Source organism: Anabrus simplex, chromosome 4, assembly GCF_040414725.1.
Source record: "Anabrus simplex isolate iqAnaSimp1 chromosome 4, ASM4041472v1, whole genome shotgun sequence".
Lineage (NCBI taxonomy): Eukaryota > Metazoa > Arthropoda > Insecta > Orthoptera > Tettigoniidae > Anabrus > Anabrus simplex.
Window position 1 is genome coordinate 76,651,336 of NC_090268.1, and position 144,179 is coordinate 76,795,514.

General features: G+C 40.6%; 1 protein-coding gene across 1 annotated transcript; it reads right to left on the bottom strand.

Moving 5' to 3' along the window:
- Positions 1–4,101: 4,101 nt before the first annotated feature.
- On the bottom strand, positions 4,102–99,455 carry LOC136872176 (uncharacterized). Its single transcript, XM_067146014.2, has 12 exons — positions 99,328–99,455; positions 86,733–86,872; positions 82,863–83,091; positions 68,939–69,330; positions 67,514–67,684; positions 62,471–62,692; positions 53,212–53,409; positions 41,230–41,366; positions 34,130–34,297; positions 29,127–29,347; positions 14,652–14,821; positions 4,102–14,448 (listed from the first exon to the last, which is right to left on the bottom strand). The coding sequence occupies exons 1-12, from the start codon at positions 99,453–99,455 to the stop codon at positions 5,948–5,950; spliced, it is 10,677 nt and encodes a 3,558-aa protein (XP_067002115.2). The 3' UTR covers positions 4,102–5,947.
- Between the last annotated feature and the right edge of the window lie 44,724 nt (positions 99,456–144,179).

A 144,179-nucleotide genomic window follows, 5' to 3' on the forward strand; every position in this document is an offset into this window, starting at 1 on the left:
ATCAATCAATCAATCAATCAATCAATCAATCAATCAATCAATCAATCAATCAATCAATCAATCAATCAATCACCACTGATCTGCATTTAGGACTGTCACCTATGTGACAGATTTCTTATTGGTTGTTTACCTAGTCTTTTCTTAAATCTGGACGTCAGAGGTAACGTATCATTAGTGCCATTTCACCAACTTTACACGAGAGCAGAAAGAAGTTGCTGAGGCGCATATTTTTCTACCTTTAAGGCAGGTCGAATCAATAGTTCTGACCATCATAAACTATCGTGAGCGCCTATACGATAAGGAGTATGACAGACGGCATAAGGTTGAAGCGTTGTATGATCACTTACCATTGTTTATCACTGGGTTCTCCTTGCACATATCTTCTTATCTTCATACCTGCGAAACATACACATACAAAAGTATACCCACAAGAAGATACGGCCAAAATAAGTCACATAGTGATTCTCACACTTGTGATAGTTTACCTCTGATGTTCAGAAATGATTACAAAGAACTTGGAAATTTATCAAGCATCTCACTTGGAATGCCTAAAACCAGCACCAATGCAAAAACTGTACCCAATTTTTGGAATAGCCCCAACCAACATCCGGAGGACCACTGCTGGAGACGCCAAGAGAACAGAACAGGAGAATGACCATCGACATCCACTCCAAGGTCACCAAGCAACAAGGTCTCACCTCAGATCCCGCAAGAGCTTGCTTGCTAGGAGGAAACTGGAGGGAACACCAGAGACAACTCATCTTTACAGATGGAGGAGCTCACTGCCCACAGACACGTCACCAGCAGAAGAACTAGCTCCTGGTGCCGACCTTCCTTACCCAGTATGGACAATCCTCAACCGCTTAAGAGTGGTCAGCCCTCGATGCAAGACCAACCTAAAGAAATGGAGGATGCTTCCAGCAAATACAGACACCTCTTGTGATTGTGGTGCTGAACAAGACCCAAGCCACCTACTTAACTGTATTTTCCTGGACAATCCATGCCCCATTCCCATCATAAGAGGTTTCTAGAGGAAACAACAAGGCCATCGCAGCTGCAGTTGTTTGGAAATGCTGACTGGATACGGAAATGAATGAAGCATCTCCCTTGGTAAATTATTCCAATCCCTAATTCCTCTACCAATAAATGAGTATTCGAATTAAAAATTGAATCAATCTCCTCTGCAGGGGCAGCCATACCTTAGGTGCTGAAGTTCTGCAGCACATTGTCTATTTGAAAAATAAATTACTTTAATAATATTATCTACAATCAAATACAGTGCATTGAAAAAGACGTCAGCCAAAGAATAGGAAATCATTCAACTCTCATTACAACCAGGCAACTAGTCGTGCGTTCCACACTGGGTGCTGTGCAGATCACAGCTCAGCAAGAATTTCTAAGCTTTTTGCCAGAAAACAGGAACTCTCCCTTTTGCGCATGCGTGCCCAACTTTTCCAATGTGCTGTGGAAACAACAGCCAAGACATCACCTCACAGCGATTCTTCATTTGACTACATAAAATCTTCATTTGACCTCAGAGAGGCAGCACTGGTCACACTTGCATTTCGACCGAAATGGGAACGTGGCAGGTGGCACCCTCGTGACTCAGCGGTAGTATTTAAGAGGGGATCACTCAAAGCAAAGGGGAAAACAAAATACTGTAGAGGAAGCCATCAACTGTTCCTGCCAGGTCCTTCAATACTCCAAACTTGCCTATTCCATAGCCACATTTGTACATTGATTAACTGCAAAGATTGTACTTTTTATGTTGTCAAAATAAGGACATGATAATGTGATTTTCTTTAATTACAAAAAGTATTGTTTATAAATTTCACCATAACAACATAACATGTAATTTTGCATTACGACATTGCTGGTTTTATTTCAATGATTTTGGTAACATTGAGAAGATCTGTTTTTGCGTGCTCACATCAAGTATTTCTGAGTTCATGAATGTTTTGTCATTGCAGGTGCTATTGTGTGTTTAATTAGTTTTGTATGAGGAATGTGTATATGTGTTGAGGTTGTTTGTGTGCTTGTCCAGTATTGAAATCTCAGTGGAGAGCCTCTTGAAAAATGCATAAGTTTCTAAATATTTTTATTTTTTAGAGGGGGAGATGGGTTATAGCAAACAACTGATTTTCTGCACCACCTGCCACTGCCCCTCTAGTTGACTGAAGGTTACCACTAATCTTACGGTAAAGTCTAGTGTACATGCATTCTTCCAATGACAGTCAAATCTTCATTTACAATCACCCTCAACAACATATGACACTTCCTCACAAATCCCCTAGGGAAAAAGCTGTTGCAATTTTTGATTTAATTCTGTGATGCTCGGTGTTCTTATTTAAGCTCCCCCAAGAAGATGGACTGAGAACATGAGCAGGGATAGGCTACTAACAAAGTAGAATCACCTTATTATTCCAAGGAACATGAGACATCATCAAAATTGTGGAACAGATTTTGTATTTTTGGAAGGAGGGCAGTGGCGGCTCGTGGATATGAGCAGTGGGGGGCGCGCCTTAGTTTCATAATTCCATAATATATCTCAAGTTCTTCAAACCATGTCATCAAGATACACACTTTGAACACTATACGGTGCAATACATATGCAATTATTATTATTATTATTATTATTATTATTATTATTATTATTATTATTATTATTATTATTATTATTATTATTATTATTATTATGCGTGAATGGTCCCTTTTGGAACACACGAAGCTTTATTTATGATATGCTTTCATCTGTTGACTAAAGTTCCTCTTCCTTTCTTACGTCCACTTGGTACCTGCTCTTTTTGGTACTTCATTCTCTGGAGTAACTTCCCACGTGTCAATTTTCTTTCTATATATGTTTCGATTCAAAATGTCTTCGGGTTGAATTTGTGCGTTCTTCATGTCCGCTTTTGTTTGTATTATTATTATTATTGTTATTATTATTATTATTATTATTATTATTATTATTATTATTATTATTATTATTATTATTATTATTATTATTAACATTTGCCTGTTCTTGTCCTCGATCGAATTATGTTTACGAATAGTTTCGCTGTAGTGATCACTCAAACAAGACACGACATTGACTTTACCAAGCATTTCAAAGTCCATGGTACTATTGATATCACCCCTGTGGTGATCCATTTATCTCCTTTCCTAGAACGGGAGAATAGCAGGCAAGGAATGCAGTAAAAGGTTTCTGAGATATCACTTCCACATATCCGCGCGTTCTTGTTATATACGTCAGGAGAATTAATTTGTCTTTGGAAAGCTCTATTTTCATTTTCCTTGGTCTCCGGTCTTTTCAACGAGAAGTCTGGTGTCGGCCTACCACACTCCTTCAGTTCGACTTTCTTCTCAATAGAAAGAGAAGAAAACGTTAGTTCTTTAATATGTTCGATGGTAATCATTCTGTACGAAGTGCAAACATAACACTACGCCTATATATAAATCACAACCTTTCTCCTAATTTCACCTCGTCACAGTCACCTCACGAGATCATTCATCAACAAGCAGCTAAACATCGCGCTCTCCAGTGAGTATGGCCAACATGAGTCAAGTGCGAGGAGACAGTAGTTACAGTCGTTACTCGTTTCGTTAGTTAATAATCCTAAAAACTACAAGACTATTTTAAATATATACCGGCACATTTAACTCAGGTAAGTGCCTCAGTAAAATAGTTCCTAGTTTCAGGAGACAAATGGCACAAACTGACCCCTGTTAAATAGAAATCAAATCAGCAATGTTTCGGGTAGGTTGGCTGCAACTATGGGCGGCGGCAGAAACGCGCCGGTATCTCCGTTAGAACAGCACATCTCTACTGTGCCTCTGATTGGCTCCCTCAAGGCCAGTCTAGCGAGACTCGGAGTATTTGGTCCGCTATGAGAGAGCGCCCTCCTGCGCCGGGCCAGCAGCGCATCGGGCCGCAGTACAGTACAACTCGCGCCCTAGATAATAATAGTAAAATATTTCGCTTGTTAACATTTAAGATTAAAATTCCCTAATTTAATGGAACCCCGTGGATGGCGCGCGCCTTAGCGCCTCCCAAACGAGCCGCCACTGAAGGAGGGTATAGCAAATAACTACACATCATAATTATATTTTACATCCTTTATTACAAATTTGTATAAATAATATCAAGGTTCTTATTTTGAAGTACAAATTTATATCACATCACTTGAAGTTCAGTCATTAATGAACATGCATTCACACTTTCACCCACTTAAGATTAATAGTAAAAGGAATATAGGTATTTTCATTTTCATTATTGCAAACCTTCCGCAACTTCTTCATACCTAATAGTTCTATGTCATAAGTTCCAAAAGCAAATAATGCTCTCTTCGCTACATGTACAGTGTATTGTAGTTATAAATTTGGAAACATTCACATTCTAATATCCATCAGTTCGTTGTGAAGTATGTAAAAGAAACAAGTACGTACATTAAAACTAAAATATCAACAAAATACTTCTGACATTTAAAAATCATGCCATATGTCGCTGTGATGTAAATTACATTGAGTTAGTAAATTATACACTGTTGTTAATACTTGTTTAGCGTGTACTCAACACTTGCTAAACCTGTCAAGATGTGTGGTTATCACATAATATCTAAGTGTCGGACTGTTTGAATATCATATTTTTTTAAATATAATGATGTATATATATTTGTTATGATGTTTGTTATGATTCCAAAATTAGGTATTAATTTAATTTAGATACTTTTCTGATGGGGGTGTAATTAGTTCAATATCTAAAATATCTAGTAACAAAAATTCTTCAACACTAGGGTTCATAGCTTAAGTATGACTTTTAAATCAATTAAGAATTGACAAAATATCAACCTGTTGGTTTCCACCTGGAAGACTGAAGTTCGAATTCAGGTCGACCCTGGGTTAAGATTTTAATTTTAAAAATCATGTGGCATCAGGAAGGGCATCTGACCTTAAACCCTTAGCCAAAACTAAATTGACCGAGCGATTTGGCCACCTGGTTAGGGGCACACAGCTGTGAACTTACATTCAGGAGATAGTGAGTTCGAATCTCACTGTTGGCAGCCTTGAAGATGCTTTTCCGTGGTTTCCAATTTCCACACCAGGCAATTGCTGGGGCTGTACCTTAATTAAGGTCATGGGTGCTTCCTCCCCACTCCTTGCCCTTTCCTATCCCATCATTGCCATCGACTATCTGTGTCGGTGTGATGTAAATCAATTTGTGAAAAAAAATGTGTCTGGGTGGCTGCAGCGATCCCAAAAATAACTAGGTAAAGATGAAGAATTTTAAGTTTTAAACTTTTATTTTATATAGAGGCTTTTATAACACATTAATGAAAATTCTATTTTTTTCATGCTCCCTAAATACTTTAATGATGGCATCGTAACTGTATGTTGTATTCTAAAAGGGTTACAACTACTTTTCACAAAATTATTCAGTTTGTTTGTGTATTTTATTATGAGCTCTATGTGATGTTCTAAGTATATACACAATAAACCCGATCACCGGTTTGATGGGGAGTCATAACTTGTTTCGTCGAATCGTGGATCGGAACATCCCCTTGTAGACTTCACTCACAGTCATTGTCATCAATGCTATCTTTAGAGTATATAACACTAACTCAATGATAATTGGCAAGATATTTAAAACATTAATTACATTTCTAGATGCAATGTATTAGCAATCCTTAGTACCGTAGGACAGAATAAAAAAATGTTCAAATCTAAATAAACGATATTGTAACATGACTCATGCAACATAAGTAACAAAAATTCTTCGACACCAGGGTTCATAGCTTAAGAATAACTTTTAAATCGAGTAAGAAATGACAAAATATCAAACTTAATACGATAACAATATTACGAAAGAACCTAATAACTGTTGACAGTATTTGGTGTTTCAATCAACTGCATCATTTTCAAAATCAAAAGTCTCAAAATAAGTCAAATTCTAGGAGACTATGGGGAAAGAAATAATTGCAGTTCCCATCCACTGGAATGTTGTTTGATCTGGTGATAAAGACCCTTTTAATATGATTGGTACATATGTATTAGGTTTTGGAGCTGGAGGTTCTGTAGATGGACCAACATTCGGACTTGGTTCAGGTGGACGTTCAGTGGTGGGGCTGGGAGAAGGTTCAGGTTGTACATCATTACCATCATTAATGTCTGTAACTAGAGTATTCATTTTCTTTGGGGCACTGTTAATTAACTTCACGTGTGATGTGTAGGCGACTCCAGGTTTCACTAACCCATCTGCGGAGGTTGGCCAAAGGAAAGACAATTTGAAGGAGAAATGACCTGTCCAGGGAGTTGTGGAATTAGTGTATATGCCATTACTGGTATTGAAACTGGGTAAAGAAAACTGCCCTTCCCAAAGAGCCCCTCCTTTAGCATCACTCACCAAGGTGCCAGTCCATGTAATATTTTGGGGGAGAGCAGGAGCTGTACCTTCCATGGTAAGCGAGTCGTTTGCTGGGAGAGGGATCGAGAGAGGGATCTGACCATCCCACCAAACAGTAGAATCATTTCCATCTAGACCAGCTATTATACTTCCAGACACAACTGACACACCGATAGTCGTGCTAACCTTTCCTGGCCAAGCAGGTTTAGTAGGCTTTACTGGCCAAGCAGGTTTAGTAGGCTTCCCTGGCTTCCCATCTTTAGGGGCTTGTTGAAATGGTATTCTTGCAAATAATTCTGCTGAAGACTGTGGGTTTAAGGGAACAGGAAATGATAGGATTACATTACCACTCCACCAGAAATTAGAGAAATCTGATGAATATGTTCCTTCAAGGACTACAGGAACTAGAGTTGCTCCACTTATAATTTCTTGGCTCTTTGAAATGAAGTGTACCAAATTCTCAGAGTCAATCTGAGGTGCTGGTTGATCCCAGTTTAAGAATGAGGGTTCGGATTTGTTCTTCATTCCTACTGGCTGTAGGTAGATAGGGGAAGAGAATGTATCTCCTGGAAGTACAAGACCATCCACCGTGCTATTCCATAAGAGACTCATCTGGAAAGAAAACTGGCCTCTATACCATTCAATAGAGAAATTTTTTAAGCCACCACCATGAATAAAGCGTGGCATGGAGAAAGTTCCTTGCAGTACAATTTCATTTAGCGATGTCTTAGTAAGTGAACCCTGCCATGACACACCCTGAGCAAATAGAGAAGAAGCACTCATTAAACTGTTTGTACTGTCGAAAGAGTTGGATGGGATTGCTACGGGAAATTCTCCATTCCACCACATTGAAGGACTGGAAGAGTCGCTGTTGGCCACAACACTACCGGAGGTGACAACAGCTCCTAATGTAATCTTACTGCTTACAGAAGACTTGGGTGATGTTACACTAGTTTTCATTTTTTTCTGCAGCTTTAGCAACGTCAGTGGAGATGGAGTAGGTGGCGGTGCCATTAGGGTAGCAAGGCCTGACCACCAGAATTGAGTTTTGTCCGGAGAGTAAGTGCCATAGAGGATAATTGGAGCTTTAGGCTCGGCACTCATATCACCTTTTGCACTGGTTACAAATTGCAGTGTTGGATTACTGCTAATACTATCAATCTTACTAACGTCTGTAGCAAGAGAATTGACTATTGGACTCGCTCGAAGATAAATAGGTGAAGAGTAAGTTATTCCAGGTTGGAGTACAGCATCTAGGGTTTGATTCAAGAGCGTGTTCACTTGTAATGAGAAGTCCCCATTCCACCACTGAATAGAAAACAAAGCCCCTGGGCCACGGACATATATTGGCAATGAAAAGGTACCGTTCAGCATAGAAACCCCAGCTGTGTTGGTGTTGGCCGTCACAGTCCATGAGACACCAGTTCCAAAAATGACCGGCCCGGATGCTTTTGATGCAGTAACTACTTTGTTAAACAAAGGAACTGGTAAGGCAGCAGGAAGACTTCCATCCCACCAAGTGATGGGAATAGAATCATCCATACTTGCTGTTACTTTACCTGATGTAACATTAAGTCCAATAGGCACAGAGGTCACTGTTTTATTTGTTAAGTCACCAGAAGTGAATTGCGATTGAAGCCATGATTTCTCAGTAAGTTTAGGTAAAGATAATGTACCTGGCCAGAGATCAATAGGTACTGCATTTGGTACAATTAATGTGAAGTTTCCAGACCAGAGAAACGTCTTCCTGTCATCTGAATAGATGCCGTGCAATATACAAGGGGATCTGAATACTCCAGGGCCATTTGAGATAGACGGTTGTGAGGTAAAGCCACTACTGACATCAGAGAAAGAATTCATTGATGCATATGCAGGGTCCTTGAGGTACTCATATTGTGGTTGTTCTTGTAAATACACAGGAGACGAGTACGTTCCACTTACAGAAATTGGAACATCTATGGTATAATTCCATACTAGTCTTGTGTAGAACACAAAACTTCCGCTCAGCCACTTCGTGGTAAAGTTAGCAATCCCGTTTCCATGTATATAATTTGGCATTGAAAATTTTCCTTGAAAATTAGCATAACCGGAAGAATCTTTGGATACTGTACCTTCCCAGAGGATGCCATGTCCATATATGGGAGGATCAGTTGTTTCAATGTCTATTTCTCCTAGAGTGGCTACTGAATCAAAGAGAGGAACTGGAATGGCAACGGGTAGTTGTCCACTCCAGGCCGAGCCTGCAGTCGTTGAGATCTTCCCACCCATAACAGTTGCACCCAAAACAAGAGGTTTACGGATAGGCTTCGTAGGAATAAAGGTATTGACGGGTGATGAAGTCAGCCTCACATTACTTGTCATGACAGGTGGTGATGGAGGCATTAGGGGTAATATAAAAGTTGCATTCCCAAACCAGTAAAATTGAGTCTTGTCAGGAGTGTAATTTCCATGAAGTATAATGGGCATTTTAGGTCCCGCCGTATCTGCTGCTCCTGAAGTTAGTAAGTTAACTTCTAGTTCACTGTTTATCTTCTCTGCATCAACGTAGTCCTTGATCATTACATCTAAACTGTCAGCACTTTTAGCTTGTCTGAAGAAAATGGGGGAAGTGTATGTGACTCCCGGTAAAACAGCGCCTTCTAATGTGGCATTCCACAAGTTGTTATATTGTAGAGAGAATGTGCCTGTCCACCAGTCAATGGATAAGTTAGTTCCTGGTCCGTGGGTATATATGGGCAGAGAGAAAGTTCCTGATAATACTGAGCCTGCAGCTCCATTGGGTACCACTGATCCACTCCAAGAGACACCACTACCGAAGACTATCGCCCCAGATCCGGTGGAAGCGGAGATCACCTTGTTAAATAAAGGAACTGGGAGGGTTGCCGGGAAGGCACCATTCCACCATGTAACGGGACTTGAACCTCCTGAACTCGCAGTTATACTACCCGATGTCACGCTTACACCAACTGCCATGGAGGATTTTGGTGACTTTGGTACAACTCCTGGTACGGTCGCTGAAGTCATCCAAGAAGAATGCAATTTTTCAGACTGGGACAGAGCAGGAATTGCATTTGGAATAATTATACTGTAATTTCCAGACCAAATGAATGTAGTCTTATCAACAGAGTAAGCACCCAGTAAAATTAAGGGAGCTTTGAGCACAGCTGGATCATTTACAACGCTCGGACTGGAGAAAAATGCTCCACTCGCTTTGTAAAATGAGCTTGACATTGAAGACGGTGTTGTATATTTCAAATATTCAAATTCCTTTATGGCTCGTAAGTAAACCGGAGATGAATATCTTCCAGTAAAAGAAATTGGCATACTCAAGGAAGAATTCCAAGTAAGACGTGAACTGAACATGAAATTTCCATTTACCCATTCAATGGAAAAGTTAGCAAGCCCAGGTCCGTGGACGAATTTTGGCATTGAATATGTTCCTTCTAATTTAGCCATTCCTGAATAATCTGTTGACACTGTTCCATCCCACAGTATTCCATGCCCAAAAGCGGGTGGTGCAGCTTGATCCATGTCGACAGGCCCTGCATTAGCAACAGAGTCAAAGAGGGGTACGGGTATAGCCACAGGTACTTCTCCGCTCCAAACACTTCCGGTTCCTGACGAAACTGAGCCACTTGTAACAATTCCACCAAGAACAAGAGGGGGACCAGACGATGTAGTGGGACTCAAATTATAACTTGCAGTCTTAACTATCCTTAGTTCTTGTTCAATAGGTGTTGATGGAGGTATCAGGGGTAATATAAAAGTTACATTTCCAAACCAGTAAAATTGAGTCTTGTCAGGAGTGTAATTTCCATGAAGTATAATGGGCATTTTAGGTCCCGTACCTGCTGCTCCTGAAGTTAGTAAGTTAACTTCTAGTTCACTGTTTATCTTCTCTGCATCAACGTAGTCCTTGATCATTACATCTAAACTGTCAGCACTTTTAGCTTGTCTGAAGAAAATGGGGGAAGTGTATGTGACTCCCGGTAAAACAGCGCCTTCTAATGTGGCGTTCCACAAGTTGTTATATTGTAGAGAGAATGTGCCTGTCCACCAGTCAATGGATAAGTTAGTTCCTGGTCCGTGGGTATATATAGGCAGAGAGAAAGTTCCCGATAATACTGAGCCTGCAGCTCCATTGGGTACCACTGATCCACTCCAAGAGACACCACTACCAAAGACTATCGCCCCAGAGCCGGTGGAAGCCGAGATCACCTTGTTAAATAAAGGAACCGGGAGGGTTGCCGGGAAGGCACCATTCCACCATGTAACAGGACTTGAACCTCCTGAACTCGCAGTTATACTACCCGATGTCACGCTTACACCAACTGCCATGGAGGATTTTGGTGACTTTGGTGCAACTCCTGGTACGGTCGCTGAAGTCATCCAAGAAGAATGCAATTTTTCAGACTGGGACAGAGCAGGAATTGCATTTGGAATAATCATACTGTAATTTCCAGACCAAATGAATGTAGTCTTGTCAACAGAATATGCACCCAGTAAAATTAAGGGAGCTTTGAGCACAGCTGGATCATTTACAACGCTCGGACTGGAGAAAAATGCTCCACTCGCTTTGTAAAATGAGCTTGACATTGAAGACGGTGTTGTATATTTCAAATATTCAAATTCCTTTATGGCTCTTAAGTAAACCGGAGATGAATATCTTCCAGTAAAAGAAATCGGCATACTCAAGGAAGAATTCCAAGTAAGACGTGAACTGAACATGAAATTTCCATTTACCCATTCAATGGAAAAGTTAGCAAGCCCAGGTCCGTGGACGAATTTTGGCATTGAATATGTTCCTTCTAATTTAGCCATTCCTGAATAATCTGTTGACACTGTTCCATCCCACAGTATTCCATGCCCAAAAGCGGGTGGTGCAGCTTGATCCATGTCGACAGGCCCTGCATTAGCAACAGAGTCGAAGAGGGGTAGGGGTATAGCCACAGGCACTTCTCCACTCCAAACACTTCCGGTTCCTGATGAAACTGAGCCACTTGTAACAATTCCACTAAGAACAAGAGGGGGACCAGACGATGTAGTGGGACTCAAATTATAACTTGCAGTCTTAACTATCCCTAGTTCTTGTTCAATAGGTGTTGATGGAGGCATCAGGGGTAATATAAAAGTTACATTTCCAAACCAGTAAAATTGAGTCTTGTCAGGAGTGTAATTTCCATGAAGTATAATGGGGATTTTAGGTCCCGTACCTGCTGCTCCTGTAGTTAATAAGTTAACTTCTAGCTCTTTGTTTATCTTCTCTGCATCAACATAGTCCTTGATCATTACATCTAAACTGTCAGCACTTTTAGCTTGTCTGAAGAAAATGGGGGAAGTGTATGTGACTCCCGGTAAAACAGCGCCTTCTAATGTGGCGTTCCACAAGTTGTTATATTGTAGAGAGAATGTGCCTGTCCACCATTCAATGGATAAGTTAGTTCCTGGTCCGTGGGTATATATAGGCAGAGAGAAAGTTCCTGATAATACTGAGCCTGCAGCTCCATTGGGTACCACTGATCCACTCCAAGAGACACCACTACCAAAGACTATCGCCCCAGATCCGGCAGAAGCTGAGATCACCTTGTTAAATAAAGGAACAGGAAGGGTTGCGGGGAAGGCACCATTCCACCATGTAACGGAACTTGAACCTCCTGAACTCGCAGTTATACTACCCGATGTCACGCTTGCACCAACTGCCATAGAAAATGTTGGCTTCTTTGCTGGCAATTTCATCATAGATATCTTCTCTGAGCTTGTCGTTAGATGCAAGGAAAGGGAAGGAATTGTATTTGGAATAACTAGAGTCGCGTTACCTGACCAAATAAACATTGTTTTATCAGTAGAATATGTACCATGCAAAATTATTGGAGCTTTCTTAATGCTGGGGTCATTGACAATAGTGGTTTTAGACATAAAACCAGCATTCAGATTTGATAATGGTACAGATGCAGGCATGAGATCCCTCAAGTACTCGTACTGTTTAGTGGCCCGAAGATAGACTGGGGATGAATATTTTCCCATTATTGATGTAGGCACGATTCCTGTTGAGTTCCAAATAAGATGTGTATGGAAAACAAAGTCTCCACTAAGCCACTGGATGTCGAGGTCAGCAATTCCACTTCCCTGGACATATTTGGGCATTGAAAATGTACCTTCCATATTTGCATAACCTGAAGAATCAGAACTAATTCCACCAGTCCAAACTATTCCGTGGCCATATACTGGTGGATCAGTGCCTTCGAGACCTGCAGGATCAGGGATGGCAACAGAGTCAAAGAGGGGAACTGGAATAGCAACAGGGATCTCTCCATTCCAAATATTTCCTGCAGTGGTTGATATTCGACCTCCTTCCACAGTCATGCCAAGAGAAAGAGACTTAGTCGGTGTCACTCCTGATTCGTATATACTACCTACTTTAATTGTAAATGTATTGGAGGAAAGTGGTGGTGCCGTTGGGAGTATAAATGTTATATTTCCTGTCCAATAAAACTGTGTTTTATCCGGCGTGTAGTTTCCATGGAGAATTATTGGTACTTTAGACGCCAACCCAGCGCTCCCTCCTGAAGGTGTCAGTAACTGTAAGGTAGGATCGTCATCGATGTCATCTAAAGTATCTAACACGGTTTGAAGAGTGCCATAACTTTTAGGTGCCTGTAAATAAATTGGAGATGTGTATGTTACTCCAGGCAGAAAAGCGCCATTTAAACTTGTATTCCAAAGAGTCTGAGTCTGCATAGAGAAGTTTCCTTCCCACCACTGAATGGAGAGGTTAGCACCTGGCCCATGAACATAAATGGGTAGTGAGAAGTTGCCTGTGACACTGGAACTCAGTAGTCCAGTAGCTGTAGAGGACCCACTCCAAGAAACGCCTGTCCCAAATACCACACTTCCGCTTCCTGTGGAAGATGTCAGTACTCTGTTGAATATTGGGACAGGAATTGCGACAGGAAAGTTTCCATTCCACCATGTCACAGGACTTGAGCCATTAGAACTGGCCGTTACACTTCCAGACGTGACAGTTACTCCAACAGCTACAGAAGACTTTGTCGTAGCTGCTGAAACTCCAGGTTTTGAAGATGTTAACCAGGATGACCTTTTAAATAGACCCATTTCATTAGTTTGTGACCAGTAATTTGCCCACGTATCATAAGGAACAGCATTTGGTATTATCAGAGTTATATTTCCAGTCCAATAGAAAGTCTTCCTGTCAGTAGAGTATGCACCATGCAGTATACATGGTGATCTGTATACTCCAGGGCCATTTTGAATGGTGGGGTTAGGAACAAAACCACTGCTAACATCATTGAAAGAATATGATGCTGGAGCATTTGTAGGATCTTTCAGATATTGATACTGAGCTCGTTCTTGTAAATATACGGGTGAAGAATATTTTCCTGAAACAGTGATAGGAATGTTGCGAGTTGAATCCCATGTAAGTTTAGTATAAAATGAAAACTCTCCACTCAACCATTTGATTGAAAATTCTTCAAATCCTTTTCCATGTATGTATCTGGGCATTGAAAATCTACCTTCAAAATTGGCATATCCATAAGAGTCTGTAGATAGAGTTCCTTCCCACAGAATACCATGTCCTACTATTGGCGGATCTACCGTTTTTGTGTCTATTGCACCAGAATAATCAACTACATCAAATAAAGGGACTGGAATAGCTAATGGCAGCTGTCCACTCCAAGCTGTGCCACCAGCAGTAAAGATACGACCGCCCATAACAGTAGCACCGACAGCAAGTGTTTTGAGAGTTGGTGTCCCAAGGCCCGCTATGGCTGTCAATCGACCTGCACTAGTCGGAGGTGCAATGTGGATCTGGCTGCTAGGTATTTTTACACGCCCTATACTGGCCTGTACATAGCTGCCTTCCACTTCCCGCCACTTGGAAAGGTCTGGCGTAGGTAGCTCAGAGCAGGACACACGAGGGTTCATCGGCGTCACAGAGCGCATTACCAGTCGCTGCAGTACACCCACAGAATCAGACGTGTCACATAATACTTTTGCTAGGGTCGTCTTCCGTATCTCGTCCAGTTGTTCTGCAAAAGAAAGTTCACAGTAATGAAGTAGATTCTTAAAGTTCTATGCTGGGTAGTCAGTATTAGAGTTTGGTTATTGTTGTTGTTGTTATTATTATTATTATTATTATTATTATTATTATTATTATTATTATTATTATTATTATTATTATTATTATTATTAAATTATATCTGATAAATCTGTTCCTGATGGTAATTAGTACCTGGTGTGAAGGCCTGGGGCTGCTGAGAAGTCTCGTACCAATAACGATCCCCCTTTTTGAGACGCACAAACTGGTCAGCAAGAACGCAGGTGACGGTCGGTCCAATTATACCTCCTTCCAGTGGTATCTCAGACAGCATTCCAGTATACATATCGATATCTTCCACAGACCTGAAATAATGAGATACTTTCGTTTACTAGAGTGCAACAAAAGTGAGAAAAAAGGACAAAGTAGGTATTAGTGTTATCAATGCAAGCGAAGTTTAAGAATAAGGGGGCAATGTCTTCAGCATCTGTATTCACGTTGCTGATGGTAAGTATTTGTCTTGAACTCTCAAATGATATTAAAATATAGCTTTGTAATGGAACTGGTACCATGGTGACCATCAGACTCCAGATATTTTCTATTAAATGAGTCAGTTCTTTTTTATTTTGTTGTTGGTTGAACTAAATTTTAAACATTCATTTTCAATCACATCACACCAAAACCTAAAAGAAATAATTACAAACCCAAAAGAAAATGCAGAAATATTAAAATGAAGATCCAAAAATTTGAACCTTTCCATTTTTTCTCAACATTCTAGAACTTTTTAATGTACATTTCTGCACTCAGTCAATCTTTTACAGATAACCAGTAAAATAAATAAAATTACTGGGAAACTTAGAATATAAATTTACACTTTGATGTCCATAATCCATGTTGAGTGCACAATTTCCTTATCACAGGGTACGCTACCATTCTTTCTTCATGTAAATAACTATAAATTCAATAGGATTCCGAAAGGAGAGGGGATGGCCGTGGGGAAATTTAGCGGCTGCCTCACAGGCGTATGATTCCAGTTGAGGGTTAACTGTAATCATTGAAGTTTAGGATGAAAACTGTTCTCAGGATTTTAAATTCATTATCATGCCAAAATGCTATGAACTGAGTCTGGTAGCATAGAATACATCCAGGGTATCCCCTGACAGTTCCAACAGTGTGCTAAAAGGGGTAACATCACAGGCTCTTGATTTGGGGACCATAGAGCCTTTTGCTTACAGGTACATGATCTTGTCTCCTCAATTTCACCTTTCCTATCTAACATTCCTTGGTAAACTACCATTGTCTTCTGACCCCAAAGGAATTATAATTATTATTATTATTATTATTATCATTATTATTATTATTATTATTATTATTATTATTATTATTATTATTATTGTCCGACTCGTTGGCTGAATGGTCAGCGTACTGGCCTTCGGTTCAGAGGGTCCCGGGTTCGATTCCCGGCCGGGTCGGGGATTTTAATCGCTTATGATTAATTCTTCTGGCTCGGGGACTGGGTGTATATGTCCGTCCCAACACTCTCCTCATCATATTCAGACAACACACTACACTACCAACCACCACAGAAACACGCAATAGTGCTTACATCCCTCCATAGAGGGTTGGCGTCAGGAAGGGCATCCGGCCGTAAAAACAGGGCCAAATCCACATGTGCGACGCAGTTCGCACCCGCGACCCCACAGGTGTGGGAAAAAGCGGCAGGAAAAGAAGAATAAGAAGATTATTATTATTATTATTATTATTATTATTATTATTATTATTATTATTATTATTATTATTATTATTATTATTATTATTATTATTATTATTATTATTATTATTATTATTATTATTATTATTATTATTATTATTATTATTATTATTGTACCGGGCGGTACACCTCTACACCGTTTATTTAAAAGTTGCGCCAGTTGAAACTCCTCTTCTGGAGGAAGGTTGAACTTTATCTACTCTATTTATTCTCTACTTTCTCAGAAGATGTCACCACGTGGAAAATTTTGAGTTTTTGAACTGTGTCACTTTTGATGTGTTTTTGTTTCGCTTGAAGTAAGAAGTGTGAACTTTCTCTTCTAGAGGACACTACTGAAGATCAACAATAGCGCACCCAAGTGCGGAGTCAAAGAACTATTTGTTGGAGAAATTTTTATTTCAAAAGTTTGTTTCTTGTTAAATTTCTTTCTGTTATTGTTTAAGTTGGCTGTATACCCCTCTTTTTCCCCTTGTTTTGAATGTATCCAATCACGAATTTCTTCTATTAATTTCTGACCTATCATGGGTATCTTCTCCCAACTTGAATATATTTCTGTACCCTAGCCAATAAAATCTTTGTGGGAGGGTGTTTTCATTCCCCTAACGCCTAGAAACTTCCGCGAGAGTATATAAACTGCTGATTTTAGGGTCTCCGGGCCACTTCTGTTCCATCTTTCAGTGTATTAAGTACATAGCAGGAGGCGGGAAGCGCCTCTTTCCTCGGCGGCGGTCAACAATAAGGTAATGGCCGATTAATAAATTCTTTCTTTTCTTGCTCAGCAGTTTAACTTTCGGGGCGGGTTCTAAGCGTTCAACCATGTAACCTTTTCCTAAAATGTAAAAACAACTGGTATCTATTCTATTTTAAAACGACATATCGGGATAGAGAGTGCTTAACCCTCTCGAGCTCCCACTCACATCGTCTTGAGGTGAACTTATTCTCTCAACCAATTCTTCCGTAATGTAATGTAAATTGCTATTAAGTCACCTCTGTAGTATGGGATTAGCCCTTGTAATAACGGCCTAGTGCCAAAGTAGGTTTTAAAATCAAAGTGTATTAGGAGTGCAAGTTCGCCTCCTCTCAAATTGTTTTAGAGGTCATTCAATTAACCTGCTTTTCATTTAATAGACCTCAGTAGATTGGGTATTTTACCCCTGTGTTTATGTCCGTTGAGGACAACTTGAAGGTGGAGTTTGGTGTGGCCTAGGAGAGGCTTAAATTAAAGAGCGTGTGGCTCTTTTGGAAACGGAGTGTTGTATGCCTCGAGGAGGCTTTACTGTGTAATTTGGAGCAAGTGCTCCAGGGTTTGATTGGGGTCTTCTGCCCCTTTGTTAAAATTTGTATATCGGAAAGTTGGGCTAGTTGCTCAAAAATTGTGAACTCAGGGCTCGAAGCCCAAACTCTGTAATCCCTGTAATTGTACATTTCAAATTGTGTTTCGGCTACTAAGTACCTGTTCTTTGTTATTACTTAATATTGAAAAGGAAATATAACCTTGTTAACTTTTACATTAACTTTGATTCCGTAGTTTGAGACCCATTCACGCCCGCACCTTCTTACACCTCTACCTACCACCAAAACTCGGTAACAAGTGGTAGCAGAGCGTGGTTGAATGGGTCTCAATTTAGCCCCTTTTGACGGCTAAACTCTGTTTTGATCCGAACTCTAACCATTTTCTCAGTTGCTGGAAATTTTTTTATTGAGGTTTTTCAAAATTTTTCTGTTATCATGCCCGGCCCTCGCGATGTTCTCCTTCTTAACTATTTGCGCAAGGAGGAGTTGATCTATGAACTGACTATTAGAAATGTACAATCTGGAGGCACGGTTGCAGTAGACACTAACAAGCTTAGAGAGTCCCTTGATTTGCCCATTTCCATCCCCAATTTGGGAGAGAAAGAAATTGACGACTCTCTTTCCACGATCACGGAGAATATTACTGGGCTAGCTTCTGTAGTTAGTTTTTTTGATGAAAATGATCCGTCTCCAAATCAAATTAAGCGTGTGCAAGGCAGGCTATATCATTTTTCGAATAGGGTTAACGATCTGTTGTCTCTAAAACTGAATGACGTTCAGAGGAAGGAAGCTAGTACGCTCCTGGAAAATATTTCCGAGTTATCTAGTAAGGTCACTCAATTGTTAACTGGGGAAGTTCCTCCCAAATCTGATCAACCCACCATAGTGAATCCAGGTAATGAGGAAGCGCCTCCCAAGGGAGAAGTTAATAGGATAACCGTTGCTGCTCAAACTATCCCTGCCCCATTGGACAACGAATCTGAACGTCGTGCATCATTGAGTAACATCCGTTCTGAATTGACTTCCTTGCCATTGAAATCTTTACCTACTATGTCACCCGGATTTAGTAGCTTGCCTCATCCATTGGCAATGTTGCTCAGAGGTATATCCAAGTTTTCTGTTAATACCACCAGTGACGTAATTTCATTTTTAAGATTTCTAGTGGAATTTAAGGATCATGCCCTTGTTTTTTCTCTGTCTCCATGTCAAATCTTGCAAATTATCTATCCGTATGCTATTGGTATTCTCTCCGACAAAATAGTAAGAGCCATAGCTGAACAGTCATCTATTGAAGATTTTCATGCACACTTGCTTGCAAACTTTATTCCCGCCCGCGCGAGGTCATCTCTGATTCAAAAGTACTATTATCGAGTACAGAGGTTGGATGAAAACTTGGCTGATTTCATACAAGACATTAAGTTTTATACCAGGGTGTTTGCTCTTCACTTCCCTGAGGATCAAATTGTACAAGCTATTGTGGAAGGCATTTCACCATCTTATAGGTCATACTTGTGTTTTGCGGCGTGCCCGCAAACTTTCTCTGAACTTGAAGCGTTGGCCGTCTCAGCGGAAGGAGTTAGATACGCCGATTCTTTGCGTGTAGCGAAAGAACCCCCGCCTTCCTTTAGTAACACTCGGCCACCACCTCGCCGACCAGTCACGCCCCGTAAATGTTATGCTTGCGGGTCGCCTGACCATCTTCGCAATAAATGTCCATTAGTCAAAAGTAGTAGGGCAAATAATGGAGCTGGTTCAGCACAAGGCTGTTTTAAATGTGGGGCCTTCTCACATATCGCCAAGAATTGCCCAAACTCAAATAGCACCCCCTCCTGCTCAACTTCTGGTGCAAATTCCACCTATGCCAATAATAAAAAGTGACTAGTGGCTTCGGCTGAGTCGACTAATCCATCTTCCCGAGACTCAGCCCCTAGTAAACAGATTGTAAATGCAGAGAACGATCAGCCTTCAAGTTCATCTTTTGAATGCCCTAAAGAATGTCTTAGGATTGCGGCGGATACCCCCGCACCTGTTCCTTTTCTTAAGATTGAGGTAAATAACGAGCCTATAACAGCTCTCTTAGATTCAGGTAGTGTTTGTTCGATTATTGCGGCTGAATGGTATTATAAATTGAAAACGGTTTGTAAACTTCCTGACTATGTCTCTTCTCCTGTTCAATACGTTTCGGCTAATTCATCTCCATTAGAAATTCTAGGTTCCTTACTGGTCAAAATTCGTGTTTTTAAGTTTACATGGAAAGTTAAATTGTTTGTGGCCAAGCAATTGTCTTGCCCCATTATATTGGGAGCTGACTTTATTTCTCACACTGGTCTTGTGCTCGATCTGCAGTCTAGGTCGTGCACATTCAAATTTGCTTCCAGTTGTAAAATCCCACTATTAAAGTGTAATTCTGTGTCATGTTCTTCTATTTCGCCTATCCAGGATGAGATGTTGTTAGACCTTAGACATCTACCTGAGGAGCAGGCTGATAGTATTCGCAAACTGTGTCAGTCGTTTCCCGAGGTGTTCTCTGATACTCTTGGTGTCACTGACCTTATTGAATACAAAATTGAGGTTACGGATTCGATTCCTGTCCGTTTTCCACCGTATAGGCTATATCCACCTAAAATGAAGGCTCTGAAGGAAATCATCGATCAGATGTTGAAGGACGGTATTATTAGGCCCTCTAAGTCAGCGTATTCTTCGCCTATTTTTCTAGTACCGAAACCCCAAGGAGGTTTCAGGCCTGTCATTGATTACAGGGCTCTCAATCGGAAGGTGGTGTTACAATCTGTGCCCCTTCCCGACCTTCATTCTTGTTTTTCATGGTTTCGTAAGGCCAAGTTCTTCACCATCTTGGACTTAAATCAGGCCTATAATCAAATTCCCCTTGCCGAAGAGTCTAAACACCTTACAGCGTTTGCCACGGACTGGAATTTATACGAATACAACCGCGTGCCTTTCGGGCTCCCCACGGGGGCAGCTGTGCTCACTAGGCTACTAGATAGGGTCTTCTCCGACATCAAATTCGAGTACTTATATCACTACTTAGATGATGTCGTAGTATTTTCAGAGACTTTTGAAGAACACCTAGATCATCTGCGAGAAGTTCTCGATCGCCTTCGTAAGGCTGGGTTAACTGTTAAGTTGTCCAAGGTTGCCTTCGCTAAGCCCTCTATGTCTTTCCTAGGGCATATTGTGTCACCCGATGGTGTAGCTGTTGATCATTCTAGAACACAGGCCATCCGTGATTTTAAACCTCCCAAGGACATTAAAGGTATCGCCAGGTTCATTGGTATGGTGAATTTCTTCAGAAAGTTCATTCCTAACTTTGCTAATAGAGCGGCGCCCTTAAACCTTCTTCGTAGGAAAGGCATCAAATTCGAGTGGGGACCTTCTCAACAAGCCGCTTTTGAAGACCTTAAATTAGCTCTTTGTAATGCCCCTGTACTTGCTATGCCTGATTTCTCGAAGAAATTCATCGTCCAAACCGACGCGTCGTCGTCAGCAGTAGCTGCAGTCCTTCTTCAAGAGACTGAACTAGGGAGGCGACCCATCGCCTATGCGTCTAGGACATTGTCGGCTCAAGAAGCCAAGTATTCCATCTATGAGCTCGAAGGTTTGGCAGTCTTATTTGCCTTAGAAAAGTTCCGTCTCTATCTGGAACACGTTAAATTCGACCTGGAGACAGATAATCAAGCCTTAAGCTGGGTCTTAGGTAGGCCGCGTCGTACTGGTCTATAGCCCGCTGGGCTATTCGTATTTCCGCCTTCCAGTTTGATGTTAGACATATCAGAGGCACCGAAAATGTTGTTGCTGATGGACTCAGCCGTATGTTTCATAACGACGTCGAGACCCACGAACCGGTCGACAGTTCATCACCTCCCGAGTCCATGCTATCTGAGGTTAATGCCATCCTAACAGATGCTCCCATGCTTTTTAGGGATATTGAGAAATACCAACGTGAAGATCCGACGCTGGCTCCGATAATGGAAACCCTTTCTTCTGGGGAACATGCTGTCCCTTATGTTCTGAGGAATGGTGTTCTATGTTGCCCTTCGAGGCATGATAAGTTGATGAAAGTTGTTGTTCCAGCGGTTCTTGTACCTATGATCTTCAAATACTATCATGAGACCCCATTGGGGGGGCATCTTGGAATCTTTAAAACTCGTGAGAAGATTCGTGAAATGTTCATATGGAAAGGTATGGACGGTGAAATTCGGGAACTTGTAAAAGCTTGTAAATCTTGTTTGATCAGTAAACCCACCATGTCCACTAAAGTAGGCCTTTTGTCTTCTCATCAAGCGTCGCGCCCCATGGAACGCCTGTATATTGATTATGTAGGACCCTTCCCCCTGTCGAAGGGAAATGCCAACAAATTCATCTTTGTATGTGTAGATGGTTTTACCAGATTTTCTTGGTTATTTCCGACTAAGCTGGCTACCGCTCAGTCCACCATTACCTGTCTAAATTCTATTTTTGCTTCTTTTGGTCCGTGCCAATATATTGTATCTGATAATGCTAAGGCGTTCACATCAAATCTTTTTCGTAAATTCTGTTTTGACTTGTCCATCTCTCATGTAACCACTTCTGCTTATTACCCTCAACCATCTCTGGCTGAACGGGTTAATCGTAATCTCAGGTCCGCACTTATCGCCTATCATCATGAAGATCCTTCCAGGTGGGACACGTCCCTGCATTGGTTAGCTTTTGCTTTGAATTCGGCGATTCATGAATCTCATAAGTTCACTCCAGCTTCATTGATGTTCAAGTTTGTTCCCAACACGCCGCTCTCTAACCTCTGGTCTCTGAGTGACATTCTACCCGAGACAATAGATCCGGACAATATTAAAGATCTTTGGAAGAAGGCTAAAGCCAATCTTAAAGTGTCTCATGAAAAGGTTAGGGAAAGGTATGATCGTGGACGGAGACCCATCCCTTTGAAGGTAGGTGACCAGGTTATGGTCAAGAATTTTGTTCCCGCGGGCAAGCTTGCCCCCAGATTCCATGGGCCATGCATCATTCTCGATTTTCTCACACCGGTTACATTGTTACTAAGCAATCCAGCCACCGAGAGGATATTTAGGGTTCACCTGTCACAGGTGAAACCGGTGTAAATTTAGTTTCAATTTGCTTCATATAATTTGAAAGGATATGAAGGTTATATTTTTTTTTTGAGTTCAACTCTTAAGGCATTCTGCTCCTTCTATTTTATTTTATATGCAAGCATTTCTTGTAAACCTCCCCCGATTGTTAAACTGCCATCCTGTCCTTGTCACGGCCATTACCACGCTCCCGTCTCCTGCTCCACCACACTCAGTGGCTGGCTTAGATGAAATGCCATGGATATCTACACGCCGCTGGCCCCTCAACCTCTCCACAAGCCTGTACCCTCAAGGAAGATGATAGTCCAACACAATTCTGCCGCCTAGCTTAATGTTTCAGTGCCCCCGCAGCCGCGCGGCGCCGTGCAGCAACTGGAGCCAAGGTCGGGCCCCCTCGGCCCCAGCGAGGACGACATGTGCACGGCGAGCCGGAGCTCTCCTCCCGGCCAAGGCTGACGTGCGGCGCACGACCTGCTACTTGCCCGCAGCCTGTATATGTTCACCGCGGGCGCGGCGTGCTTCAACACCTCTGCACCCCTCATAGTGCGGGCGAGCGGTATCTCAGGGTACTTGAGGGGTCCGAGCGGCCTCCTTTTGGACGCAAGCTGCAACGGCCGGTCCGGCCATCCAACTTCATCAACATCAACTACATGGACAGTTACTATAAGAGATAACTACATTTGGGAATTCAACAGCAATATTTGGTGGACCGTGCAAAAAAATTTTCTTCACTTCTAAGTATTAAAAGTTTATCTTCAGAAATTCAAATTCTACAAACTTAAAGACTTTCATTCACCTGCAACAACAACATTTTGAAACTGAATTAAGAAATCTTGTAAATGCTTCTGCTATCTATCTTTGTATCAACATCATTACTTGGACTTTGTTTCAAACTGATTTCATGTGTCACCCCTGGAGGAACTTTTGGGGGGGGGGGAGGTCTGTACCGGGCGGTACACCTCTACACCGTTTATTTAAAAGTTGCGCCAGTTGAAACTCCTCTTCTGGAGGAAGGTTGAACTTTATCTACTCTATTAATTCTCTACTTTCTCAGAAGATGTCACCACGTGGAAAATTTTGAGTTTTTGAACTGTGTCACTTTTGATGTGTTTTTGTTTCGCTTGAAGTAAGAAGTGTGAACTTTCTCTTCTAGAGGACACTACTGAAGATCAACAATAGCGCACCCAAGTGCGGAGTCAAAGAACTATTTGTTGGAGAAATTTTTATTTCAAAAGTTTGTTTCTTGTTAAATTTCTTTCTGTTATTGTTTAAGTTGGCTGTATACCCCTCTTTTTCCCCTTGTTTTGAATGTATCCAATCACGAATTTCTTCTATTAATTTCTGACCTATCATGGGTATCTTCTCCCAACTTGAATATATTTCTGTACCCTAGCCAATAAAATCTTTGTGGGAGGGTGTTTTCATTCCCCTAACGCCTAGAAACTTCCGCGAGAGTATATAAACTGCTGATTTTAGGGTCTCCGGGCCACTTCTGTTCCATCTTTCAGTGTATTAAGTACATAGCAGGAGGCGGGAAGCGCCTCTTTCCTCGGCGGCGGTCAACAATAAGGTAATGGCCGATTAATAAATTCTTTCTTTTCTTGCTCAGCAGTTTAACTTTCGGGGCGGGTTCTAAGCGTTCAACCATGTAACCTTTTCCTAAAATGTAAAAACAACTGGTATCTACTCTATTTTAAAACGACATATCGGGATAGAGAGTGCTTAACCCTCTCGAGCTCCCACTCACATCGTCTTGAGGTGAACTTATTCTCTCAACCAATTCTTCCGTAATGTAATGTAAATTGCTATTAAGTCACCTCTGTAGTATGGGATTAGCCCTTGTAATAACGGCCTAGTGCCAAAGTAGGTTTTAAAATCAAAGTGTATTAGGAGTGCAAGTTCGCCTCCTCTCAAATTGTTTTAGAGGTCATTCAATTAACCTGCTTTTCATTTAATAGACCTCAGTAGATTGGGTATTTTACCCCTGTGTTTATGTCCGTTGAGGACAACTTGAAGGTGGAGTTTGGTGTGGCCTAGGAGAGGCTTAAATTAAAGAGCGTGTGGCTCTTTTGGAAACGGAGTGTTGTATGCCTCGAGGAGGCTTTACTGTGTAATTTGGAGCAAGTGCTCCAGGGTTTGATTGGGGTCTTCTGCCCCTTTGTTAAAATTTGTATATCGGAAAGTTGGGCTAGTTGCTCAAAAATTGTGAACTCAGGGCTCGAAGCCCAAACTCTGTAATCCCTGTAATTGTACATTTCAAATTGTGTTTCGGCTACTAAGTACCTGTTCTTTGTTATTACTTAATATTGAAAAGGAAATATAACCTTGTTAACTTTTACATTAACTTTGATTCCGTAGTTTGAGACCCATTCACGCCCGCACCTTCTTACACCTCTACCTACCACCAAAACTCGGTAACAATTATTATTATTATTATTATTATTATTATTATTATTATTATTATTATTATTATTATTATTATTCCTAATGGTAATTAGTACCTGGTATTAAGGCCTGGGGCTGTTGAGATGTCTTGTACACTCGAGAAATATTCATTTCAGGCAAGAAATCAGTACAGCCCTCAGAACTGCCCAGTACCTGCTTACACATTATCTCTCATAGGTCACATCCATTAGACACGTAACATACGCACACATCTGAAGAGTGAAGTACGGGATATCTAGCATGAATGAAAGACATGGAGGGGAAGGTACTTTCTTCTCGCCTGCCCGCACGCCCCGCCCTGGCTTGACAACGACGAGAGAGGGGAATGAGGGGAGTCCTTGAGGCAACAGATGTACTGTGTATATCAACTCATTGAGGGTCATATTCTCCAGTTTCTTTGTAATTCTTGTGTGCGAAGGCTGGCTGAAATGATAGCAGTCTCGACCATGACTTCAATATCATCGCGCTCAACCACTGTAAGAAATCATGACCCATATTTTTGTCAATATTGGCCCCATTAAATTAAACTACTTTAACATGTAAATGGAGAATATTATTCACAATCCAAAAAAATAATGGTAGGTAATAATAAAAATAAGATATTCTCATAATATCGCAGTAAAATGTCTTTAAAAAAAAAAAGGAGTGCATTTTGTAAGAAATATGTAAATAAATAAAATGAACGCTTCCTGCACATGAATATAATTGTATTTGCATAATCTTAAATAGTGCACTAGTTTTCCATAAAAATAATAATTATCTAGCAATTCAAATGATTGGAGGAAACTAATTAGGGAAAAATGGAAAGAGTGGTTCTTCATTACTTTATTAATAGCAAGGGTGTTTGGTAAACCGTTCCTATGGAGTTATTGTCAGCGCCGATCAAACAATTAAATGCTACACGTATTGGGGCGGGATTACATCGTGCACATTTTTTCACAAGTAAATTACAGTTAATTAATTGTTTTCCTTGATTAGGAGAAGCCAGTATGGCAAGAATATTTAACCATAGAAACATCTTACTCAGTTCCCAAGAAAATGGTGTTGGGAGTGACCTCTGAGTGCGTAACAGGACAGGCCACGCCTCCTGGATGACAAACACATGTGACGTTGCCTTGGTTATTTCTCCTTCATCCTCAGGGTTGGCCAAAATCTTCGACCAAACGTTAGCTGTTTCCTTTTCCACCCGGAATTCTTGTGATCGCGATTGTACCATTAACGATCACCCTACTTGAGACGCAAAAACTGGACAGCAAGAACGCAGGCCTAGGGAGTTTTTCCTTTCCATGCCCTTCCCTTTCATTCACTAATATCTTCATTCTTTGAAGCTTCGAATCTCTTCATTTTTTGATTTTGATTAGTGTTAGGAGGGGATGATCAAATCAAAATCTCTTTATTTGCAAATGAGGTGTCTACCTCGGTGGCAAATGGTACACTAAAATACATTATTGTCAAGCACTAAATATTAAATTAACAAGAGAAGAAAATTTTCCTATAATACAATATTATACAATTTATGCTAACAATTTTTTTCTATTAAACAGCTCATCTTTAATAAATTTATATTGTTTACAAAATTCTACTTATAATATCTCCTGTACTACTTACAAATATAGTCAACTGATATACAGTATGTGGAATTACTTCAAATGACACTGTACAACTGGTATAAGATTAAAATTTACATTGCATTTATTTACTTTTTTTTTTTTTCCTTTACCCATTCTGGAACCTAAGTAGCATAACGACCTGCTGCGTCTTAACCAGAGCCCCTTTTGCCACCACTTTTCAGAGTTCCTGAAGGGCCTTCACAGCTACCGTAGCAGTCCCAGGGCCCTCAAGTCTCCACTGTATTTCACCCCTACAGGCAGTCCCCTACTTTGGCTGTCCAAACTCCTTAGACCAGGGGATGGAATTAATTTATTCACACACATTTTTTATTTACATTAACCTGCATTGGTTGAATGCCCTCTAACATTTCATTTATTTTCTCTGTTGCTGTTTATTCTCTTCTTGAATATCTGTACAGATTTTGGAAAAGGATCAAACACTTCCCCTGGTAAACTGTTCCACTCCTTCACACCCTTCCCAATGAATGAAAATTTACCCCAATCGCTTCTGCTAAAATGCCTTCTAATTTTATATTTGTGGTCAGTCCTGCCGATATAATTATTTTCCAACTGAAACCTCTCACGGATATCTCCCCATGCTGCTTCTCCTGTATAGGCTCTATATAATCCTATAAGTCTAGTTTTCTCCCTTCTCTTACTTACAGTTTCCCACCCAAGTTCCTTTAATATTTCTGATACACTACTCTTTCTCCTGAAATCCCCTGTTACAAATCTTGCTGCTTTCCTCTGCACACTATCTATTTCTTTTATTAGGTATTCTTGGTGAGGATCCCAAACACTGTTTGCATATTCCAATAATGGACAAACCATACTTAGGTTTTTCTCTTTTAATTCTTTGTTGCAGCCTTTAAGTAGCCTCATTATGACATGTAACGATCTGTATGCTTTCCCAACAATGTCATCCACATGACCCTTCCAGTGCAAATTACTTTCAAATCTCACACCTAAGTATTTGCACTTGCCATCTTTTGGGATAACTACCCCATCCAAAGTATATTCAAATTCAGTTTTAAAACTCCTGTTTGTAAATGTTGTAACAGTTGATTTGCCTCCATTAACCTTCATATTATTCTCTTCAACCCATTGTTGGATACTCTCAAGGTCCCTTTGTAATTCTGAACAGTCCTCAATGGTATTTATTTCTCTATAAACAATTATATCATCCGCATACAATCTTATTTTTGATGTTATATTATTCCCTAGATCATTTACGTATATTAAGAAAAGTAACGGACCGATTATACTACCCTGTGCAATTCCCTTCCAAATGATTACAGTACCTAGTTGTACTACCCCTTTAAACAATAATCAGCACCACTAACAACAATGTTTACACTTCCCATTTCAGCAACAATTACCACCAATAAATCTCTGTGCAGGCTCTTCAGTAGCTTTTTTCCTTTTTTTAAATGTTTGGCTTTATTGTCGCACAGACACAGATAGGTCTTATGGCAATGATGGGATAGAAAAGGACAAGGAGTGGCGTGAAAATGGGAAACCATGGAAAACCATCTTCGGGCTGCCAACAGTGGTGTTTGAATACCGCCCCCCCCTCGCCCCCCCGACCAACTCTTCAATAGTAGCACTGAGTGAGGGAGCCCTACATTTCTCAGTAGCACCTACACGTTGCTTGCTCAATAAATGCCCAAAAATTAGCGATAAAATAACGTAGGGTAATAATTCTCAAAAAATGACAAAATGAGCAAGAAATTCACCCAAAAATATGAATGAAGATATATATACCAAAATAAAAAATATGTAGGCCTACATTGCTCACTTTAACTTCAACTTGTAATGAAGTGAATGCAATTAGTGTCATCAAATAATAATAATAATAATAATAATAATAATAATAATAATAATAATAATAATAATAATAATAATAATAATACAGAAACACCTGAGGGAAGAATGTGTCAGTCCTTTCTTAAATACAGTTCTTAGAAACGAAATAACTGAGCATCTATATGCCGTAATTATTAAGATATTAATTTTTGTGATCTGATTAAAGCCGTCTGTATGTGTATGAAGAGATTTGTATTGAGACAAAACACGAAACACAATCCCAGAATCAGAGGAATTAATCAGACCTGACTAAAATATCCGACCCGACCTGGAATGGAACTGAGGATCCCCCGAACCGAAAGCCATGACGTTGACCATTCATTCGGAGAGGTGGGGGAGGTAGTATACATCCACGGTATCCCCTGCCTGTCGTAACAGGTGACTAAAACTGGAACCACGAGCTCTCAAATGGGGAGCGTGGGTTGGAGACCACGTTTCTCCGATGTAAAGCATCTCAGAGGTCAAGTCTCACAGCCGAATGAGAACACAGACAGGCCAACAATTATCACTTAAAGTAGTGTCATAAATAATGCAATGTTTATAATAAATAGGTACTATCTTTTGCGTAGTAACAGTTACTTACTTGTATATTGTGGAGATACGCGCGATGCTATCATCGTCCATGATACCCGTGAGGTCAGCAAATGAAGTGGGTCTTGAGAGGCCACAGTGTTCCCGCCAATTTGGGTAGCTTGGCAGTCCATGATCTCGACCACGCTGGATGTTAAGAGATACCAGGTCCAATCCACAGGGAGTAGCTTTGATACCCATCCTCGGCGAGGACTCGAACAAATGCTGTGACAGCTAAGTACAAAGAAATGTAATATAAGTGGAAGTGGTGGTGATCAACTCTACCTGTCAGTCAATCAATCAATCAATCAATCAATCAATCAATCAATCAATCAATCAATCAATCAATCAATCAATCAATCAATCAATCAATCAATCAATCAATCAATCAATCAATCAATCAATCAATCAATCACTACTGATCTGCATTTAGGGCAGTCACCCAGGTGGCAGATTCTCTATCTATTGTTTTCCTAGCAGTTTCTTAAATGATTGCAAAGAAATTGGAATTTTTTTGAACATCTCCCTTGGTAAGTTATTCCAATCCCCATCTCCCCTTCCTATAAAAGAATATTTGCTCCAATTTGTCCTCTTGAATTCCAGCTTTATCTTCATACTGTGATCTTTCCTACTTTTAAAGACGCCATTCAAACTTATTCGTCTACTGATGCTTTTACACGCCATCTCTCCAATGACAGCTCGGATAATACCAGTTAGTCGAGCAGCTCGTCTCCTTTCTCTCAAGTCTTCCCAGCCCATACTTTGCAACCTTTTTTGTAACGCTACTCTTTTTTCGGAAATCACCCAGAACAAATCGAACTGCTTTTCTTTGGAATTTTTCCAGTTCTTGAATCAAGAAATTCCTTTACATTCTTACTACGACTCGTAAATACCCTCATAACCATTTGCAGAAACCTGTACCCTTTATTTACAATCATATTTATGTGATTATGAAGATCTTTCCTTATATTAACACCTAAGTACTTACAATGATCCCCAAAAGGAACTTTCATCCCATCAGTACAGTAATTACAAATGAGAGAACTTTTCCTATTTGTGAAACTCACAACCTGACTTTTAACCCCGTTTATCACCATACCATTGCCTACTGTACATCTCACAACATCATCGAGGTCATTTTGCAGTTGCTCACAATCTTTTAACTTATTTATTACTCTGTACAGAATAATATCATCTGCAAAAAGCCTTATCTCTGATTCCACTTCTTTACACATATCCTGTATATATATATAAGAAAACATAAAGATCCAATAATACTGCCTTGAGGAGGGTCAGATAAAGCTTTGCCTGCTCTAATTATCTGCGTTCCATTTTGTAGAAATATAACCACCCATTCAGTAACTCTTTTATCTAGTCCAATTGCACTCATTTTTGCCAGTAGTCTCCCATGATCTTCTTCTTCTTTATATGTTACCCTCCAGGGTCGGTTTTTCCCTCGGACTCAGCGAGGGATCCCACCTCTACCGCCTCAAGGGCAGTGTCCTGGAGCTTCAGACTCTGGGTCTGGGGATACAACTGGGGAGGATAACCAGTACCTCGCTCAGGCGGCCTCACCTGCTATGCTGAACAGGGGCCTAGTGGGGGGATGGGAAGATTGGAAGGGATAGACAAGGAAGAGAGAAGGAAGCGGCCGTGGCCTCAAGTTAGGTACCATCCCGGCATTTGCCTGGAGGAGAAGTGGAAAACCACGGAAAACAATGGAAAACCATTTCCACGTTGGCTAAGGCGGGAATCGAACCCACCTCTACTCAGTTGACCTCACGAGTCTGAGTGGACCCCGTTCCAGCCCTCGTACCACTTTTCAAATTTCGTGGCAGAACTGGGAATCGAACCCGGGCCTCCAGGGGTTGCAGCTAATCACACTAACCACTACACCACAGAGGCAGATCTCGCATGATCTACCCTATAAAATGCCTTAGATAGGTCAATCACGATATAGTCCATTTGACCTCCTGAATCCAGGATATCTGCTATATCTTGTTGGAATCCTACAAGTCGAGCTTCAGTGGAATAACCTTTTCTAAACCCAAACTGCCTTCTATCGAACCAGTTATTAATTTTGCAAACATGTCTAATATACTCAGCGAACACAACTAGAGCAGGCAGAATTGATCTGAGGTTAGATTAGTGTTATCAGTATCGGCGATTGGGAATTAGAAGTGGGGGGGGGGGAGGCAAAAAATTTACAGACACAACAAGTACCCCAGTTTGTAGGATATAGCGGGCAGGGGTGGGGTATTATATACATCAAAACTTTTAAAAAATCTACAAAATGTTTTTTGATGCTCTCCGAGCGAATTTTGACAGGGAGGTAAAGGTTGAGAGTTTACCAGCTAGTGTGGTAATAATAGTTTTTGAGATTTTGATTCGATTCTATACAATAAAACTTTTACCAAAGAACAATAATTACACATGCAGATCACAATTATGAGTGTCTTCCTCCATTGATCTGGAATAGCGCAGGAAACCTCCTTCATGGAAGACATAAAGCACATTTTTGGTCTACCGGAAACGCATGCATATAAAATTATCATCGAGGAGAGACGGAATAAAGCCGACGAGACACCCCAAGAAATAATGGAGACTGATGCAATGAAGTCAGAAATTTGGAAGGGACCGAATTTCAAGCTTCGACATCTATATTCACGATTCGCTGTCCACGGGTTTCATGGAAGGATCTGCCAGAATGAGGCATTCCATGAACCCAAGGAGGATTGCGTCTGCAAGAAATGCAATAATCCATGCTCTAAATACCATTTAGTGGAATGTGTAAACAGACCTCAATCTCTAATCACAGAAATGACAGAGTGGTGAAAAACTTGATTGTACACATTGTGTTTAATAAATTAATTATTCTTATACAAATAATTACACATGTATTCCAATTAAATAGAAGGACGGCGTAATTGTACAATTAAAAATCATTTAGTATTTGACTATACACTAAAGAAACTAAGACACTAAAGAGACTGCCAGACTGACGATGCACGCCACAAGTGGGCGAATCATACCTCAGTGTCCATGAACTTGTTGAATAAAATATATCCCCGCTGACCTTTCTCACAGCAGATGCTACACGTTGCTATGTGAGTCTCCACTACTTGTTGTGGCGCTATACAAATCTGTTACCCGTGACGAACAACACTTTTTGTGCGAATTTTTGCTTTTAAAAAATGTTAATAACTAAAGGGAATAAAGGAAATAAAGGAAAAAATTAGCTGATGAGACAAAAGGGCTTTTATGAATTGCCTTTTTTTAAATTACTAGTTTCAGCCGGCTGAAAGGGAGTATAAATGTACTGTTTTCTCCACAAAGTGGCCCCTATCCCCCCTAATCGCCGCTACTGAGTGGAATGCTCTAGTTTCTTCACAAGACAGAGTAAATATCTATTTAAGATATTTTGAATAATATATACCACATATCCAGATCTAGTTCTCAATAACCGCATCCGGGAGATAGTGGGTTCGAACCCCACTGTCGGCAGCCCTGAAGATGGTCTTCCGTGGTTTCCCATTTTCACACCAGGTAAATGCTGGGGATATACCTTAATTAAGGCCACGGTCGCTTCCTTCCAACTCCTAGGCCTTTCCTATCCCATCGTCGCCATAAGACCTATCTGTGTCAGTGCGACGTAAAGCCAGTAGAAAAAAAAAAGAAAGTTCTCAATAACCACATTCTGATGTTTAGTGTTGGCCAACTTTGAATGTAAATACAATATCTTATTATGCACTATACCAATTTGATTTATAGGTTCACTTATAAGGCTGACGACCCCATCTCGTGTCGAAACTGGTCCCATATCTATGTATACATACATAAATAATAGTGATTTAATAAACAAATTTGTATTGATTATGTGAATCTAACTGTGGATCTAACTCCATACCACAGTTCCTCCAATTATTTTGCTGCATATTTGGTAATCTGTTTCAATAGTCTGAAGACCAAACAAATAAGCGATAGTAAATAGACAGATACTATCAGTCCCTTCTCATTTTAAGATTTGTCTTGAAATAATAATAATAATAATAATAATAATAATAATAATAATAATAATAATAATAATAATAATAATAATAATAATAATAATAATAATAATAATAATATGCCAGTGAGACCCTTACACTAAATGGGAAAGATTACCTAGAAAACATTTTAAAAGAAGAAAGAAGAATCCTGAGAAAAATTTTCGGCCCCCAAAAAACTGAAGATGGATATAGACTGAGGTCACGCAAAGCGACAGAAGAGCTTTCTAACATTGCAGCAGACATCCTCAAAAGACGTCTGAAATTTTATGGGCACATTCGCAGACTGCCGGCAAGTAGATTGACACACAAGATTCTCACCTACATAGAACATCTAAAAAATATTCCATGGGTAGTGGAAGTGAAGAAGGATCTGGAAAAAGCCCATATGGACTCAACTGACACCGCGGACAGAAACCTCTACAGGAAAAAAATTAATGGATGAAAAGTGCAACCAGAGAACGAAGTGAAAAAGAAGACTGGAGCAAAGTGGACAGAAGAACGAAAAAGGATCCACGGAGAAAGGATGAGAGCTGTTTGGCGACTCAGAAAACAGAATTGTTAGAGCTTTGCGTGATCCACTGGGTCCATACGCACATAATAATAATAATAATAATAATAATAATAATAATAATAATAATAATAATAATAATAACAATAATAATAATAATACTGGCTTCACGCCCCACTAACTACTTTTGCGGTTTTCGTAAAATCCGAGGTGCCGGAATTTAATCCCTCAGGAATTTTTCAACGTGTCAGTAAATCTACCGACACGAGGCTGACGTATTTAAGCAGCTTCAAATACCACCGGATTGAGCCAGGATCAACCTGCCAAGTTGGGGGTCAGAAGGCCAGTGCCTCGACCGTCTGAGCCACTCAGCCCAGCTTTCTCTTAAAATGATATTTCCCATCTTTCTCCTCCCTTATATTTGCCCTTAAAGATTAATAGTTAAATGGCATTGCTTACCTCAGACGAAACGTGTGGATCTACTTTGAGTATGTCGGTATTCATCAGACCCTTGAGAGTTCCATCCAGATAGCCAGGCTGGTAGAGTACGTACGGGTTGAACAAGATCTTGTGCATCTCCACATACTCTGGGGTGTTTGTCGCATTGGCCAGAATTTTCATTAAACTCTGTAACGTGGACATAACATATGGTGTGATTAGCAAATTGATCACAACAGATATTTAAATGCCCTGCAGGTGTTCCAAAAACAACAACAACAACAACAATGAGCGCATGGTAATATGTAAGATTCTCGCAGGCACATTCTTCTCAGAAATAACTGAATCTATACATATATGTTTGTTTAGGGTATCCACAGGGTTTGTATCGACATGGAAGGCGAAATATATTGTATTTTGATAATACTGCAAATTAAGTCTGTTAAAATATTAAATGCGAGGAACATTATAATACCAATTTTGTTAGTTCACTGAACTAGAATTAAAGTGGTCATTGTGATTTTCGTTATTTTAAGCAATTTTTATGGGGGAAATAGTGTGTTTGTATGTGTGTGTGTGTGTGTGTGTGTGTGTGTGTGTGTGTGTCTAGGGTGACCAGATTATCCGGACATGTCCTCCTTTTAGGATCATTGCCCGGGGTCCATGTGGATGATTTAAAAAACAGAAATGTCCTTTTTTGTGAATCTGATTATTTTGGGGTAATCTTTTAATATTTCGGTTTTACAAGTGTTCTTCATTGCGCTATGGCATCATCGATATCGTATCGACATATAGAAATGTGATTATCGATATATAGTACATACGATTATATTCTATGCATGCCTTTTATTGTGATAATAGACGCTATTTTCCACTCTCCATACTACATGCTTCTCTCTCAGCACTACCCCGTCAGAACCCTGCTAAGTTAATGTGTAAGAGCTGACAACGTGACAAGAGTATTTTCATTGATCTCAGCACAATAGACGGATAAAAGGAACCTTTTTAAAAGTAGAATATGTGAAAATCCTCTTGCTTCAATACAGTATAATCTTTTTATATGTTAAACACGCCAAAACTCCTGAAGGCAACTGAATCTTTAGAAAAGTACCAGCAAGACGTGCAAATTAGTCTTATTGTTTAAATTTTGTAAACATTTAGTGTATAATGTGGAAATGGATAAATTGTATTTATGTATGTGAACAATACAATATATAGTCAAATCTAAATTCAGACTCAGAATGGAGGATTTCCGTGTCCTCTTTTTCCGGCATTGTCCTAATTTTAAAGTAGTTTTGTCCTCCTTTTTTTCAGCTATTTACATCTGGTCACCTTATGTGTGTCTAAGTTGTGTGAGTTTTTGCCATGATTTTGGTTTGATTGCTTAAATTATTTTGCAAATCTTTAAATTCCGTTTTAGAATAAGCTGAAATAGGAGATAATGAAATTCATAGATATGGAGGTACAGTAGAGATCCCAGACCCGGTACTTCGAGCTCCAGGTTCTGTGTAATTCGAGTCTGTATTAAGTAAATTAAACTTTTACAAAATACAGCAAAATTGTATACGTTTTTTACATTTTTCATTTACACAGGCTGCTTTTTTGAGGAGTCCACATGGTACCCTCACTAATTAATTCAGATCACGCGTCCGTCAGATTTAAGACTTCTTATCAGAAAAATAAACCCCTCCCAGCGGCAGCTGTCACTTTGCGTTAGTGCAAGCAGAAGTGCGTGCACCTCTACTTTACTCCTAACCTTGGCCGATGTTTGAGTCGTTGAAATGATAAGTGAGCCCGCTAAAGAACACATGCCGGAAAAGCCTACAGTATATCAGTGTTAACCCACGCCGATGGTTTCGCAGTGCTAGACGTCGAGCAGCAAGCGGAAACTACACCGACTGACACTGTGCTTCTCAAAAGATGGCGCGATGGTGGCGTGCCAGATGCGACCGTGCCGCATGCGACCCGTGCCACTAGCGACCGCATAATCTGTAACCGTGCCGGATGCGACCGTGCCGCATGCGACCCGTGCCACTAGCGACCGCATAATCTGTAACCGTGCCGGATGCGACCGTGCCGCATGCGGCCCGTGCCACTAGCGACCGCATAATCTGTAACCGTGCCGGATGCGACCGTGCCGCATGCGACCCGTGCCACTAGCGACCGCATAATCTGTAACCGTGCCGGATGCGACCGTGCCGCATGCGACCCGTGCCACTAGCGACCGCATAATCTGTAACCGTGCCGGATGCGACCGTGCCGCATGCGACCCGTGCCACTAGCGACCGCATAATCTGTAACCGTGCCGGATGCGACCGGCGTTGACAAGCTAATTGTCATTTGATAAGTTGTGTCATCACCCAAGATAAGGTAAGCTAAACGAAGTGCAATGCCATTTCAATAAATCCTATAAGCAGCTACTGCCCATACTTTACATAACACTTCTGGGGGAAACTCGTTTTACAATACGAAATATGGTGATGCGTTTACGTCTTTTCCCACCGGGCGAGCTGGCCATGCGGTTAGAGGCGCGCGGCCCTGAGCTTGCATCCGGGAGATAGTGGGTTCGAATCCCACTGTCGGCAGCCCTGAAGATGGTTTTCCGTGGTTTCCCATTTTCACACCAGGCAAATGCTGGGGCTGTACTTTAATTAAGACCAGGGCCACTTCCTTCCCATTCCCAGCCCTTTCCTGCCCCATCGTCGCCTTAAGACCTGTCTGTGTCGGTGTGACGTAATGCCACTAGCAATAAAAAAGATCCTAATTCTCAGAAATTATTTACGACTTAGGCCTACTTACTCATCGTGTCCTATCAGTACCAAGAGTGTCCGAGGACGTGTTCGGCTTGCCTGGTGCAGGTCTTTCTACCTGACACCCTTGGGCGGGCTGCGCGTCTGGATGTGGGGTTATGATAATGAAGTAGGGAGAGATGAAACCAGGTTTGGGCACGTAGCCTACTCCTCTCGAATAATACCAAGGGGTCTGCTCAATGCTTTACGTCTCCATCCGACGGCCGAATCACCATCAACATCATCATATCCCCTCACTCCATTTGAACACTGCGAAAAGTTTTGGATTTGAATCCCGGCTTTTGGCATGCAATCTAGTGATTAGAAACTGTCTACCACCAACTTTCCTACCCTGTCGGCCAACATTCTGATGGTGAATTTTTTTTTCATTCAGACTAAGTGGCTCAGACGGCTCAGACGGTTGAGATGCCGGTCTTCCGAATCCAACTTGGCAGGTTCGATCCTGGCTCAGTCCGGTGGTATTTGAACGTGCTCAAATACGTCAGCTTTGTGTCGGTGGATTTACTGGCACGTAAAACAAGTCCTGCGGGACTAAATTCCGGCACCTCGGCGTCTCCTTAAACCATAAAAGTAGTTACTGGGACGTAAAGCCAGCAACATTATTATATTTTTCTTTCGACCAACGGCACTCGAGCCTGCTAACAACGGTGTCAGACCTTTATTTTAGAAAAGACCAAGTTAGCTACTTAAAAGTAATCTGCCACTTGGTGACAGCCCTTAATGCAGATCAATTGTAAGTGATTGATGGGTCGCATGCGGCACGGTGCTTATCCGCTCGGTCGCTATTGGCACGATAATGGCCGGGTCGCATCCGGCACGGTCGCATCTGGCACGTAACCGGTGCGATATAGCTGCTCAGAAACGATGCTGTATTTTAAAACAAGGACATGCAGGCAATTTCTTTAAAATTTAAATTCATGTTTCTTTTGAACTTGGTAATGTCAGTCCATATCTACCACAGATATGTACTGTATTGTTAAAAAAAATTGCAATCATCAAATATTTATTCTCACGGTACCCTTTCATTTGTTCTTATTTCCCTGTAACCCGAGTATTTTTTTTAACTTTGATATAGGGTCAACCCCAATTAGCTCGAATTATCGGGGCTCTACCGCAGTGCCTTTTCAACTGCCTAACTTATACAAATATCACTTAAGTTGAGTAAGTAATGCTGAGAAATCACCTGCACCATGTTAAGTAAGTGAGGACCGTTTTTGCAAAACTCAACACCTACAAAAAATAACATTTTCAGGAAACACATTTTAACGATTATTTAATTTTTTAAATTATACATGAAACTGAAAATTCACTTATAATAGAATATTAAAACAAAAGTTAATACTACAACGCACTTTTCAAAATAATTATTAACAACAGTAGAGAAATAGGGTTGAAAATTGTGGGTGTTCTCCAAAACTCGACATTTACAGGAACAAAAGTTTACACAATTATTTTCAAAGGTCATATTTCACCTATTATGTAGAAATACATATTGAAAATTAGTAGATTGGCTTGTTTGGATACTCAGCATCATTATTGTCCTCACTTCGCTCGGAGCAACCTTGCAACACTGCAGAATAGAACAGTTTTGCCTCCTCGGAAGACGAATCAAAATATTTCATAAGTTTCTTAACATTGACGTGACCGGGCGAGTTGGCCGTGCGCGTAGAGGTGCGCGGCTGTGAGCTTGCATCCGGGAGATAGTAGGTTCGAATCCCGCTATCGGCAGCCCTGAAAATGGTTTTCCGTGGTTTCCCATTTTCACACCAGGTAAATGCTGGGGCTGTACCTTAATTAAGGCCACGGCCGCTTCCTTCCAGCTCCTAGGCCTTTCCTATCCCATCGTCGCCATAAGACCTATCTGTGTCGGTGCGACGTAAAGCCCCTAGCAAAAAAAAAAAAAAAAACATTGACGTGATTTGATAATTTGATAATTTGATAGGCAATGTCCTGTCCATAATTCTGAAGTTGGCTGTACTACTTTTCAACACTTCAACAACAATAGAATCACCAAAATAATTTGTTTTAACTTTGCACTGAACTCTATTTATTTATTTATGTATTTATTTATTATTATTGTTACGGGGTTACCCGTGGACCAGCAGAGGTGAAAGAAGGTGCCGGGGTGAATGGGTCTAACTTTAACAAAGGTTATATTTCTTTAGGATTTCAGAAATCAACAACAGAACTTTAACAACTTTTCACTTAGTGAGATAACAATGACATATCAGGTACCATGACAAAATTTAGACAAAGCAAGAAAATCCAAAATTTAGTGACTGTTTAGTAATCAGGGCTTCCAGCCCCTCGCTTCTCAATTATTGAGCACTCAGCTCAAGATTTACAAAGACACAACATTATACAAGGGCAGAAATCCCTCAATACAATGGAGCACTAGCTCCGTAATTTACAAAATCAAGCCTCCTAGAGGCACTTTTACAACACTTGAAAAAGAACGAACGTGCTCTCCGTTTTCCAAGCCTCTCCAAGGCGATATCAGAAAATACAATCACTTACAACAACTTACAATTTGAAACAGGGGTATCTAGTACCCAACCTATTGGGCCGTAGCGGAAAAGAACAGGTTAAGTAAATGGCCCGAAACACAAATGAAAGGAGGCGAATGCTTGCGCTCCTAGATATGAACACTTAAAACCTAAAGGGCACTAGGCCGATGAAACAGGGGCTATTCCCAAACTATGGAGGTGACTCGTATGAGAAGAAATTAAAGACATTACGGAAAGGACGAAAACCAGTTACAAAACGTAGTCACCTCAAACCAAGATGAAGGGGATCTCGAGAGGGTATATCACTCTCTATCCCGGATTCACAGTTAAAGATTTATGAAGTTAATACATAAGCCGGCAGAAGTTTACATTTACAGAAAGGTAGGTTACATCGTTAAAGTTTCGGACCTATCCCTCGGGTTAAACTGCGGAGCTAGCAAGAAATAAAGATGTTAAACGGCCATTACCTTGCTGAAGAACTGTCGCCTGATGAAAGAAGGGCCTCCCGCCTCCTGCTCGACGCACACACTAAGTTAGATGACGATCAAATGGCCAAGAGACGTGAAAATCCGCAGTTTATAAACCCTCGGGGAAAGTTCGAGACCTTTCATGAACAATCAAGCCACATCCTCTCACTTTATTGGTTACCTAAAGTTACACACAAAATCGAAGAAGAAGCCTGTGATAGGCCGAAAATTAATTACAGAAATTAGGGATTGGCTAAATTCAAAACTGGCGGAAGGAAAAGATCAATATTGCCAACCCAAAAATGAATGAACATAATTTAGTTAGAAAAAACTTAAGAATACAAAACTTTTTAAAATCAAAGTTCATCCACTTTGCACCAGGGTGCATGATCATAGTTTTTGTAGTGACATCTGTTGCAGAAAGTCCAAACTTCTTGATAAATGGTAAACAAAACACGTAGAATTTCATACAGTACATGAAACTTCAAAATAACAAAAGTCCATTAGATTTCTGTAGTGACATCTTCTGAGTAACGGTTTAAGTAGGTGTAGTTTCAAGTTCACTGTTCCTCCAGAAGAGGAGTTCTTTTGGGCGCAAGATTTAAACGTGCGGCTTAGAGGTATACCTCCCGGTACAATAATTATTTATTTTTTGATTTCACATACGTTAAAACTCGCACTTCTGTCATCTTGAAGGGTAACTTGTGTTTCAAAGTCTGTCTACTTGCTGATTTCAAGTCATACACTTCCAGGCTCTTCCCAAGAACAAGATATCGCCCGTGCTGATTAAGTATTTTGTGATATTGAGACGGGACTGTTATAGTTTCCACTTTTCTCAATTGATTCTCAATGTTATCAAAAACTTGCATGGTTGCCAAAAGTAAAAAAAAAAAAAAAAAACTCGTAAATATAAATCAAACCCGGAATAGTAGATGTTGAATTTTGAAAAAAATATTCCCGAAGATGTGGAGTTTTTCAAAATTTCCGAACATTTGAAGCTCTGTTACAATGGTAGATGTTCAGTTTACCTAAATTCTGATCAGTGCGATTGATTTTCCTCTTGTTAAAATACACGACCTCCATACACGAGTAACTCATTTTCGGAAATTTTATAGTTGTTGAGTTTTGAAAGAACGATCCTCAGTTATTACACCTCGGAACATTTACAAACCTATATGCATTATCTTCCTTATCAGTCTCTGTTTTATCGTTGAAGATCGAGAATGATGTTAAAAATGCAATTCTTATCTTTGTGTTATTTGTAACGGGAGTTCTAAAAAATCCATTAAAATATCACCTTTAACTATCTAAGAGACGTCAGTGATAAAGCAACTTACCGGTAACAGGGTATGCGCAAAGCGGAAGGCGGAGGCAGCAAAGCTGTTAGCGATTGTAGGATCAACGGTTTCGTCGTATCCTTCATAGTAGCCTGCTTTCTTTGGTGTCAGCTCCAGCTTATCCATCATGCTTTTACCTGGATGAAAACGGACATACAATTAAATTACAAAGAAATGTCAGTATACAGTATGAACACTTCGAGCCACCAGTAAACACTAAGAGGAGATCATATTAAATGAAATTAAAACAAGTTTCCCGGAGCTATAGCTTGAAACTCGCTAGTATTTAGTCCCACTGATGATGATGATGATGATGATGATGATGATGATGATGATTGGTGTTTGAAGGTACCAAACAACGAAGCCATCGGATCCTTTATTCTGTGTGAGGTAGTGTACATCGATAGCTATAGTGACAGCTGGAAAATGATAAAGGAATAGGCAAGAGAAGATTGCACAGAGGCCTCAGAAAATAGAAAACACATGTTGTAGATATCCGCTGACGAATTATCAATTAGTATGCTGAACGAAGTTACGTCAAGCAAGTCTTATATTGATGGACGATCATTCCACAGACTTTTGGGCCATTCTGCAATTCATGGTACAATTTCCGCACCTGTTTTGTTCTTTGACCTAGATGTACTGCATTTTGTCATCAACCATGTACTTCCTTTAACTTATACCTGTTATTTTTGGAGTCGCTGAAACCACTCTGGCTTATTTTGGCTTTTGGCCGACGGTTAGGGCGGATGCCCTTCCTGACAACAGGTGACCAAGCGGAAATTCTGCCCAAGTCCACCAGCATTTGAACCTCCGCCGTCTAGGCGGAAAGCCTGCGGCTAAGCACTAGATCAAAATTTTCTTAAGGCTCCTGTACACTGAAGACTTTCCCTGCTAGAGCTATCTAGCGGAACTCTACGTGTGTACACAGTACTTAGAGCTCTCTGACAACGCGCGCTCGAGGCTCTAGCTAGTATCACCAGAGAGAGCAACCACGTGTAGTGAACACAGCTAACTAGACTGATCTAGATCTATTTACAACCTGTGACAATAACGTTCGGTGAATAGTCCCCTCCCATAACTATGCACTGCTGAGACCGGCGATACATGTCCTGGAAACTTTGCAAGAATGCTTCCGTTTGGATGGTGTTCAAAAGCCTCATCACGTTTCGTTGGATGTCAGGAATATCGTCAAATCTCTTTCCTTTCAAAGGGAGTTTGATGCGTGACTTTTCGGCTCTGACCTTTTCCCGACAAGGGGATCCCGGAGAACGCCATTCCACGCTTTGCCGTTTCGTTTCAGGGTCGTACCTGATACACCAGGTTTCATCCTCAGTCACAATACAGTTCAAGAAGTTTGGTGTCGCATCCGCCGTTTTGAGAAAATTATGTGAAGCCTTTAATCGTGCCTGGTTCTGACAGTCAGTCAAGTGATGTGGCTCAAGACGAGAACACGTTTTCCTCTTCCCGAACTTCTGGGTAACGATTTGTCGCACGGATTCACGGTTAATCTGCAGTTCATCCGCTATATGCGCACAGTTAATCGCCGATCGTTCGTGATTAATGTCCCCACCTTCTCAATGTTTTCGTCACTGACGGCGGTCGCCGGTCTTCCGCTAGGGGGGTTGTCAGAAACACTTTTCCGGCCTCCTCGAAAACGGGAGAACCACTCGTACACACACTTCAAGGACAGCACTTGATCTTCATAAACATGTACCAGCATCGCATGCGTTTCTTTTGATGCCTTGCCAAGCTTAAAACAAAACTGTACATTGATCTTTTGGTCGTTCATGTTCCTGTTCGCCGTTCAGAACCAGCGCACTAAACACGCACTGACGCACTGTGTTAAACAGGTCTTACACGGCACACATACGATGCTCAACTGAACAACGTTGGGAGCAGGTGGTCAAAACCTGCTGCTACGCAGGTGCAACATTGTATGTCGCCAGTGTTGCCGGCTCGACCGTTCTGACTTTATTCACCGACCTTTATTGTCATAGGAGCACAAATGTACAGTATTTTTAAGTGTGTGTGAGCAAAAAAGACTAGATGAGTGGAGTGTGGGGAAAAATTAAGACATCAGTTAATTGAACTTGTAGAGTCACATCCTGAGTTACGGAATTATTCATTTATACATAGACCGTCAACAAAAACGTTAGTTTAAACTGTATATTTTTTAATTTAACGATTTATGTTATCTTACATATCTGTAGCGGGAAATCTCAGTGTCGGAGTGAGTCGCTGTGATGGCGAAATTGCCTTTCTGAGATGTGTATTCTGGTATTTTTCAATTCTTGAAGTAATTAGACCTAATTGCAAGTAAACACTGGAACTCCTCATTAGACATTCGTACGAAATTCACACACGAATTCATGTCTTCAGTCATTATTTCCTCGGCAACTTTACATGCGGTCTTTCGTCTCTTTTTGCTATCCAGTTGCTCACATGTATTCTTTTTCCCTTCTTGAACTTCGCTTCTTAAGTAACTTCAATACGACATTAGCCGCAGTGATGGGTTTCTTTCAGTCGGACATGTCTGCCTGTTACTCTGCACTAGCTAGAACTGTGTCTGACGGTCAGGCCAGTATACACAGACAGTAGAGCGGTCTAACTAGCGCTACTCTAGCTACGAGTATACTCTACTTCCGCTCTATCGGGAGTAAATTCTTCAGCTGTGTACACGCACCAGTAGAGTAGCCTAGCTAGAGGGAGCCTAGTCTAGCTAGATATTTCTATACACTGTGCAGACTCCTTTAGAGGGAAGAATATTTCCTTGCTCTAAGGTGAAGACTTTTCAAAGTGGGGTCCCCTAATTTCTATCCAGAGATCTGCGAACGAATGTTCTGGGTAGGGGGAGAATGTTTCATCGCTCAATTAGATGTTTGATGTATCAATAAAGCCAGAAGTGCAGTGTTTATAAAATCGTTCGATCGTTGTTGGTACATATAAATGTATTTTATTATTGTTGACAGCCTCAAGGAGCTATTTGGCAGTGTAAGACAGTAGCATTTAACACAATAAGTTCAATTATTTAGCAAATTTCCTCTATAAGTAAGTAGGTAAGTAAGTAAGTAAGTAAGTAAGTAAGTAAGTAAGTAAGTAAAGCCTTTATTTTCTTCCAGATCTACAGCGATGAGGCCTTATTGATCCATTAAGGGAGAAAAATAATAGTGCCCAACCTAGACAGCTTAAAATACTATACACATAGAATAATGCTCGTATAGTAAACATAGCTAACACCAAATGTGGAAAAACAAAGTTGCTGGAAATAATAATAATCAAATGTTCATGAGTCAATGTTATCTTTTCAGATATGAACAAAACCTCAAAAAATCTCAATATTGCTATTAAGACCAGGGATAAATGAAAGCTAGTAGTACTGAAAATAATAATATTAAAATGTAAAAACTCAATATTGCTATTAAGAAAAGGGATAAAACGAAGACTAAAAGAACTATTGCAACAGGGTAATTCCATCTATAGACTGTATGGCATTATTGGCAATGTGAAGCTAAAACTGGCAACATATAACTGAGCAGAGTACAGTGCTGTGTCGGGCTGAGTCTGCACTAGACCACTGACTGTTCCACTTCCGGCCGGGTTCGCACTCAGCACATTCTCTCTTAGACACTGACCTTTCTTATATTCTACTTATATTGCTAACCTGACTACGTGTTATCTCCACCGTAGTGCCGATGTGCAGTTATTACACTTCACATTTCTTTCTTGTTGATCACTCTTCAACCTCTATTAATTCACTATATTTGTTAACTTTAGAACCCATGCAACTCACCACCTTAAATGAAGCCATGTTCACTCACTGATAACTGGGATAACTAGGACCCCAGCTCATAAACCAACCGTCACTAGATATTATCTTTCTCCTTATCATCTGACCAATTTATCACATCCTCTTCCTCATTCACTACACACTTGACCACCTGGAAACTTCTCTTCTATCACACCCGTCGTTTACTCGCTCTTAACAAAGTTATGAATAACACGCACACACTCCACTCTTATCGTGTATATAGCCATTTACTTCTCACTACACATTAACTTTTTGCTTCTTGTCACAATGCCTTCGTCTACTCTGTTCTTTTTGCCCCATAACTCTCTTAGGCTCAGACTTCTCCCTCTCACTAGGGCACCTCTTGCTTCTTCTTCTTGCTTCCCAGACGTGTTTTCACTTCGTTTGCTTACTCTTGTTACGTCTTGTGTTTCTACTCCCACAATCTCTCCCTGTATCCTTCTATCTTCTCTCCCACTGGCCTCCGTCCTGGACTCCTTCGTTAATGCCCAGGTCTCCCTGGTTTCCTTCCTTATCACATTCCTCATCTCTGCCATTACCTCCCTGTTCGCTATGGTTAACAAATCTATCAAGTTACTTCCTTCATGCTGCGAGCTTGGTTCCTTTACCTTACTATCCTTGTTTCTTTCTTTGTCCCCCTGTCCTTCATCCCCCACTTTACAGTCTCTGGCTTGTCTTTCCTCCACTCTCTTCCCCACTACTACTTCGTCATTCCTGTCATCTTCCATTTCTCGTAATTTCTTCGCATTCCACGTTCTAGTCCAAATACCGTTGGTCACTACTAATTTTTGACCCTTAATATGAGCTCTTAACCCCTGTAATTTAGCCCTGGCCAAATGTTTCTTCAAGTGTTTATGTTCTTTACCCCTTCTCTACCAATGTCTTCTTTAATCCAAATTTTTGTACTCCGTATGTTATCTGCACTTCTTCTCACTACTTCCGCCATCAAGGTGGAGAATAGCTTCAGTTTGATCGGTCTATCACCCCGTTTTTTACCTATCCTTTCTACATCATCAATATCGACTTCGCTAAAATTAATTCTCATCATTTTCTGGATGACTTCCACAACTTTGTATGTTGTCAGTACTTTATCTTCTGCTTTATCTTCTGGTACTCCATATATGAATAGGCATTTCTTCCTCCGTTCTCGGTTACAGTCTTCAATTTCCGCTCGCAAATTCACCACCTCTCCTTCCATCTCCCTTATTTTTGACTTGAGTGATATGATTTCTCTCTCGTTGGTTTCTACTCTACTCATTATCTCGTCTGCTTTTCCCTGTATCCCCCGCCTTATATGCTCAAGTTCTTTCATTTGCTCTTTCATCATATTCTTAATCTGCTCAAACGGGCATACTTCTTCCACCACTTCTTTCACCACTTTTCTAATGATCTCCACGTCTTCCCAGTTCATGTTGCCACTAGAAGTCGGGCCAGGGTTTACCTCTACTCCTCCTATAACTAGTAATATCATAATCACCATTGCCGCCAATATCATCTCGTCCATCATTCTTGTTTCCATTATACTTCCTTTATTTCTAGCTATCTCCTTTTTCCCTTTCATCTGCCATCTTCCAATAGCCACACGATATTGATCCACGCCAATCATCTTCCTCTTCCCTCTCGAATTACTTTACTGGCCACCGTTCACATTCCACGCCGGCTCTCCTGACAACTCCACACAATACGTCTGTCACCGAACGCTGACTAAGTTAGACTCTGAAATTTCCTCTATAATTCGTCGTTATGTCACATGTCGTCTTAGTACGGATGAAAATAAACGACATTGATAAGTTGGGATATGCATCTCTTAGTTCAATTGATTCTTGAGATTTTTCAGCACAAAATTCAAGGTAATATCGTGATAGTGATTGCAGTACGGATTTGTACCTTCAGGTATCAGCAACCTTCAACAGCAACCTCAGTATGTTATATGTTTTGACGTTCTCTTGAACGAATTTATCAAACTTGTATCATGATTTCACCGGCACTTTGAAACAAGACATATAGGTCATCTTTGTAAGTCACTTGGTGTTTGAAGTGAAAGCCAGAAAAACTAAACAAGCAAGAGATGTGATCAAAGAAACTGAACCGGGAATCAATAATGAAAAGAAAACAAGCCTTGCTTGTATGAAGTGTCAGTAATTACGTTTAGTTAAGTTTAGTTCACACTTTAAATATAATTGACTGAATGGATTAAATGAAACAGAAATATCACTACTCATACTGTGTTAATATTAATCCTAAAAAGTATAACGTACCCATTATTCCACTGATGATTTTGAAGGGGACTGCAAAAATCCACAGTTCCCCTTCAGGCAAGCAACTCAATGTTAAAAACATCCTAGCGATATGAGCTGCGAAATTTAGGTAAATAAAATATAATAAACTATGAGAATATGTACTTTATTTAGTCGTAAAAATTACAATACTTTTGTTAATCATCGTTATCCGGTCGATTAGATTAGCAGTTTGCCTCTTTCTACCACTACGAGCGCTAATGTGAGTCAGTGCATTGTTTCAGTTAAGCACCACTACGAGCGCTAATGTGAGTCAGTGCATTGTTTCAGTTAAGCACCACTACGAGCGCTAATGTGAGTCAGTGCATTGTTTCACTTAAGCACCACTACGAGCGCTAATGTGAGTCAATGCATTGTTTCAGTTAAGCACCTCTACGAGCACTAATGTGAGTCAATGCAGAGTTTCAGTTAAGCACCTCTACGGGCACTAATGTGAGTCAATGCAGAGTTTCAGTTAAGCACCACTACGAGCGCTAATGTGAGTCAGTGCATTGTTTCAGTTAAGCACCACTACGAGCGCTAATGTGAGTCAGTGCATTGTTTCACTTAAGCACCACTACGAGCGCTAATGTGAGTCAATGCAGAGTTTCAGTTAAGCACCACTACGAGCGCTAATGTGAGGCAATGCATTGTTTCACTTAAGCACCACTACGAGCGCTAATGTGAGTCAATGCAGAGTTTCAGTTAAGCACCACTACGAGCGCTAATGTGAGTCAGTGCATAGCTCACTTAAGCACCACTACGAGCGCTAATGTGAGTCAATACATTGTTTCACTTAAGCACCACTACGAGCGCGAATGTGAGTCAATGCATTGTTTCACTTAAGCACCACTACGAACGCTAATGTGAGTCAATGCAGAGTTTCAGTTAAACACGGGGCCGATGACCTTCGATGTTAGGCCCCTTTAAACAACAAGCATCATCATCATCATCATCATCATCAGTTAAGCACCACTACGAGCGCTAATGTGAGTCAATGCAGAGTTTCACTTAAGCACCACTACGAGCACTAATGTGAGTCAATGCAGAGTTTCAGTTAAGCACCTCTACGAGCACTAATGTGAGTCAATGCAGAGTTTCAGTTAAGCACCACTACGAGCACTAATGTGAGTGAATGCAGAGTTTCAGTTAAGCACCACTACGAGCGCTAATGTGAGTCAATGCAGAGTTTCAGTTAAGCACCTCTACGAGCACTAATGTGAGTCAATGCAGAGTTTCAGTTAAGCACCACTACGAGCGCTAATGTGAGTCAATGCATCGTTTCACTTAAGCACCACTACGAGCGATAATGTGAGTCAATGCAGAGTTTGTTAAGCACTTCTACGAGCACTAATGTGAGTCAATGCAGAGTTTCAGTTAAGCACCACTACGAGCACTAATGTGAGTCAATGCAGAGTTTCAGTTAAGCACCTCTACGAGCACTAATGTGAGTCAATGCAGAGTTTCAGTTAAGCACCTCTACGGGCACTAATGTGGGTCAATGCAGAGTTTCAGTTAAGCACCACTACGAGCGCTAATGTGAGTCAATGCATTGTTTCACTTAAGCACCACTACGAGCACTAATGTGAGTCAATGCAGAGTTTCAGTTAAGCACCTCTACGAGCACCAATGTGAGTCAATGCAGAGTTTCAGTTAAGCACCACTACGAGCGCTAATGTGAGTCAATGCATTGTTTCAGTTAAGCACCACTACGAGCGCTAATGTGAGTCAATGCATTGTTTCACTTAAGCACCACTACGAGCGCTAATTTGAGTCAATGCAGAGTTTCAGTTAAGCATCACTACGAGCGCTAATGTGAGTCAATGCATTGTTTCAGTTAAGCACCACTACGAGCGCTAATGTGAGTCAATGCATTGTTTCAGTTAAGCACCACTACGAGCGCTAATGTGAGTCAATGCATTGTTTCAGTTAAGCACCACTACGAGCACTAATGTGAGTCAATGCAGAGTTTCAGATTAGCGCCACTACGAGCGCTAATATGTGGCAATGCAGAGTTTCAATTAAGCACCACTACGAGCGCTAATGTGAGTCAATGCATTGTTTCATTTAAGCACCACTACGAGCGCTAATGTGAGTCAATGCATTGTTTCCCTTAAGCACCACTACGAGCGCTAATGTGAGTCAATGCATTGTTTCACTTAAGCACCACTACGAGCGCTAATGTGAGTCAATGCAGAGTTTCAGTTAAGCACCACTACGAGCGCTAATGTGAGTCAATGCATTGTTTCACTTAAGCACCACTACGAGTGCTAATGTGAGTCAATACAGAGTTTCACTTAAGCACCACTACGAGCGCTAATGTGAGTCCATGCATTGTTTCACTTAAGCACCACTACGAGCGCTAATGTGAGTCCATGCATTGTTTCACTTAAGTACCACTACGAGCGCTAATGTGAGTAATGCAGAGTTTAAGTTAAGCACCACTACGAGCGCTAATGTGAGTCAATGCAGAGTTTCACTTATAACTAAATTTGGTGTGGGCATTTTTCAAAAAATAAAAAAGAAACGCCTGAGGGTATTGAACCAAGACATTACAGAAAGAATGATGTAAATAAGTTAATTGGGCTAGGATTTGAATAAAAAAGAAAACGAGTAAGGAAACAAGAGATTTTAGGCTGTTTTTCTGGAACTGCATTTAGGCCAGAAGTGATTTTCGGAATTTGTTTTTATTTTGATAGATCTATCCAAGACTCACAATTTGAAACCTTTCCGGGACATTTAGCCCTTGAACTTTCGGCACAATTGAGAAAATTGCCTAATTTTACGTTTTTCGTAATATGGAGACCCCTACTTTGTCTGCTGAGAAACATTAAAACACAGATCCATCGAAAGGGGGTTCACCGGTTGAAAAAACTCATATCACCAATCCCTATGGCATGCTGTGTGCTATAGGCAACATGGACAACGGTTGTGTCATGCATACTGCATCTTCACCGGTTGAAGAATATTCGCTTCGTTAGAGATAATACAGCACCCGTATGTAAGTTCAGGTTTAACTTAAAACAAAATATTGCAGTGTATTTCAATACACATTCCGTATAACATGAACATAACCTACTTTGAAAGTCGAAATGTGAATTTTGTCTTAATGTCGCTCAGTTTTATTCGGGAGAAATGTTCATGCGTCTAAGCAACTTGCAAGACCAGATACACAGGTCATACGCTCTGTTTTGCAGCTTTCTAGTCCACACTATTAATAAGTTTGAGGGAAAAAAATGAAATAGCGTATGGCTTTTAGTGCCGGGAGTGTCCGAGGACAAGTTCGGCTCGTCAGATTCAGGTCTTTTGATTTGACGCCCGTAGGTGACCTGTGCGTCGTGACGAGGATGAAATGATGATGATGATGATGACACATACACCCAGCCCCGTGCCAGCAAAATTAACCAATTATGGTTAAAATTACCGACCCTGCCGGGAATCGAACCCGGGACCCCTGTGACCAAAGGCCAGCACGCTAACCATTTAGCCATGGAGCCGGACACAAGTTTGAGAATTAGTGCTATAAGGAAACATACAGATCATACTGCTGTCCGGCTCTGAGATTTCCGTCTCCCGGAGAAGGACCAATGTTGATACGATAGGTCAGAGATGACTAGGTTGCATTCACGACCCTGAAACTATGACGTGAAGAGACCCTCACGTAGCGTACACAGTACTTGTCTGTAATTCGTAGTGTGTTTTAATGTCAACAAAACATTCCCCCTCTGCGGCGGAACGTAACCTACTAGTCAATTCGCAACATGGCACAATGTAAGACGTGAAAAAGATTTGAGCGATATTTCACGAAGTGTGTGATGATCGGTTTACGTCATAGTTCCAATGTCGTGAATCCAACGTAGTCATTCCTGCGATAGGTGGAGTTAGGGGCAGGCGGTGGCAGAAGGTAAGATAAAATGAAATGAAATGGCGTATGGCTTTTAGTGCCGGGAGTGTCCGAGGACAAGTTCGGCTCGCCAAATGCAGGTTTTTTGATTTGACTCCCGTAGGTGACCTGCGCGTCGTGATGAGGATGAAATGATGATGAAGATGACACATACACCCAGCCCGCGTGACAGCGAAATTAACCAACGATGGTTAAAATTCCCGACCCTGCCGGGAATCGAACCCGGGACCCCTGTGACCAAAGGCCAGCACGCTAACCATTTAGCCATGGAGCCGGACTCAGGATAAAGTAGTAGTAATCGACTGGGGCAGGTTTTTGTACGGTTATCAAATACTGGTAATCCAGTGATTCTGTATTCGTAGATAAGAAGAGACTTCATTACATTAAAAATTAAGGATGAAACTATGATTCCTTAACGTACTTATGTGAGTTATACAGGTGAATTAATTCAATGAAATACCTAATACAAAAGAAAATCATCATACACTAAAGGTAAGCCTTGTCGCTGCAACCATTCTCCTCTCAATCCTGCTGCCCTCTTCACTTCATTCTAGTTTTTACATGCCATCAAGTTTTCTCACATCCTTGAAGAATGTCTTTCTTGGTCTTCTTCTTCCTTTCTTTCCTAATATTTTTCCTTCAAAGACGTTTACTAGTAAGTTTCATCTTCCTTCTTTCCATATCCTTTATCAGTCTCCATTGTTCATTGATTTCCTTTATAATAACGCGATTCGTCTTTTTTTCAGTCTAGCATGTCCTCGTCATTTCCCTCCAAATCAACATTTCAGTTGCTTCCAATGAGTCTCTTTCCTTTTCCCCAATAGTCCCACATTTCAGTCGCTTTCAATGAATCTCTTTCCTTCTCCCCAATAGTCCCACATTTCAGTCGCTTTCAATGAATCTCTTTCCTTTTCCCCAATAGTCCCACATTTCAGTCGCTTTCAATGAATCTCTTTCCTTTTCCCCAATAGTCCCACATTTCAGTTGCTTTCAATGAATCTCTTTCCTTTTCCCCAATAGTCCCACATTTCAGTTGCTTCCAATGAATCTCTTTCCTTTTCCCCAATAGTCCCACATTTCAGTCGCTTTCAATGAATCTCTTTCCTTTTCCCCAATAGTCCCACATTTCAGTTGCTTCCAATGAATCTCTTTATTTTTTCCCAATAGTCCCACATTTCAGTTGCTTCCAATGAATCTCTTTCTTTTTCCCAATAGTCCTACATTTCAGTTGCTTCCAATGAATCTCTTCCCTTTTTCCCAATAGACCTACATTGCAGTTGCTTCCAATTAATCTCTTTCCTTTTTCCAATAGTCCTACATTTCAGTTGCTTCCAATGAATCTCTTTCCTTTTCCCAATAGACCCACATTTCAGTTGCTTCCAATGAATCTCTTTCTTTTTTCCCAATAGACCCACATTGCAGTTGCTTCCAATGAATATCTTTCCTTTTCCCAATAGACCCACATTTCAGTTGCTTCCAATGAATCTCTTTCTTTTTTCCCAATAGACCCACATTTCAGTTGCTTCCAATGAATCTCTTTCCTTTTTCCCAATAGACCCACATGAATGAACCGTAAAGTAGTACACTCCAGACAAAGGATTTTACAAGAGTCTTTCTTGTTTCTAAACTTCTTTATTGAAGACTTCTTTTATTTTGAAAGGCCTGTTTAGCAAGAGCTATTCTTCTTTTGATTGTCTTCAGGGATAATGCTTCCTAAGTAACAGAAATATTTCACTTGTTCTATTTTGGAATTTCCTATTCTTATATTTGTATTAACTTCCCTGCCATCTTTGCTCACAACTAAAATTAAAATAAACGAAGATAAAAGTTGTGGGTAGACAAAGTATCGGCAGGTAATGATCATTCTGTGTGCTCTGATCTCAGTTGTAAATATTTGTGCTAACCTGGTGTAAAAGAAAGGGAGTAAAGAGAGATAGAACTGTATGTCTATGGTAAATAAAGTTCAGAAGGTACATTTCTGTATGACTTACCGAAAATAATAGGCAGGAACTCGTTGTAAGTGATATGTTCCATCTGCGCTGACACGATGCGTCGCGTTTCTTGAAACAAACGCTCGTCGTCCCAGGCAGGGTTCAGCTTAGCCAGACCGGCCGCCAGAGCGTTGTGCTGTCTTGCCCATAGGAGATGCATTGAGGTCAGGTGCGTGTTCTCGTTGGCTCTTGAGTCACCTGAAACGAATCATATCCATTGATTACTCTTTGATCTTCGAGACCTAAATAAACAAAATTCATTGGTGAACCAATAATACTGATATGCATTTTAAAGTTCTTTTTCTGCTACAAGAGATAATATTGTTGATTTTGGATCTATATCTGTGTTCAGATTTTCTGAATCACGTGTTTTTTCAATTTTGAAAATAAAATAGAAAAACCATCAAAATTGGTGAAGTCAGTCGTTAAATATGTATAATTTAATAACACATTATACTTGAAATGACTGCTTAATTATTGAGAGATGTAGAATTCAAGTCTGTGTTCATATTTTGTCTATCGTGCTCAGTTTTATAAAATTTTTAGAAATAAGAGCGAACAAAATTTGAACAAGAATGTCAATAACGTCAAATTAGGTACATTCCTTTTTAAATGTGTCGTAACACCGTAATATAAAATTCCAGTGTATAAAACTAACTATAAAATATTGAATTATGTTCATAATAAGTACTTAAAATCATCCAAATGTTCAATTTGTCGGTCGAAATGTTGCGCTGTTTTGATGCCGTACTGTGACATTGAGATGCACTCCTCTTTAAAACCAGCAATAATCCGCTCACATTGCTTCATTCCACTTGGCCTGGTATCTTTTTTCCATCGTTTTAATATCTTAATGAAATCGTTTAAGGATACAAATGAAGAAATGAATCGAGCTTTTTTCAAGTGGCCTTGCAATGTTAATCAAAAAAGCAAACCAAGCCCCATGGCACTACAGCCCTTGAAGGGTCTTGGCCTACCAAGCGACCGCTGCTCAACCCGAAGGCCTGCAGATTACGAGGTGTCGTGTGGTCAGCACGACGAATCCTCTCGGCCGTTATTCTTGACTTTCTAGACCGGAATATTAATCAAGAAAAATATAATTTTAGGACATTTTGTTCATAATTTTTAATTTCAGTTGTTTTACTGGACGAGTTGGTCGTGCGATTAGGGACGCGCAGCTGTGAGCTTGCATCCGGCAGATAGTGGGTTCGAACCCCACTGTCAGTAGCCCTGAAGATGGTTTTCGTGTTTTCCCACTTTTTGCTAGTTGCTTTATGTCGCACCGACACAGATAGGTCTTATGGCGACGATGGGACAGGAAAGGCCTAGGAATGGGAAGGAAGCGGCCGTGGCCTTAATTAAGGTACAGCCCCACCATTCGCCTGGTGTGAAAATGGAGAAACCATGGAAAACCATCTTCAGGGCTGCCGACAGTGGGGTTCGAACCCACTATCTCCCGGATGCGAGCTCACAGCCGAGCGCTCCTAACCGCACGGCCAACTCGCCCGGTGGTTTCCCATTTTCACACCTGGCAAATGTTGGGACTGTATCTACATTAAGGCCATGGCCGCTTCCTTCCCCTTTCCTATCCCATCGTCGCTATAAGATCTCTCTGTGTTGGTGCGTCGTAAAGCAAATTGTAGAAAAATAATAATTTCAGTTGTTTTATAAGTTATTAGTGATTCCACTATGTCTAAATCACCAGCTTTAACGAAATAATAATAGAATAACTGATGTAAAAATATATATCAATTTCAGTATTTAGACATTTTCATGAATTTAAAAAAGTTGTTTCTTGTTAAATTGGACGTGATGAAACGAAACTACACTTGGGCTTTTAAACTACCCATAGAGGGAACTATAAAATATAAACAGTTTGTAGAAAAATGGTCGCATATCAGTGTAATTAATTTATCATTCAGTGTGTATTTTATCGCAGCTTCTGTGAATAAGGTCAGAAAAATCTGTAGTCAGCGATCTTCGTATACTGACCCCCTGTGGGTGGGGGACGCAGATGAAGAATACACCCACGGTATCCCCTGCCTGTCGTAAGAGGCGACTAAAAGGGGCCCAAGGGGCTCTCAACTTGGGAGTGTGGATTGGCGACCACGGGGCCCTTCGCTGAGTCCTGGTATTGCTTCCACTTTCTTGTACCAGGCTTCTCACTTTTGTCTATCCTGTCCGACCTCTCTTGGTCAACTCTTGTTCTTTTCCGACCCTGACGGTATTAGAGTATTCGAGGCCTAGGGAGTCTTTCATTTTCACGCCCTTCGTAGCCCTTGCCTACTTTTTCTTCTTTTTCCTCTTTATCTACCCCCTGTGGGTGGGGTACGCAGACGAAGAATACACCCACGGTACCCTCTGCCTGTCGTAAGAGGCAACTAAAAGGGGCGACCAAGGGATGATCAAATTAGAACCATGAAACTATTTGTGATTAGTACCACCACGCGGGGAATGGGTCGCCTTTACTTGCGCGTAGTACCACTATGTTGGGTACCAAATAGGTTTGTGATTAGTAGCAAACGATGGCACGACGGCTTTTACAGTACCTGTGATTAGTAGCACTATATGAGCAACACCATGGGATGAAGGAACTCATGGTTCTGGCTTGCTTATGCTCAGTACCCACTATATGAGGAACACCACGGGATAGTACGAGTCCCTGTGGTTAGTACACTTAGGTGATGAACACCATAGGTTTGTGTTGCCTGTCAATGGCGCCGCAATGTGTGAAACACATTAGGTCTGTAATACATGTGCGAATTTCATTACCTGTGAGTAGTACCATAATGTATGGAATACTGCGAGTCTACACTACTCTTGATTAATACCGCAACATGGGAAACACCATTGTTCTATTTTCTAGCGATAAATACCATTATGAGAGTCGATGACCTGGATTTTGGACCCGTTTCGAGAACGAGCATCTTCTAATCGATTCAGCATCCTGCTATAAAAGCAGTCCCTTGGTCCGTACTACTATTGGTTTGTGCCAGCTTCTGTGCATGTGAGGCACTGTGGGTCGGATCCACTGATCGTTTTAACTTCATGTCAATCAATCAATCAATCAATCAATCAATCAATCAATCAATCAATCAATCAATCAATCAATCAATCAATCAATCAATCAATCAATCAATCAATCAATCAATCAATCAATCAATCAATCAATCAATCAATCAATCAATCAATCAATCAATCCATTCTTCGTCCTCACGCTTTGAATTCTGGTCAGTGGAGGATTTTGGACTTTTAATTTGTCATCTCATTTCGTCTCATTTCGTACCATTAGGGGCCGATGACCTCGATATTAGGCGCCTTTAAACAACAAACATCTATCTATCTATATATCTATCTATCTATCTATCTATCTTCGTATACTGAATCTTGATTAATGGCTGAAATCAGTGGTTCGTAAGCTTAATTCCCATATCCTTAATTAAGAATCTGTATAAAATAATTCAAAATAATTCTGTCCCAGGCCCATAACTGAGTAATAAACACAAATAACATTCGCAAGTAGTGAAAAACGTATCTACAAATTCATTATAGTAATACTTATATGTACACTCCACCGCACAAAAATTGACCGGCGAAGAAATATTTAATTTTATTCATTCTACAAACGTGATGACATTCGTAAACTGTGGATAACCGGTGGCCGAAGAGATGGTACTTGGAATCCTACCACCTGCACAATTTGTTCATCTGGTGATGGGATAATCGAATGAGTTTCAAATATCAGCTGTGTCGCATAGAATATTCGGATGCATCATGAATCAATTTTTCGGTTTAAGTGTATAGGATGGAGAATCGCTTGAAATGAGCGATTAGATGAACTCTTATAAAATATAGACATACGCCTTTTTTTTACCCAAACGTATCTCCAAATGTTGAAACTAAATGAGTCAGTTACCTGTCCAAATAACATCACGTTTCATTCGTTCATTTCGAAAGCATTCCCTACTCATTTACCTTTTCGAATGCAGTTCCGAATGAATAATCGAAAAATATAATCGACTGGAAAAAGTCACTATTGGATTGTCTCATTCATTCGAATAAATAATATATAAATAATCGAATGCGAGATATAATCAAGTAATCGAAGAAAATGAAATAATCGAATAAGCGATTGTTTTGTATTCAATTATCCCATCACTATGTCCATCCTATTTTAAAGAACGTAAAGAAGGATCGATATTTATGAAATACAATAAAGAAGAGGAAAACAAAGTTCCTTGAACACGTACTGAGACAAGACTCTCTTCTCCAGATCATCATTGAAAGTAAAGTACTGGGAAAGAGACCCAGGGGGCAACCCAGCATGTGATCCATCAGGAACTCCGTCGATAAAGTGGATATAGCAACATGGAGAGGCTAACAGAAGATCGTCAGATGTGGTTACAGTGAAATGGCATTGCCGTAAGTAGATGATAATAATAATTTTGTGTGGCTATTTCTAGCCGGGTGCAGACCCTCCGATGAGGGTGGGCGGCATCTGCCATTTTCAGGTAACTGCGTGTTATTGTGGTGGAGGATAGTGTTATATGTGGTGTGTGAGTTGCAGGAATGTTGGGGACAGCACAAACACCCAGCCCTCGGGTCATTGAAATTAACCAATGAAGGTTAAAATCCCCGACCCGGCCGGGAATCGAACCCAGGACCTTCTGAACCGAAGACCAGTACGCTGACCATTCACCCAACAAGTCGGCTGATTTCAAATAAGCGGATTTTGAAAGAAAGTCGTCTTCTGCGACGGCGAGTTCCTGTGCGGTTGAGTGTACATCAGTTTGAAAGAGATTCTTGTAATGAAAATGTGAAATCTTGAAAATTAAATTATTGCTTTGAAACGTAAAGAAAACAAAATGAAACATCAATGGTCTCACGACCAATGCTCGATGAACTACTCTATTCCAACTTCTTGAGGATTTAATTCAAAAGTGTTCAATCCCACTGTTACAGCTACTTCAGACGATTCAGAAACCATTACATATGACCTTGAGCACGTTCACTGCCCCTTAATTAAACCCGTAAATCGCCCCGGGAGCCGATAAATTTTCTTCTAAACCGGATCGCTTAAGATGACGCACGTGCGCGTGACGTCAGGCGTCTGTGAACGTAGTCATCTATTCCCATGCTGAACGTATAGGTAATGCATTGTATTCCATGTTGATTAGTCTCCTCGGTAGTATAAATCAATAAGTGGCCGTGCGGTTAGGAGCGCGCAGCTGTGAGCTTGTATTCGGGAGATAGTGCGTTCGAACTCCACTGTCGGCAGCCCTGAAGATGGTTTTCCATTTTTACACCAGGCAAATGCTGGGGCTGTACCTTAATTAAGGCCACGGTCGCTTCCCTCCCACTCCTAGCCCTTTCTTATCCCATCGTCGCTATAACACCTATCTGTGTCGGTGTGACATAAAGCCAATTGTTTTATAAGTAAACTAGCAGTTTCCCGCTGGTTCCGCGCGCAATGTACAAAGTATGGTGTTCGTTACTATCCTCACGGATGTATTTGCAAAGTTTCGAGTTAATGAAATAAAGCACATGATCTGCTGTGGTAACAGAATGTAATACGTATTATGTTAACAAAACACTTGAAAATACATCACACAAAGAAATTCAATTAAACATTCCTTGGAACAACACTACACGCCGAACTGTTAAACAGTCCTTCAAAGATCTTCGTCATGGAGACAAATGTACTCATAACTTTTCTCAGAATCTAGCAATTTAAGTGGTTATTACCTCAAAAGAAAGCGCTTGATCCACTGAGTGTTTTTAGACCAAAACGAACTGCGTGTCTCAATTATAACGAATGATATGATTGCTTCAATGAGAAAAAATGTTGAAGAAATGAGACGTCAAATTGAATGTGCACTCATATCTTTACTCAGAATCAACCATTTCGAATAGTTAAGAGCTGAAATGAAAGAGCTGGATCCACTGAGTGCACTTAGGTCAAAACGAACTCCGTACCTTAATTAGAACCAAACATATGATTGCTTCAGAGAGACAAAAAATTTAAAAAATCTATTAATTTGAGGAAGGCAAGTTAAATGATTTATAGTACCTGGTGACAAATCTGTGCATGAATACCTTTCATTTTTTAAAATCAAGGAAATCGACCGGATAGAATGGCCGGACTACTGACTCTAGACTTTAGTTTTCATAAATATGTATATAGATGAATTTAACTAGGTTTTGAAGTAGTTAGTAGGGACTTAGTAGGGACTAGGCCACAAGATAGCGGCGCAGCGCTTGTCCCGTCTGGGCCCCTCCCTTACCTTCTCTTCTTGGTAAACGCGCTACAGCTCTAAGGCGGATGAATCGTAGTTTTACGGGCGACTGACCTCACCAGAGTCCTAGTTTTATAGAGGGTTACCCTTCCCTGTTTGAATGAAGCTCAGTTTTACCGTAGACGGCCCTTTTCTGCTTAGATTAATGAAATACGTGTTTTCTTATGGCGATGACGTTTCCAGTAGATGAAGCGCAGTTTTATGGCCAGCTTCCCTTCCATATGGCCTTGTGTTACGGCTGACTGACCTTCCCAGAGTCCTAGTTTTACGACTGAATGACCTTCCCTGTTTGGGTGAAGCGCGGATTTTACGGCCGACTGCCAGACGGGACAGGCGCTGTACCGCCATCTTGTGGCCTAGAACCCGCGCTGGGCTAGTCCTCAATCAGGCCTAGCCCCCAGTTAGACTACCTACTTTTTCACAGTCTTCACGGTAACCTAAAACCGAATCGAGATGAAATGCCAAAAGAGAACGGGCGTTGTGTGGGTCATGCCCACAAGTTATGATTTAGAATAGGTAAGATGTGATAGTATTTTCGAAATTAAGTATCTAGTTAATATGCGTTTAAAATGTTTCTACCACTGGAGCAGTAGATGTGCTCGAGCAGCGGCGACGCGTGGATTAAACATCTGGGGATTCGCTACTTTGAAAAATAACGTACCGAGCTCGATAGCTGCCGTTGTTTAAGTGCAGTCAGTATCCGGGAGATAGTGGGTTCGAACCCCACTGTCGGCAGCCCTGAAGATGTTTTTCCGCGGTTTCGCATTTTCACACCAGGCAAATGCTGGGGATCTACCTTAATTAAGGCCTCGGCCGCTTCCTTCCCACTCCCAGCCCTTTCATGTCCCATCATCACCATAAGACCTATCTGTGTCGGTGCGACGTAAAAGCAATTTGCAAATAATAATAATAATAAACAGCGTGTTCAAATTTATTTTTACTTGATGTTTAAATAGATGTAAGAAAGAAGCGTTGCCTGATAAGCAACGCGATTTTGCTTTTAAGGTTCACGGCTACAGCTCAAAGAAATTACCAAAACAAGGAGAAATTAACGAGAGAGAATGAAAATCCTCAGTCTGTTTCCAGTCCGGGTCAGAAATGGAATGAATGAATGAATGAATGAAGCCCCATCCAGAGACGAGGATATGAACTGTGCCGGCTGCCGAAGCCTGTCGCACTCCTCTGGGGCAATGATTAATGACTGACAGATGAAATGAAATGATACCGGAGAGTGTTGCTGGAATGAAAAATGACAGGGAAAACCGAAGTACTCGGAGAGAAACCTGTTCCACTTCCGCTTTCTCCAGCACAAATCTCACATAGAATGACACCGCAGTGCCAGGCCGGCGCGCTGAGCCTCGGAGGCGCCAAAGAGAGAGAATATATGGTGTAATTACCAAAAGATGATCCAATGTCGTTTGATGTTGAAGGTGTTGCTCGCGTAGGAATAACTGCTTCAAGAACGTGTGTTGACGTATTTTGCTATTTACTCTTCATAAAACACGTAGGCCCTATTATTAATTAAAAGTTCACATTAATGACTTAAACTTAGGCTATGTACGCCTATTAATGCTAAACAAACCATTGTTACCAAACTATCCTGGTTCATTGCGTTAATTACATCAGCTGTGAGATTGCATTCGGGAGATAGTGGGTTCGAACCCTAGTGTCGGCAGCAATGAAGGTGGTTTTCCGTGGTTTCCCATTTTCACACCAGACAAGTGCTGCGGCTGTACCTTAATTAAGGCCACAGCCGCTTCCTTTTCACTCCTAGCCCTTCCCTATGCCAGTGTCGTCATAAGGCCTGTCTGTGTCGGTACAAGTTAAGCAACTTGTAAAAAAGAGTGATTTTACTATTTTAGAATTTTATCCATGCTGCTTTCCTAACGAGGAACCTGTGCCACTCTGAGGTCGAGAAAGCACAATGTTCTTGATATCATTCGAAACGCCGCACAACGTTTAATTCATATAGCCTATGTAATGTTGGCTGTTAAATGAAGAACGTTTTTCACAGGAGAATAATGTAATCTTTGCTTTCGTGTGGCGCGAAAGACAAATGTCACCTCAATACGAAGATGATAGGAATTGCCCCGGGTGCGAAATCAGAATGAAATAATGGTGGGAAGAAGGATCATTCATAGGCCTTAACTACTATTGTTTATTTCAGGCAGTACCAGTCGGGAAGGGGGTATATAATTCCCCAGTAAGTAAAATAATCCCTCCCCCAGGTAATGTAAGTTTTAAAACTTTTTGTTTGAATTCTGTTGTTATAACAAGAACGATAAACATTGGAAAGTTATTTCGTTTGTACACACCTTAAGGGAATATTGTCCTATTGGCTACCTATAGGAAACACATCCTCTCCAAGAAGCACAGGAGTGGTGAAAACTCGAGCTACTTAGAGCGATGACGAGGGAGGAAGGTTTTAAGAAAGTTATATTTTAGCCCGCGTTTCAGATGGACTTGCCAGAATAAAACATGAACAATAGGCTGCGGATGTGGAGTTGCCACCGCTACGTTGCTTTATTGCTCTAGGTCTGGCAGTCATTCTATTATTGCTATATTACGTGTATTATTGCTGATGTTTTTATGAAAATATGCACAGTAAAAAAACATACTTTAGTAATATATGTCTTCTACACTTTCCTCATTATTTTATAATTAAATAATCCCCCCACGCCCACCCTGAACAATTTTAGTAGGGGGGGGGGACCTTTAGTATAAAATTGTCAGTGGGGTGGCCGGGGACTCTCTCTTGCCCCCCGCGATTTTACACCCTGGAATTACCTTTCACAAAGTGATCATTGCCAGAGTTCAAAAAGTGATCAAAGCAAGGTGTCAGTAATAGCAATCTACCATATAGTCGTAAATTCTAACTTATCCGTGCGAACTATAAATGAAGTCTAGCTGACTGGAAGATGCAACTTTTAAAACTTTTTTTTTTTGTGACAGAGTTTACTTACCAGACAGGAAGCAATATCTGCCCTTGGCGTTCATCTCAGCCCTGTTACAACCATCGTTGGGGTCTTCTGATTGTGGTAGTAGCGTGCGACCATCTTCAGTGACCATCATGCGAAGTTCTCCATTGATATGCCGACGCAGAGATGACATGAGTTCGGGAGTTGAGCCATATATTACCGAGGCATCTAGGAAGTTGCTCGCTTGGTTCACCTGTTCTCGAGCACCTGGAAGATTAAACAACACGGTGATATTTAGCACAACATATGAAGTTTCTTAACATTTTTCTTTTCTAGCTTTCAGGGACTAAAATGCCAGAGAGATTGTGTATAAGTTAAAGTTCATAGTGAACTTATACTTTTATTGCTAACGGAAGTTTACATTGCTGATACACAGACATACAGAAAGCATGTGATGAATTATGATTACCTCTTGAAAGGTATCGCACAAAAGTACGGCCGCAATCAGAAGAATGATGTACGTGGCGCTGGTAAAACCAGATAAGCTCTATAGAGAAACTGAAGTAATAGATGGCATTAGCGATCACGAAACTGTTTTTGTCATAGTTAAAAATACATGTGGTGGACAGGAAAGTTGTAATAGTAGAACTATTAGGCAGTACCATATGGCTGATAAGACAGGCATGAAGGAATTTTTGAAATGTAACTATGATCGGTGGAAAAAGGTAAAAAAAGTATGTAAAGAGACTGTGGGATGGGTTTAAAGCAATTGTTGAGGAATGTGGAAAAAAGGTATGTACATTTTAAAGGTGGTAAGGAATAGTAAAGACCCACTATCTTGTAACAGAGAAGTAAAGAGACTAGGAAGGAGGTGCACGCTGGAAAGAAATAAACTTAGAAGTGGTTGTGGAAGTAAGGAGCAATTGAAGAAACTTAATAGGAAATTGGATCTAGCGAAGAAGTCAGTTAAGGGTAACATAATGGCAAGCATAATTGGCAGTCATACAAATTTTAGTGAAAAATGGAAGGGTATGTGGTACTTAAGTCAGAAACAGGTACCAATAAGGACATTCCAGGAAGCATTAATGAACAAGTTGAGTGTGTATGTGAGGATTTACAGAAGGCAGAAAAATTCCGTGAGAAGTATGTAAAGATTGTTGGTTACAAGGATAGCGTCCAGAGAGAGGAGGTTACTAAGTACTGAAATTTACCTACGATAACATTTTTAGAATGATACAAAAGTTGAAAACTAGAAAAGAAGCTGGAATTGATAAGATTTCTGGAGATATTCTAAAGATAATGGATTGGGATATAGTACCATACCTGAAGTACTTATTTGATTATTGTCTGCTTGAAGGAGCGATACCAAATGTGAATGGCGAGTTGCACGCAAGAATTGGAAAAGCATTATTTATTTTTGTATTAGAAATAACTGGTTCGATAGAAGGCAGTTCGAGTTTAGGAAAGGTTATTTCACTGAAGCTCAACTTGTAGGTTTCCATCAAGATATTTCAGATATCTTAGATTCAGGAGGTCAAATGGACTGTATGGCGATTGACCTATCTAAGGCATTTGATGGAGTAGATCATGGGAGACTATCGGCAAAAATGAGTGCAATTAGACTAGACAAAACAGTGACTGAATGGGTGGCTAAATTTCCAGAAAATAAAACTCTGAGAATTAGAGTAGGTGAAGCATTATCTGATCGTGTAATCGTTCAGAGCGGAATTCCTCAAGCCAGTGTTATTGGACATTTTATGTTTTCTTGTATATATAAATGGCATCCGGGAGATAGTAGGTTCGAATCCCACTATTGGCAGCCCTGAAGATGGTTTTCCGTGGTTTCCCATTTTCACACCAGGCAAATGCTGGGGCTGTACCTTAATTAAGGCCACGGTTGCTTCCTTCCAACTCCTAGGCCTTTCCTATCCCATCGTCGCCATAAGACCTATCTGTGTCGGTGTGACGTAAAGCCTCTAGCAGCAGCGTAGGCCTATATATAAATGATATGACCGGGCGAGTTGCTGTGCGGTTAGGGGCACGCAGCTATGAGCTTGCATCCGGGAGGTAGTGAGTTCGAGCCCCACTGTCGGCAGCCCTGAAGATGGTTTTCCTTGGTTTTCTCATTTTCACACCAGGCAAATGCTGTACCTTAATTAAGGCCACGGTCGCTTCTTTCCCACTCTTAAGCCTTTCCTATCCTATCGTCACCATAAGACCTATCTGTGTCGGTGCGACGTAAAGCCAATTCTAAAAAAAATGATATGAGTAAAGAAATGGAATCAGAGATAAGGATTTTTGCGGATGATGTTATTCTGTAAAAAAAGCAAAGCAAAGTCACCTCCGTACAGGCCATGAAAGCCCTTGGAGGAGTGGAAGGTAAAGGCTTCCATCATTGTTAACCTCGACACGTGATGGGGTACAGTGGTTAGCTCTACGCCCGGCCGCCTGCAAAACGACCTCGATAGTGTTGTGAGATGGACAGCAGGCAATGGTATGATGACAAACGGGGTTAAAAGTCAGGTTGTGAGTTTCACTAATAGGAAAAGTCCTCCCAGTTTTAATTACTGCGATGGTGTGGTGAATATTCCTTATAGCGAGCATTGTAAGTATCTTGGTTTTAATATAAAGAAAGATTTTCATTGGGATAATCACATAAAGGGTATTGTAAATAAAGAGTACAGATCTCTGCACAAGGTTATGAGGGTATTTAGGGGTTGTAGTAAGGATGTAAAGGAGAGGGCATGTAAGTCTCTGATAAGACCCCAACTGGTTCCAGGGTATACGACCCTCACCAGGATTACTTAATTCTAGAACGGGAAAAAATACAAAGAAAAGCAGATCGATTTGTTCTGGGTGATTTCCGACAAAAGAGTAGCATTATGAAAATGTTGCAAAGTTTGGGTAAATTTCTAATTTCTTTGCAGTTATTTAAGAAAAGACTAGGAAAACAACAGATAGAGAGAATCCTCCTCCTGGGCGATTGCCCTAAATGAAGATCAGTAGCGATTGATTGATTGATTGATTGATTGATTGATTGATTGATTGATTGATTGATTGATTGATTGATTGATTGATTGATTGATTGATTGATTGATTGATTGATTGATTGATTGATTGATCGATCCTGTGTGTTCTTACCAAATTTCGTATCACATCACCAACATTTTACAGCTCCAGTTTTCCGAGAACGGTAGGACAGCCTCTTCCACCCTCTCTTACTGAGATACGTTCCGTTTTTTATGACCTCCTCTAGTGTTCTTCCCCGATCTGCAAGGTCCATCTTCATGATATTCATTCACTGGATTCTTGGTCTTTCCACTATCCCTTTTCCTGCCATTGCCTCTTCAAATTAACATATGCTATCCTTATTGGCTCCATCTCATTACATGCCCGAACCACCTCAATCTCGATGTGCTGACCCGTTCTAACAATGATGTCTCAATTCCAGCTTCCTTCCTCACCATGTCATTCCTTAACTTGTCCAGTTTTGTTTTTAGAATTGAGTACCTCAGGAACTTCATCTCATATACCTGTAATCGTGATGAGTCGTCCTTATTTTCCTTCCGATTTCCGCATATGGCGAAAATTTACAACTTTGGCATGTGATTTTATTCACAAATGTACTTGATAGTATTCAGGCTTCTAGATCTAAAATAACTAGCGTTTCTCCCAGGTGTGACAGCGAGCTCATCAGTTGGATTGCCTCACCTCTCCCAGATGCTGACCAGTGAATCGTTGAGACACCACTATAGAAGCTTACAAGGAACATTCGCAAACATTTATCTCATCTTTTGTAAATAGCCATATATGTATCCACTAGATGGCATTAACATGGGCGCCCGCAAGGGGGGGGGGGCAAGGGGGGCACTTGCCCCCCCTGGAATTCTAAAAATGTTGATGTTCAATTGTTTAATATCATACCAGATTATTTCATAAACTGAACTTACTGACAGTCATCTAGCATCTGTTATAACTGGAAATTTCTGTAAACAATTTAATGTTGCTGACGTTATATTGGTTTTATATTCAAGAAAATTGTTAATGTGCCCCCTCCCTGGAAAAGATCCTGCGGGCGCCCATGGGCATTAACGCAAGCTCTAGCCACCCATGCTGATGTTTTCGCTACAGATAAGCAGTTAGTTGTAATCCGTGCAGGTTGTGATTTTCTGTTTATATATTGAACAATGAGAACTGGCACAAGTAAGGTGTTAGAAGTTTTATACCAGACTGAATTACCGTCATCATCAAGTGAAGTACATGAGGGGGGGAGAGAGAATTTGCAAATATTATTTTCAGTTTGATGAAGAAACTTGAAGCCGCCACTATCTCTGAAATCCTGGAGAATAAATAAATAAATAAATAAATAAATAAATAAATAAATAAATCATAATTGATCTGCATTTAGGGCTGTTATCCAGCTTGTAGATTTCCTATCAATTCTTTATCCGGTCTTTTCTTAAATGATTTGAAGGAACTGGAAATGTATTGAACATATCCCTTATAAATTACTCCAATCTCTAATTCCTCTTCTATAAATTAATATTTGCCCCTACTTGTCCTCTTGCATTCCAACTTTCATCTTCATATTATGACCTCTCCTAGCTTTGAAAGCTCCACATCAAGCTTATTCCTCTACTAATGTAATTCCTCGCCATTTCTCCACTGATAGTTCGGAACGCACCGTTTAGAACTGGTGCAAATGTGTCCCGAGGAAACTTCTGAAGTCGAGCCTTTGGATGAACAGACAGTGTTGACTCCTGGTCCAATTTCCAGATTCTGTTGGATCTCAACTGAAAACCATGCACGATATCACAAATCTAATGATAGAGGAGTGTATAAGAGTGCTCGTTTTCACAAACCGAGATGTTTCAAAAATACAACCATGACAAATTTCTAAAGAATGTTTGAAAAGAAAACAATATGTCAGCCAAAAAGCAATGGCGTTTTATCTTCTACTGATTTAAGTGTAATTTAATTATTATTTTCATTGCTGTTGACTAGCAGAGGAAAGCAGCTTTGCGAGGCTTGTATTCCCCATGTTTTAGTAGAATATACTACGTTCCTTTGTAAATGTAGAGTACGTACCTAGAGAACAAGTAGCTGCTGGAGCTGAGCGTACGAACTCCATACACGTTAAGTTGTAAGTGTGATAGAAAGGATCCCCAACGGATAGTCGTACGGGGAAGCACTCGGGGTGTAACTTCATCTCGGGCCACTGACCATCACGACAGCACGAGATGCTCTTACCACTTGACTCTGAAACAAGACATTAGAGTAATTTTAGATGAGACAAGATACAACATACCATTTACTATAGTTAATTCTCTAACTTCCAGTCTTCAAGCAACGACCATCCTGCGAATGAGTCTGACCAGGATTTGGTGCAGATAACCAATAGACCTAGCACCATCTGACTACAGTTCACTTACCCCATTCAGTTTTGTGCAACAAATATTACTGCTTTCCCACATATTGTGTATGTACTGCACTATTATTGTTATGCCCTTGAAGATCTCTCCAGATACTACAGTATAAACCATCTTAAACCAAAAACCCCTCAAAGACGCAAGAAACAGGGAAGCCATTCGCGAGCTGAAGATAGTATGGTTAAAGGTCGAACTGGAGCACTATGACACTCCAAAATATCTAGGAGTGACGATCGACAGATCTCTTACATTCAGGAAGCACTGCATGAACTACAAGTCAAAGGTGTCCACCAGGAAAAATCTCCTCAAGAAATTGGTCGGATGACAGTGGGGAAGTCATCCTGATACCATCCAAACGTCTGCAATGGCGCTGTGTTATTCCGCAGCAGAGTATGCCTGCCCTGTTTGCTATAGTGTATAGGTGGATGTAGCTCTTAATAAAACCTGTAGAATTATAACAGGCTGCTTGAAATCCACTCCTGTTGAATGGCTTTACCACCTCGCAGGAATAGCACCACCTTCTATTTGAAAAGAAATAGCTGCCAGTAAGGAAAGAAAGAAAGAAAGAAAGAAAGAAAGAAAGAAAGAAAGAAAGAAAATGGAGCAGGAAAGAACCCATCTTTTGCATGGGTACAAATTACATCCGCAACGATTGAAATCAAGGAAGAGCTTCCTTAGAACATCAAAGGACTTTACAACCACCGCCGAAAAGGCTAGGCTGCAACTATGGAAGACTACGACCTTCCTTCCCACTCGTTGGAGAAGAATTCCAGAAACTTTGCCTCCTGGCGATGACGAGGAATGGCTGACTTGGAAGTCCTTGAATTGATTGAGATCTGGAGTGGGCAGATCAAAGGTTAATTTATCCATATGGAGAAACTCTAGTAAAAATGATATTCAGTGTGAATGTGGAGAAGTCCAGACTGTACAACATCTGCTGCATTGCCAACTCTGTCCAGTCTCCTGTATTCAAGAAGACCTTCATTACTCCATACGTTTCTGATACGAGAATAAATAAATTATTAAATCATCATATTTTAAGGGAGAAAATTGGATTTTTCCTTCCACCGTAGTAAGTACTCACTTTGGCTGAGAGCTGTTGCAGTGATGTCATGGTCGATGAACTGCCCCCACACGGCCAGCATGACTGTGAAGTCAGGATCGTCATGGTAGAGTGGTCTGTGCACGGTGACGCTCACCTCCCGTGCCGAGGGCAGGTCGCTGCCGTCTGAAGCTGTACGTGCCTCGGAGACCCCGTCAGCGTAGTCCGCAGGCATGGTCCTACGGAACGGTCGCATAGCCACCCCCCACTTGAGAGGATGCTGCAGGTTGTTGCAGCTGCCATCTACGCTGCGGTACTGAGTTGGGGGACAGGAGCTAAACTCGTCCAATGTGTCCCGGCAAACTTCTTCCGGTACCCAGTCAGCGTCCAGCTTCGGTCCACAACCCACTGAACCACCGGTAGTCATCCGCCGTCTGTGAACACGCAACAGATGGACATTCATGACTCTCCTGACCTAAACAATATAGTGCATAGCAATTTCAGAAAACAGGTCATTAACACCTCTTCGTAGCCAAATGTGTTAAATAATGCCTCACGGTAAGAATGCTTGACCTCCTGTGGGTGGGGGACGCAGACGAAGAATACACCCACGGTATCCCCTGCCTGTAAAAGGGCTACTAAAAGGAGCGACCAAGGGATGCTGAATTTTGAATCGTGAAATTACCTGTGATTAGGACCATCACGAGAGAAAGACTATGAGTCGACTTTCCTTGCGATTAGTACCACTATGTGAGGAATACCATGGGTCTGTGGGTGGATCGCACTGGGTTTACAGTATCCGTGTACGATATCCACCACTAAGACGGAGGCTCCCTTCTGTTCAGGTTCGGCTGTAACACCTCAAGGAGAAAAAAAAAGAAGAGACTATCCTCACTGGGGCGTTGTGGACATCATGAGTCTGCGTTTCGAGGAACACCACGGGTCTGGGCGTTGCCTGTGATTAGTAACATTATTATTATTATTATTATTATTATTATTATTATTATTTATTTTGCTATTTGTTTTACGTCGCACCGACACAAATAGGTCTTATGGTGACGTTGGGTTAGGTAAGGCCTAGGACTGGGAAGGAATCGTCCCAGCATTTGCCTGGTGTGAAAATTAGAAAACCATCTTCAAGGCTGCCGACAGTTGGGTTCGAACCCACTATCTCCCGGATGCAAGCTCACAGCTGCGCGCCCCTAACCGCACGGCCAACTCGCGCGGTTAGTAACACTATAAGAGCGACGCCGTGGGTCTGTGTTGCCTATGATTACTACCCACTATGTGAAGAACACCACGGGATAGTACGGGTCGCTGTGATTACTACCCACTATGTGAGGAACACCACGGGATAGTACGAGTCCCTGTGATTAGTACCCACTATGTGAGGAGCACCACGGGATAGTACGGGTCCCTGTGATTACTACCCACTATCTGAGGAACACCACGGGATAGTACGGGTCGCTGTAATTAGTACCCACTATGTGAGGAACACCACGGGATAGTACGGGTCCCTGTGATTAGTACCCACTATGTGAGGAACACCATGGGATAGTACGAGTCCCTGTGATTACTACCCACTATGTGAGGAACACCACGGGATAGTACGGGTCCCTGTGATTAGTACCCACTATGTGAGGAACACCACGGGATAGTACGGGTCCCTGTGATTAGTACCCACTATGTGAGGAACACCACGGGATAGTACGGGTCGCTGTGATTACTACCCACTATGTGAGGAACACCACGGGATAGTACGGGTCCCTGTGATTACTACCCACTATGTGAGGAACACCACGGGATAGTACGGGTCCCTGTGATTACTACCCACTATGTGAGGAACACCACGGGATAGTACGGGTCCCTGTGATTACTACCCACTATGTGAGGAACACCACGGGATAGTACCGGTCCCTGTGATTACTACCCACTATGTGAGGAACACCACGGGATAGTACGAGTCCCTGTGATTAGTACCCACTATGTGAGGAGCACCACGGGATAGTACGGGTCCCTGTGATTACTACCCACTATGTGAGGAACACCACGGGATAGTACGGGTCTCTGTGATTAGTACCCACTATGTGAGGAACACCATGGGATAGTACGAGTCCCTGTGATTAGTACCCACTATGTGAGGAACACCACGGGATAGTACGAGTCCCTGTGATTACTACCCACTATGTGAGGAACACCACGGGATAGTACAGATCCCTCTCATTAGTACCCACTATGTGAGGAACACCACGGGATAGTACGAGTCCCTGGGATTAGTACCCACTATGTGAGGAACACCATGGGATAGTACGGGTCCCTGTGATTACTACCCACTATGTGAGGAACACCACGGGATAGTACGAGTCCCTGTGATTAGTACCCACTATGTGAGGAGCACCACGGGATAGTACGGGTCCCTGTGATTACTACCCACTATGTGAGGAACACCACGGGATAGTACGGGTCCCTGTGATTACTACCCACTATGTGAGGAACACCACGGGATAGTACGGGTCCCTGTGATTACTACCCACTATGTGAGGAACACCACGGGATAGTACGGGTCCCTGTGATTACTACCCACTATGTGAGGAACACCACGGGATAGTACGGGTCCCTGTGATTACTACCCACTATGTGAGGAACACCACGGGATAGTACGGGTCCCTGTGATTACTACCCACTATGTGAGGAACACCATGGGATAGTACGAGTCCCTGTGATTACTACCCACTATGTGAGGAACACCACGGGATAGTACGGGTCCCTGTGATTACTACCCACTATGTGAGGAACACCACGGGATAGTACGGGTCTCTGGGATTAGTACCCACTATGTGAGAAACATCACAGGTCTGCATTATCTGTGCGTAGTACCACTATGTGAGGAACACCGTCAGTCTACTTCTTGTGATTAGTACCGCTGCATGAGAAATACCATGGTTCTCCTTTACTAGCGATAAGTGCCATTATGAGGGGCCGTTAACCTGGATTTTGGACCCCTTTCCACAACAAGCATCATCGATTCAGGATTGTGCTTTGGAAGCAGCCCCTTGGTCAGTATATACTATTGTTTTAATTTAGTTTCTGGGAAGGTGGGGCATTACGGCTCGGATCCACTGATTGTTTTTATGTTCATAATCATTGTTCATCGTCGTCTTTTTGAATTCTAGTCAGTGGATTGATTTTGGAATTGTTTTTACTTTTAATATTGCGAGTTGGATCCGCGGATTATTCTACATTCATATTCATGCATGCATTCATTCTTCATCATCAAGTTTTGAATTTTGGTCAGTGGATGTATTTTTTAATTTTATATTGTCATTACTTTTCGTCCCATTTCGTACCATTAGGGACCGATGACCTAGATATTAGGCCACTTTAAACAAAAACTATCATCATCATCATCATCAAGAATGTTTGAACTTAGGCGCAGACAGATGATACCTTCGTTTGATTTTCTGTGTTCCATGGTTTCCAGTCGGAAACCCTAAGAATTAATTACACACCCCTAGAAACTTCACACCCCCTGTGGGTGCCTGTCGTAAGAGGCGACTAAAATGGAAAACACTGGGGAGAGTGGGTCAGCAGGGCCCCTAGCTGAATACGGTATTGCTTCCATTTACTTGTGCTAGCCTCTCCGCTGTCATCTTTCCTATCAAGCCTCCCTTGGTCTACTGTCTTCTGGCCTCGATGGTATTAGATTTGTAAGGCCTAGGGAGTCGTTCATTTTCACACCTTTCATGGCCTTTCCTTCATTTCGTCAAAAGCCCCATTCATAGAATGGTTGGGCCTCTTCTGTTCTTCCTCTGATCAGTACTGAGAGGATCGTTGACAAACTGTGATGGTGATTGTAGCGGAGGTACATCTACTCCGTCATTTAAACTGATTGCCTTTTAGAAGAACATCTGTAATGTGAACCTTGTACTGTGTATCAGAAGAAGTTTCGAACTTCATCTTCAGATGTCTCTACTACCGGGCGAGTTGGTCGTGCGCGTAGAGGCGCGCGGCTGTGAGCTTGCATCCGGGAGATAGTAGGTTCGAATCCCACTATCGGCAGCCCTGAAGATGGTTTTCCGTGGTTTCCCATTTTCACACCAGGCAAATGCTGGGGCTGTACCTTAATTAAGGCCACGGCCCCTTCCTTCCAACTCCTAGGCCATTCCTATCCCATCGTCGCCATGAGACCTATCTGTGTCGGTGCGACGTAAAGCCCCTAGCAAAAAAAGAAAAAAAGATGTCTCTACTGTCGACTTACGTGCCCCCTTTGGTGGGAGGATGGACGATTAACTTTCAGGAGAATTTTAGTATTATATGTTTTTTTTTAATCTGAAGCGTTCATACATTATTGTTTGTGTTCTAAGGTTACTAGCCCTTCTATCTCTTCCTTCTTCATGAAATTGTTAGCCGATCAGAAAATTTTGATACTAATTCAATTGGCCAATTAGGGTGTGTGCAGGCCTTTGGCCTAGAGTGTTTTGGAGCCTTCCCCTCTGCTATAAAAGCTGGGAGCGTTTGGGCCATATTGTCTTTTCCATCGCTCCAGTCAAGAGGTTTAGAGTACGTACGTAGTGGAGGCAGGGGACAAGCCTTGCCCGTCGTCGGAAGGCCCTCCAGCTCAAGGTAATGGCAGACATCTTTTAATTATGTGATAGTTTCCGAAAGCTGCCTTGAGAGGAAGGTTTCAAAAGTATTTCTTAATGTAAATCTCTAAAGTTCGACATCATATTTTAAATGTAAATTCTCAAGCAATTCTTAGGATTTTTTTAAAAATTAAGTTTATTTATTGTCGCTTTAACTTAGAAAGTCATATCGTGACATTCATAATTATACATACAGGATTATTACATTGATTACATTGAGTTACTATTGTAAAAATAACAACAGTACATATTGATCAGATAGTGATTATATGTTATTGAATAGATTTGTATGTCTACAAAAACTTAATGATGTTTTCACACTGAGTATCCGAAGATGCCACATACACTACTATTCTGGTTTAAATTACACAATTGTCTTTGTTGATCGTATAGATGCCATTCTAGTAAAATGTGGTCAACAGTCTTTCTTTTTTGACAGGTGTCACATATTGGTGGAGGTTTCTTAGAGAAGATATGCGCATGAGTCAGTTTGCTATGGCCTGTACGTATTCTAGTAATGAGCACTTGTTCTCGACGCTGAAGGAATGGAACATCAAATGTATCTGTAGATCCACACCTGATATCATGGAGTCTTGTGGGTTGTTCCCTTGTCCACTCAGTTAACCACTGTTTTCGGATCTTTGTAGTAAGAAAAGGAGCAACATTGGTGAAGGGGATTGGAAAGTTTGGATCATGTACAGGAAGACGAGTTGCTTCTTTAGCTGATATGTCAGCTTGTTCATTGCCTTTTATTCCCTTATGTGAGGGAATCCATATTATGGTAACTTCCTGTCCTTTATTTTTCACAGTACTGTAAGTCTGCAGTATGTCTTGGGCTAATATATTTGAGGATGATGCATTTTGAATGAGTTTTACTGTTGATAAAGAATCACTAAGGATTAGAAAAGATTGTTTTTGGGGGGAACTCTTTATGGATTCCATAGCTTTTAGGATAGCATACAGTTCACATGTGAATATGGAGCATGTAGCTGGTAGTGCACACTTCATTGTGTGATCGGGGTGGACAACAGCACAGTCGCTACCATATTCGATTTTTGAGCCATCAATGTATATAGGAGTGTGTCTGGGCAGACTTTCACACTTTTCAGATAGCATTTGTTTAAATACGGTACTGGCTGTTGTTTCTTTATTGAATTCACTTAAATCTAGTATTATTGGTGGTGGTTCAGCTTTCCTTGGAGGGAATGTGATGTCTTTTTTTAGTTCTTGAAGCAATCGGGGAAACCGAAGAATGAATTTCCCGCAAGTATTGCGTAAACCTAAAATGGAAGGGTATATATCTCTTTTGTTGCGAGGAATAGCGTTGAGGCTGATAGCGTGGGAAAACATAAGCGCGTGTTCTAGAGTGAGGAGAGGCCGCTATCTTTACTGCATAGTTGATAGACAGTTGTTTTCTGCGAGTCCGAAGCGGAGGTTCATTAGCTTCAATTAATAAACTTGAGATCGGGCTACTTTTGAATGCTCCCAAGGCTCTTCGGAGAGACGTGTTTTGAATCGGGTCAAGCATTTTCAGTGAGCTGAATTATATATAACAGAACCATAATCCAGTTTGGTGCGAATTATAGATTTGTAAGTGCACATTAATACATGAAGATCTGCCCCCTAGTTGTTAGCTGCCAATGATTTGAGTACATTAATTCGATGTAGGCATCTTAGGAATTTATCCAAGTCCCTGCGGGGCAATTGAAACTCAGGAAATAAATAGTGTTTACCCTCTTTTAATTCCCATTCAACTTGGTACTGGGGTGACTATGATTTTGTAAAACTTTAAAATTTATCTTTTCTTTTGGAACTTAACATTTTTCTCCATCTAGTCACCCTCTGTAGTATAGGCCTAGCCTCTGTAACTTAGGGCCATCAGCCCAGATAGGATTTTGAGTGTTTCAAAGTGTATTTCTAAAGGAGTGCAAGTGTGCATCTCCTAGCATTTCGTTTACGGCCGATACCTTGAACCTTTCTTTTTGATCACTAAGGCCAGGTAGAATTGATTCTTATTGCCTCTGTTAAATTTTAACTATTCATAGTCAAGTGTAAACCAGACTGTCGAGCGGGTAAGACAGTAAACTATTTTGTAATGATCTAAAGTAAAATTTGGATTAGAAAATTGTGCCTTGGGGAGGCTAGATTGTAATAAGTTTTGGGAGCGCAGTCTCCTAGAGTATTGATTGAAGGAAGCAATGATGCTCTTTTGAATACTGTAACTTTGGAGCTACAAGCTCTTTCTACAAATTATTGTGTACCTGAACTTTTATTGTTCCCGTTATTTGAGCCGACGAGCTTCTGATTTGCTGTTGTTGTTTACCAAAGTTAAGAAAAAGGCAATATATAAAATATTCAATGTTAGTGTTTTAAATTCTGCTTCGATCTTTTCTCTGTCCATCCATTCACGCCCGCACCTTGGCGCACTTGGAACTTTAATGAGAAGATGTCACCACTGAAATATTAAGTAATTGTTTTGTTGTGAAGTTTCCTAAACTGACTGAATTTCTCCTTGTTTGTTTTGCTATACATCAAGAAGTTTGGACATCTTTCTACAGATGACACTACTAAAACTTATGATCATGCACTCTGGTGCAAAGAGAAAGAAAATATAATTTAAAGAAGTTTTGTATTTCTAGGTTGTCCATAACTGATCGCTGTTCATTTATTTTTGGATTGGCAACACTTCCCTTTCTTTCCGCCACTTTTGAATCGGACCAATCATAAATTTTGGTAATTAATTTTTCAACCAATCTCGCATTTCTTGTTCACTTTCAATCTGCCAATAAAAATTAAGTTGGTGTGTCCTGATTAGTCTTGAATGATCTCGAACCTTCCCTGAGGGTATATAAACTGCGGCTTTTCATGTTTCCTTGCCATTTGATCACCGTCTTTATTAGTGTGTGTGTTAAGGCAGGAGACGGGGCCGCCTCCTTCTTCGGTCAGCAGAACATCTATAAGGTAATGGCCACATAAAATCATTCTTTCTTGCTACCTCCACAGTTTTATTCCAGGGAAAGGTCCGAATCTTTAATTACGCAACAATACTTTTCTAAAATGTAACTTTTCTTTCGGCTAATGTAAAAACTTCATAAAATTTTTAACTGTAAATCGGGGATAGAGAGTGAGTTACCCTCTCGAGCTGCCCTTCATCTTGATTTGAGGTTTCTGCGATTTAGCAACCTTTTTGTAATGTATTACAGTTATTTCCATGCGTGCCACCTCAAGTAGCTTGGGATTAGCCCATGTTTCATCGGCCGAGAGCCCTGTAGGTTTTAATTCTTCATTATCTGGGAGTGCAGTGTACGCCTCCGTTCAGTTTGTGTTCGGGCCGTTTATTTAACCTGTTCTTTTTTCGCAAAGGCCCTGTAGGTTGGATACTAGATACCCCTGAGTAAAAACCAATTCTAATTGTAAGTTGTGCCTTGGGAGGCCAGAGATTGTAAGATTTTCATGTGATGTTGCCTTGAGTAGGCTAGTAGCAACTGAGAGCCTGTTAGCTCTGTTTCGAAGTTTTGGTAATAGTAAAGTGGGCCTCTGGAAGGCTAGATGTTGTATTTTGGGAGCAAGTGCTCCTGAGTTAGAGAATTTCTGCCCTTGAGTAAATGATTCCTTGTTTGAATTAAATTTGTAAACTGGATCCGGTACCTCTGGAATTGTAATCTAGGGGCTTGCAGCCCAGAATTGTCAGGGTCTGAATCTAGAATTTTCCAATTTCTGAAATTGTCATTGTACCTTATGTTTTATTGTTACGTCCATTCAGTGAATAATTGTTAAGTTTGAAGTTCTAAAAGAAATATAACCTTTTACAATTTTAATTCAATTATTGATATTGTAGTTAGACCCATTCAAGCCCGCACCTTCTTTCACCATCTCTGCGTTCCACACAAACCCCGGAACAATGATGATGATGATGATGATGATGATGATGCTTGTTGTTTAAAGGGGCCTAACCTTTAGGTCATCGGCCCCTATTGCCAAATTGTATGAGGATGGTTGTCCAGTTGCATTTCCTATGATAAATGTTACAATGATGGTTGCCCAGTTACATTTCCTATGATAAGTGTAACAAGGATGGTTGCCCAGTTGTATTTCCTATAATTAGTGTTATAAGGATGGTTGCCAAGTCGTATTTCCTATAATTAGTGTTACAAGGATGGTTGCCCAGTTACATTTCCTATGATAAGTGTTACAAGGATGGTTGCCTAGTTGTATTTCCTATAATTAGTGTTACAAGGATGGTTGCCTTGTTGTATTTCCTATAATTAGTGTTACAAGGATGGTTGCCCAATTATATTTCCTATGATAAGTGTTACAAGGATGGTTGCTCAGTTGCATTTCCTCTGATAAGTGTTACAAGGATGGTTGCCCAGTTGTATTTCCTCTGATAAGTGTTACACGGCTGGTTGCCCAGTTGTATTTCCTATGATAAGTGTTACAAGGATGGTTGCCCAGTTGTATTTCCTCTGATAAGTGTTACAAGGATGGTTGCCCAGTTGTATTTCCTATGATAAGTGTTACAAGGATGGTTGCCCAGTTACATTTCCTATGATAAGTATTACAAGGATAGTTACCAAGTCGTATTTCCTATAATTAGTGTTACAAGGATGGTTTCGCAGTTTTCTTTACTCTTATTAGGTTTGAGAGGATTAGAAGTGTGAAACCCGTGAGATTCCTCATCTTGGTTCGTTTGTCTTTTTAAAGCTCCCTACGAACTTACTATCGTTCCCTTTCCAGGCTGCTTCTTCTGGTCCTTTGTTTACTTCCAAGTACCGACATTCTCGCGTCCTTTTCTGTTGAATTATTGATAATAATCCATTAATAATCCTCACGGTCTTAGGCTTCTTAAAATAGCAATCATTATCAACTAATTGAATTTCTTCAGGCTAAACTTTCTCCCTTGTGGACTATTCACTAATAATTTCAATGTACTAGCCTAGTGATAAAATAATCTTATGATACAGTGAAATATTATATTTTACAACAAAGTAATTTTATTTGTTATTGTTTCAGGCCTTTCTGTGACATCGGTTTCACTTGGAGCTCTCTTCAGTCAGGTGAGTGCAGCAGCTTAAGTTCTTATCTTAGCCTGGCTCATTGCCTTAGCTCCTACCTTCTCACTGTAGCAACCAATGTCAATCAGACTGCATGATGAAGAATATTCGACTTTGTACTCCTTATTATAATTTAATGAGCATCCTCAGAGGTCACAATCTAATCTAATGGAATTGCCGTTTTAATAAATGTCAAATCAAAAATTAAATTTAAGTTTCATATCTTTGCAAGCATGTGTCTAATTTTTGGTCCCTTCGCTCTCGTTATAACCGATTTCGACTGTACTTTTCTATCCTTATTTTAGTTCATTGTGTAATTTGTTTGTGTTAGAAGAAGATTATCTCTACGAGTAAGTAATAGTGATGCCATTTTGAGCTATTTGCCGTTATTTTGTTCTACTACCTAATTTAGAATAAACAATTCGGTAATGAAATGTAAGTGATTTGTCATTGTGAAAGATGTATTTGATGCGTGCCTTTGCCCAGCCACTCCGCACCATTACCCGAATGGGTGTGGAATCATGCATATGTACATATTAAAAAAAAATTCACCGGGCGAGTTGGCCGTGCGCGTAGAGGCGCGCGGCTGTGAGCTTGCATCCGGGAGATAGTAGGTTCGAATCCCACTATCGGCAGCCCTGAAAATGGTTTTCCGTGGTTTCCCATTTTCACACCAGGCAAATGCTGGGGCTGTACCTTAATTAAGGCCACGGCCGCTTCCTTCCAACTCCTAGGCCTTCCCTCTCCTATCGTCGCCATAAGACCTATCTGTGTCGGTGCGACGTAAAGCAACTAGCAAAAAAAAAAATTTCACAACTTCACTCAAATACTGCATATCAGTTTCTTAATTTCGGTAAAATTACCACATTAATATTCATTAATTCCGGTTTAAAATTACATAACCAGTTCAATATTTGCTTTACGCTTTGATTGTCAATAACTGAAATGCCTTAGATGCCTGGATCTTCCCTCTTTTCCATGCTATCAGTAGCATTAGCTACATACTATGTATAATATAGGAGTTTTGTCTGTACGTTGCTCAGAATTAAGAAAGAATGGCATTTGTGTAGTAGCCGTGTCCACAGTAACAAGGAAATATTTTTTTTAAATTTTTCGTCATCTATGTAGTATGTAGTGTATGTATGTGCATCGCGAAAAAATGGCTGAAGAGAAATGAATGAAAATCGATATGTAAAGTCGGAGAATCACTACATTCTCGCTGAGTGAAAAGGTAATTTAGGGGAAGGCCTAAAATTCATTTAGTCACGCACGAGTTCTTTTACGTGCCAGTAAATCTACCAACACGAGGCTGACGTATTTGAACACCTTCAAAAACCACTGGACTGAGCCACAATCGAACCTGGTCACTCAGCCCACTGAACTAGCTGATTTATATACAGGGTTATTCACCTAAGATGTTACACGTAAATAACTTCTAAACCATTAAAGATATCGGCATTCTGTTTTCATATTCGTAAATGATACCCAGAGTCTTGTAAAATAACGTGCTACTTATTCTTATGGGATGATTAATAACCGAAATATTGATACTAACTCCATATTCTTAAATGAAACGGCAGAAATGCATACAGCTGGCCTAAAAGTTCAACTGCGTACAAGTTCAAATATCTAAGTATTTTGAAAATCGGACAGTTACGTTTTGAGATAGCAATAAGAATGCATCTGGGCTTTTGCGTACCGCATCAGACAGCGTACGGTCGGCCAAGGACGTACTGGCACGCAGCTTGTTTCCTGGCATTGATTCCAGCCACAGAACGGATACCAGGCATGTACTGTAAACTATCGTACACATAATGTGATGTACCGTAATATACCCTGGGTGTGGAACGTTATTGTATGACTGGGGAACACACAACGGGGAAGGGAGATTCTTCGGACATTATTAATTTTCTTTTCTAGAAGGAGCTCTTCCGGTGTCCTGTATTATGTATATTTCTCAATTCATACAGTAGTATGTACTGTACACTCAAACCAGTGACAATTATAGCTTTCGTTATGTTCCTTTGAAGTCAAAGTAATTATTTTATTCCTTTTAAATACATCACACCTCCCTGTCCTGTCATGAGTTCGCTTGTCATACACACTTTGCAAACCCATCACATGTGTACGATACGTTTACATTCTTGGTATACATTCTGTGGCTGGAATTGCACTCAAGAACCTGCTTGCGCGTCAGTATGTCCTTGCCCGACTTACGCTGTCTGATGCGGCATGCAAAATAGCGCATTCTTTTCTTATTGGTATCTGAAAAAGTAACTGTCCGATTTTGAAAATACTTACATATTTGAACTTGTACGCAGTTGAACTTTTAGACGAGCTGTATGAATTTGTGCCGTTCTATTTAAAAATATGGTGTTAGTATCAATATCTCGGTTATTAATCACCCCATGAGAATACGTAGCACATTATTTTACAAGCTGATGGGTACTATTTAAGAATATGAAAACAAAATACCGATATATTTAATGGTTTAGAAGTTATTTCCGTGTAACATTTTAAGTGAATAACCCTGTATATCTACTAACGTTATTAACTTGAGCCGTATCCAGTGCTCGACTGTTAACATTACCAATGGAACAAGTATGTTCTTCCCTGGAACAAATTTTCTTCTTTCAGTGAAGACGTAACTCAAAATACAGTGGCTCAAAAAAGTATTGGTCTGCCCATAGTCGTTGGTATGAACGGAACAGTATAGTACAAACAATGGTGCATAAAATGGAATTACACGTATGTACATCAGTAGGTTCAATATGGGGCCAAGGAGATACACGCTGTTTGGAAACAGACCAGTAATACACGCCAAACAAGTAGGCTATTGGTCTAGTAAACAATATCGTCGTGACATTGTGCTTTCTGCCGAAAGTCGGGCTCATTATGTCTGTGCTGACACGTTGGATGGTAATAGCCAGCAATGTTTCCGCATTCAGCTAGCAATGGGAAGGAAAATTAAAGAAACAACCGTGGAAGAAAGGAGGATTGCAGTGCGACTATTTCAAAAAGGTAAATCTTCCAAGGACATAAGTTAACTTACTGGATGAGCTGTTACAACTGTCAAAAATATTGTGTACACGTACAAAGGAACAAAGACAATAGAAAATAGACCAAGAAGTGGCCGCCCCTCGAAGTTATTAATACAAGACAAACGACAAATTGTTCGTGAAGTAGCCCAAAATCCTCAACTATGTGCGTCGAAGATAGCAACTGCCTTACAACAAGATGTAGAAGTGCAAGCGTCATCTGAAATGTGCTCCGCGAAAGAGGATATGCGGGCAAAACAGCCCGTAGAAAGCCGTACAGCAGTAAGACTACCAGGAAGAAGAGATTTGCGTACGCTAAAGAGCACAGAAATTACAGCTATGAGGATTGGAAGACAGTCGTTTTTACCGATGAGGGTAAATTTACCCTCTTCAGGTCAGACAGACGAGTGACTGTGTGAAGGAAAACGAATTCTGAACTTGAAGAGAAGTATCTGACTGCTACTGTGAAACATGGAGGTGGTTCCCTGATGGTGTGGGGTTGTGTGAGTGCGAATAGTATAGGTAATTTAGCCTTTATTTAAGCGACTACGGATCACAAAGCATACATGAACATCCTCAAGACACATCTTCCATCAAATGTACAAAAAATGGGACTCTCAGCAAAGTATACGTTTACGCAAGGTAACGACCCCAAACATTCAACCCTGAACACGAATGTATGGCTGTTATATAATACACCGAGTTGGATGGAAACTCCACCACATTCTCCCGACATCAACCCCACCGGGAATTTGTGGCACTATTTGGAGCAAAACGTGAGAAAGCATGCGATATCAAACAAAGCTGACCTGAAAGAAGCCTTAATCACCAAATGGAATAACATATCAAGGGAAACTACGGAAACCTTGATACGATCGATGCCAAATAGGTTAGATGATATTATAAAGAGGAAAGGAGGACCTACCAAGTACTGAAACATTCACGAAGGATCAAGAAGCTGTGTTATGTTAATTCAGACCAATACTTTTTTGGTCACAAGTGAAAATGATTGTTTTAAGTTAAGGTGTTTTGGTTATATGGATATGGACTAATTATGTTTTTCTTACAATGCATATGTTGCACAAGATGATAGGCAATCAAGGATTCTAGTATATGTCAATTTTTATCATCATTCCATTTGATTCCTCGTCCTCACATGTATCATATCTCGACAGGCCAATACTCTTTTGAGCTACTGTACATTGGATGAAAAGAGAGACGAAATACTCACCCGGCCATAAGGTGTTTAGTGGCGACATTCATGACAAAGGCAGACCTCGCTAATTCCGTGGCTCGAGGACTCGTACTCACAGCCTTTGTGTGCTTGAACGATGGCGAGTTTAGGTCTAGAGAGGGCGAGACAGATTCCAGCTCGTCTCGAGACCTCAATTCCTCCTGTCCAATCTCAATGGCAGCCTCCAGATCGCCGGTATTGATCGCTGGGTGACTCCAGATCGGGTCTGTCGGGGTCGGACTGCCTGTAAAAGAGGTTACAGATCTAAATTAGGCTTCAGATATGGATGAAATTAGATAGTCCCATTCACTGTGCCCAACAAAAAATATTTTTTTCAGAGAAGAGATTAATCAAGTCTGAATTCGACCTGAGTGGTGAGTTCGGCTCGCCATTTCTATTAACCGCATTCATTATAAGGATACGGCTGTCTAAATATTTGAGTAATTAAGTGTCAAGCATATTCAAAGGTACCGGTAAGATACGTTATGGGGCAAAACTGATAACAGTGAAATGGTTGCTCATCTGCCGTCTACGTTTCCCTATTTATTTATTTATTTATTTATTTATTTATTTATTTATTTATTTATTTATTTATTTATTTATTTATTTATTTATTTATTTATTTATTTATTTATTTATTTATTTATTTATTTATTTATTTATTTATTTATTTATTTATTTATTTATTTATTTATTTATTTATTTATTTATTTATTTATTTATTTATTTATTTATTTATTTATTTATTTATTTATTTATTTATTTATTTATTTATTTATTTATTTATTTATTTATTTATTTATTTATTTATTTATTTATTTATTTATTTATTTATTTATTTATTTATTTATTTATTTATTTATTTATTTATTTATTTATTTATTTATTTATTTATTTATTTATTTATTTATTTATTTATTTATTTATTTATTTATTTATTTATTTATTTATTTATTTATTTATTTATTTATTTATTTATTTATTTATTTATTTATTTATTTATTTATTTATTTATTTATTTATTTATTTATTTATTTATTTATTTATTTATTTATTTATTTATTTATTTATTTATTTATTTATTTATTTATTTATTTATTTATTTATTTATTTATTTATTTATTTATTTATTTATTTATTTATTTATTTATTTATTTATTTATTTATTTATTTATTTATTTATTTATTTATTTATTTATTTATTTATTTATTTATTTATTTATTTATTTATTTATTTATTTATTTATTTATTTATTTATTTATTTATTTATTTATTTATTTATTTATTTATTTATTTATTTATTTATTTATTTATTTATTTATTTATTTATTTATTTATTTATTTATTTATTTATTTATTTATTTATTTATTTATTTATTTATTTATTTATTTATTTATTTATTTATTTATTTATTTATTTATTTATTTATTTATTTATTTATTTATTTATTTATTTATTTATTTATTTATTTATTTATTTATTTATTTATTTATTTATTTATTTATTTATTTATTTATTTATTTATTTATTTATTTATTTATTTATTTATTTATTTATTTATTTATTTATTTATTTATTTATTTATTTATTTATTTATTTATTTATTTATTTATTTATTTATTTATTTATTTATTTATTTATTTATTTATTTATTTATTTATTTATTTATTTATTTATTTATTTATTTATTTATTTATTTATTTATTTATTTATTTATTTATTTATTTATTTATTTATTTATTTATTTATTTATTTATTTATTTATTTATTTATTTATTTATTTATTTATTTATTTATTTATTTATTTATTTATTTATTTATTTATTTATTTATTTATTTATTTATTTATTTATTTATTTATTTATTTATTTATTTATTTATTTATTTATTTATTTATTTATTTATTTATTTATTTATTTATTTATTTATTTATTTATTTATTTATTTATTTATTTATTTATTTATTTATTTATTTATTGAAGAGCTGGAATGACCAGGCCACAGACAGACGTGAGCCGTGAACATTTTAATTTTTTGGAGGGGGGGAATAGCGTAGAGTCCCAGGGCAAAAACTATGCCGTTTTACTCACTTGTTTAATAGAAGTGTTCGATGAGTCGAAAAATTTCAATTCACTGCACTGGCGGGGAGAAAAAGCTATCTGAATTCGAGGCAAATTTTGCCTCCAAGTCAGGGGAGAAATCCCCTCTTCGCTGCTAATTTGGTATAAAATGAATGTAGAATTTAATACAAGTGAAGAGGAAAAAGCTATTCTTAAGAAACGGCTTTTTCAGGGTTGAATTTGGAGTTATTTCGTGAATGGTGGTGCTGTAATTTGGGATAGGCTGAAACTGTAATTCTGTAATTCTAGACAGGTCACAAGTGAACCTCTGCCATTATTCCGTTAAGTGTACACACTGATCATTCCAATCAGCACGTCAGAGTAGGGATCGAATACCTGAAATACTATGATGAACCAGTGTGTTACGTACCAGCAGTATCAGAAAATGTATGAACCAGAGGAATGGCATGCTAAAGAAGGAAGTTATCTAACTCCCCAGCTATTTCCCGCCAATATTCAGGCAGGCTGTTATCCTCGGTACACAGCAGTAATCCTGTCTATCGGAGATAAGTGGCAGCATAAGAGAAAAGGAATATCACAACAAACAATGGTCAATCTAATGTTATTGTTGATCAATTTTATGAGCTTTCGATATTGTAGGCCTTCAAATTTTTTTTTTTTTTTTCCGACTCTGAAATACAACTCTTACCACAGTCGGTACGGTAAAACTGAATAAAACATAAATGATCGGAAATTGTATTATTTTGTTATGTAGTACTTGACGATAGAACCAATAATAATAATAATTTCGTGTGGCTATTTCTAGCCGAGTGCAGCCCTTGTAAGGCAGACCCTCCGATGAGGGTGGGCGGCATCTGCTATGTGTAGGTAACTGCGTGTTATTGTGGTGGAGGAGAGTGTTATGTGTGGTGTGTGAGTTGCAGGGATGTCGAGGACATGACAAACACCCAGCCCCCGGGCCATTGGAATTAACCAATTAAGGTTAAAATCCCCGACCAGGCCGGGAATCGAACCCGGGACCCTCTGAACCGAAGGCCAGTACACTGACCATTCAGCCAACGAGTCGGACGATAGAACCAATAACATAGGTATTTAAAGATTAAATTTTACGCACCTTCCCCTAAACTACCATTCCATTCAGGGTGAATAACATTGTTTATAGCTTAGAGTGTAGTTTCTTATTCCCTGACTATATACAGATTTTCATTAAATTATGTTTACCCATTTTCTCCTGGCTCGGCGTTGACATGGACTTAGCAACAAAAATACAAATTTATGAATATCTCTGTTTCAGAGCCGGTACAGAAAAAATGTATAAGGCATAAATGATCGCAAATTTAATTATATAGAACTGTAGTTATGTATCGATAGGGCCACTAATAACATAAATATTTGAGGATTAAATTTTAGGCCTTCCCCTAAACTACCATTTCACTCAGCATGAATAAAATGATTTATAGCCTAGATTGTAGTAGCTCATTCCGCGACTTTACATACCGATTTTCATTAAATTCTCTTCATCCGTTTTCTCGTGATGCACGTACACACAGACAGACAGACAGACAGACAGACAGACAGACAGACAGACAGACAGACAGACAGACAGACAGACAGACATTACGGAAAATTAAAAAGTGCATTTCTTTGTTTCTGTGGACACGACCGATACAAAAATACCACTCTTTTTAAATTCTGAAGAATTTACTAACAAAATTCTTACTTTGTATATATATAGATTGTGCTGTATGCTATTCATTAAAAAATGAATTTATTCAGTAGCTCACCTTTCAGAGGCCATGGCTGCTTAAGTAGGATCAGCATCTCCGCCGAAGAAGGTACCGCGGGGGTCGTCCCGTTATCATCGTCTGTGTCGTGGTTTACAGAGTACGATACTGTTATCACAACAGCAGCTATAAACACCGTCCTGGAATCAAATGAGCATTTATGTTAACGAGATTTATATATATTCAGTATATTTCCAAAAGTTAATAACATCTCCTTTTGAAATTGTTCCGAGGTATCTGTGGAACAGCAGAGGTGAAAGAAAGTGCGGGGGTGAACAGGTCTCAGGCTACGAAATTAAAGTTAATTAAAATTTTAACAAGGTTATATTTTCTTTGCAAAATCAAGAAATAACAAGAATGGCAGGTACAGAGTAGCAAAGCCAATATTCGAGAATGTACAATTACAGAGTTACAGGATTTGGGCTCCGAGAGCCAGACACACAATTCTTGAGCAATTAGCCCAACTTTACGATATACAGAATTCAACAAAGGGGCAGAAGACCCCAATCATGCCCAGGAGCACTTGCTCCCAATTACACAGTAAAGCCTCCTCGAGGCACGCAGAACCAAATTTCAAAAAGAACAAACCGCTCTCAACGTTCAAGCCTATCAAAGGCCACACCAAATTCCACCTTCAAGCTGTCCTCTAAGGACATAAACACAGGGGTAAAATACCCAACCTACTGAGGCCTATTAAGTGAGAAAAGGTTAATTACATGGCCTCTAAAATACCAATTTGAGAGGAGGCGATATGCACTCCTAATACATTTTGTTTAAAACCTACTTGGCACTAGGCCGTTTATGCAAGGGCTAATCCCATACTAAAGAGGTGACTTTTAGAAGGAAACAATTTACATTACGTTAAGGAAGAACCGGTTGAGAAAAATAAGTTCACCTCAATGCAATATGAGTGGGAGCTAGAGAGGGTTAAGCACTCTCTATCCCAATATGTAGTTAAAACAGAAAGAATTGACACCGAGTGTCTTTACATTATTAAAGGAAAGTTACATGGAAAAGGCTTCGGACCTGCCCCGAGAGTTAAACTGCTGAGCTAGCAAGAAAAGAAGTTATTAAAAGGCCATTACCTTGTGGCTGAACTGCTGCCCGAAGAAAGAGGCGCTTCCCACCCCCTGCTACGTACTTTACACACTGAAAGATGTTACTGAAGTGGCGCGGAGACCCGAAAATCAGCAGTTTATATACTCTCGCGGAAAGTTCGAGGCGTTTCAGGAATGAGAACACCCTCCCACAATAACTTTATTGGCTAGGGTTAAGCAATATATCCCCTTTGGAGAAGATACACCTGATTGGTCATAAATTAATTAAAGAAATTCGGGATTGGCTAAATTCAAAACAAGGGGAAAGAAAGGGTTATACAGCCAACTTAAACAATAACAGAAAGAAATTTAACAAGGAACAAACTTTTGAAATAAAAATTTCTCCAAAAGAACAGTTCTTTCACTTCGCACTAGGGTGCACCATTGTAGTTCTTCAGTAGTGTCCTCTAAAAGAGAAAGTTCACACTTCTTACTACAGGTAAAACAAAAATACATCGAAAACGACCCAGTTCAGAAACTTCAAAATTTCCAAGTAGTGACATCTTCTGAGAAACTTGAAAATTAATACAGTAGATAAAGTTCAGACTTCCTCCAGCAGAGGAGTTTCAACTGGCGCAAAGTTTGAATTAGCGGCGTGGAGGTGTACCGCCCAGTACAGAAATTACTACAGAAAGTTATACATAGTAGGCCTATACATATCTCCTGTCAGAGAAATTCGACGGAAGATAGACATGTATTGACCAAACTCAATCCAAATAATCAATTACCGATACAATATGTGAATTTGAAGTGGCAAAGAACACGCTTATACGGTCTACGCAGTGGCGTATACTGAGGGCTACCAAGGCTATCGGTGAAGCCCAAATCTCAATTGAGAAAAATGGAAGTATAAAGCACATTCTTGCAGATAATGTTATTCTTGCGACCAAATAACGCAGGCTGCATCAAGGGCTGGGGAAACTACTGAGCAGGGTCAAGGCCGACTTGACATCGGCCATACAAGGCAAACATTTAAGTGGTCTGATCTGAAATTAGAGGCATTTCAGTACGATCAAATACGATTATGGATTTCACCCGAAATTTACAACTGGAAAAATGAATTTCATATGCCATCACTTTCAGATAAAAAAGTCCCACTGGAATCGCCTGGAATAAGTTGCTCAAACGGAAAAATTAAGTTACCTCCACCTTCAATAGCACTGTTTTTTATACAGGGTGTATCCGTGATGATATCAACTTTTAGGTATGATGGAGGATGGCAAATGGATCAATTTGAGATAAGAAACCTGAGTCCGGAAACGTTCAAGTCAAAGTTTGTTAATAATCCAAGTTTTTTTAAGTCCGTCCGTTCTTAACTGACGTCGAGGTGTCGAAAATTTGTTCCGCAATAGTTCTTTAACGTGCTGGAAGCCAACGACATGGGGTTGTCACCTATCGACACCCTTAAAAGCCACCGACCTCAGTCGGGTCTGAACCCGTTTAACTTGGGATTAGTAGACCAACGCTGTATCCACTACACCACTGCGGCCGACAGTCAAACGTTAAGTTGATTTCTTCTTGAGGTGCCATGTGAAAAGCCTCGTGTATAAAACCCCTGTCGAGACTGAAGAGGATCTCTTCGCAAGAATTCTGCTGTTCAAACGACACCAGGGATACGCCACTTCGAACATTTGTTATATTCTTGTGAAACTTGTGCTGGTAAACGGATTTCAATGAGTAGAATTTTGCTTGACTTTTGACTCGATCGTTTTCGGAATATGGTCCCTTATCTCAAATTGATACATTTGCCACCCCCTGTGGGTGGGGGACGCAGACGAAGAATACACCCACGGTATCCCTTGCCTGTTGTAAGAGGCGACTAAAAGGTGCGACCAAGGGATGATTGTAATTAGAACCATGAAACTACTTGTGATAAGTACCACCAAGTGGGGAACACCATGGGTCGCTTTTATTGCGCGTAGTACCACTGTGTTAGGTACCAAATAGGTTTGTGATTAGTAGCAACAGAGTGCGTTGCCGGCTTCTACAGCACCTGTGATTAGTACCACTTCAGGAGCGACACCATGGTTCTGGCTTACCTATGATTAGTACCCACTGTATGAGGAACACCACGTGATAGTGCGGGTCCCTGTGGTTAGTACACTTATGTGATGAACACCATAGGTTTGCGTTGCCTGTAAATGGCACCGTAATGTGCGAAACACCTTAGGTCTGTATTCCATGTGCGAATTTCATTACCTGTGAGTAGTACCATACTGTGTGGAATACCGCGAGTCTACGCTACTCTTGATTAGTACAAATACCATGGTTCTACTTTCCTAGCGATAAGTACTATTATGAGGGGCCGATGACTTGGACTTTGGACCCTTTTAGACTAAAAGCATCATCGTTTCAGTGTTATGCTATAGACGCAGTCCCTTAGTCAGTAATACTATTGTTTCACGTCAGTTTCTCTGAATACGAGACATTGAAGGTCGGATCCACTGACTGTTTAAAATTCATATCCATTCATTCATTCTTCGTCCAACCCCTGCGGATGGGGGACGCACATGTAGAATACACACCCGGTATCCCCTGCCTGTCGTAAGAGGCGACTAACAGGGGCCCAAGGGGCTCTCAACTTGGGAGCGTGGATTGGCGACCACGGGGCCCTTAGCTGAGTCTTGGCATTGCTTCCACTTACTTGTGCCAGGCTCCTCACTTTCGTCTATCCTGTCCGACCTCCCTTGGTCAACTCTTGTTCTTTTCCGAACCCGACGGTATTAGAGCATTCGAGGCCTAGGGAGTCTTTCATTTCACGCCCTTCGTGGCCCTTGCCTTTCTTCGTCCGTTACTTCATCTTTCGAAGTGACGGATCCCTTCTTTCTTCTCTTCTCTCTCTCTTTACCCCCTGTGGATGGGGGACGCAGACGAATAATACACCCACGGTATCCCCTGCCTGTCGTGAGAGGCGACTACAAGGGACGATCAAGGGATGTTTGCATTAGAACCATGAAACTACTTTTGATTGGTACCATCACGCGGGGAACACCATGGGTTGCCTGTACTTGCGAGTTGAACCACTATATTCGGTACGAAATGGGTTTGTGATTAGTAGCAGCAGAGAGTTGGTTCCTCTGTGGGTTTCCAGTACCCGTGCGTCGTACCCATGTGAGCACCACCGCGGGTCTGGGCGTAGCCTGTGAGTTGTACCACTATATGAGCGACACAGTGGGTCTGCGTTGCCTTTGATTAGTATCCACTCTGTGAGGAACACCACGGAGCCCGTGGGACCGGCACCCGTGCCTAGTACACCTAGGTGAGGAAACTCATTGGTTTGCGTTGGCTATGAGTGGCGCCATTGTGTAAGAAACACCATAGATCTGCGTTACCTGTACGAAGTACAATACTTGTGATTAGTACCGTCTTGTGTGGAACACCGTGAGTTTCGCTACTTTTCATTAGTACCCCAACATGACAAATAGCATGGTTCTACTTTACTCGCGACATGTACCATTCTGTGGGGCCTTAGACATGAATTTTGCACCCCTTTGGACATCAAGCAACATTGTGCTTTATGAGTGGTCCCTTGGTCAGTACTCAATTATGTATGATCTTTATTTGAGTCTGATCCACTGTATTTTGTTTGTTTGTTTTCTTTTTTTTTTGTTGGGTTCATGTCCATCCATTCATCCTTCATGACATTTATTTTTGGTCAGTGGATGAATTTGACATTTTTGTTCTTTCATTTCGTACCATTAGGGGCCGATGACCTCGATGTTAGGCCCCTTTAAACAACAAGTATCATCATCATTCTTCGTCCCCATGTTTTGAGTTCTGGTCAGTGGAGGATTTTGGACTTTTAATTTGTCATTCCATTTCGTCTCATTTCGTACCATTAGGGGCCGATGACCTCGATGTTAGTCCCCTTTAAAAACAAGCATCATCATCATCATCATCAACGATAGATTTGCCGTCCTCCATCATCCCTGAAAGTTTGTAACATCATCACGGTCACACCATGTATATACATCAGGAACTACTTCCGAGTCCATCCACTTCCTACAAAACATAAGGAAATACAATTCATGCTTTTAGATAACATCTTTTGGTACAACAGCAATGGCAAAAGAAACTGGTTTCACGCAACTTTCAAAGTGTAAGGCCAAATTTATCCCTTAAATGAACAGCATTACATATGTGCAAAGGAGAATTTACTTGCTAGTTTTATCTGCTTTACGGTTTTACACGTGTACATTTACTTCCACCTTGCAAACTGAGTCGCTAGTGTATTGAAAAATGAACAATCTTTTATGTTATGATTTTTCTTGCTAATCAGTTGGACTGAAATATAAACTTGAGGTAAAACCAAATAAAATGTTGTTTACTTCAGCGAATTCGTGAGTGAGGTACATCCCTAAGATTGAAGTGTGGCATCAGCCACAGTAATCGTACAGCTTTGTATATACCAGTGGGTAAAATATTCAAATTTCTGAACATTTTGACCGATCCAAATAAATAAATAAATAAATAAATAAATAAATAAATAAATAAATAAATAAATAAATAAATAAATAAATAAATAAATAAAACTTCATTTTCACAATTAATTTCTTCAATATTTTTCTGATAATAATGTATTACTTTTGGAATGAAAAGCCATGATATTTAAAAGAAATAATGAATTGTTCATTTAAGGGTTATCACCAAGCTGGATCAGTTCCTGCCTTTCCTAATGAGCATCCGATTTGTTTTTCAAATTTACTTTAAGAGGGACGAACAACAAATCGATCAGCGCTGTAAAAAAACATTCTCGGGGCTAGAAGAGAGAGCGTGTTATAGCACTACGGAGATTGTTGCATGAGTATAACAATTCGGTAAATATGTTTAAGATCGCCTTGAATCGAATGTCGAATATACTGTAAGGTTGTTAGATCAGCAGACAAGATACCAGTAGGTGACCCTGAACGACGTTTAAGTGCTCTGACTATTAATGAAGTGGCCATTGTCATGACTGCAGTAGGCGTGACGTAATTGTTCATAGACGGACCGAAGTTTTGCAGTAGATCGTACGATAGCCTTCAGTATCCAATAATACAGTGGGTGAAGATGGGTACCACTTTAATCTCAGGCATACTGATCCTGGTAGTGATAGACAAACAAAGACAAAGCCACCTCCGTACAAGCCATGAAGGCCCTTGGAGGAGTGGAAGGTAAAGGCTTCCACCATTGTTAACCGCGGCACGCAATGGGGTAGAGCGGTTAGCTCTACGCCCGGCCGCCTTTGCCCCTAGGAATTAACCTGGTACTCATTTTTGGTGTAGGCTGAGTGAACCGCAGGGCCATATGCACCTTCGGAAGTGGAAATCTCGTTTCTCAGTTTTTACGGCTTCCTAACGGGGATTCGAACCCACGTCCTTCCAGGCGAACCGAGCACGCCTTTACCGCCTCGGCCAGGCAGCCCCTAGTAGTGATAGAACCACTAATAAATAAGCATCAGCTATGAAATTTTATGTCTACAGAATAATGATAAGGCCCGAATTACCAAATCATATTCTGGAATGTGAACAGCATTTTTATCAATTTATAGTCTGTATGTACGCCAAGCTTGAGAGTGAACGTCTGCTCTGCATCCAAATAAACCAAGAGATAGTTCGGGTAGATGATTATATTCATTTAAGGAATGTTGTAGCCAATGATGACAATGTTTCAGACATTGGGAAAATAGTTATATTGTCTGTCTGTTAGGTCATCAGCCCAGAGGCTGGTTGGATCCTCAAATAGCACCACCAAAGGTTATGCGGTTATAAGGAAACCACAAAAACCAATAGCAGCACCAAAATGAGGCGTATTAGGCAAGATGAGGCGTGAGGTAGTTTGCCATTGCTTTCCTCACTGGGTCAGAAAGTACTATTGCAGCACGACTGACCCTATGAGCAGCACCTTTCATAACACTCAGATGCACTAGTCATGCTCTGAATGTCATTACTCAGCACTACCCATACCCCAGCAACTTCCATATTGTCACAGCCATGGATGTTGACTGGGACTTCGGTGGAAGCTACACTTTACTCCGGCCTGTGCTAAGAGATGGTTACAAGAGATGGTTTGACGGATTTTCGAACATCTTTTAGCGATTTTCAGCGGTAACAATATCCACCTTTCATCACCAGGAGAAACAAATAATATAGAACATAGTATGGTCTACTCATTCCTGTTGTATTGAACTTATGCTGCATACTACCACTCGCTTACTAGACCAGCTCTGGCCCACAGCCTCAGTCAGTATTTTTTACAATCGTTACTGTTCTCTTGATGAGCCGGGTAGTGGCGTGTTTGATAACATGTTTCTTTCGACATCAGGTTCTTTTTGGTACGTCAATGTATCGAAAGAAAAGGTTAAAAAGCAGTCAGATATTTCGTAAAGAGTGGTTAAATAATTAAACTTTAAAATACTAGTTGGTTGAGATTCCCAGTGATCCCAAATACGGACGGTGCGGTGCATGTATTGACAGTGCAATATAAAGGCGACATTGTTTGACATTAATTCTTTCTACACTTATCGAAAACAATGAAAACCGGAATTTAAGTGAAAATAACTTTCGAAATAGATTTGAAAATTTCCGTATGGTCTTTGCTGCTGTGAACTGCGAGATAATCTTTGAAAAAGAATACTACCATGTGGCTTCATATGAAACCATAGGACCTCAACTCAGCACATCTGCTTCAGAGCATATAGTGCGCGGAGGAGAATATGCTGAACTCCTGTTCTGAAAGTGGGGAGTGTTGAGTTAACCTCTTTTATTTAAAACAGCTGGTATATGCTATTTTGCTTCAGTTTGAAATTTAGCGGATTTTCAACTAAAATATAGCGGAGAAAAGATTTATGAGTTAGCAACAGTGGATCTAACAGCGAGGATTTTTAAACATAAACTTAACTTAACTTAACTTAACTTAACTTAACTTAACTTAACTTAACTTAACTTTCATTTTCACAATTAATTTCTTCAATATTTTTCTGATAATAATGTATTACTTTTGGAATGAAAAGCCATGATATTTAAAAGAAATAATAAATTGTTCATTTAAGGGTTATCATCAAGCTGGATCAGTTCTTGCCTTTCCTAATGAGCTCATCGATGTAATAACTAAGAGCTACTCGCTGTTGGATGTATTCAGTTTACTGGCAGAAAAGAGGGCTTCGACATGTCCACATATTATTTTGAGATAATTACTAAGCATGTGATTCATGGACCGTTTGGACCAGTCACTCCCAATCGCCCTGCATGAAATAAAGACAACGTACAAAGAGGTGACTTCCAGAATTTATGCAGGAAACCGTGACAGGGGAAGATGCCTGCCCTTTTTATGGAAGACGGAAACTAGAAAATACTGCGACTATCAAAGAGAAGGTCGATAATCAGTTCAGACACACTGAGCCGGACAATATATGGGTAGTACCTTATATTTTTCTGCTTTGAAAAGTGTTTCAAGCCCACATCAATGTTGAATATGACAATTCATCAAAATTCATTAAGTACATTTGTATAAACGTCAACAAGAGTAGTGACATGGCAGTGTTTCCAATTCTAAATGAAAACAGGAATGTCAACAAGACCACACAGTATCAAATGGCAAGGTATGTCAGTAGTAACGAGGCAATTTGGCGTATCCTAAATTTCCAAGATTTTATACCTGGAATAAATCTAGAAACGTGTTCTGCAAAATAAAACAAGAAGCATTCGTTTCAGGACATCGTGTGCATACACGTGATGCCCTTACGTTGTGTATAGGCGATCCATCCGAACCATCATTGGTTCATTTCTCTGGCACGGGGGCTGGGTGTATGTGTTGTCTTCATCATCATCATCATCATCATCATCATCATCATCATTTACGCGCAGGTCGCCTACGGGAGTCAAATAAAAAGACCTGCACCTGGCGAGCCGAACCAGTCCTGAGATCTCCCGGCACTAAAAGCCACACGCCATTTCATTTTTTCATCTAAAATATAGTAAAATGAAACTGCCATCCTTCGATAATATTCGAGAAGTTTATGTTCGTCGTCTTTACGCATTTTATGCAAATGATGGAATTTACCGAGTTCACGTCGATTTTCATAAACTGGGTGCTCTGAATACCTTCGTCTGTGTATATAGCTATATTTCAGGAGCTATTTTCATATAAAGATAACTGTTCACGTTTGTAAAGAATTCGCTCAGAATGGCATCCAGTCACTATCGAGAACAAGCGCGAAAGCGTCTACTAGATACTAGCATGTTAAAGAGCTAGTACAAGCGAGATGTTCCGTAACCGCAGCCTTACGGAGTGTGGGGACCTGGCCGATCTTCGCCGTAGTCTAGATCTTCAGAACACCACGTCCCTCGTTCCATCGAGCATTCAGCAAACCTCGTTATCCATTTTGAGGGACAGTGGTCTGATATCCGCTTTTAACGGCGAAACTTTATTCTTGTTATATTTTATATTATAATCAGATCAAAGAACGTTCTTTGAAATGCGTTTTCATATGTTGGTTATAATCTTTAAATCTGGTTTTTAATTTTAAACCATTTTTTGGTACAAGTAATAAGTGTAGTTTGAAGTCAATACCTTATTCACTTTTATATTTTTTTTCACAAATTGCAATGTCTTAAAAATGTGAATTGTGAATCAGAATCACTAATTATTGTAATCTCATATCGTTGTTGAACAACTCAAACCACGTATGTCACAATGTTCTTCCTATCCATTATTTTCCTTAAGACTGGTCACACCTCCCAGCTACATATAGATATGCAGTCCAGCAGCACAATTTTCGTTGTGTTCATTTTCGTATGCTGATGTGTAAAGGAAAATAAACCTTAAGGACATTATTCTGTAGGAGTGCGTAAATGTCATGCAAACATACATTCCTAGAGTGCGGTACGGTAAGGTTCATTTTCCTTTACATGTAAGCATAGGAAATTCAACACAAGGAATTGTTCTGATGGACTAAATCTCCATACGTGGCTGAGAGATGTGACAGGAACATAATGGGTAGGAAGAGCATTGTGATATACGAGGTTTGGTTTCTTCACCAACGATGTACATACTCACCCTAACGAGTAATTAAATTTTAAATAATAATATATCATGCCATTAGGGGCCATCATCCAGATGTTAGACCATCTAAACAACAATCGTCGTCATCATCATCAAGAATACGATTTTGTGGATACTGAAAAAGTTACGATCAGACATCGGCTTTTTAGGAGGTCGTGTTAGAATGCAAACTAATTTCGTTTGTAGGAAGTGTCATGCAACCCGTTCTACCAGAGTGTAGCAAGAGTAACATAAATTCCAGGAGTTTTATAGGCCGTACCCCTAATATGTATGCAAATCTCATAGCATGCCCGTTGTACAGGGTAGTGCACACTTGTTGCTCGCTTAAGTAAGTTTGCATTCTATCCTGTCAGTGCCTACAAGTCCGGACTCTAGTTCTGATGTTCCTGTTGTTGATGCTGCTCTTACTTCCTGTAGGGCATCTTGGCGATCAGCTCCATGCATTTGTTCTGTGGCACTTTGCCTGATGTAACCGATGTCGGTGTGGGTATTTGTAATTAACTAGAACTACGAGGGCGAATTAAAAAGTAAGTTACACTTCCAAGTTACGGACAGTTATGAAACCACCTACACATAGACAGCACGGCTATGACAGCATAGAATGTAAGTTCACTTTTCCACATAGTTCCCAAGAGACTCTAAACATTTCTCGGAACGGTCAACCAACTTTTCAATTCTGGATGCGTAGAAATCACCTCCAGTGCTATGTAACCACCTAGAAACAGCTGCTTTCACCTCCTCATCGTTTCGGAATCGTCGTCCACCGAGTTCCTTTTTCAGCTTACCGAACACATGATAACTGCATGGCGCTATGTCTGGACTGTATGGAGGATGTTGCCATACCTCCTACTTGAATCGCTGCAGCAGTTCGGACGTTTAGCGGGCCGTGAGAGTTGTTGCGTTATCGAGCAACAAAATCACACCGGCACTCAATTTTCCCAGCAACTTTTCTTTAATTGCCTTACGCAACCAATTCAACGTTTGACAATAGGGCGAGTTGATTATTGTGCCTTTCAGCACAAATTCCACGTGCACCACACCCTCCATGTCAAAAAACGCTGTCGCCATCACCTTTCCTGCTGAAGGTTGGACCTTGGCCTTCTTTTGTGGTGCTGGTGTGGTGTGCACCCTTTCCATCGATGTTCTCTATGTTTCGGGGGTGAAATGGTGGATAACTCGCCGCAGGAACTCGTTTCCCTCCACAGAATACCGTTGCAAAAATGCCAGGGACGATTGGAAACCTTGTCCCTTATGAGCATCGGTGAGCAGATGTGGGACCCATTTTTGAGATAGTTTACGAAATCCAAGGTGTTGGTGAACAAAGGAGAACACACTGTCATACGAAATGTTCAGCATGCTGACAGATTCCTGCATGGTGATGCGCCTGCCTTCGGGATATTCGTCCGTGAGATCCGTGCGTCCGGCGTTCACCCCATCCTCTGCTAACCTTTTCATTTCTACGTAACTGCTGCATCCTACATTAATCAACCGGTCAATCACTACTGATCTACATTTAGGGCAGTCGCCCAGGTGGCAGATTCCCTTTTCTTAAATGAATGCAAAGAAATTGGAAATTTATTGAACATCTCCCTTGGTAAGTTATTTCAATCCCTAACTCCCCTTCCTAAAAATGAATATTTGCTCCAATTTGTCCTCTTGAATTCCAGCTTTATCTTCATACTGTGATCTCTCCTACTTTTAAAGACACCACTCAAAACTTATTCGTCTACTGATGTCATTCCACGCCATCTCTCCACTGACAGCTCGGAACATACCACTTAGTCGAGCAGCTTGTCTCCTTTCTCCCAAGTCTCTGTAATGATCCCATCCACACGGTCAACATTTGCAACGGTACTGGACGTTACGGACCTGCCTTCGCGATATTCATCCGTGAGTACCGTGCGTCCGGCGTTCAAATTGCTTACACCACTTTACAATATCTGGGCGAGAAATTGTACGGTCACCATATACAGCGGTGATTTCACGATGAATGTCCGTGTAACTGAGTCGTTTAGCCTATAGAAAAATCTGATCGTTGCGCGCACCTCCAATTTTGGAGTGAACACCCAGTTGACGCGCCATTGAGCCTAGCCCGCTCTGCACACACAACACGACGGAATACCACATCACCCTTCCTGTAGAACGTGTCACTGTAGCTTGCTCCTCATTGGCCACGGTCACGACACACAGCGTGCTCTCACGGCGACCTAGTGTAACTTTTGATTCACCCTCGTATAACTGGGAACCGCAAAGAGAAAAATATGCTGAAGGGACATGTAGGACCATAATGGCCTAGTCCAGACAATGGTAAGAATAAACGAGAGAATCGCTTGCCCGTTGAGGAATACCAGTGGCTAACAACAGCAAATAATTGGGAGGTAAGGGACACAAGACAAGAAGCAAATCAGAACTCATGCTGCTATAAATGGATGCGAAGAAACACTCCTCATACTTACAGAATAGCAGCGCAGACGCAGCACTGGAACTGACGTATCTTGGAGCGGTACACTCTGTTGGGATTGGTCATAAACACATAATTAGGGGCGGGCGCCCCTGATCGGAGCGGCGTCCGCTCGGACTCCATCTTACTGTAACAAAGAAGGACGCCACAATAATTAGATGACACGTTTACAAGAAAGGAAACATTTATAATAATAAGGGTGTGTGTGTGTGTGTGTGAGAGAGAGAGAGAGAGAGAGAGAGAAAATAACGAAAATCAGTGTGTACTCTGTGGAGAAGAAATGGAGGAAGCGCATCTAGTAAGAGTTGATAAGGCAACCGAAGCACTGAAAGCAAAATATCTGGGAAGTGAATATAAAATAGAAAGTAAGGGAGAATTCTATAAAAGGCTAAAACTATTAAATGTTCGAACCCCACTGTCGGCAGTCCTGAAGATGGTTTTCCATGGTTTCCCATTTTCATACCAGGCAAATGCTGGGGCTGTACCTTAATTAAGGCCACAGCCGCTTCCTTTCCACAACTAGCCCCTCCCTGTCCCATCGTCGCCATAAGTGTGGATTACACCGAGAAGAATAGCAGATCTGTTTTGTATTTTAAACAGTGTGTGGGAAAAGGAAAGTTAAAAAATCAAAACAAATACAAACGAGAATAATGAAGGATAATTAATATAATTAATAGTAGGATAAATATAATATCAAATTTTGTAATATATAAATTGTTGTATTGTCGTTTCATTTAACTCCTATTCATTTTTTTAATGCTATTTGTTCGGGACGTCGACTTAGAAAGATCGTTTGCCTCTACTTGCACCACATGTGAGGAACCTGCGTGTATTTTGTAAATGGCGGAAGTGTAAAGTGTTGAATGTGAGAAAAGGAACGTCCCCAGGCCAGGGATATTAATCATTTACAATTAAAAACCCCTGACCCGGTCGGGAATCGAACCCGAGGCCGCCGAGTGAGAGGCGGACATGTTGCCCCCTACACCGGACAGCCGTTAAGGCATATTGTTAACGATGGGGTACACAAAAGTAAGCATTCAATAAGCCAAGGAAAGGGAAGATACATGTTGTCCTAGACAATATAGTATTGTTAACGTCTAGGACAAAACAAATTAGATTTAGTGTAGTGATAGTCAAATGTCCGCCTCTGTGGTGTAATGGTTAGTGCGATTAGCTGTCACCCCCGGAGGTCCGGGTTCTATTCGCGGCTCTGTCACGAAATTTGAAAAGTGGTACGAGGGCTGGAACGGGGTCCATTCAGCCTCGGGAGGTCAACTGAGTAGAGGTGGGTTCGATACCCACCTCAGCCATCCTGGAAGTGGTTTTCCGTGGTTTTCCACTTCTCCTCCAGGCAAATGCCTGGGTAGTACCTAACATAAGGCCACGGTCGCTTCCTTCCCTCTTCCTTGTCTATCCCTTCCAAACTTCCCATCCCCCCCCACATAGCAGGTGAGGCCGCCTGGGCGAGGTACTGGTCATCCTCCCCAGTTTTATCCCCTGACCCAATGTCTCACGCTCCAGGACACTGCCCTTGAGGCGGTAAAGGTTGGATCCCTCTCTGAGTCCGAGGGAAAAGCCAATCCTGGAGGCTAAACAGATTAAGAAGAAGAAGAAGAAGATAGTCAAATTATTCTAAGAGTAAAATATAATGCAGGTATCAAACTTTAATAAATTGCAGTAAACGAGTGCTCACTCCCTAGTTTCAGGCGATCCGGTAACACTGGCGACATACAACGCTGCACCTGCGTAGCAGCAGGTTTTGACCACCTGCTCCCTACGTTGTTCCGTTGAGCATCGTGTGTGTGCCGTGTAAGACGTGCTTGACACAGTGCGTGTTTAGTGCGTTGGTTCTGAACTCCGAACGACCAAACGATCAATGTATAGTTTTGTTTTAAGCTTGGCAAGACACCGAAAGAAACGCATGCGATGCTGGTACGTGTTTACGAAGATCAAGCACTGTCCTTGAAGTGTGTGTACGAGTGGTTCGCCCGTTTTCGAGGAGGCCGGGAAAGTGTTTCTGACAACCCCCGTAGCGAATGACCGACGATCGCCGTCAGGGACGAAAACATTGAGAAGTTGAGGACATTAATCACGAACGATCGGCGATTAACTGTGCGCATGATAGCGGATGAACTGCAGATTAACCGTGAATCCGTGCGACAAATCCCTTACCCAGAATTTCGGGAAGAGGGAAACGTGTTCTCGTCTTGTACCACATCACTTGACTGACAATCAGAAGCAGGCACGTTTAGAGGCTTCACAGGATTTTGTCAAAACGGCGGATGCGACACCAAATTTCTTGAGCTGTATTGTCACTGAGGATGAAACCTGGTGTCTCAGGTAAGACCCTGAAACGAAACGGCAAAGCATGGAATGGCGTTCTACGGGATCCCCTTGTCGGAAAAAGGCCAAAGCCGAAAAGTCACGCATCAAACTCGCTTTGAAAGGAAAGAGATTTGACGATATTGCTGCCATCCACCGAAACGTGACGAGGCTTTTGAACACCATCCCAAAAGAAGCCTTCTTGCAAAGTTTCCAGGACATGTATCGCCGATCTCAGCAGTGCATAGTTATGGGAGGGGACTATTTCGAAGGACAGTAAGGTCACTGTCGTGCATTGTTCATCTATGTTGATAGTACAGGACTATTCACCGAACTTTATTGTCACAGGTTGTATTCTAACAAGAAATGAAACATGTAAAAAATCTGTGTTTGTGATTGTTTTAAGTGAAAATACAACTGGCAACCATCCTTACAAAAATCAGTAACAGTTACTCCTAGCATGAAAACCACCGTCATATCTCAGATTGCCAAACGTCTGTATCTCACGAACTGTGGATACAGTGATTTACCTGTAGCTATAAGCTTATGTTCGGGAGACGGCAAGTCGAACCACACAATCAGCAGTCCAAAAGATGGTTTTTCTGTAGTTTCCCCATTTTAACACAACAAAAATGCAGCATTTTTAAACCTTTAAGCCATAGTTTCTATCTTTCTACTTCTGATAGTTCCCATTTTAGCCGACGTTAAACTCCTAGCCAATATACAGAGTGGCCAAAAAGTCCGTTAACGTTTGACGAGGCAATACTTCACGGAATATTAGAGGTAGAGGTACACATGATTGGCATGACATGGGTTTTTTTGACACTAAAATTAAATAAAGCTTCACTAACAGTGCCTTTTCTGGTAAGGTCAACATGCCGCGACTGCAGGCGCATCTGACTCCTTCTCTCACGACAGCTCAGGGTCTCATGCGGCATCACTGACGTGTTGCTGTCCAGCGCCCCCTGTTGACCTGTTTGTGCACTCGTTGTTGGTGTGAATAAAACCCCATGTCATGTTTAAAATGTGTGCCCATTTGCACCTGACCTTTTGCTATCCAGCGCCATCTGTTGGTCATTTTGTGTACTTAGCATGGTTCGTTTTTACTTCATCGAGAACGTTTGAGAAGAAGCCCTATGCCTATTTCAGCGTTCATCATAAACTTCCTAAAGTAGTGAAACCTTTTCTCACCAATAACCATAGCCACACAAAAAAAATGTTAGACAACAATTGGCTATACGTCGCACCATCAGAGATAGGTCTTACGGCGACGATGGAATAGGAAAGGGAAGGAAGCGGCCGTGGCCTTAATTTAAGGTACAGTTCCAACATTTGCCTGGTGTGATAAAAAGTGAGGGGGAGGGAATGCCGGGCTGAGTGGCTCAGACGGTTGAGGCGCTGGCCTTCTGACCCCAACTTGGCAGGTTCGATCGTGGCTCAGTCCGGTGGTATTTGATGAAGTTGCTCAAATACGTCAGCCTCGCGTCGGTAGATTTACTGGCACGTGAAAGAACTCCTGTGGGACAAAATTACAGCATCTCGGCGTCTCCAAAACCGTAGAAGTAGTTAGTGGCACGTAAAGCAAATAACATTATTATTATTATTATTATTATTATTATTATTATTATTATTATTATTATTGAAAAAGCGGAAAACAGAAAACCAATTTCAGGACTGCTGACAGTCGGGTTTGAACCCGCTATCGTCCGAATGCAAGCTCACAGCTCCGCGCCTCTAACCGTAGGGCGAACTCGCTCGTTAAAATGTTATGTTTATCTTTGTTTTTTAGTTAATATGTTCTTCTTGACCTTTTCTTATTTGCCTGGGGTTGGCGATATATGTGGATTAGATCCAGTTTTACGATCAGATGTCCTGCCTGACGTGATGTGAGAGGGTCTATTCACTATTATACAGTATGTTTCTGTAGTGATTGGTAGTGTGGTGTGTCGGGTGTAAATGAGCATGTGCACGAAAATGAACACAAAGACTGTGTTCTAGAGCCAGAAGAATTAACTAGACGGCCGGGAATCGAAACCATGACCCTCAAAACCGAAGACCACTACGCTAACTTGCCAGCGAATGTGCCAGACTTCAGTAATTATATTCTGGTTATTAATTTGAAAAAGGAATATTATAATATTTGGCCTTAAGCCCCAGGCAAAAATGAAACAGGTTGGCTCCAGTGAGTTCCTGGCGCGATTTTTTGCTTGTTAGTTTTAACATCACGCTAACAAAAACAGGTTATGAACAAAGATCGCTGGTGTAAAAAAATGTTAGACTGGCTACAGTCAGAAAGATAGAAAAGTACCTGGAAATATTACATTAGAGAGGATACGGATGGAGGGAATCTTCAGGGAAGTGACTGGCTAAATCGATAGTTATGGAGAATGGGCTGCGATAAACGACTTTAACACTGTATAGAAATCGCATATGTTAACAGATACAGGTTTTCGGAGATGCAGATTCTTAGGGTTCGTACCCACTATTACACGAACGTATTTTGTTCGGTAGAAGATAAGCTGAAAATGATATTATTATTATTATTATTATTATTATTATTATTATTATTATTATTATTATTATTATTATTATTATTATTATTATTTCGTTTCAGCCAGCTTTTGTCTTGAGCCATAACACTTTCGCAGCACTCCTGCATCCTTCTTCCGTTCTTTTGTCCACATCTTCATTTTAGGTTTTGTTAGAAAACTCTGTACACGTTCAAGTTTCTTCTTTAAAGGGTCACGTTGTACGATGACATCTCGTAAGATCCGCAAGTATTGTAAATCCTTTTCCACCTCGGTGAACCAGACCTCTTTAGTTTTCTTATTCACAAAGTAGGCAAAGATTCGAGTGGACAATACTTCTGGTCTCGTTCTAAGTGCCCATAGAAAGAAATCCTTATTTTCCTAATAGTGTTTGTTATTTTCTCCATATGCAGATATAGTTCATGATTGTGTCTTCACCTATATTCCCCGTTTTCCTTTACTGGGCCCAAGATCAGGGGCTGCCTGGCCGAGGCGGTAAAGACGTTCTCGATTGGCCCGGAAGGACGTGGGTTCGAATCGCCGTCAGGAAGTCGTAAAATTTAAGAAACGAGATTTCCACTTCCGGAGGTGCATATGGCCCTGAGGTTCACTCAGCCTACACCAAAAATCAGTACCAGGTTAATTCCTGGGGGCAATGGTGGCCGGGCGTAGAGCTAACCACTCTACCCCATCACGTGCCGAGGTTACGAATGGTGGAAGCCTTTACCTTCCATCCCTCCAAGGGCCTTCATGGCCTGTACGGAGATGACTTTGCTTTGCTTTTTTGAGCCCAAGATCTTCATTAGAATCTTCGTTTCTTTAGCTTCTAGTTGTTCTGCCAGACCTTTCTTATTCCTTGAGAGGCATTCTGCTGTATATAGGCTACACCTTCAGGTCTAATTAATGTACAGTAATGTCTAAGCTCGGATTTGATAGATATTGACCGTTTGTTTGGTATAGATATCATTGGTGAGGTGGTAGGCCATTTCCATCTTACTGATTCTTGATCTGAATGCCTCTATCTCAGAAATATGAGGTTTTATCCATCCACACGCCTAGGTATTTGAATTTTCCTATTATTATTATTATTATTATTATTATTATTATTATTATTATTATTATTATTATTATTTTCCGAAGTTTATGACCTAAAGAAGTACAATATATGCAAGCAAATATGCCCTAAAATAGCTAAGTATGGTTTAAAATAAGGTAAAATATGACTTAGGTAATTTTAGGGATATGTGGCAACATTAAACATGTCTTAAAGTGATAAGCGATAATACAGCAGATGCATTTAATCATGCAAATTGACAGGGATACGGTTGATAAATTTAAAATTCATACATTCATTCAATATCATAATCCTGAGTGCCGCTCTCATTGTTTTCCTAAAAAATTAAGTATTAGCATGTTTTTCTGGTATCTGTCAGCGTCTCTTTATCGGAATAATGTCTTCTAAGCCTGCTGCCTATTTGTTTCGGGGAAGAAAGAAAAAAAATACATCTACTACTATATTTTGAAATCCTGTGTTTCAAAATTGACGCAGATAACCTATACCTTGTTAAAAACGACGCCTCAATTTATACAAAAGTGCTCAAAATGTACCGAAATATGACCTTATATCATTGAAATGAGCAAAATATGACCAATGCAATAAAAATGGACAAAATGTGCATTTATATGTTACATAAAATAGTTTTAAACAGGGTCAGAGACCCGTCATTCGCAGTTATCTTTCAGATTTTGGGTAAAATGAGCTCTCTTCATTAACATTCAAACATTAATATTATTATTATTATTATTATTATTATTATTATTATTATTATTATTATTATTATTATTATTATTACTATTAAATGGCGAATAAGCCTATTAAGAATACGCAAAGTACTTAAAAGGCGTCCATTTGCCTTCCTTTGTGCCCGAACTTCTTTCATTCTTTTACTATGGGCTTCCTTTCTGTCTTCAGACCAAGTTGCTCCAGTCTTCTTGTTTTGTATTTCCTCTCAACTTCCATTTGTGAATTTCGGATCTGAAGGTTACCCTGTTTTGAACATGTGCTGGTGTAATTCCTGCCTGTTTCAAATCGGTTTTGATTTCGTCAATCGATCTCATTGTGCGTATTTTATCTTCACTCCAGTTTTCATACAATTCGACTATTTGTTTGGTAAGCCTGTTTGTATGCATTCTCTTAATACGTTCATTAAATCCTAGCCTGCGTTTTCTAATGTCACTGTGAATATTTGTGTATTGTCTGATTTCCTGTCTGCCTCTAAGTCGGTATTGTCCGTCGGTGAGTTTCGGGCCTAGAATTTTTTTTTTATGATTTTGCGTTCCTTTTTCTCAATGTGTTCAATGTCTGCTTTCCTGTTCAAAATTAGCTTCTCTGATCCATAAAGACATTCTGGTTTAATGACTGTATCGTAATGTTTCAGTTTTGTATGCTTGGAGATACATTTTTGTTATAGATATTTTGGGTTTGTCGATATGCAGTTTCCATCTTTTGGCATCTAATTTCATTGGCTTTTGTTTCGAGTCCATTTTCCTTAATTGTTTCACCAAGATACTTCAATTGTGATACTCGTTTAATTTTGCCATATTTTATCTCTATGAATTTTGGTGCTTGTTTGTTACCAGTCTGAGCCTCCGTGGCTCAGACGGCAGCGCGTCGGCCTCTCACCGCTTGATACCGTGGTTCAAATCCCGGCCACTCCATGTGGGATTTGTGCTGGACAAAGCGGAGGCGGGACAGGTATTTCTCCGGGTACTCCGGTTTTCTCTGTCATCGTTCATTCCAGCAACACTCTCCATTCTCATTTCATAGCATCTATCAGTCATTAATAAATCACTTTGGGAGTGGCGACCCCATCGTACTAATAGCCTATATATGATTCATTCATTACATCCCTGACTCGGTCAATGACTGGAAAACAGGTTGCAGGTTTTCATTTTCATGTAATCTGTATTTTCAAAATATATCTAAAGGGCTACTATTTCTGCAATTTCTTTCAAGAGTTCAATCTGATTTTGGGCTGTTGTAATGTCTCGGGTTAATATTGGTAGGTCGTCCGCAAATGCCAGGCAATCTATCGCTAGTTTTCCTCTGCCTGAAGTGATTGGTTGGTGAATTTTCAGGACCGATTTCTGTTTTGGCCATTCTTATGTCACTTTTTCAAGAACACAGTAAAAGAGTAATGGTGAGAGTTTTTTATTATTTATTATTATTATTATTATTATTATTATTATTATTATTATTATTATTATTATTATTATTATTATTATTATTATTATTATTTGAGAATTCCTGGTTGCAAACCAGAATCAAGGTGGGTAGTTTTAGAAGAGACGATATTTCATTCTGAATTCCTCGCATGAGGTCATGCTAGCATTATATAATGCGCAGCAAGGCTGACTCGTATCCACGTGATAGAAAACTCGCGGGGAGTGGAGAGACTAAGAAGACGTGCAACCTGTTTTTACGATGGACCAGCAGGTTATGGCAGTACATCGTCATCAAAATGAGATTATACAACAGTATTAGTGGACTGAGGCCAACCAGAGAGTCCACTGAGGAAAATTCATGTTTTTTGATACAGATTCTTGGATTAAATAAGGACATATTTTAGGACAGGGATCGCAATCCTTTTCAAACTAACTTGTCAATTGAGGTCTTGTTTGTTCCTTTTTACTGTCTAGTTTGCCATCGGTAATCTAAATTTTAACTCAGTAATAAAATCGGAATGATTGTACGCTTCAGAGTGCCTGATTTTATATTTAAAAGAGAGTGAGCTGGAGGAAAGGAAGATTCTGAGGAAAATTCTGGGACCGCGGAAGACTACTGATAGGACTTGGAAGAAAAGGAGAAATGAGGTGCTCTACAAGTACACTGAAAAGTGGGTAGAGGAGTTCAAGAGGGATGCGGAAGAAATGGGAATTGCACTACAGATTATCCACAATAGAAGAGAGTTCAGAAGAAGAGTCGACAGTCTAAATTCATTTGAAGAGCAACCACTGAAATGGAGGCCAGAACGGATCATTTCCGAAGAAGAGGGAAAGATGAGAAGCGAAAGAATGAAGAGGTTTTGGGAAGAGAAGAAAGGCCAAGAAGCCGTAAGTTCTATGCGCTCCATACAGTAGTCGGCCAAATTCGGAAAAGAAGACGAATAATTTAATGTCTAGTGGGCGCTATTAACACAGTAACTTAGCTACTGGCTCTCCACCCAGGTGGCAGAGATTTGAAGTCCAGTGGACCTTGCAGCGGAATTATCGTCTGAAAACTCACGTTCCCTTACGGGAGAATCCGGTCTTAAACCATGAGCTAACCGAACGAGTTGGCCGTGCAGCTGTGAGCTTGCATTTGGAAGATAGTAGGTTCGAACCCCACTGTCGGCAGTCTTGATGGTTTTCCTTTCTTTTCCATCTTCACACCAGTCAAATACTGGGGCTTTACCTTCGGTATAGCCACGGCCGCGTCCTTGCCGCGCCTAGCCCTTTCCTATCCCATCGTCGCTCTAAGACCAATCTGCGTCGTTGCGATGTAAAGCAAAATTTAAAAAAAGCTTGAGCTTCCTCATATGGTTCCAGCGATCCTACCAAAGACAGATATAAACTGTAGAAGATTAAAGTCTTCATAGACGCTGAAATGTCGGAACTGTAACCAGGAACCCGAATCCCAGTGCCATGCTGTAATGAAGACTATATCAAACTAAAAACTATATTTTCAAGATTCGTCAAAATCCACCACTTACACACTTTTCAATATTAATACAATTGTCATAACACGTTTACGGATATTCTAATATCATCCTCTTCGTGTAAACTTGTGTAGAATCACTGAAATGTGTGGAAGATCATAAGAATCTCTTGAGTGCTAGATGTGGACTATAGAGGTGCTGATATATTTGTTTGCATCCAGATGTTTCGTTGGATCCTTTAACTGTGATAGTCACGTGCGGGTGACCAATGTCGTGAAGAAACATGACACTGGGGAGTAAACAAGCTACGTGTACAATTTCTTACAATGCCCTGAAGGCTGTGTATTTTTGGTTGTGGGGGAGGGGATGTAGGATTAATGGTGAAAGTTTGAATCATGCACTTTCTACGAACTTTCTACACGACCGCAAACACCAAAGTATCGTTGATTGTAGGCAGCATAATGTAAAAGTTTATGTCCTTTATTAAATATATTAGCCAGTTTTACTATTTGATAACTCCTAGCACTTTAGCCGCAAATTTTAGAAAGTGAATTATTATTACAAAAATTTCATATGCTTTACATTCGGGAGAAGGTTAACCAACCACTCTTCAAGCACGGTGGACGGTCCATTCAGGAGATAGTTAACCAACCGCTCTTCAAAGACGGCGAACGGTCCATCCGGGAGATAGTTAACCAAACGCTCTTCAAAGATGTCGGAAGATCCATTCGGAAGATAGTTAACCAACCGCTCTTCAAAGACGGCGGACGGCCCATTCTGGAGATAGTTAACCAAACACTCTTCAAAGACGGCGGACGGTCCATTCGGGAGATAGTTAACCTACCGCTCTTCAAAGACGGTGGACGGCCCATTCGGGAGATAGTTAACCTACCGCTCTTCAAAGACGGCGGACGGCCCATTCGGGAGATAGTTAACCTACCGCTCTTCAAAGACGGTGGACGGCCCATTCGCGAGATAGTTAACCTACCACTCTTCAAAGACGGCGGACGGTCCATTCGGGAGATAGTTAACCTACCGCTCTTCAAAGACGGCGGACGGCCTATTCGGGAAATAGTTAACCTACCGCTCTTCAAAGACGGTGGACGGTCCATTCGGGAGTTCACCTACACCTCTTCAAAGACGGCGGACGGCCCATTCGGGAGATAGTTAACCTACAGCTCCTCAAAGACGGCGGACGGCCCATTCAGGAGATAGTTAACCTACAGCTCTTCAAAGACGGCGGACGGCCCATTCGGGAAATAGTTAACCTACCGCTCTTCAAAGACGGCGGACGGTCCATTCGGGAAATAGTTAACCTACCGCTCTTCAAAGACGGCGGACCGCCCATTCGGGAAATAGTTAACCTACCGTTCTTCAAAGACGGCGGACGGCCCATTCGGGAGATAATTAACCTACAGCTCTTCAAAGACGGCGGACGGCCCATTCGGGAAATAGTTAACCTACCGCTCTTCAATGATGGCGGACGGCCCATTCGGGAGATAGTTAACCTACAGCTCTTCAAAGACGGCGGACGGCCCATTCGGGAAATAGTTAACCTACCGCTCTTCAAAGACGGCGGACGGTCGATTCGGGAGATAGTTAACCAACCGCTTTTCGAAGATGGGCGGACGATCCATTCGGGAGTTAGCTAAGTAACCGCTTTACAAAGACGGACGGATAGTCGTGTTATTTTAGGCACAGAAATATGCATCAGCACAACCTAATTGTGTCGGATAACTCTGCGCATATGTACATTCCTGACTGTTGTGTTTCAATGCCGGTATGTTTGTGAAAATAAGGCACATGGTGATGGAGAATTAAAGATTATTCTGGTAACTTTCATTATAGATCAAATAGAAAATATTATTGGAGCTGACAACTAATTTAGAACACTCGACCGAGCGAGTTGGCTTCGTGGTATGATCCGTTTATCTGCAAGCTTGTATGCGGGAGGTGGTGTTCCATACTTTCCCATTTTCACGCCAGGCAAATATCTTTTATTTGTTTACCGTCCATTCTAAATACAAACGGTCTTCATAGACGCCGAGGTGTCGGATTTGTAACCAGATTACAATATTATCTCCCTTTAAGTAGATAAAAATTTGATCAATTTTAAGGATGACAATAATAATAATAATAATAATAATAATAATAATAATATGTCCGTCTCCTTGGCTGAATAGTAAGCGTTGTGGCTTTCAGTTCAAAGTGCCCCGAATTCGATTCTCGGCTGAGGCAGGGATTTTAACGACGTCCAGTTAATTCTTGTAGCTCGAGGACTTAATGTTTTTGTTCGTTGAAATGAACATCTTCATTAACGCACAACACATCATACTACGAACTACGACAGAAACACGTAATAGTGAATCCCTCCACGTAGGGATCGCGTCAGGAAAAGTATCTGGCCGTAAAACTGGGATTAATGTACACATAGTATAGTGATGACCCCAAGCAGATCGAATGAGGTTGGAGAGAAGAAGAAGAAAAATCAATTACAGTAGTAACACTTCATTTAATTAGCAGTTGGCTAGACCCAATAGCAGCCTAGTTTCAACGAAGCAGGCAACCCTCACAACAGCAGAGTATTTCAAATTGCATTTCATGTATTACTAGAATAGCAAACTAAATGCTTAACCCTACTGCCTGCTATAAGTTCGTTCTGCCCCCCCCCCCCCCTATGGGTGGGGGACGCAGATGAAGAATACAACCACGGTATCCCCTGCCTGTCGTAAGAGGCGACTAAAAAGGGTGACCAAGCGATGATTGAATTAGAACCATGAAATTACTTGTTATTATACCATCACATGGGGAAAAACCATGGGTCACAATTACTTGCGAGTAGTACCAAAATAGGTTTGCGATTAGTAGCAATAGTGGGTGGGTCACTATGAATTTACAGTAGCCATGATTAGTACCTCTATATGCCCAACACCACGGGCATACGTTGTCTGTGATTGTTAACACTATATGAGCGACATGTGGGTATGCGTTGCCTGCGATTAGTACCCACTATGTGAGGAACACCACGGGATAATACGAGTCCCTGTGATTAGGCGAGTCGCTATGTGAGGAACACCATGAGTTTGCGTTGCCTACGAGTGGCACCATTATGTGAGAAACACCATAGGTCTGCGTTACCTGTGCGACGTAGAATACTTGTGAGTAGTACCATAATGTGTGGAACACCGTGAGTGTACGCTACTCTTGATTAGTGCCGCAACTTGAGAAATACCATACTTCTACTTTACTAGCGACAAGTACCATTATGAGGGGCCTTTGACGTGGATTTTGGACCCCTCTGTACAACAAGAATCATCGATTCAGAATTGTGCTTTGTAAGCAGTCCTTTGCTCAGTAATACTAATTCTTCAATATAGTTTCTGAGAAGGTGGGACATTGCGGGTCGGATCCACTTATTGTTTTGAGTTCACTGTTCATCGTCATCTTTTTGAATTCTAACCAGTGGATCGATTTTGGAATTATTTTTAACTTTCAGTATTGTGAGTTGACTCCGCTGATTATTTTTCATTTTTCATTCTTCATCATCACGTTTCAAAATCTAGTTAGTGGATGAATTTTGGACTTTTAAATTGTCATTGCATTTCGCCTCATTTCGTACCATTAGGGGCCGATGACCTAGATGTTAGGCCCCTTTAAACAACAAGCATCATCATCATCATCAACGTTAGTTCTTCCTGAGTGCTTATGAAAACACACTGACTGAGCAAATATCATGGGATAGAGGAGCACTGATGCGCAGGTGTGTTGTCTACGCAACACACGCCCCCTGTGCCAGCGGCAGTTGTATAGGAGACTTTGTAAACAGTGGCTGTGCATGTGACAGGTGTAACATGGAACGTCGTCGTGAGCTGACACCGTTCGAATGGGGTATGGTGGTCGGTGCCCAACGGTTGGGAAGTGCGATTTCGGAAGTGGTGCGTGAATTCGGCTTCACACGATCAACCGTATCCAGGGTGTATCGTGAATGGTTGAATGCGGGTGCCACCATCCACAACAGACGAACGACCGGCCTCCAGCCACCCTCGATAACCGTGACCGGCGACATCTGAGACGGATTGTCAATAGTGACAGACGGGCAACCGTGCAACAAATCACGGCTCAATTCAACACAGGCCGCACACGGATGCCACGGTTAACCCAATGTCATCGGGCACAACGACGCGCATTTGTCGCCAGCCACCAGGGATGGCGTAACGTGATATGGTCGGACGAATCACGATTTGAACTGCACCATGCCGATGGGAGGCACCGTGTATGGCGCAGACCACATGAAGCGATGGATCCTGCCTGCCTCGAAGGTGTGGTCCAGGGCGCTGGTGTCTCTGTTATGGTCTGGGGTGCATTTTCCTGGTATAGAATGGGATCCCTAGTTGTTCTGGAAGAGACTTTGAATGGTACGCGGCATGTTGAGCTGCTCGGAGACCATCTCCACCCATTTTTGGCCTTCCAGCGCCCAGACGGTTCTGCGGTGTTTCAAGATGATAACGCGCCGCCACATCGCTCCCACGTCACCCAGGAATGGTTCCAGGAACATGCAGCGGAGGTCCAACGACTGCCATGGCCACCCAGGAGCCCCGATATGAACCCTATCGAACATATCTGGGATGTCCTGGGCGCAGGCTCCGTGCCATGGATCCTGCACCCACGAACAGACCAGCATTGGCGGCCGCTCTGCAAACGATTTGGTGTCAGCTGCGTCCAGAGGACTACCAGGGACTTGTCGACTCACTTTCACGGCGACTCACTGCAGTTCGCAGGGCCAGAGGAGGCCCCACACGCTATTAATTAAGGCATCCCCCATCCTTGTATCGCCGAACATCTTCGATTTGTTAGTCGCGACGTTAAATCACTAGCAAAAATATATACTTATACATAACTTTACAGATTGTAATAAAAATTGGGGGCAAAAGTTAGAGAATAGACTTAAAATATGTAAGGAAGCAAATGGGTTGAATTTACGTGGTTCTAAATTGCTTAATTGCCGAAATACCGTACCTTCAAATCTTTGTGTTGTTTCTGAATAATGTTATACGTTTAAGAGTTAAAAATTTATCCCTCACCTGAGTATAGGACCGTTAAATTTTGAAAGATTCATGTCAGTTGGTTTACTCCTACAATGAAGAATCACTTTCAGGACCACATCACGTAACTCTGGCTCAAGGGGAGTTTGAATGTTCTATGTTTCAATGTTAAAGTGCCAAATTTATGTTCCTGTATCTCAAATCCTTCCGTAGGAGAAGGTGAAGTTATATGCTAATCAACACATAAACCAGTAGAAGCTAGAAACTGGTTTTCACACCGACGTCTAGAATACATAAATAGAATTAAGTTATTTTGTGGTTTGAATTAGATGTATGGTTTCTTTTCACTTACAGACAATTTTAATTAGAACGATTATTAAATCTCTGTAATTCAGACGGAAAGAAACATTTATTGTGAATTGGGTTTAAAGTATTTTCGTAATCTTTTAAGAACTTAATAAAAATGTAATATTATCTGTTTAGAGGTTGGTCAGATATGGTTAGATATCATACTGATAATGTGAAATGGTAGAAGCTACGAAAAAAATCGTTATAAATACTCATACAATAAAGTACTTAGGGTGACTTCAACCAACCAGGAAAGGTTTTTTTTCTGTTTTTTCAGCTAATTACCTTGAGAAGTATCTATTGCATCTCTGTGTGATATTTCAGACCAAAATATCAAAATTTTCGTATTGTTTTTAGTATTGATATCTGGACAGAGCATTGACCACGTCGTTTGTTTTATATGTTGATTTCACCAATTAATTCTAAAATATTATGTAATTTTTTCTGGACCAATTTCTCTTTCAACATAACTTCTTTCCTGAAAAAATTCATGTTGAATGTCAAGGAAATGTTCGTATTTTTATTTTAAAAATTTACGTCATAATCTGAGGAAAATTTTAATTAAAGAATTATTAATAATGAACAATTGAGGCAAGCCAAAAAAAATAGTTCATTCTGATTGTTAATACAACCTTTAAGAGGATAAAGGCAGTTATATTTCACTGGGATTGTTCATGCTCATGCTGGGTGCAAGGGGCACCATTCCTAAACTACTGGTCTCCTACCCACGACGCTTTGGTGTACCGAACGAGACTATCGTAAGCTGGAGGCATTCAAACATTGAAAGCCTCAATAGCAATCTTGAGGCATCACCTCTACGCTGTCCGACTCGTTGGCTGAATGGTCTGCGTAGTGGCCTTCGGTTCAGAGGGTCCCGGGTTCGATTCCCGGCCGGGTCGGGGATTTTAACCTTCATTGGTTAATTCCAATGGCCCGGGGGCTGGGTGTTTGTGCTGTCCCGAACATACCTCCAACTCACACACCACACATAACACTATCCTATACATGGCAGATGCCGCCCACCCTCATCGGAGGGTCTGTCTTACAATGGCTGCACCCGGCTAGAAATAGCCATACGAAATTATTATTATTACCTCTACGCTCCATCCACTTAATTATATAAATTAAAGTAATTTAACTTCTGCTTCTTCGTTTTCTGTACATTATCAATAGGATTGTTTTATACTCTGTACTCTGTACAAAATTTATATTGTATGATATTCTTTGTCGGTTTGGGAACTTCAGTCATTTGAGGAAGAATAAATATTATTATCTAGAAAAGGTACATCGTTTATAGTGAAGCGATAATATATTTTTATTAACAAAAGCAACATCTGATGTACAGTATAATATTTATGTACACCATTTGAAAGGTTTGCTTAAGCTGCATTACAATATGTTAGTTTAAACTGACTGGTAACTTTGTTTCTTATGACTTTTTAATGACATCTGGCTAATGCCCCCGTAATTGCTGTCGAAGTAAAATAATGTAGGCAGTCACAATTGTTACGACAGAACTACCGACCGACGTAAGGAATGAAGCTTTCCACATAAATTCGCGACGACAGCTTTCTGTACCTAACGGTGAGTGTCAGAAAGTTGTATCTACAACAAATTTATTAACAAATAATGTACCAACTGTATCAGGAAACTAAATTATTTTGTTGAAAGAAAATCTAAAAATGTCTAAATTTTCTGCATTTGGGATTTTCATTCCCAAAGTCATCGCCCATTAAGGCGACACTCCGGTGATAAAAATATATTTTTACCTAATACATGGATTTTCATGAATGTGGGAATGTCACCTGTGTAAAGTAGAGATATCACGAACATTTCTTTCATATAAAATATAATAGCTTCTCCAAAATAATGTTTTTCTTTTGAAAATTTGAATTCAATTTTTTCATTAAATTTAATTAACATGTTAATGTAAATTAGTAATTAGGTAGATAATACTTCTTTTAAAAGCACTACGTATATTTTTTCTGTACATGATTTATATAAGGAGATATATCGTATTGAAGTTTGTATAATTTTACTTTCTCAAATTTTTGACTTAAAAAAATTCTGAAAAATTCTCCAATAAAAAATTTCATAAGCAGGTTTCTTAATGTAGCTGTGATACATGTACCATACAAAATTTGTTACATTTGGCAGAATATTTTTGGAGAAAAATGGGATTTAAATGTAAAATTACAATTGGCACACAAAGCATTATGACAGTGATAAATTGTTTGAAAGGCAGCGGAATAACTTCATGACAAGAAAATAGAAACTCAATCCTTTCAATTTCAGTCATTAAAAATTTCACCAAAATGATAAAAATATCAATTTTTATCTCCGGAGTGTCGCCTTAAACATATTTCAAATGCTCAGTGGTGTTAGCAAAAGTCGCCTCTCTCAGGGTCTAGTGAGTGTGGTGTACATTGCCATTCACCGTTGTTATAACTACTTGATTTTACACTTTGCATAAGTTAGCCACAAACCGCAGTACACTGTACGACAACATATTCCATGGCCGCGCACATTACACGCCCATGGCAGGAGAAGGTTAACCTCTCTGCTGGTCAACATACAAGCCAGTAGAAGCTTCGATCCTTCGAAAACTGGTTTTCACACCGACATTGAGAATATATATATAAATTTGGCGACCGTCATAACTTTGTAAGTTTCACTTGTATAGTAAATTCTCTCATACAGTTCTTGCACTCTTGGCTCACAACCGAGAAAATGCCCAAATTATGCTGAATACTCTACATGAGATCGCTGAGAAAACGGGTCTCAAAGTGTCATATGAGAAGACGGAATACATGGAATATGGACATCAAGGGGAGAGACACTTAGAAGTGAAGCATTAGACTGTAAAAAGAACTGAGAAATTTAAATATCTAGGGGAATGGATATAACCTAATGGATTGGATAAAGAGGCGATTAGGGCAAGAATTAGAAAACTAGAATTGGCTTAAAGGTTAACGCAGAACAGATACAACAAAAGAGCCAGAGGGTCTCTACGCTTCAGAGAGCCTGACAATGAATAAAAAGGGTGAGCTTCAAGATCTCGAAAAAAAGGAGAGGAGAATCTTAAGAAAAATTTTAGGACCACAGAAAAATTATGATGGGGAGTGGAGGAATAGGAAAAATGATGACCTCTATAAATACACCGAAAAAATCACTGTCACCATGCGAAAGCGAAGGCTAAAATTCTATGGGCATCTAGAAAGAATGGATGAGAAACGGCTAACTAAGAAAATATTCAAGTACATCACTGGACTAAAAGCTTCGACGAAGTGGGTGGAAGAGGTAAAAAGAGATGCAATAGAAAGTGGACTTACAGTGGATATGGTTCACAACAGAAAAGAATTTAGAAGTCGAGTGGACAGCATCGAAACATTCCAGGAGAAACCACCAAAATGTAGACCCAAACTGGTCATATCTGAGAAAGAAAGGAAGATTAGAAGTGAAAGAATGAAGAGGTACTGGGAGGAGAAGAGGAAGAAGAAAAAAAGAAGAAGAAGAGAAAGCCTTAAGTTCAATGCGGTCCATAGGCGGCCAAATTCGGAAACAAGGAGAAGTTCATGAAAATTTAAAAGTTTTCTCCTAAAATAGATACCTAAGTGCAAAAATTGTTTCAAAAGTACAACTGGAGTAGATATGTAGAAACTTTTTGGCAGGGTACCTGAGTAGCTGTTAGAATTTTCTAACGTTATCATCCAACTGAAATGCAAGTAAGAGATCGCTGCAGTTAGGCTACAGCTTCGGGTGTTAACAATTGGTGGTTTGATGAATTTGTGATGCAGAGAAGACTCCCGTTTAGTTCATATTAATTATGTCCTGTGATTCTCGTAACCGTACACCTGTAGAAGGCTAGATAATCTCATTTCTCGTTTACCGTGCCGTTCAAGATCACTGGGAACTATCTATTATTGCTTCCACTTTTGTGAGCCAAATTATCTCCCTCTCTTCCAAAACGTCTCTAGATTTTCCTTCAACTCTTCTTCTCTTCTGACCTTGATAGTATAGGGAACCCGATACATTTTCTCACCAACTCTTATTATTCGAGGCAACACGAAACATCCTCCTCTTGCTTTTGGTACAGGATCAGATGAACTGAATTTTAAGATTCTTACATTGAAACATTAGTCCCTTATATCCCTGACATCATATTATGTTATCCACATAACATTGTTTCCCCAAGAGGCGTACATTTTGTGAGGGCTCTATGAGAATCACGAATTTTCGTTAGTTTGAATCTGACATTATCAAAAATGTTCCCAGAATGAAACAGTAATTTAGTTTAATTTGATTGCGAATATTAAATGATTCAAGCCCGTTAGGCTTTTCCAATCGTGACATTACTTAAAGAACTTGAATACTTTGAGTACGACCATTTTTTTCAGGCTCCTCTCTTTCATTTTCCATACCTACACTTCCTCTGACATCTCTCGTTTCTTTTTTCATCCTTACAATGTTATAGCACATCATATTCTCGCTATAAGAGACCTTCTTTAAAGATCACACCTGTTCTCTGATGTGTTTAACTGAGATTTTTGACAACGATGAGGCTAGAACAGTGAACTGGAAAGAGCATTTAGTCACCGTGGCCTTGATTGACTCGGTCATTTGAGGAATCCTACATATCCACTTTTGGCGGAAATTGTGTCATCATTGGATTCTTGTTCTGTGAAGCAATGCGAAACTTAACACGTCCATTTATTTTTCTATGTGATGTCGCAGGGGAGCGGGCGTAATACTCCATTCAATTGAAAAACACAATTCCTCAACGTACTTCTCGAATAACTAACTGCAGTTAAAATAACACTCATCATTTCAGGAGAATCATTTAGGAAATGAATCATTGCTCGTCATCCTCTGACAGAATGTCCGAGTCGTTGGCTGAACGGTCGGTTCAGAGGGTCCTGGGCTCGATTCTCGGCCGGATCGGGGATTTTAACCTTAATTGGTTAATTCCAATGGCACGGGAGCTGAGTGTATGTGTTGTATTCATCATCATTTCATCCTCATCACGATGCGCAGGTCGCCTACGGGAGTCAAATAGAAAGACCTGCACCTGGCGAGCCGAACCCGTCCTGGGATATCCCGGCACTAAAAGCCATACGACATTTCATTTCTCATAGAATCTGAATCCCTTTAAAAGTTTGGACCAGACATTTGGTATACCTCACAGGTCCAGCTCCTTAAAATTCAAGAGAGTTTTATTGTAAAAAGTTTGCAATTTAACATATTTTTTTAAAAACATCCATCTGCTGACACTTAGAGAGTCCGTTTGCTCTTTCTTTACTTTTCTCGGATGATACTTTTTTGAGACATGAGGGGGTTTCTCAAACGACTGGTTAAGTTAACCAACAGCTCCATCATTTTCTTGGTGAAAATAGAAAACCATCGCCAGGACTGCTGATAGTGGGGCTCGAATATAAGTTGGCACCTTAACTCCCATTACAGAATTTAGGTTAATGATATTTACTGCTGCTTAGCTCTCTAACTCATATGCCTGTACAATGTGAAGTACAGGGTGACAGGGCGACACATTTTTCACAAAACAAATTTATGACCTTTTGAGGGTAGAAACACAACCTACCCTCACTTTTCTGACTCCAATCTTTTCTGGGTTCACAAAAGTAAGCAGTGAGCAGAAATTGTCACTGAGCGTAGGATAACACTTCGTAAAAAAAATGATTATAGGAGAAGGCGTTCATTCATAGGAAAATTTGCAGGGACTCATAAATAGTGAGGAGAAAATTTTCTCTCTTGAACCTGCATGATTAAGTGGTATGAGTTCTTAAGAAAGAAAGAAAGAAAGAAAGAAAGAAAGAAAGAAAGAAAGAAAGAAAGAAAGAATATTGAGAATGAGACGCATAATCGTATGCCTTAAACATTCATTACCCCAACAAATGTTAATTTATCCCTACGTATTGCTATTGTTTGCGGAGATGAGTGGCTCAGACGGAAGAACGCTGGCGTTTGGAGCCCGAGTTAGCGTGTTCGATCAAGGCTCAGTCTGGTAGTATTCGCAGATGCTCAAATTCGCCAGCCACTTGTCAGTATACTTAACGACATACTAAAAAACTCTTGGGGGACCCTTTCAGGCTCCCAGAATCCATAACAGTTGTTAGTAGGACGTTAAACTATTATTATTATTATTATTATTATTATTATTATTATTATTATTATTATTATTATTATTATTATTTCTGCGATGCAGTAAATGACTCTGAAGGAGTACAGTTTGAAAATAATGATACCGCAATGATAATTATTCTGAGTGGATATGCGTTCAATTACAATAGGTACCTATTTGAAAAGGTTGTAAAACAACCAACCACCTACTAGAACACTGGCAGAATTGTACTGAAGCCGGTGGAGAGCCTGAATAAAATCATATCAATACCTCCAGGCTGTTCCTTAAGGGGAGTTACGACAGAAATTTTGCGATTTTTGACAATTTTTTTCAATTTTAACTTTAAAAATCCCCCAGTTCTTTCTCTTTCAAATCCCGTTTTCAGCTTTTCCCTAACGCAATTTTTAAGCCTCTAAATGTGGAATTCAAAAGGCAGCAGTACGGCCTATATAGAGCAAGCCCGCGCCCCTTTTTTCTCACGCTGTCAGACAACATTAGCTTCAATGTTCTATTGGACTACCATTTCAATAATATCGCTGAAATATATTTACCTTGTAGTAGACCTAGGCTGTCCAAAATAGGAGAAAGATATCTGAGGGAGTAATTTACAGTCCAGGACAGTTTTAAAGCAAAAACTTTCAATTTCTTTTTATTTTTCTAGATTAAAACTTGTTCAGCTCTTTGTCATGCATAAGATGCTTCTTGCGACAGAGTTCAAACCAGATTCACCTGTCATTTTCAGAGAATGTTTCAGTACGTACACGAATTAAAATTAATTCTGAATTTTATTATCAGCTCAATATTATGATCATTTTTGACAAGTCTCTCAAATTATAGCCCATTATAGTCGCAAAGAACATTTCCAATTCAACATATAAAAATTTATTTATTTATTTATTTATTTATTTATTTATTTATTTATTTATTTATTTATTTATTTATTTATTTATTTATTTATTTATTTATTTATTTATCAACTCCAAATTTTGTATGGGACTATATCCTATTAATATGTGCTTGTGTTTTGAATTTGATTTTGATAAGTGGTAAATTTCAGTCGTGACTCTCCTTAAATAAGGCTATTAAGTCTACGGCCACTATCACGCCATCCCAACCCTTCTCCGTCCAAGAATCGTTGAAAACCTGTAAATCCGATCGCAGTTCTGGCGGAGGGTGAACCAGCGCATGTCAAACTTTTAGCAGTGTGTGAGCGTATGTAGAATAGCAGTTTTTGAGACACGCAGTACGCACACATGCTCAGTTGGAGGGTACTACGACTACGTGCGGTAGTTCAACTGGTGATCGCCGAGCGAGATGGCTACGCGGTTGAGTCGTGTAACTGTGAGCTTGCATTCTGGAGATAGCGGGTTCGAATTCCACTGTCGGCAGCCCCGGTCACTTCCTTCCCAGTCCTACGCCTGTCCAATTGTATCGTCGCCATAAGACCTCTCTGCGTCGATGCGACGTAAAACAAATAGTAAATATAAAATCAATTGTTGACCACAATGGCAAAATGTTGTGGAACTTTGTTCTGAATCAGTTTCAGATGTTGTAAATGAGACCCAATGTTAATAATGAGCACAAGGTCGCCGGGAAAGGTGTATTGTGGGTGGTAGACGCAGATGATGAATACACCCATGGTATCCCCTGCCTGTCGTAAGAGGCGACTAAAAGGGGCGACCAAGGGATGCTAGACTTTGAACCATGACATTACCTGTGATTAGTACCATCATGCGAGGAACACCATTGGTCTGTGATTAGTATCACCTGGGGTAGATCACTATGGGTTTACAGTACCCGTAATTAGTACCATTTGTCTATATGCAAAACAACCATGGGTTTATGTTGACTGTGATTAGTACTACTATGTGCGGAACACCACAGTGCTGGGCTCCACCTGTGATTAGTACCACTATGTGAGGAACACCATGAGTCTGTGATTAGTATCATCGTGGGTGAACCACTATGGGTTTACAGCACCCGTGATTACTACAACTATATGCGTAACACCATGGCTTTACGTTGACTGTGATTAGTACAACTATGTGCGGAACACCATGGCTTTACGTTGACTGTGATTACTACAACTATATGCGGAACACCATGGCTTTACGTTGACTGTGATTAGTACTATTATGTGCGGAACACCATGGCTTTACGTTGACTGTGATTACTACAACTATATGCGGAACACCATGGCTTTACGTTGACTGTGATTACTACAACTATATGCGGAACACCATGGCTTTACGTTGACTGTGATTACTACAACTATATGCGGAACACCATGGCTTTACGTTGACTGTGATTAGTACTATTATGTGCGGAACACCATGGCTTTACGTTGACTGTGATTACTACAACTATATGCGGAACACCATGGCTTTACGTTGACTGTGATTAGTACTATTATGTGCGGAACACCATGGCTTTACGTTGACTGTGATTACTACAACTATATGCGGAACACCATGGCTTTACGTTGCCTGTGATTACTACAACTATATGCGGAACACCCTGGCTTTACGTTGACTGTGATTACTACAACTATATGCGGAACACCATGGCTTTACGTTGACTGTGATTAGTACTACTATGTGCGGAACCCAAGGCTGGGCTGCACCTGTGATTAGTACCACTATGTGAGGAGCACCATTGGTCTACGTTGCCTATGAGTGGTGCCATTATGTGAGGAACACCATAGGTCTACTTTACCTGTGAGTAGTACCACTATGTGAGGAACACCATAGGTCTGCGTTACCTGTGAGTAGTACCATTATGTGAGGAACACCATAGGTCTGCATTACCTGTGAGTAGTACCACTATGTGAGGAACACCGTGAGTCTACGTTACTTGTGATTAGTACCGCTACATGAGCAACACCATGGCTCTACTTTACCAGCGATTAGTACCATTATGAGGGTCCGGTGACCTGTATTTTGACCCGTTCAGACAACAAGCATAATCGATTTAGGATTTTGCTTTGGAAGCAATCCCTTGTTCAGTTTATACCATTGTTTTAAGTTGTTTTATGGGAAGGTGGGGCATTGCGGGTCGGATTCACTGATTGTTTTAAGTTCATAATTATTGTTCCTCGCCGTCTTTTCGAATTCTAGGCAGTGAATGGATTTTGGAATTATTTTAACTTTCAATATTGTGAGTTGGGTCCGTTGATTATTTTAAATTCATATTCATTCATTCATTCGTTAATTCATTCATTCATTCATCATCATCATCATCATCATCATGTTTTAAATTCTGGTCAGTGGATAAATTTTTGAATTTTCATTATCATTACACTTCGTCTCATTTCGTACCATTAAGGGCCGATGCCCTAGATTTAGGCCCCTTTAAACAACGGGAAGCTACCTCACTCCTAATTTTCCTAGTATGCCTCTTCTGTGACATCTAGGCTATCTATGACAGCTGTTGGTGGAGCTGTAGAGGATCAAACCAACCTTCGGGCTGAATATCCAACATACACAAACAACAAAGATCATCATCAAAGGTATATTTTAAGAAAACAAAGACTCACGGATAATAAATTTACTAACTAATTTTGATTAAACCGTGAGCTGTTTAAAGAAGTGTACATATTCGGCCTCAGTAAGCTTTTCTACCATGGTGTATAGACGTCAGGCACTGCAATTCACACGGGTATCGCAGAAGACTGTGCCACAAAGATTATAATCCACAGAGTCATGTAGCACTGGACCTGCATCACGTGTAGCTGCGATTCAAACTGCGCTGTTCTATTCAATTCTGACGTTACAAATCTCTCCCCTGACTCACTGCCCTCACTTGCGTCTCCCTGCATTACAACTTGTGATCAGCTTAAGTGTTACTACGAAGTCAAACCTATAGGAAAAGTAAATCGTATATGAATACAAATAAACTACTACATATATTCATAGCTCTTTCAACCATTCAGTAGCTATTCTTCTAAATCATGTGTATCGATTACGTCATGACAGATGGCTAGAATATATATTATTGACTAAAATATTTAAAAAAAGGAAAAATATATTATTATTCTGTGTCCTTAGGCAAACCCATTTTGGGTCAGATTGAATAAATGAAATAAACCGTGTCGTCTCAAAATATCCGAATCTCAAAACATCCAAATCTCAAAATACCCGAATCTCAAAACATCCGAATTCCTGAGGACAGTTTAACAGACCAGTTTGCTATCTGGACGACGAGTCTCAAAATATCCGAATCTCAAAACATCCAAATCTCAAAATATCCGGGTCTCAAAACATCCAAGTCTCAAAATATTCGAATTCCTGAGGACAGTTTAACAAACCAGTTTGCTATCTGGACGACGAGTCTCAACATTTCCGAATTTCAAAACACCTTGCATGTACATAGTATTATCATAAGAAGCATAAATTAATACAACAAAGTGCGAAAACGTTCATTGTTAGCACTAGCTGGAGCTGCGTGCCTGCTTGTAAAAATGGTACCTCAATCTTGAAGTGGGCGTGCCGTAAAGCCTCGCAGGGTGTTACGTGGCCCACTTGTATTACTCGCGTTCTCTGACTACGGAGTCCAGTTCTCGACTGACGAAGTCAGACTAAAAACAGACGGTTCGACTTCATTAACAACTTATGTTGTACAGACATCAGTTGAACTGCATCAGGTGACAACAGGAATATAACAACAAAAAGGCCTCCGGATCAAAAACTGTTTTAACAATCATCACTTCACATTTTTAACTTTCATCGTGTTTTTAAGGTAAAACTTTCAAGCGCTTCATATTGTGTGTCTAAAGTTTTTAGTATAGGCTATTACATATATTTTACTGACGATGACCCTACGCCGGGTCGAAAAAAATGTCAATTTGAAATTTCATCTTAATTGGATGTAATGTTGAGTATTCACTAGGAGGATAAACGACACAATTTTGTACAATTTGTAAGATTAAAATATTTACAATATGATGACGTAAAAGATTATTCTGAAAAAAATCGATGTCCCGAGTTTCCTCGAATCCAAATGTATCCCTTTTGATTCCTTTGTCTAAAATGCGATATTTTTTCTTTTCTTCAAAAATTCAAGATTCGTATCCCTCCTGGACATTTGGAAATCAGGTAATCGAGCTGCTTTTTTTTTTCAAATAAAATACCAACTCCTTGAAGCTTGAGGTCTTTTTATTAGACGGTTGAACTTAGAATGCCATCTTTCAACGACATTGTTTGTTCGGTGTCGTTTCCCATGACAATTTCACATCTCAAGTGGCATTTGTAGATGGTCCAGAAGTTGAAAAAATCTTTCAAATAAAATAAATAATAACTAGTGGACACGTGCTGCTCCGCAACATTCGTTATAAAGAGGTCAGATAACTCGTCTTGATATTCCATAGTCATATTGTTTTGCTTGCCCTTTTCAGTCCTTTTATGAACCTTTAATACCGCTACATAATAACTGATTCATTCATAATGTAGTTTATAACAGTTCTTTTCACACAGTATTCATTGTGTATCGACCATTCGGGCGTATCTGGATCTTAACATTTTCAAACGATCTTGTCCGAGACAGTACAACATATATTGGCCGTGGCCGAATACTGGTTCGAGTACGTAGACCACCCACTTTAACAAGAGTTTGTCCCTGCGCTTTGTTAATGGTCATACAGAAGGTTAATCGACTTGATACCTTCCCATCTGTGCGTACGTCGACTATTTTCTCTCCACAACACTTAAGTTATTAGGAACGTTCTGCCATCTGTTGAATATATACAGAAGCTGAGGAAGGTCAGAGAATCAAAGAGTATCTAGCAGAGAAAAGTATTCTTCCATCATCAGAGGAAGTGTATACTCTATGGCAGGGCCTCTCAAGGTGCATGCGCTTGGTGCATGCACTGTGCACGGTGCAAAGGACGACTTCGCTTGGTTGACCAGAGTGCAGACCCCCCACTCCTCGATTTGGAGCAATAGCGCTTACTCTCTCTTTCCTCACGCCTGTCTTGCTCGCTCTCCCTGTCGACCTCTGCCACACTTGCCCCGTAGCGCTCCAAATCCAAGCTGAGTTGCGCCAAGTAGAGCCGAGCTTAGCCGAGTAGCCCAGAGACGAAGCGTTGGTCCGAGACAAGCCGAGCGCGACCGATGCACAGTGCACGGAGCTCTTGCGCCTCCATTTGCACGCGTGAAATTTTGGGCGTTTGAGAGGCCCTGCTCTATGGCTTGACAAGTAGTAATCAAACATGGCTGCATGCAATCACATTACTAAGGATGAAAATCACATATATCATAATATTAATGAATGTTAGTCGCTTAGCAACCCGCTAAGTAGAGAATGTATTGCGGGTTAGGGTAAACCTTCGCCTGCAATTATTGGAGCGATCATTTAATTACTTGGTTTTATGATTACTCAGAGTTTGCTTAGAGACCTATCAGTGTCTCGTGATTCATCGGCAGGTCATTACGGAGAGAATAAAACATAAACGAAGCAAATCGGTCCAGTAGAACGGACGGACGGATTTGCCAAAACTGTTTTTAGTAAACTCTTTTAACATAATATAGATAACAAATTCACCCTCGGCGTCGCGAAGTACGGCACCCAACTAGTATATCTGAAGTGTTTGTTTTAAAGCACCTGTCACCTATGCAGCTACCTACTGAACACTTCTTGGATATTTTGAGGCTACATATTTTCTTGCGGATATTTTGATAATATTTTCTGTCAACTTCATTTTCGGATATTTTGAGACTGCAAGGTAATATATTGCATGATTCATTACCGTTAGGACAGAACTAGGACTGTTACTTTGTAGAAATTACTTCAATATTCCAATCCTTGTTGTTAACTAGTCCTAGTTACGAACAAGAAACTCGTTCTCTGTTTACAGAACGAGTGGCAAGACTTGTTATGGCAACGATCTCTCTCAGTGTTAAGAATGTTGTTTTTCTTACAGGGCACTGACTTGTTTGTCATAAGATTTCTCCCTCAGACCTAATTACTGTAAGTATATCAATTATTATCGAGTAAAACAGGCATATCTTAAAACCCTTAAAAGCTTGCCCCCTTCATGTGGGCGTTTAATGGCGAGTTATCATACATAAAAACCTCGTTTATCCAGCCCTCGTTGGTCCGGATCTGCGGACAATCCGAATCAGATTTGTAGACATCTATATATTTTAAAACATTCTTCTTTTTGTATTTTCTCCGGAATTACCTGCCGGTGAATCATCAGACATTGACAGGTCTCTTAAGTTCAGTCAATTTTGAGTAATTCTAAAATCAGCTCACTAAATGATCTCTCCAATATTGGCAGGCGAATACTTACCCTAGCCCGCAATACATTCTGTACTTAGCAGGTTGCTAAGCGACTAACACTTTCATTACTATTCTGATATATGCGATTTTCATCCTTAATAATGTCATTGCATGCAGCCATATTTGATTACTACCTGTCAAGCGAGATATCGTGGAAGACTACTGTTCTCTGCTAGATACTCTTTGATTCACTGACCTTCTCCAGCTTCTGAATCTACTCAACAGATGGCAGAACGTTCCTAATAACTTACATGCTACTAAGACGAAACAGTCTACGTACGTACAGACGGGAAGGTATAAAGTCGACTAGCCTTCTGTATGACCATTACAAAGCGCAGGGACAAACTCTTGAAAAAGCGGGTGGTCTACTTACCCAAACCGGTATTGAGTCACGGCCAATTGTATGTTGCACTATCTCGGGCAAGATCGTTTGAAAATGTTAAGATCCAGATACGGCCGAATAGTCGAAGCACAGAGATCTTATATGAAAATAAGTGTTATAAACTACATGATGTATGTTGGGTATTCAGCCCGAAGGCTGGTTGGATCCTCAACAGGTTCACCATTCCACGAACCTGCTACGCAGGCGTAGCAGGGGGAGAGGTGAAACTCCCACGTGGCGCGTCCCAGGTGGCGGATAGGGGGGTCCTAACCGGCTTGCCGGCGGACTTGAGGGAAATAAAATACCTCCCGCGGACCAAACACACTACCCCCTGCGGGTGGGGGACGCACATGTAGAATACACCCGCGGTATCCGCTGCCTGTCGTAAGAGGCGACTAAAAGGGGCGACCAAGGGCTGACTGAATTAGAACCATGAAACTAATTTTGAATCGTACCATCACGCGGGGAACACCATAGGTTGCCTGTACTTGCGAGTAGTACCACTAAATTCGGTACGAAATAGGTTTGTGATTAGTAGCAGTAAAAACCTGGCCTGGTGGATTCCAGTACCCGTGCGTCTTACTCATGTGTGCACCACCGCGGGTCTGGGCGTAGCCTGTGAGTTGTACCACTATATGAGCAGCACCGTGGGTCTGCGTTGCCTGTAATTAGTACCCACTATGTGAGGAACACCACGGGAATACCGGCGCCCGTGTTTAGTACACCTAGGTGGGGAACCTTCTCGGTTTGCGTTGACTCTGAGTTTGGCCATTGTGTGAGACACACCATAGGTCTGCGTTACTTGTACGTATTGCAATACTTGTGAGTAGTACCATCTTTTGTGGAACACCGTGAGTCTTCGCTACTTCTGATTAATACCCCAACATGACACATACCATGGTTCTATTTTACTCGCGACATGTACCATTCTGTGGGGCCTTAGACGTGGATTTTGCACCCCCTTTAGACACCAAGCATCATTGTGCTTTATAAGTGGTTCCTTGGTCGATAATAATGTTATTTTCGATCTGTATTGAGTCCGATCCACTGGTTTTTGTTTGTTTGTTTGTTTGTTTGTTTGTTTGTTTGTTTTGTGTTTTGTTGGGTTCCTGTCCATCCATTCATTCTTCATGCCATATTTTATTTTTATTTTGGTCAGTGGATGCCTTTGCAATTTTTGTTCTTTCATTTCGTACCATTAGGGGCCGATGACCTTCGATGTTAGGCCCCTTAAAAAAAAAGGTTCACCATTACCTGTCATAGATGGCCTAGGTGTCACTGAAGAGGCGTACTAGGGAAATGAGGAGTGAGGTAGTTTCCCGTTGCTTTCCTCACTGTGCCTTTGCTGGCAGGACCTAGTGTTTACAGTGCACTATGTCTTCTGGTATGGGCTAGAGTAATTTTGTTACTTTCATTGATCTGTCTCTGTCTTATACTTGGCTTTGACAATATGAAAGTGACTGAGGTGTGTCATTCCTTCTGCAGCCAGTCCCTGCTATGAATGGTCTGAAAATGTTGCTCATAGGGTCAGTTAGTGCATGCATTTCAGTGGGCTTGGAAGACTGATATGTAATAGCAACTTCTGGCTTGGTGAGGAAAGCAACGGGAAACTACCTCACTCCTCATTTCCCTAGTGCAGTCGCTTAATTACGGCCAGTATCCAGTATTCGGGAGATAGTAGGTTCGAATCCCACTGTCGGCAGCCCTGAAAATGGTTTTCCGTGGTTTCCCATTTTCACACCAGGCTGTACCTTAATTAAGGCCACGGCCGTTTCCTTCCCACTCCTAGCTCTTTCCTGTCCCATCGTCGCCATACGACCTCTCTGTGTCGGTGCGACGTAAAGCAACTAGCATTTCCCTAGTACGCCTCTTCATTGATTCCTAGGCCATCTATGACAGCTGATAGCGGAGCTGTTGAGGATCCAACCAGCTTTAGGGCTGAAGACTGAACATACATACAAACTACATGATGAATGAATCAGTTACTATGTGCCGGTATGAAATGTTCATAAAACTACTGAAAAGGGCAGGCAAAACAATAGGCATATCAAGACGAGTTATCTGAACTATTTATAATAAATGCTGCGGATGAGCACGGGACCACTAGTTTTTTATTATTTAATGTTCGCATTAGATAATAATTTTTAAACTATGATGGCAAGAACGTAACTGTAAGTACTCCAAATATTCGCTTTTTTACTTCGATTCAACGTACAGTTCCTGCATAGATTGTACAATAAATTATAGTAATACTGTAATGTAAAATGCTTTTTGTTGAGTTTAAAAACATTGACTGGAGTGTCACAGGGTGCTGACGTGGTTCGACGGTGGCTACGGCTCTATGAGGGAAGAGGAAATTGTAACGGCATACCTGTCTGCTCTCATCTCTTGATAAATACAGTACTTTTGCATCCATCTCTTGGCACAGGCCAGAGTAAAGTGTAGCTTCCACTGAAGTCCCAGTCAACATCCATGGCTGTGACAGTATGGAAGTTGCTGGGGTATGGGTAGTGCTGAGTGATGACATTCAGAGCATGACTAGTGCATCTGAGTGTTATGAAAGGTGTTGCTCATAGGGTCAGTCGTGCTGCAACAGTACTTTCTGACCCAGTGAGGAAAGCAATGGCAAACTAACTCACTTCTCATCTTGCCTAGTACGCCTCATTTTGGTGCTGCCATTGGTTTTTGGAGTTTCCTTATAACCACATAACCTTTGGTGGTGCTATTTGAAGATCCAACCAGCCTCTGGGCTGATGACCTAACAGACAGACATGCACATCTACAGCAGACAGTGAGAAGGAAGATGACATGGATGCGATCACACCACAACAGCGGACGACACATGCAGCTGACAAACATCATGGCGCACTTGGAGCGTCAGCCCGACACCGCTTCGGCTGACAGCGTTTGCGTGTCCATGCTTCATTCATATGACACAGAAGACAATGGACAAATTTATGTGACTAAGATTTTTATTTTAATTTTTTTAATATCTTATAGACAATACTATATGTATATATATGTTACGAAACATAGTTTTTTATCGTCATAAACGGTAAGTCGGCTTATTTAAGGATTGTGTTTTGCTTATTACCCATATAAGCCGGATTATCAGGACTTTCAATTATCTTGATTGCCTCTAGTCCCAATTAGTCCGGATAAACGAGATTTTGCTGTTTATTTATTTATGTCACAAGTCTGTACAATTACAACAGGCTGGACTGAGTGGCTCAGACGGCTGAGGCACTGCCTTGCGTTCATTAGCGACCCTTGCTTCATCAGCCTGATTTTAGGCATGTGCTTGTTCAGGACAGAGTGGGTTCAAACCCCACTGTCGCCAGCCCTGAAGATGGTTTGCCATAATTTCCCATTTTCACACCAGGAAAATGCTTGGGCTGTACCTTAATTAAGTCCACTGCCGCTTCCTTTCCACTTCCTTCCCACTTCAAGCCCTTTCCTGTCCCAGTGTTGCCATAAGACCTATCTGTGTCGGTGCGACGTAAAGTAAATTGTAAACAATTATTATTATTATTATTATTATTATTATTATTATTATTATTATTATTATTATTATTATTATTATTATTATTATTATTATTATTATAGTGGCTTTATGTCATACCGGCACAGATAGGTCTTATGGCGACGATGGGATAGGAAATGCCTAGGAGTTGGAAGAAAGTGGCCGTGGCCTTAATTAAGGTACAGCCCCAGCATTTGCCTGGTGTGAAAATGGGAAACCACGGAAAACCATCTTCAGGGATGCCGACAGTGGGATTCGAACCCACTATCTCCCGGATGCAAGCTCACAGCCGCGCGCCTCTAACCGCACGGCCACCTCGCCAGGTAATTATTTTAAAATTATTTTTTGAAAACATCACAATACCAACTCAGAAACACACAGTAGTGAACACATCCCTCCACATAGGTTTCGAGTCAGGATGGGTGCCCAGACGTAAAACTAAACCATATCCACCTCAAGTCCCGAGTCCAGTAAATTGGAAAAAGAAAGCCAGAAGGAAAAACGCAGGGTATCTATTGATCTCCGCTCCAGAAACTCCAACCCATACCTTCGGTGTTCTCTGCAGTATTCACTGAAGCAAACCAGGATTAGTGGCTCAGAGAATGGAACGCTGGTCTTCCGACTCCAAGTTGGCGGATTAGATCCCCGCTCAGTGCGGTTGTATTTTAATATTTTCAAAAACGCCAGTCTCGTGTCGATAGATTTATAGATACCTTAATGAACTACTGAGGGACAAAATTCCTGCACCTCGTCTTCGAAACCATAGAAATATTTAATGGGATGTAAAACCAGTGACACACGAACCGCAGGAACACGATTTTTAATATCAAAAGTGCCACATGCATACAATGGAAGGTCAGCTTCGGTGCAAAATTGCTTTTATCCATTAAAAAGACTACATAAAAATCATCACCACCACCATCATTACCATCACGTGGCGCCCAACGTGGGGCTACTCCAACCACTACTCTTATACCACATTGAACATTTTATGATTTTCGCTAGAACCATCCTCACCTGACATATTACAGGGTGTATAAAAATGCAATACTCAAACTTTTAGAGATGATAGAAGAGACCAAATTAAACGTTTTTTTATAAATAACCGTGGGTCGGAAGCGGCCGACTCCTTGGCTGAATGATCAGCGTTGAGGCCCCCCGATTCTGAGGGTTCCAAGTTCGATTCCTGGCCGGGTCGGGGAGTTTAATTGCTTCTGATTAGTTCTTCAGGTTCGGGGGCTGGTTGTTTGTGTTTGTCCCAACAGCCACCTCTTCATAATCAGACAACAGAGAATATTGCCAACCACCGCATAAACACGCAATAGTAATCAGCCGCGTGAGGAAGGGCATCCGGACGTAAAACAGCGCCAAATCCTCCTCTGCTACACAGCTCTCACCCGCGACCCCAAAGAAATAGAATAGAACGTGGGTCCGACACGAATTATTGACAAATACAGAAACTGTACTGTAAGGGTATATATTAATTATGGCTCTCTTTCCTCAAAACTATCAATATAACATGTTCTCTTAAACACGCCTGACCGGGTGAGTTGGCCGTGCGGTTAGGAGCGCGCAGCTGTTAGCTTGCATACGGGAGATAGTGGGTTCGAATCCCACTGTCGGCAGCCCTGAAAATGGTTTTCTGTGGTTTCCCACCAGGCAAATAATGGGGCTGTGCCTTAATTAAGGCCACAGCCGCTTCCTTCCAACTCCCAGGCCATTCCTATCCCACCGTCGCCATAAGACCTATCTGTGTCAGTGCGACGTGAAGCAAAATAGGCAAAGAAAAAATATGCCTGGACGTCAGAATGCAATGCCTGTGCTGTGACAACACGTAGTACGTTTCCGTTCGTTTACAGGAGAGTGGGATGGTGAATCGGAGAAGAGCTCGTCTCTCGGGTGCTTACCGCTGCGTACTCACTACGCAGTGACTGCGGTCTTCGACCGTATACGACAGACAACGACACGTTTTTGCAGAATGTGTATTGAAGCACGAGGATACATTTGTGAACAGTTTTTGTAATAGATTACACTTAAATTGATACGTAATATTTGTATTCTCAACCCCTTCAAAATGTATTTCAACTATTGATTTTCGACCTGACGTTATTTAATATCTGTTTTTCGTCTCTTCTAACATCTCTAGAAATTTGAGACTAAATTTTCATACATAGTGTAGATACGCAGTACATTCTGAATGTTTCAAACTCTTTTAATCTACGTCGAAATTGAAAAATCGATTGTTCAATAAATTCAACAAACGGGAATACTGTGATAACTCCTGGTCTCCAATCATGTGAGTTTGACTTCGAATCTCAATTGAGTCTAATATTTTCAAATCTAAGTATTTGGTTGCTGAGGAAGCAATAATATTCTACCTATATTCTTAAGACTAGACACGCCTTCCAGCTACATGTGGATGTGCAGTCCATTAGAACAAGTTAGGTACCGTCCCGACATTTGCCTGGAGGAGAAGTGGGAAACCAGGGAAAACCACTTCCAGGATGGCTGAGGTGGGAATCGAACCCACCTCTACTCAGTTGACCTCCCGAGGCTGAGCGGACCCCGTTCCATCCTTCGTACCACTTTTCAAATTTCGTGGCAGAGCCGGGAATCGAACCCGGGCCTCCGGGGGTGGCAGCTAATCACACTAACCACTACACCACAAAGTCGGACACAGTGTGTTACATGTTACTAGTTCTTATTAAATACCTCCCCGAAGGCAATGTTTTTCTGGTAGCTGGTAGCGAACTAGGCGTCCTGCTGAGTTACCGTGCCGTTCTGAGCCGAACCAAATTTGTTCACTACGCTGCACGTGGTTCATTCAACCTATCTGACGCAGCCATTGCACATTCCAGATAGAACACAGAATGAATTAAGTAGAAGGTTCAACCGGAACAATTGTCTTGTTATGCCTGTTTCGTATATTATATCGTTGATAACGTGGGAATGGAGAAGAGCTCAATTGTTTTCATGTTTTCTTCCTAAGAAGTCTTGTCTCTGAATGCCCGTCTATAATCAGATTGCCGAGCGAGTTGGTCGTGCAGTTAGGGGCGCGCAGCTGGGTTCGAACTCCACTGTCGGCAGGCCTGAGGAGGGTTTTCCAAGGTTTCCCATTTTCACACCAGGCAAATGCTGGGGCAGATACCACGACCGCTTCCTTCCCATTCCTAGTCCTTTCCTATGCCATCGTCGTCATAAGACCTATCTGTACAGGTGCGACGTAAAGCAAATTTTAATATAATCAGATTCAATCTATCCTCCACCACAATAACACGCAGTTGCCTACACATGGCAGATGCCGCCCACCCTCATCGGAGGGTCTGCCTTACAAGGGCTGCACTCGGCTAGAAACAGTCACACGAAATTATTATTATTATTATTATTATTATTATTATTATTATTATTATTATTATTTATCAGATTCAACGTCATCTTCTTCGTTTCATATACCTGTCCAGACTTGAATATTTCCAACAAATCTACTATTTTCTCTTGGACGATTAACATGAAAAGTTGGCTCTCAACTTGGGAGAGTGGGTTTGGCGATCATGGATCCCTTAGCTGAGTCTGGCATTGCTTCCACTTATTTGTGTCGGTTACCTCACTTCCATATCCAACCTCTCTTGAGCAACTCTTGTTCTTTTCCGACCGTGATGATGCTAGGTTTTTGAGGTTTAGGATGTCTGCCATTATTATTTTACCGGGGATGTACCTTCTCCGTCCCGTTGAACTGCGCGCTTTCTAGAAGGCCATCTGTGCTTGGAATCTCGAACTACTGTAACTCAAGATTCTTGGACCTTTAACCTTTAGATACCTCTACTATCGGCCTATGTGCCCCCTGTGGCGGGATTACGGAAATTAATTTTAAGGGAAGTATCAATTTTCAATGTTTGTAAACCTTAAATTTTTGTAAATTGCTTTTTTTTTTTCATGTGTTATAGTTGTTAACACTCATACGACTTTTTCTTTCTTAACTTAATAACCAATCAGGAATGTTGTGTATATTTCTCTGGCCAATCAAAATTTGGGGTGTGTACAGGCATTCTGCCTTGAACTTTCCCCTCTGAGATGCTATAAGGTAAGGTTTATTCTGCCCGAAGGCAGGTCCGAACCTCTGCAGAGGTGTTCCTGGACCGGAATTTATGTGCGGTAGGGTGGCCAGTTCCTTTCCGCTCCTCCATTCCCTTACCCCCACCAACAGCGCGTGGCAACCCATCCAACTCCTGACCACGCCCAGTGTTGCTTAACTTCGGAGATCTCACGGTATCCGGTGTTTCAACACGGCTACGGCCGTTAGATGCTATAAAAAGCTGGGCTTTTTAAGGCCGTATTGTCATCTTCATCACTCCGGTTTAGTGAGTACGGCGTAATTAGGAGGCAGGGGCTGCCTGCCATCGCTGAAAGGCCCGACTACTCAAGGTAATGACAGACATTCCTTAACATTTGATAGCTCCAGGCAGATAACTTGAGGGGAAGGTTTCAAACTTATTTTCTCAATGTCAAGTTCTAAGTTCATCGTTTAAATGTAAATTTTCGGCTAGTCTGACGACTCTATTCTAATGCCTGCTGGGAAATCTGTAAATTAAGGGAATAAAGAGTGTTCACCCTCTGTTAATTCCCATCCAACTTGGTACGGGGTGACTAAGATATGACTAAGATTTTCTAAATCTCTAAATTCTTCACACTGTTTTGGTACTTAATATTTCGCATCTAGTGACCTGCATCTGCACCTTCGGGCCATAAGCCTATTTATTAAGTGTTTTTCTAAAAGGAGTGCAAGTGTTTCGCCTCCTAGCCTTTTGTTCATGGCCGATCGTCTTAAACCTTTAAATTTTCCAATAAGGCCATTTAGTATGGGCATTCATTCCCCCCGGTTAAAAGTGTAATTAATGATAACGAGTGTGTAACACGCTGTTGAGCACAAGTGACTGCAAACATTGTTTGTGAAAGTTGTAAGAAATAATTTTGTAAGAAGCGTGTGCCTCTTAGAAGCTGGACTACGGTAACCTTTCGGAGCTGTCCACGAACCTGCTACCCAGGCGTAGCAGGGGGAGAGGTGATACTCCCACGTGGCGCGTCCCAGGTGGCGGATGGTGGGGTCCTAACCGGCTTGCCGGTGGACTTGAGGGAAATAAAATACCTCTGGCGGACCAAACACACACCACCTGTGGGTGGGGGAGGCAGACGAATAATACACCCACGGTATCCCCTGCCTGTCGTGAGAGCCGACTAAAAGGGGCGACCAAGGGATGGTTGTATTCGAACCATGCAACTACATGTGATTAGTACCACCACGCGGAGAACACCAAGGGTCGCTTTTACTTGTGCGTAGTACCACTATATTAGGTACGAAATAGGTTTGTGATTAGTAGCACACAGGAGCACCGCGCGGTCGGCTTTTGCAGTACCTGTGATTAGTACCACCATATGAGCGGGACCATTGGATGATAGCTACCATGGACCTGCCTTACCTGTGATTAGTACCCACTATATGAGGAACACCACGGGATAGGGAGAGGTCCCTGTGGTTAGTACTCTTATGTGATGAACATCATAGGTTTGCGTTGCCTGTGAATGGCGCCGCAGAGTGAGAAAAACATTGGTCTGTATTAATGTCGAATTTCATAAGCTTTGAGTAGTACAATAATGTGTGGAATACCGCAAGTCTCTGCTACTATTGCTTAGTACCGCAACAGGACAGATACCATGGTTCTACATCACTAGCGATAAGTACCATTCTGAGGGGCCTTTGACTTGTATTTTGGACCCATTTAGACACCAAGCATCCTCGATTTGCCTTGGAAGTGGTCCCTTGGTCAGTAATACTATTAACTATGATAGTTTTTTTGAGTCGGATCCACTGATTGTTTTAAATTCATGTTCATTCATTCATTCTTCATGGCATTTTTTATTTTGGTCAGTGGATAATTTTGAACTTTTACTTTGTCGTTTCATTTCGTACCATTAGGGGCCGATGACCTCGATGTTAGGCCCCTTTAAACAACAAGCATCATCATCATCATCATCATCATCATCATCATCATCATCTTTCGGAGCTCAGTCTCCTTGGAATATAAGTGAGTAGAGCAAAATAGTGTACCTTCAGAGGTACAGCGCTCATCCATTGTAAACTATTGTGTCGATGATTTTCTCTATTGTACCTGATTTCTGGACTCATAGTCCGCTGTTGTTACCCCGAGCTGACGAGCTCATAATATTATTGTTGTTTATTCAGAATATCTATCAAATTTTAACATCAAAAGAGAAAAGGAGGAAAGAAATAAAGAAATAAAATTTCAAAATTTAGTGCTTTAACTTATGCTCGGGTTTGGGCGTTGCCTGTGATTCGTACCCACTATGTGAGGAACACCACGGGAATACCGGCACCCGTGACTAGTACACCTAGGTGAGGAACCTCATCGGTTTGCGTTGGCTGTGAGTGGCGCCATTGTGTGAGAAACACCATAGGTCTGCGTTCCCTGTACGAGGTACAATACTTGTGAGTAGTACCTTAATGTTTGGAACACCGTGAGTTTACGCTACCTTTGATTAATACCGCAACTTGAGAAATACCATGGTTCTCCTTTACTAGCGTTAAGTGCCACTGTGCGGGATCGTTGATATAGATATTGGCCCATTTAGACAAGCATCATCGATTCAGGTTTGGGCTTTGGAAGCAGTCCCTTGGTCAGTAATATTGTTTCTGGGAATGTGAGGCATTGCGCGTCTTATCCACTGATTGTCTTAAATTCATATTCATCCGTTCATTCCTCATCATCACGTTTTGAATTCTGGTCAGTGAATGAATTGTTTTATTCTTTTTTAATTGTAATCGCATTTCGTCTCATTTCGTAGCATAGAGGCCGATGACCTCGATGTTAGGCCCCTCTAAACAACAAGCATCATCATCATCATCATCATCATCATTTTCACGTCCTTCGTGGCCCTCCCTTTTCTATTACCGATACCCTCATGCTTACGTTTTCCCTTTGATTAGTGTTAAGAGAGGATGGATGTCTAGTTCTTAAAACAAAAATCACCATCACCACCGCCGTTCCCTCTCGACTCTGACTTACGCTGGGCAGAATGACTTCGACGGTGGTAGCGTTGGCCTTTAGAACTTACAGGTTGAATCCCGGGTCAGTCTCTTGGTATTCGAAAGTGCTCAAATATGTCAGCCTTGTATCGCTAAGAGAACTCCTGTGGGGAAAACATTGGCACCTTGACGTCCCCGAAAACCGTAAAAGTAGTTATAGTTATTATTTCAGCTGTCCTGCTCTGTGGCTAACTGCTTAGCGTGCTGGTCCTCGATCTATGGGGTCGCGAATTCGATTCCCGACAGACTCAAAAATTTTGACCTTTATTGGTTAATTCCTCTGTCTCGGGGACTGGGTGTGTGTGCCGTCTTCAACATTAGAATTCATTCTAGATAGTGCCCTATCCTCACAGATGCGCAGTTCACCTGCGTGCGTCAACTCGAAAGACCTGATCCAGGACTCTTCGGAGGCCAAATGCCATTATTATTATTATTATTATTATTATTATTATTATTATTATTATTATTATTATTATTGTTATTATTATTATTATTATTGTTATTATTATTATTACAGAGTTACAGTATAATGAAATTGAAAACATGAGTAAGATCTTCAATGTTTATTATTTTCAGGGTTTGTTGCATTGAATGTTGACGTACAAATTTTTGAAAAGGAAAATGGGGAAAAAACTCAATGTTTCACGTAGTATTTTGAAGACAGTTATTTTCTACATGGAATAATTTGATCGAAACTCGGTAAACATAGAAGTGACTTTGCAATTTGTCAATAAAGAGAACGAATTTAGTTCCTTTTTTCATTATCCGCTATTAAGAAAACAAGACGTTTGCCAATGCAAGGTATAGAATTCTGAAATAGGAATCAAGTTTGAAACCAGTTTAAGAGTGGTGTGAGCGTATTAATTTGATTGCCCTTTATAAATAGCAAGATTTTTTTTTTGCTGGTTGCTTTACGTCGCACCGACACAGATAGGTCTTATGGCGATGATGGGACAGGAAAGGGCTAGGGGTGGGAAGGAAGCGGCCGTGGCCTTAATTAAGGTACAGCCCCAGCATTTGCCTGGTGTGAAACTGGGGAAACCACGGAAAACCATTTTCAGGGCTGCCGACAGTGGGGTTCGAACCTACTGTCTCCCGAATACTGGATACTGGCCGTACTTAAGCGACTGCAGCTATCGAGCTCGGTAATAGCAAGTTTTCAACACAATCTGCCATTACAATCAGGAGATCAGCTTGAGCAAATTCATTACAATGTTTTCTCGTAAGTAAATTCCACGATGCCACATTACAAGCTCATTGGACGTAAATTAATCTCCTCTGGAGAAATCATTACAAGCATCATTTAATAGCGTGCATCTTCGCCTCTGAACTTAAAAACCCCTTGGATTCGGTTAGAAAGTGAGTCTACAAGTTCGTGCAGGTACGTCACACCCAGATTCAACCACTCACTGTGCTTTTGATATCGCGATTCCAGCAATTTGCGGAGATGCTGTTGTCGGCGTTTTACCCACTGTTCCAACATGTCCCAGAGATGATCAATGGGGTTCAAGTCAGGTGACTTTGCAGGCCAATCGATATGTTATAGGGTGGGGCAGTATTCATACAACCAGTCACATGTGCGTCCAGCCCGATGAACTTAACTGTTGTCATCTTGAAAAACCGGCAGCATACTCATCATGCAGACGTTGACTGAAAGGCAGCACCTGATCATTCAGAATGTTTGAATAAACATGCTGGTTCATGTTAGTCAGTGAACGGGCCCAATCCATGATGCGAAAAACACCCCCAAAACATCACAGACCCACCTGCGGCTTGAACCTGACCTTGCACACATCCAGGATGGAATGCTTCATTTGGTCTGCGGTACACTCAACAATGTGCGTCATTGGAATACAGGCAAAAACGTGATTCGTCAGACCGCATTGTGATCCGTCCATGTTCGATTATTGCTAGCCCATTGAAGACGCGCAGCTTATGTACCTGTGTGAGCAATGGCAACGCCTGCAAATGTTCATTGTATGCAGTTCCCGTCGCAATGTTATCTCGCTTACAGGTCAGGATGGACCTTTATTCATTGACTGCAGCAATCCCTGTCGGGTTTGGAAAGCGATTTTGATTCACAAGCTGTGAAACGCGTCTCCGGTCCCTCTTAGTTAGGATCTTTTTTCGACCACAATTCTGACGTCGTATTTTGTGGCCACGTGCAGTACAATTCTGCTTGTAGACACGTTGAACAGTCCGCTTGGAAATACGAACAAATCCAACAAATTCACGCATCGTATGGTCATGGGCACGGCAAAACACGATTGCCACTTTTTGCCACTCTACATCTACCCATGTTGACGCACACTATCCCTTGAAACATCAATATCTCACTGATTGTTGCTGCCTTATGCTCACGTAGAGGAAGCCGCGTCCGGTTGAGCTCGCTGCGCCATCTCTTCACGCTTAACGATCCATCTGTGCCTGCATATTAGAGTGACTAACCTTTTGTCCAGTGAGCTTATCTCTCAGTACATGATCCATAAGAATGAAGTTCATTTATAGAGAAACATTGTAGCCTTATCCGATTTATGAAACTACTTTGCAATAAAAACTAATTCCAGTCTAAGCCCAATGCAATTGAATACTATACTTGTAATCCCAGTCATCGATAACATAATCCTTTAATACGGTCAACATGTTTCTTTTTTTTCCTTTGTATTGTAGCCTATAATAAAGCCATCTCGAGTACAGATACATTTCTACTCCTCCAGTGTTGGTTGCGTAATTTAGTTGATGAGATAATCGTTTTCTAAACCCCAGGGAAAGGGATCGAATCCCGGCGTAATCAGTTGGCATTAAAGAGCACGTACATACAAGAGAATTGTCTCAGAAGATTTACTGTACTGGTAGGTTATATAACTCCTGTTCGGGGCAAAATTCTGATATTCGGGTGTGTTTTCAAATATGTAGCAATATTATTCTGTTACTTGTCGCTGATAACCTGATCTTGACAACCTCTGTGTGGCCTAAAAATGAACCGGTTTTGATCCATCTCTACGAGTGTCCACGTGACCTGTAAATAATTTACCTGGAATACTGATCAAAGGAATGTCAGAATAAAGGTCTGTATCCTTCCTGTTCCCTTGTGTGTATTTGGTGCAATTAATTACTATTTTGCTCGAATAAAAAGGCAGATTATTCTAGTCTCACGCTATTCTACTTCTGTACCAAATTTAGATTCCACACTTTTGGCGCTGGAGTTATTCGCCATTCCCTCTAACCCCTCAACCGTATTTCTATTTCCACCCGTGTTCTTCGCCCCTGAACTCTGTGATTTGTAACTTTACCACAGAATATATCTATCCTTTATTTTCAGGTATTTACAAATTCCTTCGACCTATCCAGTACTTCCGTAGATTTTACAATGTTACTTTTATTTCCGATCCAGAAGTTGATTTCACCTAGGGTTAAAGGCATCTCTGGTACAGAAAAGTCACTCGTCATCGTAGCGACAACTTATGGAATTGGGACAAGGATAGCTTTGAATCCAAATGCAGTCACTCTTAAAGGGGAGGTACACCTTTATCGGCCAAACAATTTCCCTTCACAGTTACTTTCGTTTTTTATGAGGTGAAGTGTTCTTTAATTACCTCCACTACTTCAAAAGAAATGTTTGTTGATGTATACACTTGCTACGTCCGTCTATGGCACGTGTTTGTAGCTCATTTTCTGGAACATTAATTTGTATATGACTTACATCGTAATTCATAAACTATAGAAGATGTTTAAGTTAAATTTAGCTAGGCAATGCATTTTATTTATATGAACAATATGCCTTATGCACTATTCCTTGACACGAGTAATTTAACTTCTTTACAATGATTACCAATGCAAAACGTATACAAATTCATACGAAAAGTAACGTTTAAGAAATAGCAATCATAATCAAAGTTGTACACGCGTTTCTCAGATTTCTCAGTAGCATCAGTGCTTATCTTTATTTTTGTAAGTAGAAAAATTCAGATCCATAATTGAAAGCCTCAGCGGAAAAGAGACGCATGCCACAAGATCATAAGTTTATAGCAAAGAGGAATTTATGTAAGTCTGTATTGGTGTAAAAAATGAGACGTGGGATTGAAATTATTGAAACTTGTTATTACAAGGAACAACATTAAAGGCTAAAGGCTAAATGCTATCTACATAAGAGGCTAAAGGCGATTGATTTAAATCACGAGAGTACTCATTTTGTCTTGAATTATATTGTGCTTTTTTCCATGATTCGAATACTTCTCAATTAATAATAATAATAATAATAATAATAATAATAATAACGTGAAGTGCCTAGCTTTTCCTGATGATCTAGCTATCTTTACCAAGACTAGTGAAGAAACCAGGTATGCCATAGAGAAGTTACATGAGATAGCATCAAAGACAGGCCTCCAAATATCGTACGAGAAGATGCATATCATGGTTAATGGACACCAGAATATCCAAAGATCCCCAGTAGAGACAAATTATGGAATAATCACACAGGTCCCTTCCTTCAAATATCTAGGAGAAATCATTGTACCATCCATATTGGACACGAAAGCTAGTTTAGAAAGTGCCACCAAACTCCTGAGAGTATACCGAATAACATGGAACCACTACAATTAAAGAGTGCTGTCACGAAATGCAAAACTTCGGCATTACAAGACTGTTGTTCTTCCGGAAGCTTTGTATGCCTCAGAAACCACATCCCCATGTGGCCAGTCTAAAATTGATGAAATTGAAAAACGAAAAATTCTTAGGAAAATATATGGCCCCGTTCATGTAAATGGTATATGGATCAAAAGGAAAACTGTAGATTTGTACAAAACAATCAACAAGTTCCCCGATACCATACGCAGGAGACGATTGAAATTCTATGGCCACATCTGTAGAATGGACGACACTAGATATGAAAAAAAACTGCTTGGTATAATTAATTCAAAGAAGGTCAAAATCAGCTGGTTAGAGGAAATAAAGCAGGACTTAAAAGAAATGAATATCACAGAAGATATCATCAGGGATCGCAAGGCTTTTGGAACTCTGGTTGCAAAGCACACGTTCACGGAAAAGGTAAAAGAACCACAGGGAAGCAATGGACGGAAGAACGCAAGAAACAGCATAGTGAGTTCATGAGGAGATTTTGGGAGGAGAAGAAGGAAAACCATCATCAAACTAACAAGTTCCAACGCGCTCTGTAAACGGGCATAACGAAGAAAGAATAATAATAATAATAATAATAATAATAATAATAATAATAATAATAATAATAATAATAATAATGCGTCTAAGAGTACACATTTTACTCGGTAAAGAGCAGTGTAATTGAAACAAACCAGTAAACTTCAAAGTACATTATTTCAACGAAATGTTATTACCTGTTACATACATGCATCTTCATTATAGACTGTTATAGCTTTCAGCGTTCAGTCCGCAAGCCTCTGTGAATTTACTAACCGCCGCCACAATCTTCTATTTGTAACTAATTAGACTATGTGTCCTCGTTTAGCTCTATACCT

Bases quoted from the DNA above. Each gene is read 5' to 3' on its own strand.
- LOC136872176 (XM_067146014.2), bottom strand. From the start codon at position 99,455: ATGGAGTCCGAGCGGACGCCGCTCCGATCAGGGGCGCCCGCCCCTAAT. The intron at 14,822-29,126 runs GTAAGTAACTGT...TCATTATTTCAG, and splicing joins CGTATCTCCACAATATACAA to GTCTGTGGAAGATATCGATA. The intron at 14,449-14,651 runs GTACTAATTACC...TTTCTTTTGCAG, and splicing joins GCCCCAGGCCTTCACACCAG to AACAACTGGACGAGATACGG.